We start from the raw sequence: 144179 nt of genomic DNA, 5'->3' as shown, positions 1-144179 counted from the left end.
GGTGATGTGGTGAGATGTGAATTCATTCCCGTCTGGTGCTTGCCACTCTTCTACATGCCTCTGTTCTCATCTGTTTTGCCTTGCCTTGCAGGCCCAGTGAGTACAGTACTTGGAGGGCAAAACACTAGACACCTGCAGGACAGATACTGATGTTTCCCCAGTGGACAGGCCTGGGCCAAACCCAGCACTCAGGAATCATCAGAGCACCTGCGTTTCAACCAGCAGAAAACAACTCAAACTGTTGCAGGTAGAAATGCTAAGGAGAATGCTGGAAGAATGCAGGGAGAAATGCTAAGAACATAGGGGTGGCTCTCAGGCGAAAGGCAGGAGTGTCAGCAGCTAGGCCTCAGAAGGGCTGGAGGTGGGACAGAAGCATTCCAGGGCTCTGTGGGAGAGCCCTGTCTGCTCCTTCACTTTCCTCACAGCCCCTGCCTGTTCAGTTGTTTGTGCCAGATGGCAAATGGCAGATGGCAGCCCCAGCTGTTGACTTCTGTTCCAGCTACATGCAAAGATTTACATTCCCTCTGCTCCCAGCCTCACCTCCACCTTTTCCTAGGAAGGAACTCTGCTCAGCTATAGTCAACAATCTTTCCCCTCAGGCTAGTCTCTAGGGCCAGAGAAGAAGGTTGCAGTTGGGGGAATGTGCCTGTGATTCTGCCAGCAGGTAAGGGAACTGGTGAAAGTGATTCATTGCCCAACGTGAGTTGGCCGGACAGTTTTTCTGGGAGGTCTGGGACCGATCCAGTGGTCCCTTCTTCCTCACTGTTGTTCAAGCAAGCACAAAATGTGCTGAGAATGCAATATCATTAGACCGAAGGTACTGCCTGAGACAACAAAGGCATAGGCCCTGTCCCGCCTGGGGCATATCACTACCTGAGTTAGGGGGACCTGCCCAAGACAGCCTTGGCTTTGGGTCTGTCTCCCCTGGAAGCACGTGATCCTTGTGAGGCTCACCCAGTGAGTCATGCTGCCCCCAAGGGACCAGGCCCAGGGTGGGCTGCCGTTCCATGGCTATACTGCTAGTGGATCTTATGGAAACAGCTGGCTAGGGACCTCAGACTTCTCTGGCCCCTTGCCATCCAGCTGGGAGCAATGAATCGATTTCCTATGACTAGTTGCATGTGAGTGGACTCTGTCTCACCAGACTTAGGCAGATGCTAAACTGAAGCCCAAGATGGAATGGCTGGAAGTGCTCCAATTCTTGGTGCAGGTGACTGGCACAGTGGTGATCTTTGAAGTAAGAGTCCTCCTTTTGGGGGGCCAGGGCTGTGGTATAGTGGGAAAAGCTGCTACCTGTAGCATCAGTATTCCATATGGGCATGGATTCGAATCCCAGATACTCCACTTTGTATCCAGATCCCTGCTAATGCACCTGGGAAAGCAGTGGAGAATGATCCAAGTGCTTGGACACCCGAATGCATATAGAAGACCTTTGGAGAAACTCCTATCTCCTGGCTTTGGACCAGTCCAACTCTGGCCATTGCAGCCATTTGGGGAATGAACCAGCAGATGGAAGAGTACCCTCCACGCTGCTCTGTAATTCTAACTTTCAAATAAAATAAATAGATATTTTTAAAAAGAGTCCTGCCTTGGGATTGGTTCTTGGTGACCCTGTATCACTATGTCTGAGACACAGAGCAGTGCTGTGGCCCTCTGGCTCCTGGCTAGATGGATCTTCCTTCGTTGAGGAAAGAAAGTTTTCTGCAGGGAGGGGAGGCAGGCAGAGACCTGATTCTTCTGCAGTTACACAGATGCACTTCCTTGATGGCTCTGTTGACCTTGAAGGTCAGCATAAAAGGTAATCAAGAGAAGTTGTCATATATCTTGTCTATGACAACATTCCCTAGAAAAACAAGCTTTCTCAGCAAGTGATAACAACCGACTTTATTCAAAATAATTCATTTCATTCCCTAAAAAGATTATTTCATTTATCTGACAGGCAGAGTGACACAAATAGAGAGAACTTCCATCCATTGGTTCACTCTCCAAATAGTTGAAGTGGTCATGTCTGAACCAGGCTCAAGCTAGTGGCCAGAAACATCATCCAGGTGGATGACAGGGGCCCGGCACATTAGCAGGAAGCTGGGTTGGAAGTAGAGCAGTCAGGAACAGAGGCAGTACAGGATGCTAGCATCAAGTAACAGCTTAACTAGCTATACTATAAGATTGGCCCCTTGTCTTTATTTGCAATCACCATTGACATTTTGCTGTGACTGCTTACCTAAGAGTAAGCTCTGCCAGGCCAGGGACTATTTCTGTATGGCTTAGACTGGCATCTCTAGGCTTTGGCATGGTGCTGCTGGTCAAATCACAGACACCTGATAAAGATGTGTGGGTCATAAAAGAAAAGTAAGCCATTAAGCATTATTGCAGATGAGTATAAGTCAACAAGTAAACTTCAGCTGAAACATTTTTAGATTGAAAATAGATAAAGGTACACAGAACAGAAAAGAATGTATTGTATTAGATTAAACGAGAAGCGATTCCCTCACCTTATCGGCTTCTCCATCAGAAGAATGTAGACCACTCCTCTCCATGGGTTGTTCACATATTCTGGAATCTTGGTGAAGTTGGCTAGTGATTTGTTCATCTCTCTCACTCTGAAGTGGACATTCTGCTGTTTTCAGCGATGTATAGTCAGTGTGGTTAGAAAGTTCCCCCCAGGTATCCTAGTAGGTAAACACAAGTTGCTGAATCAAACACATCTTAAATGACACCCGTGCTGAGGGCTGAGTGCTGAGTGCTGTGCCTGGGGTCAGAAGGCCGGGACAGGGGAGCAGCCCTGATCTGCGAGAGACCAGTGTGAGGCTGTTTCTCAGCTCTCTCTCTCTGGATAGAGGCTGAAGCCAAACGGATTGGTTCAGATTCCAAAGATATTGTTCTTTGACTGTACTTACACATCACTGATACAATTCAGACATTCAATGCTGTTTATGCTGTTTCCTAACAAAACTCCGTTTAGTTTCTGCTCTGTTTCTTGCCTGCCTGGGTGTCCTGCCTAAAGCAGTCAGGTTCACTGGATCCACTTGACACATCCCTCTGCGCTGTCGCTGCCCCATCATACTTCCTTAGTCTGTCCACTATGCCATGACTTTATGTGTTCTCTTTCCTCAAACTTTCAACACTTCCTCCCCATCCATATCTCAGGCAATGTCCTGCTTCCTGTTTTCCTGTGGAAGGAGAAGCCAGCAGAAGAAAATTAACACAAAAACGGAGAGCCCACAGTGACCTTTGGGACCCAATTCCTGAGCCTTCTTCATTTATTTCCCCTCTAATTTCGCTGTTACTGGGACTGCTGACCATTTTGGCTCTGATTTGTTAGGCCAAAGTTATTCTAATATGAGAATAGGAAAGAAAAATAATAGAAATGGGGGTCGGTGTGATGACTCAATTGTCAATCCTCTGTCTGCAAGCGCTGGCATGCCATATTGGCATTGGTTCTAATCCCAGCTGCTCCACTTCCCATCCAGTTCCCTGCTTGGTTTGGGAAAGCAGCAAAGGATGGCCCAAAGCCTTGGGACCATGTACCACGTGAGAGATCCGGAAGCTACTCCTGGCTCTGGATCATCAGCTCTGGCCGTTGTAGCCACTTGGGGAGTGAGCCAGTGGATGGAAATTCTTTCTCCATGTAAATCTGCCTTTCTGATAAAAAAAAATTTTTTTTAAATATAAAGAAAGAAGAAAAAAATAATAGAGAGCTAAGGATGAAAACCATAACGAAGTTTATTTCAAGTTTTTTCTGCAGTTCCCATACTTCTAAGAGATTTTTTCCTCTCAGAGTTTGTAGGCTAGAAGGTGGGAAGCAATTTCTTTCTGAAATTTAACAGAATTATCCCTCCCTCAATCCTGAACAGCCTTAGAGCCCTTGCCACAGCAGGTTCAGGAAATCAACCTCAATGCCATCCTCAGACTGCCAGCCAGCCTCTTTGCTGATAGAAGATACTGTGTGTCCATGTGGAAAGTGACTTCCAGAGGCCAGCGCTGTGGCTCAATAGGGTAATCCTTCCCCTACTAACACCAGCATCCCATATGGGTGCCTGTTCTAGTCTCGGCTGCTTCACATCTGATACAGCTCCCTGCTTGTGGTCTGGGGAAACAGCAGAGGATAGTCCAGGTCCTTGGGCCCCTGTGCCCATATGGGAGACATAAAGAGGCTCCTGGATCCTGGCTGTTTATGGTTCAGCTCTGACTGTTGCAGCCATTTGGTGAGTGAATCTGCAGATGAAAGATCTTTGTTTTTCTCTCTCTCCTTCTCTCCATAAATCTGTTTTTCCAATAAAAATAAGTCTATCTTGTTTAAAAAAGAAAGTGGTTTTTCAGTTTTTGTTGTTGGTGATAATTTCCTACAATAGGACATATATTTTACATTAAGACAGCTCTCACACATACAGTCATATGCATGACTAAAACAAAGGTTTCATCAGACCGTATTTGTCCTTACCATACAGAGTGAGTCAAAGCCCATGGTTTGGAAAATACCATATAAAGGGATAATTAGAGATGTTACTCGACAAAATTCTTAAGATCCCAGGAACATCTAGGTGAACATTAACCTGGAACCCACTCAGCTATAACCTCTCTTGCCCAAGGAGTGGCCACATGCACGACTGGCTGCTCGGCTAGCAATAAATGACTCACAGGACTATCAGCGTGGTAAAAAGCAGAGCTGATGTCAGAACAAGGAAGGTAAAAACATTCAAGGACAGGGAACTCTCCTTTCTACTGTTACTTTCTTGGCTTCAATGAGGATAAATGCCACTATCCAAAGCCTTGGCATGACATAGGACTGGAACTGAAGCCCTGAGGGAAGGAACAAGATAGGTTACAGATCTCTAAATGACTTCCTAATTCTGAGACTTAACTGCTTCCACAGATGTTTACCCAACACTGAACAAGACAAGCATGGTTCTGATGCCTTCAGGAAGCCAGCCTCCAAGCAGAGGGGACAGGCATCAAACTAATAAACAAATAAACAGAATGCAACTGCTGCTGTGAAAACAACTAAAGTCAATTATAGAGAATAATGGGGATGACCTACTATCCTTCTTCCCTATTGTTACTACTAATCACCGCTGCAGAAGCAGTGGGGACATACTTACTCTACAACTTGGAGACCACGACTTGGAGGCAGCATGGGCTGAGCTGGAACAGCCACCCTTCCAGGCTGTGGTACAGCAGGGACATGGATCCTAACTCAGGACAGAGCTTGTCAAGCCCTAGCACCTGCCAAGGGCCTGGTGCAGTTAGAGCTGAGTTAGCAGAGGGAGGGGAAGTACCTAAGGTTAAGGCAGGAAGGATAGGTGGATGAAGGACATGGAGACCAGAGTTTAGGCTTTTATTTCTTCTTCTTTGAAATTTATAGCCTAGGAGACTAAAATACTACTTAGAGTGTCCATTTGTCTTCATGTGCTTTTTTAAAGATTTTAATTTTATTTTTGATAATGTCTACATAGTTGATCAGCATGAGAAGGGTGCAGGATCAAGGGGAAGTGGGTGAGACCATTGGTTGCACATTCTCTTTTCCTTCTTCCTGTATCTGGGAGAGGGGGGAATACAAAAAGAAGCAACAACGCCCAGCCTCCCAACCGCCTCAGCACCCAGTTACGGTAACAGCTACCTGGTGTTATCCCAGGGTCCCTGTAGGAGAGCATTTTCTGAGGATTCTGCTCAAGAGGTTGCGATAGTTCTGAGATGCTATTGATATTGCCACTCCAAGGATGAGGAGACCTTCCAAGGTCCATTGGCTGATATAGTCCACTCCTAAGTCTCCATTTACCCGGAAATTTGCTGTCTAGCATCGCCGGGATAGTTGATCAATTTGTTCTGCCCTCCATCCTCTGCAAACCAATGGGTGCTGTGGCCCAGCCCTGCCCTGCCCACCACACATTCAGCCCTCACATGAACAAGGGTGAGCTGCAGCCCAGTTACAGCGACCCCCAATAACTCCCACTGAACTGGCCCCCAAAGAGCTTTGGGTTTTGTCAATGTGTAGCAATCAAAAATGATTTGGATAAGGAAGTGGCATGGTTTTAAAAGGACAATGGATGTTGTGTAGACAGTGTGGGGAAGGCAGGAAAGAAGAACCATAGGAAAATGGTTTAGGAATCCAGGCAAGAGGTAGGGGCTCAGAGTGTGGTGACAAACTCTGAAACTCCATTTTGCTTGCAATAAGTAGGCAATGAAGAAGTGGTTGTAAATATTAACTTATATAAAATTTACTAATTCTGCTTGTTAGACATGCGTTTTCCCCATGTTTGCTAAGTCACTGCAATCCGAGTGCTCCAGTTTCTTTATTATTATTATTTACAGTGCAGAGTGGTGGTGCTGACCGCCCTTCACGTCCCAGAGCTTTGCAACTGTGGGTATGTGGGAGTGGTTGGGGGCTGGAGGAACTGGAAAGAGGAGAACTAAGGCCAAGAAGCAGCCGGTGCTCAGTGCTGTGGAGACACATGCAGCTGTACACACTGTAACTCCGAGAATGTCCTCGGGCTGGGAATGTCTTAGACCTGCTGTGTGGCCACAGGCCCATCTTCTTCAGGGAGAAGACGGATGTATAATATCCAAGTTCACTTCTGAAAGCCTGAGCTAACAGCCTAAGAGATCATCAGTTACACGAAGGTCTCAGAACTTTTGGAGCCAGTGGTCAATTCTCAGGCATGGCATGACAACACATCCTACCCAGACAAGAAGAAAAGGATGTTTGGGGGACTTTAGAGAAAACTGAGTGAAGCCACTTGGGAAGGCAGGAATTTTGTCTTACAATAGCTGAAAACTAAGAGGCTTCTCTAGCCTCAAGACCCCGGGAATTGCTTATTGATGTCTCTGCCTGCTCTCAGAGAAAACCTTTTCTAAGTCCTTAGTAAAAGAACAGTGAAACTGAATGAAAATGATGCTTTGGGGAAGCTAAAGTTGAACTAGCCTAGCACCCGGGTAACAGCAAAGAGAGTTGTAATAGCATCACAAGGAAGGGCAGGAATCCCTTCCTTGCTTTCCTCTCTGCTGTGACTCCAAGGAGAGCCCCAGTAGGAAAAATGGGGCTCCAGGCTGGGCTGAGCTGTGGCTGGAGGCTAACCCTGGAGCCACAGGAATAAAATGCCCAGGACCTCTAGAGGCCATTTGCATGCTTTGGAAGGAAAATAGGGAATTGTAGAATCTCAAGTTAAGCCACTAGGTGCAATGCCAGTGTCCCATTTAGGAGCCCATTTGAATTGCAGCTCCTCTATTTCCAATCCAGTTCTGTGCTAATGTGTCGGGAAAACAGTAGAAGATGGCCCAAGTGCTTGGGCCCCTGTGCCCATATTGGAGACTCAGATGGAGTTGTAGGCTCCTGGCTTGAGCCTGGACAAGTTCCAACTGTCAAGGGATGTGAGGAATGAAACAATGAATGGAAGATCTCTCTCTGTCCCACTCTGCCTTTCCAATAAACACACAAATCTTTTTTTCTTTCTTTTTAAGATTTATTTGTTTTTCTTGGAAAGGCAGAGCGGGCCAGAAAGGAGAGACAGGGAGAAACATCTTCTATCTGCTGGTTCACTCCTCAAACGGCTGGAGCCCAGCTGATCCGAAGCTGGGAACCAGAAGCTTCCACTGGGTCTCCCACATGGGTGCAAGGTCCCAAGACTTTTGGTCACATTCCACTGCTTTCCCAAGCCACAAGAACTGGATGGGAAGTGGAGTAGCTGGGACATGAACCAGCACTCATAGAGGATTAGCCAGTCGAGCCACTATGTCAGCCTCTATGTTTCATTTTTTTTTTTGTTTAAAGATTTTTTTTTTTATTTTTATTGCAAAGTCAGACACATAGAGAGGAGAAGAGACAGAGAAGATGTTCCATTCGATGATTCACTCCCTAAGTGACCGCAACGACTAGTGCTGTGCCGATCTGAAGCCAGGGGCCAGGAGCTTCCTCCAAGTCTCCCACGTGGGTGCAGGGTCCCCAAGCTTTGGGCCATCGTCAACTGCCTTCCCAGGCCACAAGCAGGAAGCTGGATGGGAAATGGAGCTGCCGGGATTAGAACCGGCGCCCATATGGGATCCTGGCGCATTCAAGGTGAGGACTTTAGCCGCTAGCCACTGCACCGGGGGCCCTGTTTCATTTCTTAAAACTCTTGGTTGAGAAGCTGGTTTTCAAAAGCCTCCTTTTGGGCTCAGTGCAAGACCTCGCAGGTCAGTGATGGCTGACCAGCTACTGCTTCAGGTTCATGTCTGCTCCAGTTCTTCAGCCACCCTCGTAAACAGCACAGAGATTTTCACAAAGAGAAATGCCTTCATGACATTACTGACATGCTATATCATGTAGGCATCCGTTCAGTTCTCTGAAATATCCCAGGAATGAACGTACACATGTTGCCTTCCACTTCGGAAACAGGCTAAAACTGGTTCCGCATGTCCGGCAGGTTGGCCTGGCTTCGCAGAGCTGCTTTGTTATGTGTCTGCGTATCTGTTTGTACATTTCTCTATGAAAACAGCTCAGCCATGCTTCATTTGCCACGAGCAGCTCTGTGCCTGATGACCCTTTTCATCACCTTCCTCAATGCGTGGCTAGTTCACAGAGAAATTCTAGAGGAGGGATCCATGTGAGCCCACAAAAACCAACTAATTAAAATGGTCACAAAGTCCTCTAAGAAAAGCTCACTCAAAATCAAGAAAGAAAATGAATTTTGTACCAGATGCATCAGGTACTGAGTGAAAATTCTTGTAAAACATAGAAAATGGGGCCCATTACTGTAGCCTAGCAGCTAAAGTCTTTACCTTGCATGTGCTGGGATCCCACAGGGTGCCGATTTGTCCCCTGGCAATCCCGCTTCCCATCCAGCTCCCTGCTTGTGGCCTGGGAAAGCAGTCGAGGACGGCCCAAAGCCTTGGGACCCTGCACTCGTGTGGGAGACCTAGAGGAAGTTCCTGACTCCTGGGTTCGGATTGGCTCAGCTTCAGCCATTGCTTGATGAGCGAATCATCAGACGCAAGATCTTCCTCTCTGTCTCTCCTCCTCTGAATATATCTGATTTTCCAATAAAAATAGATACATCTTTTTTAAAAACATGTAAAATGACCAACACATGCATACACACATAGAAATAGTTAATTTAATTATTAAAAAAAACATAGATTTTGCCAAAGGGAGAGATACAAGTGCATGCATGATGGGACTCACTGAGGTTATAACGAAGGGTTGTGAGGAAAGAAAGCGTTGACATTCGTGCTTTCCTGGGTCTTGGTTCTGTTATTAAAGCCACGGAAGGCCCATCACGTAAGGAGAGGTAGTGCAGAAGGTAGGGCACTGCCCGAGATGCCCAGCTAGAGCCCCAGCTTCCTGTCAGGCCCATTCTGGGTGGCAGCAGATGCACTTCAATGACGTGGGTCTTTGCCACTTATGTAGCAGTCCCAGACAGAGTCCAGGCTGCCGATGGTGGTCTGGTCCAGCCCTGGGGGTTGTGGGCACTTGCAGAGTGAATCAGGACATAAAAGATTCTCTCTCTCTCTCTTTTTCAATTTTGTCTTTCAAATAAATGAAAATAGTATAAACATTTTAAAAATATTTATTTTAATTGGAAGGGCAGATATAGAGATGAAGAGAGACAGAGAGGAAGATCTTCTGTCCATTGATTTACTCCCCAAGCAGCCAACGGCCAGTGTTGAGCCAGTCCAAAGCCAGGAACCAGGAGCCTCTTCTGGGTTTCCCACATGGGTGCAGGGTCCCAAAGCTTTGGGCCGTCCTCGACTGCTTTCCCAGGCCACAGGCAGGGAGCTGGGTGGGAAGTGGGGCAGTCGAAATTAGAACCGGCACCCGAAAGAGATCCCTGCACATGCAAGGTAAGGACTTTAGCCACTAGGCTACAGCACCAGGCCTCAAACAAAATAAACATTAATAAAAGAATTACCACAATAGCCTTCACTCTCAGAAGGTTGAGAGAAACAAAAACAGTGAATTAAAAAGAGAATGGAAATGGTGATCTCACCCACCTTCCTGTAGTCCTTGACCCCTATCAACCTAATCAACTATGTAAGTCATCAAAAAATAAAAATAAAAAAAGAGAAATAAATTCCAGATCAGAGAATATCCCTATTCCCCTTAAAAAAAGTTTAATAGAGAGACCAGTGAGCAGTGACTACGTCATTGATTCCGACGAGCAGAGAAATGGTTGGGGCTGTGCTGTGTTTGGGAAGAGGAGTCAATGGGACCTCCTGATGAAGTGGAGGTAGATACGCACTGAAGAGCCGAGCGTGCTGTGGCGGGAAGAGAAGAGCTAGCTAGGGCTCCTAGGTGTGTGTCCTTTATTAGGATGGGGAAAGCCAAGACAGAGGCAGACTTGGGGTGAGATAGAAACGCATGTGTTTGTTTCCGGCTATGTTACATTTAAGATGCGTGTTTCATGGTGAATAGACAGATGGAGTAGGAAATTGGGTATATAAGTGTGGGACTCAGGCAAGTTGTGTCTAGAAATATCAACTTGAATGACATCAGTCTGTAAAGGTTTTTGCAACAATGGGACCAGATCACCCAAGAGATCGTGTAGAGAGAGCAGCTGGGAACTAGCTCCAGGTAGCCCGCCTTTCAAAAAGTTCAGGGGAAGTAGTCTTTTTTTTGTATCTGTAGCTGGTCTTTTTAAATGTTTATTTTTTATTCATTTCTACATACTTGAAAGGAAGAGTGAGTAAGCAAATCAGAGGGAGAGAGAGGCAAGGAATCTGGGAATCTGAAGCATCGTGGAAGACTACCTGTGGCCGCTGTAGTTGACATTCTCGCTCGGCCATGCCTTCCCTGCTGCCTGCCAAGGCATCCGACGTGGAATGACATCAGCAGTCTTGCACCTTCCAGATTACCACCTACCAGCAGACTTAGCAAATCACACAGGCTACCACGTGCAGCAGCAGAATTCTAGGCAGCTGAGCCCTGCCCAAGTCCTTGAGCTCCCAAATTAGGAGACGTGACAACAGGAAACTGACACATCTTTCCTCCTTCTCTGAGATCTTTGCAAACAGTTCTCTATTGCAGTTTGTCCTACCTTCTCAACACACACGATTATTCTGTTACTGACTTCCTTCCTGGGCCCTTCTCGGCCACTTGTAAGCATGCTCCCCCTTCGCCACCGTGATGAAAGCCTTTCACCTCCAGCTCCCAATCTTCAACCTAGTGTAGAATCTGGCTTTTCCATTTCCACAACCCTGAACTCGATCCCATTGAGTTCATCATGATCTCCTAAGTGACAAAGCCAGCAGATTGTGCTCTTTGTACATAAGTATATTAAATTTTTTAAGTTCTCATCGTGAGTTTTTTTTTTTTTAAGATTTATTTTTATTGCAAAGTCAGATATATACAGAGAGGAGGAGAGACAGAAAGGAGGATCTTCCATCCAATGATTCACTCCCCAAGTGAGTGCAACGGCTGGTGCTAAGCCAATCCAAAGCCAGGAGCCAGGAACTTCTTCTAGGTCTCCCATGTGGGTGCAGGGTCCCAAGGCTTTGGGCTGTCGTCGATTGCTTTCCCAGGTCACAAGCAGGAAGCAGGATGGGAAGTGGGGCTGCTGAGCTTAGAACCAACACCCATATGGGATCCCGGTGCATCCAAGGTGAAGACTTTAGCTGCTAGGCTACGGTGCCGGGCCCCATCTTGATTCTTTTTAAAAAGAATCAAGGAGGAGAGCGGATGGGGCTGCCCTGAGACAGAATGAGAGCATCTGAACCAGTTCACACAGCCGGAGAGTTCAGATCTTTAAAGCACAAGTTTCTTCTATTGGGATAGAAGAGGAGCCTCGGTAGAGATCCTGAACACTAGGAGGCTGCAGCGTTGGATGGGCCAGGTGGAACCAGGTCTGGAGTAGGCGAGAGGAAAAATGCCAACCGTGAAAAGTGGTTCAAGATGCAATTTTGATCCAGCGTTTGAGTGACAGCAGCATGATCCAACTCCTGAGATGAGAGCAGTACATTGTAAGAACAGATTTGGGGTCGGTAGGATGGCTCGACCGGCTAATCCTCTACCTGCAAGTGCTGGTAGACATACTGGTGCATATCCTTGAGCTGGCTTCTCCACTTTTCATCCAGTTCCTACTTATGGCCTGGGAAGGCAGGATGACCCAAAATCTTGGAACCCTGCACCTGCATGGAAGACTCAGAAGACGCCCCTGGCTCCTGGCTTCGGATCAGCTCAGCTCCAGCCAGTGTGGCCATTTGGGGAGTGAACTAGCAGGTGGAAGATCTTTCTATCTCTTCTCTCTGTAAATTTGACTTTCTAATAAAATAAATGAATCTATTTTTTTAAGAGGAAAAAAAAAGGAGGGCAGACTTCTAAGAGTCTGGAGGACAGTCTGGGGAAGCCTTGAAGCTGGTTCCTAAGCTTTCATTTAGCCTACAAATCAGTTGAGGAAGTATTATTGTGGGCTCTTCCTGTTAGGTTTGGTTCAGGTTCTTGTTTCAGCACGATGCTATGCAAGGACAATACATAAAGGTCAGAAGAAAAGGAAGGCTTATTTCAAGTGAAATGAACACTCAAGGAAAGATGAAGGCAAACTGAAGCTGGGGAGTGGCAATTAGCCGGGACTGGGTTGTTCTTTTACCTGATCTGGGGCAGATGGAGAGGGACTGGGGAGGGTAAGGCTTAAGAGAACATTCAGAGAGGGCAGAATGTGGGCCTGGGCTCCAGTACGACCCACGTCCTGGCTCTTACTTTGGAGCTCTCCAAAATGTCATGGCATCTGGTGCATGATGGGAGTGGGGAGTGTTGGCCATGGTGACTTTGTTACAATAACGTTACAACTAAGATCAAGGCTGCGGTTGGCAGCTGAATTGAACACTTCCCATTGTCGCCCTTTTTCAAGTTGTCCATCTGAACCGAAGTGGGTGGGGTTTCGGCGGTGCAGGGGGCGGGGCCGGGGCGGGGCCAGGGCAGCGCAGGTGCTGCGTCCTCTACTCTTCGCTAACCCCCAGCCCACAGCTGTCTAGTTCAATGACACTCACCCTTCTCCCTTTCCCAAAAGATCCTGGAGTTGACCGGCACCTTTTCCTTTCAAACACACGCCAGGGGTCGTTCCAGCACAAGTGGTCTTCAGCCTAGGTTTTGAGACGCTCCAGCCTAAATCAAACGGAGGGGTGGCTAGCATGTTCCACCCTACACATTACTTCCTCTTTACTTCGTTAGTTTGCTCACAGTTCCAGGGGCCAGGCCGGGCTCAGCTGGGACACAACAGGAGCAAGCCAGGCTTTCTCTCCCCGTGTGGTTTCAGGGCCCCTCCCTCTTTCTGTGGTTCTTTTCGCATCGTCACAGCAGTTTAGCCGGGGTTATTGCATGGGCTTCCCAAAGAGGAAGCTTCTAAATTCCTTCAAGTGGAAGCCTAAAATTAGCAGTGTCACTTTTGTTATAGGCTACTGGGTGAAGCAGGTCACAGACTGAGTTCAGGCACTATAAAGTGTATGAACACTGGCAGATGTGGCTAAGGGGTCGTCATGCAATAAATCAGCAAATAAAATAAGAGAAGAAAGAAAAAAAAGAAAGAAAAGAGGGGTATTGGGACATATAAGTTTGGTCTGTGTTATACATACCACATGGGATTCTGGCAGAAGCAAGGCGAGAATTTAGCCACTAGGTTATTGTGCTGGGCCCACCTTTAAAAACATTTTTTTTGTAAGATTTGTTTGGGGCCAGTGTTGTGGAATGGTGGGTTAAGTCTCCACCTTCTAGTTCTGGAATCCCATATGGGCACTGATTCATGCCTCAGATGCTCTATTTCGTAAGCTCTCTGCTTACGACTTGGAAAAGCAGTGGAGGATGGCTCAAGTCCTTCAGTTCCTGAAACCACATGGGAAATCCGGAAGAAACTCTTGATTCCTGATTTTGATTAGCCTACCTCCAACCATTGTAGCCATTTGGGGAGTGGACCAGTGGATGCAAGATCTCTCTCTGTGTCTCTCTATGTAACACCATCTTTCAAATAAATGTTAAAGATTTATTTATTTACTTGAAATGTGGAATTATAGAAAGAGTAACACACACACACACACACACATGAAGGTTGGGAAGGAGAGGGCTCTTCCATCAGCTGGTTCATTCTCTAAATGGCTGCAACGGCCAGACCAAAGCCAGGGGCTTCATCTGTGTCTCCCACAAGGTTGGAGGGACCCAAACACTTGGGCCATCCTTTACTATTTTTCCCAGGATGTTAGAAGAGAGCTGGATCAGAAGGGGAGCAGCTGGGACTCAGCTGGCATCCGTATGAAACGCCAGCATCAGAAGCAGAGGCTTAATGTGCTGTGCCACAGTGCCAGCCCTGAGGATTTACTTTACATACAACTATTGATTTCGAGGTTGTAGAATGTTTCACTTTAGGTGCAAAAGTGATTGTCCTGCCACTATCAGAGTCCCAAACATCACTTAATGATAGTATTTCACAGACCCAGATACTTCTAACCATTTGCCATTGTTCTGTTAGGAAAAGGAAGTGGGCAAAGAAATACAGACTTCCATTTGAAGAAGCACAGGGAGTCAGGAAGAGAAACTGGGTACAAAGCAAGATGTCCCACATGAAACGTTTTTAAAGGTCTTTTGCTGCTCAGGGCTGAATGGATCAAATCATAATAATCGCACCTGAGGTCAAATCGTTCAAAAAGTACCCAGCCAACTGGCAGCTGTGTCTCCTCAAGGATCGTTCTGTGCTGGTCCTGGTTCTCACTGCGCACCCACGGTACTGTATGCAGAGTCCTGGGTCTTTGCACCCATCCACCCCTCAGAGCTTTCCACTCACTCCATAATTATTTATAAGCACGTCTGTCTGCCAGATGAGGATTCCAGGAAAGAGCAGAATACACAGAAGCCCTGCCCTTGGCCTACAGTGAGAGAGGGAAGAGGCAAAGCAGGTGGATAAATACCGACTGCGACGGTGTCATGGAGAAGTCAGACACAGTGCAGACTATCCTGCGTGAGTGGGGATCTGAGCAGATAACTCAAGGAAGAGAAGGAGCAGGAGTGGAGCTGGTGCAGAAGCTGGAGCAGGCACAAGGACAATCAGGCTTACGGTCAGAGTGACAGCAAATGCGAAGCTCAAAGGCACTTGGCCTTCTCTGAGGGTGATGAGGCTGACCCGTGTGGTTGGAGGCTAGCAGCAGGGGCAGGCCTGGAAGCTGTTCAGGAAAAAGGCTTCAGAAAAAGCTTTTGGAGCTCTGGAAAAAGGCTTTGGTCTTGCTCCAGTGGTGATGGGAATTCACTACAGGATAGACTTGTGGCTTTCTGTTAAATGATCTTTCTCATTTCTCTAAGCCAGCAAGAGGATACTGTTGGAAAAGAATGAAATGGCCACCACATCCACTTGGCCAGGAGTTGGCTGTCACCTGGATCCATTGAAGAGCTTCGACTCAGATTTTGACTTTACTGAAGAGGCTGGTGAGAGGTCAGAGAAAGGAAGAGGTGACTCTAGCACAACAGGGGGAAACCCAGAGTGGGTGCTGGGGGGAGCCAGAATGGGAGGGAAAGAGGCAGAGCTGATCACTGCTGTAGGATTCCACAGAGAGCACACGGGAGCTCTCACACCGTTTCCAACACAAAGGTCTCACTAGTTACAGATCTGATCAAGATCATTCCAACAGTTGCCCTGGACAAGTGATTGGGATGAAGAGAACAGAGGAGGAAATGTGACAATGTCGATGGAGCAGGTACAGGCAGCTCCTGACAGGCTGCAAGATGAAGGAATGCTGGGTCGCCAGGCAGAGGGCTCTCAGGAAGGATTAGTTGAAAAGGACACCACTGGAGGTGGGCGTCAGGCAGAGTGGTTAATGACTATGCACCTGCCACCCCAGCGTCCTAGAAGGGAGGCCCAGCTGGAGCTCTGCGGATGAGCACAGCCGCAGTGACGCAGGTGCTTGGGTTCCTGCCCAGCAGAGAGACCCAGACTGAAGAATGGGCTCCTGGCTTCCATCTGGTCCAGCATCAGTTGTTGTAGACATTTGACAGAGGGGACAAGAGGATGGAAGATCTCTATATTTCTTCCGGTCTAATGCTGCCTTTGAAATAAAATGAAAATAAAGGAATTTTTAAAAATCACAGTACCAGGGCCCGGTGTGGTGGCCTAGCAGCTAAAATCCTTGCCTTGAACGTGCAGGGATCCCATATGGGTGCCAGTTCTAATCCTGGCAGCTTCACTTCCCATCCAGATCCCTGCTTGTGGCCTGGGAAAGCAGTCAAGGACGGCCCAAAGCCTTGGGACCCTGCACCCGTGTGGGAGACCCAAAAGAAGTTCCTGGATCTTGGCTTCAGATCAGCACAGTACCGGCTGTTGCGCTCACTTTGGGAATGAATCATTTGACGGAAGATCTTTTCTGTCTCTCCTCTTCTCTGTGTATCTGACTTTGCAATAAAAAATTTTAAAAAACTAAAAAAAAAAAATCACAATACTGGAAACTGGCATTATGTCAGAGCAAGTTAGCTGCTGCTTGTGACAGCAGGGAGAAACTGTCCAGATGCAGGAGGGGCGTGGGCTGGGCGGCAGGCTGGTGACTGCTGCTCTTCCAGCGCAGCTTGTTGGGAGAGAGACACTATTTAGAGGTCCAAGGAGAGAGGGAGGATAGAAAAGTAATGATATTTGTGTGTGTGTGGGGGGGGTGGGGTCCAGAGACAGTGTTACACTCCTGTGGTAGCCCAGGATCCTAGCACAGTGCCCAGCACCTAGGAGGCACCAGAAGAAAAAAACAAATCAACCAATTCATTTATTCAAGAAGCAGAAAGGCAGGGACAGAGAGAGGAGAGAGGGCTCCCAGCCGCTGGCTCACTCCTTACTTAAACACCTGCAAACACAGCTAGGGTTAGGTCTAGACTGGCTGAAGCCAGGAGCCAGAGATGCAATCCAGGTGTGCTTGGATTCATTGGGAGGCCCCTCCCCATGTGCTGGGGAGCCTGATCCCAGGGGAGGGTGTCCCTGCAGACACCGTGTCCTTACTGCTTTCCCATGTGTGGTTCACAGTGCTTTCAGGAGCAGGAGATTTTGAAATCAAGGATGAAAAGAAGGGGGGAAAGTACTTGAGACTATATGAAAAAAGGCAGACAGAGGCAGAGAAAAGAAGAGAAACCCAACCCAGGCAAAGCCAGGCAGCAGAAGCGTCTCCCTGTGGATCCTGTGTGCAGTGGGTTAAACTGCACCTGCCGCAGTGGAAACCTGTCTGAGCACAGGCTGGAGTCCACAAGCAGCTCCCCAGTAATGCACCTGGGAAAGTAACAGAGGATGGCTCAAGTCCTGGGGCCCCCGCACCCACGTGTGACACCTGGCTTCTGGCTTCAGATCGGCTCAGCTCTGGTCATTTAGGGAGTAAACCAGCAGCAACTCTCTCTGTGTAACTGTCAAATAAATCTTTCTCTCTTTTTTTCCCTTCACAGTCAGTATTGTTTTGACCACTCAATGCATAAGAGAATAATATGACAAACTGCCACCAAAAAGATGATGGTAATAATTAAAAATAATGATTACGGCAAAGGGACAGAGATGAAGAAAGGCTGAGAAAGAGGATTGGGATGAAGCCCACAGACACTACATTTACACTGGAGAGAGACCCATGTGCTCACAGCCAGCCCTGGTGCCATGTTCACACACCACTGCAAATTGCACCCGAGTGGAAACACACTATCACTGCGATCATGCTGCCTTTCCAATGCAGAGAAGAGGGGGAGCATGGGAGAGCTGCTCTCATTGTTTGTTGCTTGTCGCCCTCTTGTGGCTATTTATATTTCCTGCATGTGGATCCTAAAGTGTTGATGTTTTGACATTTCAGGTTAAAAAAAATATATTTTTTTTCTCAGCATACAGTGGCAGCATAGCTAAGGCTAGAAACTGGAGGAAATTGTCAGACCAGGAGAGTGAAACAGCAAACCCGCTAGCAGGTGGTTTGGGCTGTCCTGGTGAAACAGCACACAAACTGCACCGGGTGCAACAGCCGAGACAATGGAAAGACGGGCTGGACTGCAGGTGCTTCTAAGAGGGCATGTCCCAAGAATGACAGGAGTGAGAGCTGAAGGAATTGAGTCCAGAGATGTCCACTACGGCAGACAGAGCAAATGCAGCCAGTATTAACTGAGAACCAGAATATGAAAAGAGGACTGGGCATTGTGTGTGGCAAGATGACTCAATTGGCTAATCCACTGATTGCAAGCACCAGGATCCCATAGGAGTGCCAGCTGCTCTACTTCCCATCCAGCTCCTTGCTTGTAGCCTGGGAAAGCAGTAAAGGATGGCCTAAAACCTTGAGACCCTGCTTCCATGTGGGAGACCCAGAAAAAGTTCCTGGCTCCTGGCTTCAGATCTGCTCAGCTCCAGCCATTATGGCCATTTAGGAAGTGAACCAGCACACAGACTATCTTTTTCTCTGTCTCTCTTTCTCTCTGTAAATATGCTGTTCCAATAAAAACAAGTAAATCTTAAAAAAAAAAAAGGACTTGGTATTATGATTATTGTGATATGATTTGTATACCCAGGGAAATATTTTCAGAAAAGCATCACGAATATAGTTCTGGTATTCAAGGTTGAGGTTGGCATTTGAGAAAAAGACTTAGGAGCTCATGTCTGCAGATGAAGATGTAGTTTACCTGGTCATCATGTAAGCATGCTGGAGAAACAGAAAATGGTTTAAGGAACTAGTACAACATGTAACAGTGGACAGGGGTCAAAAGATAAGAAGAATGATGGATTAAGGGGGCGAGAGATGGCATTTGAGCACAGGAGGGAGATCAGCAAGGCCTGCTGGGCTACACCAGCAGATGTATTCCACAGTTTCTTTTTCCGCTCCTCTCAATGGACATGTGGGTTTTTTTCCATGTCTTCACCAATGTGGATTGTGCTGCTACAAGTACAGTGTTGCAGGTCACTTTTTCATATGCAGATTTCATGTTCTTTGGTTATATTCCCAGGAGTGCGATAACAGGGTCATAGGGTAGATCAATTTTCAGTTGTCTGAGCACTCTCCATACTGACTTTCACAGTGACTGCTTGAGTCCACATTCTACCGACAGTGAAGTAGGCTACCTTCCTCCCTGCCCCCATTCATGCCAGCAGTGCTGTTAATAGATTTTAGAAAGTAGGCCAACCTCACTGGAGTTAGGTGGAGCCTCAATGCGGTTTTCATTTATATCTCCCTGACGGCTAGGGAGCCTGAGCATTTTCCCATATGTCTATTAGTCATTTGAGTTTGTTCTTTTGAAAAATGTCTGCTCATTTCCTTCACACACTTCTTAACAAGGTTGTTTTTCTGTCACTGAGTTTCTGGAGCTCTTTGTACATCCTGGATTTTAGTCCCCTATCCTTTGTGTGGTGTGCAAAGATTTTCTCCCATTCTGTTGGTTGCTTCTTTGCTTTGTTGACCATTTCCTTTGCTGTACAGAAGCATCTTAGTTTGATGTACTCCATTTGTTTATTTTGGTTTTGACTATCTGTGCTTTTGGTGACTTTTCTAAGACGTCTCTCCCAATTCCTGTATCTTGGAGAGTGCTTCCTATGTTTCCCTCTAACACTTAGACGGTTTGTGGGTGCAGATTAGATCCTCGATCTATTTAGAGCTGATGTTGGTATAACGTGACTCGTGCGGATCTTGCTTCTTAATTCTGCAAGCTGCTATCCAGTTGCCCCAACAGCATTTGTTGAATAGACCAGGCTTTTCCCCTGGATTGTTTTCCGTTTTCTTGTCAAAGATTAGCTGTCTGTACAAGTGTGGGCTCCCTTCTGGGGTTTCTATTCTGTTCCACTGATCTTCTGTTTCTGTACCAGAACCAGGTTGCGTTGACCACTGCCCTGCAGCATGACTTGAGGTCTAGAATTGTGATTCCTCCAGTTTTGTTTTTATTTTTCAGGATAGCTTTGGCTATTCATGATCTCTTTTATTTCCTGAAGAATTTTTGTATCTATTCTATTTCTGAGAAGAATGCTGAAGGGATTTTTGGGATTGTATTAAATCTTTATTACTTTTGGTATGGACATTTTGATGACGCTTATTATACTGATCCAGCAACATGGCAATTTTCTCCACCTTTTAATATCTTCTATTTCTTTGTTTTCAAAAAATTTATTCTGGATATGAACTGTACTACTGCAACAATGTGGAGAAATTCAGCATGGGGGGAGGGCATGGGGAGGGGTTGGGGGAATCCCAGAGCCTATGAAATCGTGCCATAAAAAGAAATAATAAAAAATAATTTATTTCTAGTTGAAAGGCACATTTACAGAGAGAAGGAGAGACAAAGAGAAAGGCTTTCCATCTGCTGATGCACTCCTCCAATGTTCATAATGGCTGGACCTGAGCCGATCCAAAGCCAGGAGCCAGGAGCTTCTTCTGGGTCTCCCACATGGATCCAGGGTCTTAAGACTTTAGGCCATCCTCTACTGCTTTCCCAGGCCACAAGCAGGGAGCTGGATGGGAAGTGGAGCAGCTGGGACATGAACCAGTGCCCATATGGAATACCAGTGTTTGGAGGTAGAGGATTAGGCAGTTGAACCATTGTGCCAGCCCCTATTTCTTTTTTTAATGTTTTGACAAAGTGTAGAAGAAGGGGTTTGGATTTAGAGTAGGAGGGAATTGTGGGAAGGTGAGTAGGAGATGGCGGGGTTATTTCAGCAGGCTTGCAAGGTGGATTTGAGTCATCTCAGTTCTCCCAAGTGAGGACACCTTTGCAAACTCCTTGACAGAAGGAAAAGTTATCCTGTGGCTTTGGAACATTTTCTGTATCTGCTATTCCTCAAATGACTTCAGTTCAAAATAATCTTTAGAGCAAAGTGTTGTATTTGGGGGAGGCAAAGTCCATTTGAAAATAGGCAAACTTTCTGTCAATAAACAAATAAAACTTTGTCAGGGAAATATCATATAGGCCAAAATGAATCCAAACATTTGTCTTAATTCTTTCATTTCTTTAAAATTCAGAGGAATCAGACACTGTTTGCACAGCTCACTGTATAGACATTTTCCTACCTATAGAATTGTGTCTGTAGTCTCTTCAAACAGCCTTTATTTCAACATGGGGAAATGGTTTGTTGAGTTCCTCATTGAAGGGAAAGTGGCTTCTGTCTTCTTAACGTCCCAGACAGAGTGACTATTGTATCATGCTGAGGACATTAACTGCTCACATGCATCACAACATATGCAGCTATCCAAGCTTAATGAGGTGACTGGAATTATGGCCAGGCTAGGAAAATGTTACTGACAATACACTTAGCACTCAGCTGATTTTGTTATTATTAGGGTAAATTGCTTCTCACTATGGAAGCACATTTCTTTAACCCCTCTGAAGATTAGATAATTGGCATGTTGTGCCAATCTATGAAAATACCTACTTGGTAATGATACTATCGTCATCCAGAAATATTCAGTTCAGGCCTTCAAATGTTAGTTGGGTGAGTAATGTTGTATACATTTTCTCACACATTCTCTGTTTAAGGCATAATTAGAAAAGAGTTGTTTTACTTCTTGAAAAAGATATTTTTGAAAGATTAAGCTATGGTTTGAATATCAATTATATGGTTTTATTGTCAAGTAAAAAATTTCAGACAAGATGCTGAGTTTATTGGACCTGGCCCTATAGCCTTGTGGCTAAATCCTTGTCTTGCATTCACTGGGATCCCATATAGTTACCAGTTTGTGTCCCAGTTGCTCCATTTCCCATCAAACTTTCTGCTGATGGCCTGAGAAAGCAGAGCTTAAAGTCTTGGGACCCTGAATCCATGCGCAAGATCTAGAAGAAGCTCATGACTCCTGACTTCAAATCAGCTCACCTCTGGCTGTTGCGGCTACTTGGGGAGTGAACCGGCATTTGGAAAACCTTTTTGTCTCTCCTTCTCTCTGTAACTCTGCCTTTCCAATAAAAACAAATAAATATTTTTTTAAGATTTATTTATTTTTTTATTGCAAGAGAGGAGGAGAGACAGAGACGAAGATCTTCCGTCTGATGATTCACTCCCCAAGTGAGCGCAACGGCCGGTGCTATGCCGATCTGAAGCCAGGATCCAGGAACTTCTTCTGGGTATCCCACATGGGTACAGCATCCAGAGGCTTTGGGCTGTCCTTGACTGCTTTCCCAGGCCACAAGCAGGGAGCTGGATGGAAGTGGAGCTGCCGGGATTAGAACTGGCGCCCATATGGGATCCTGGCGCGTTCAAGGTGAGGACTTTAGCCGCTAGGCCACGTGGCAGGGCCCAAAATAAATCTTTTTTAAAAAGATGGTGAGTGGGCCCGGCGCGGTGGCGCAAGTGGTTAAGTCCTCGCCTTGCACGCCCGGGATCCCATATGGGCGCCGGTTCTAATCCCGGCAGCCCCGCTTCCCTTCCAGCTCCCTGCCTGTGGCCTGGGAAAGCAGTTGAGGACGGCCCAAAGCTTTGGGAACCTGCACCCGCGTGGGAGACCCAGAAGAGGCTCCTGGCTTCGGATCGGCATAGTATCGGTCTGTTGCGCTCACTTGGGGAGTGAATCATCGGATGGAAGATCTTCCTCTCTGTCTCTCCTCTCTGTATATCCGCCTTTCCAATAAAAAAATAATAAAAATAAATCTTTAAAAAAAAAAAAAAGATGGTGAGTTTATTTTTTTAAAAAGTGAAGTGAATAATTTTGAAGAACTGGCTAGATTCAGATTATGTAAAAATTATTATTGTTGTTATTATTAAAGATTTGTCTGTATTGGAAAGTCAGATTCACAGAGGAGAAGTGACTCACCAGTAGTCATGGACACTGGGGTTGGGAGCAGGCCAGGCTTGTCCACAAAGGCCAAGACAGAGAGGGCAGACTGTGCCAGGTAAGGAACAGCATCCACTGGTGTGTGTGAGATCTGGGTCTGAGAGTGGCCATGGTGGAGGAACTTGGGGAACTCCTCCGGTAGGCCATCACTCTTGCTGGTGAGCATGAGTCAGGGCCGTGTGCTGCTCATGTCAGGCAGGGCTGCTTCACTTGTCAGCAGGTGTGTGGGCTGGATCTAGGGGTAGACTGGGCCGGGCCAGGCCAAACCATAACACACTGGCATGCACTGGAGCCAGGATGTAGTGCGAGTCATGCCGAACTAAGCTAGGCTATCACAATTAACAGTTTGCATGAAAGCTTGGGATGGGGACAAGCTGCACAGGACTAGGCTTTAGCAGTTACCAGAAGGAGTTGGAACTGGGGGCAGCCCAGGCCAGGCCAGGCTGTAGCATGCAATGACAAAGGCCAAGACAGGTGATAGGTTATGTCAGGTTGGGTCAGAACAACCACTGGCACATGCAAGATCTGTGGCTGAGAGAAGGCCTGGTCGGGAAGCTAAGGGGACACTCCAGCTGGATTGTGGTTCCCTCTGGTGAATGCAAGAGAAAGAATGGGGGCAATGGGCTGGGCTACAGTATCCTTCGACATGGGTGTGGACTAGGTCTGGGGTGTGCTAGACTGGGCTAGGCTCCAGCACCTGCTGAACCATGCAAAGGATGAGTCTTGGGGTGGACCAGGCAGGGCTGGGCTCTAGCACCCAAAAGTAAAAGCCAGAATAGTGTGTGGGCTGGCTGGGCAAAGCTGCTGTACCTGCTAGGACAGGAGGTGGGCCAAGTCAGGCTGGGCCAGTATGTCCCACATCCCGTTTGGGACAATGAGTGTTGAGCCTTGCTCAGCCCAACTGATCCCACTGTCCAGTTCACACCCAGTGGGAACAGTGGCCCAATAGGGGGAACCCTCAACTCCCCTACTGGGCTTGCCTGCCATCCCAGGTCTTACATGTGCTGGTGGGAGCTGTGACCCATACTGGCATGGCCCACCTCACCTCAGCATACACCAGTGGGTGCTTCAGCCTGGCTTAGCCCAGCCTGCACCCAGATCCAGCTCATGCTGGTGGGTGCTGCAGCTTAGTCCAGCCCAGCCAGCCCCCAGTGCCAGCCCTAAGGAGAACTGGCTGGTGTTGCAGCCTAACCTGGCCTGTCCTGCACCCATCCTGGTTCTCAGATCTGCCGGTGGGACCTGACCCACACATATGCCGGTGGGTACTGTAACCTGACCTGGTCTGGGCAGCTCTCAGCCTTGGTTCTTGCACTCACCTACAGGAACCTAGCACGTACCCCTAGCTTCTCCCAGTGGCATATCTCATGCACACCCGTGGGTCCTTGGCCATGTGGGTGCAGGGGCCCAAAGCTTTGGGTCATCCTCCACTGCTTTTCCAGACCAAACAGGGAGCTAGATGGGAAGTGGATCAACCAAAACTTGAACTGGTGCGCTTATGGGGCGTCAGCACTTGGGTTTGAGGATTAGCCACTTGTGTTAATGTGCTGGCCTCGATATTTTGTTAAGTTTTAAGAGTTCATTAAATACTCATGACCTAAGTCCTTGTCAGACATGTAATTCATGAATATTTCTCCAGGGTGTCTTATTTTTTTTTCTCCTTGATAGTATCTTTTGACGATAATAAGTTCTCAACATTTTTTTCCTTTTAAAGATTTATTTATTTGAAAGACAGAAAGGCAGACAAGCAGTCAAAGCCAGGAGATGGAATTCCATCCGGTCTCCTACGTGGTGATAACAGCCACAGTTCTTGAGCCATCTCCTGCCTCCCCCATCTCCCTCCCTGCGCATCTGCAGGGAGCTGGATTAGAAGTGGAAAAGCTGAGGCTTGGACCTGAACTGGCACTCTGACACTGAATTGCCAGTGTGGAAAGTTGGCCTGCTGTACCACACAATATCAACCTCAGAATTTCTTTACTTTGATGAAGTATAAAATTATCAACTTATTTTTTTGCCTAATAATTTTGGTGTTATAGCAAAGAAACCTTTGCTTAACTCTAAGTCACAGAAACACTTTTGTATTCTTCTAGAAGCTTAGAGTTTTTCAGTTTTACATTTGGGTCTAAGAACTATATTTTTTTAGTTATACACATGCTTGCAATCTGAGGTTTGGATCAAGATTCCTTATATTTCAACATGAATATCAAATAGTATTAGTACTAGTACAATTATTAAAATGTCTTTTTTTCCTACTGAATGGTCTTTGCAACTTTGTGGAAGATAAGTTAACGATATATGAATGGATCTATTTTTGTACTCCAAAGTTTCATGATGTGGTTTCCCACCACTAACTGTCCGATTTTGCTTTTATTTTTAAGGTTGTTTGGACTGTTAAATCCTTGAAATGTCAACACAAATCTAAATTGCACTGGCTTGTGAACTTTGTGCTTTTTTTAAGATTTTAAAATTTTTATTTATTTGAAAAGCAGAGTTACAGAGAGAGACAGAGAGAACACAATTTTTCATCTGCTGGTTCATTCCCCAAATGGTCACAGTGGTTGGCACTGTGCTAGTCCAAATCCAGGAGCCTAGAGATTCTTCCAGAACTCCCATGTGGGTGCAGGGGTCCTAGCAGTTGGACCATTTTCTGCTGCTGCTTCAGGACCATTGGCAGGAAGCTCAACTGGAAGAGGAGCAGCCAGGACTCGAACCAGTGACCAAGTGGGATGCCAGCATCACAGATGGTGACTCACAATGCTGGCACCATGGCACATGTCTACAGAAAATCCCGCTATGGTCTTCAATGAATTCTGTCTACAAATAAAAAGTTTTTGATCCCTCCTCTTTTAAAAGATTTATTTATTTTTATCGAAAAGTCATATATACAGAGAGGAGGAGAGACAGAGAGGAAGATCTTCTGTCCGATGAGTCACTCCCCAAGTGGCCGCATGGGTGGAGCTGAGCCAATCCGAAGCCAGGAGCCCAGAGCCTCTGGGTGCAGGGTCCCAAGGCCTTAGGCCGTCCTCAACTGCTTTCCCAGGCCACAAGCAGTGAGCTGGATGGGAAGCAGGGCAGCCAGGATTAGAACTGGTGCCTATGTGGGATTCTGGCATGTTCAAGGTGAGGATTTTAACCACTAGGCCATCGCGCCAGGCCCCTATGATCCCTTTCAAATCTGGAGTCTTTCAATATTATTTATTCTTCTTTATAACCCTGGTTAAAACTTCCATTAAATGTTGAAAAGAAATGGTGAGGGGTTGACATTATGGTCTAGAGGATAAAGCCACCGCATGCGACACCAGCACACCAGGGTGCTGCTTCACATCCTGGCAGTTCTGCTTCTGATCTAGCTCTCTGTTGATGCATCTAGAAAGCAAAAGATGGCTTGAGATTGTGGGACCCTGCCTCCACCTGGGAGACCCAAACGAAGCTCTGGCTCCTGGTTTCGGCCCAATTTACTGGTAAGTGCCATCCTGTTTTCAAACCAATGAACCATTTTACATGCTCATCAAGAATGCACAAGAGTTTCTATTTTTCTATATCTTAGTCAATAGTTGTTATTTTTTCCCTTTGTTTTTAAATAACGGTTATCTTAGAAGATGTGAAGTAGGCTGTGGTTTTGATGTGCACTTTTCTATTATTGAGGCTGAACATCTTTTTATATCCTTATAACCACTTTTTGGGAAAAATACAAATTCATGCCCTTTGCCCAATTTTAAATTAGGCTGTTTATATTTTGGCTGTTAAATTTGAATTTTCTGTATTTTTCAGATATTAATCCCATGTAAAACACATGATTTGTATATATTTTATCCTAGCACTATTTTAAAGATTTATTTATATATTTGAGAGACAGCTACAGAGGGGTAGGGGAGAAGACAATGAGAGAAAGAGAGAGATCTTTCATCTCCTGGTTCACTCCCCTTATGGCTGCAACAGCCAGGGCAGAGCCAATCTGAAGCCAGGAGCCTGGAACTCCATCCAGGTCTCCCACATGGGAGGCAGTTGCACTGCTTTCTCAGTAGTATTAGCAGGGAGCTGCATCAGAAGTGGAGCAGCTGGGACTTGAACTGGCGCATGCATTACAGGCTGGCGTCCCAATTGGCAGTTTAATCCAATGCAAAATGCTATTACTGCTCCCACTACACCAGAGTATTTAAAATCAGGAATGCATGCTGAATTTTGTCTGATGATTTATATGCACTGAAAATTTTTTCCTAAAAATGGGTTAATATGAATTATTTTGATGGATTTTTAAAAGATTTATTTTTATTGGAAAGTCAGACATACAGAGAGGAGGAGAGACAGAGAGGAAGTTCTTTCATCCTTTGGTTCACTCCCCAAGTGGCCGCAATGGCCAGAGCTTGAGTTGAGTTGATCCAAAGCCAGGAGTTCGGAGCCTCTTGTAGATCTCTTGAGCGGGTGCAGGGTCCCAAGATATTGGGCTGTCCTTGACTCCTTTCCGAGGCCACAAGCAGGGAGCTGGAAGGGAAGCGGGACCACTGGGATTAGAACCAGTGCCCATATGGGATTCTGGTGTAGGCAAGGCGAGGACTTTTAGCTGCTAGGCTACCACACCGGGCCCTTGATTTATTTTTAAAAATAATTTTATGAGGGTTGACACAGTGGTGAAGCATACTAATCCTCTACTTACAGTGCAAGTGTCTCATGTGCACTCTGGTTTCTGCCTTGGTTGCTCCACTTCCAATACAGTTCTTTGCTGTGGCATGGGAAAGTGGTGAATAGCTTTAGTCCTTAGACACTTGAGTCCATGAGGGAGACCTGGGAGAAGCTCCTGGCTCCTGGCTTTGGATTGACTCAGCTCTGGCTGCTGCAGCTATTTAGGGAGCAAGCCAGAAGATGGAAGACATCCCTCTCTCCCTGTCTCCCCTCTTTCTATAAAACTTGCTTTTTAAGTAGAAGTTAGCAAATCTTAAAAAATAGTAATGTAATAGATATAATTCATACCATTTATGATTCACTCATTTAAAGCATAAGACTCATGGTTTACAGCATCCACTGAGTTGTGCAATCACCATCACAATTACTTTTAGGACATTTTGACTATAAAAGGAAGGTCCATGCTCATTCATTAGCAGTCACTTACCGGTTCTGTTTGTATGAGTAAGCTAAGATCACCACAACAAAACATCAGAGGTGGCAGGTTCAACATGCAGACTTAACCTCTCATAGTTCTAGATAGCTCCAGGATCAGATCAAAGTGTCAGCAGCAGAGCTAAGTTAAATCTATTTGCAATATCCAAATCCCTAATCAGAGTGCCGGTTCGAGACCTAGCTGCTCTCCTTTGCATCCACCTCCCTGCTAAAGTGCCTGGGAGGCAGCAGTAATGATGCAAGTACATGTCCCTGCCACCCACGGGGCAGAACAGGATGGGGTGCCAGGCTCCTGGCTTAGGCCTGACCCACCCCTGGCTGTCGTGGGTATTTGTGGTGTGCACCGTATGGATGGAAGATGTCTTTTATCCATTGTGCCACACTGCCGGCCCCTCAAACACACCCACTTCTCTCTCTGTATATACCCCTGGGGTCTCTGCATCTTTCAAAAATATTTTTAAAATACTTTAAAACTGATAGGTCATAGCTTATCTCAATATATCATTCCTTCTTATGGTGAAAAATAATATTTCATTGTGTGGAAACACTGTATTTTGTTTACCCATTCAAATGTTGGTGTTCGCTTAATTATTTATACATTTCAGCTACTGTGAATAAAACTATTATAAAAATCCGTGTACAAGATTTTCTAGGAATGGAATCCTGTATCATAACTAACTCATTATCTAATTGCCTGAGGAACTATCAGACTATTTTCCACAAGGTTATACTATTTTATATTCATAATAAGTGTATTCCAATTTCTCCACCGCCTATGTCCTATGACTGTAGTCATCCTAGCTGATGTGATGTTACCTCATTTTAGTCTGATTTGAATTTACATGGATTATGACATTGAACATCATTTCATATGCTCACTGGACATACATGTCTTCTTTTGAATAATGTGCTTAGATCCTTTGCCAACTTTGGGCTGTTTCTCTTTTAACCAGTGAGTTGTATTGACGCTGATTCAGTGTTAGTTTAACTTTATATTGTTGAACAGATTGCACTTAGTCATGGTATTTTCTATATACTAACATATCTAAGTTGACAAATTTTCACTCAGAATTTTTGCAACTATATTTGTTAGGGATGTTGATCCATAGTTTTCTATTCTTGTAAGGACCTTGTCTGGTTTTATTATCAAGGTGCTGGTTTTATAAGGAATTTGCAAACTATTTCTTCACTTTTCAATTCTGTGGAAAAGTTTATGTAGAAGAGTTTGTATAGATATTTCTTCCCCAAGAACTTCACAGATTTCATAACTTACAATATAGATATTCACATTATCTACTTCAGAAATATTTGGTTGTCTTGGGATAACACTAATTATAACAATTGCTTTAATTCCCTTTTAAAAACTCTGTTACGGGCCTGGCGCGGTGGCGCGGTGGTTAAGGTCCTCGCCTTGCACGCCCGGGATCCCATATGGGCGCCAGTTCTATCCCGGAAGCCCTGCTTCCCATCCAGCTTCCTGCCTGTGGCCTGGGAAAGCAGTCGAGGACGGCCCAAAAAGCTTTGGGACCCTGCACCTGCGTGGGAGACCTGGAAGAGTCTCCTGGCTTCGGACCGGCATGGCATTGGCCGTCGTTGCGCTCACTTGGGGAGTGAATCATCGGACAGAAGATGTTCCTCTCTGTCTCTCTTCTCTGTATATCCGCCTTTCCAATAAAAATAATAAAAATAAATCTTAAAAAAAAAAAAAACTCTGTTACGATGATGTCACTTTCCTTTTGCCTGACACTGGCAATCTATACCTTTATTTATCTGGATAAATATTTATGCATTTTATTGATAATGCCAAAGAGCCAGTTTCTGATTTAATTTTCTCTACTGTTTTTATTTTCCATTTCATTATGATGGGTAACATCTTCTTCCTTTGGGAAGCACTGCATTCTTCTATTTACTTTAAGATAAAAGCTGAGATCATTAAGACTTTTCTTCCTCTGAAAACATAGGCGTTCAGTGTTATTTATGCCTCCAATTAGTGAGTTGGCTCTGTTTAACTTACTATGGCTTGTGTTTTCATTCCAAATGCAGTTATTTTTTTTGATTTCTTTTTGATCCATGGTTCATTTAGACTGTATGATTTAGTTTCCCAAAACTTCCCCTAAGCTGTTCTGTTATGGATTTCTAACTTAATTTCGTTGTTTTCAGAGAATGAACTTGATAGTCTTGGATCCTTTTTTACATGTATAGAATTTTTCTGGTTAGTTTTGATTGATTGTTTTTCTTACTATTGAGTCATATTTTCCTCCTCCTTTGCATCCTTTGTGATTTTTGATTAAAGACATTCTGAGTTTTCATTCTGAATAGTTTACTTCCATAAATGAGACTCTGACCTCAGGAAAGAAAGCATTACTTTTCAACCATTGTTTAGTATGGACTTAGCTATGTCAGAAGTGGGCCAAGCTGGCCTCTGTAAGAAGGAAACAGAAACTATTGCAGGCTTTGTAATAATTGTACAGTCTGTTCTAAGTATGAGTATTCAACTATGCTGCCAAAGTGTGTATCAGCCAGACAATATATAAATAAACTTTATTTTCAAGTCAGGACAGGCCACATTTGGCCTGAGGATTTAATAAGCTAATCTCTGGCCCATGTTCACAAGGGCTAGCTCTTCTTTTCATATAATGTCCTTGTTAAGTTTTCGTATCATGGTATGTTGGTCCCATAAAATAAGTGAAATTTCACCTCCTTTATTTTCTGATATGGTTTCTGTAATATTGACATTATTTCTTCCACAAATGTTTGCTAGTTTCTTCCAGTAAAGCTACCCAAGCCTGAAGTATTCTTTATGAAAATGTTGTAAATTGCAAATACAATTTCCTTCACAAAAAAACCTATTCGATTTTAAAGTTCCATTTGGTACATATGGTAAGTTGTGTTGTTCAAAGAATTACTCCATTTTATCCACATTAAGTCAAATTTAATGGCATAGAGCTATTCTAAATATTTAATAATTATGTGCATAAATGTATAGAGGATATCATACTCCTTTTTCATTCTGAATAGCGATAATTTGTACTATTTTTTCTTCAATAGATTTGCTAGCTTTTTTCTTTTTTTTTTTTAAAGAATTATTTATTTTCACTACAAAGTCAGATATAAAGAGAGGAGGAGAGACAGAGAGAAAGATCCTCTGTCCAATGATTCACTCCCCAAGTGAGCACAACAGCCGATGCTATGCCGATCCGAAGCCAGGATCCAGGAACTTCTTCCAGATCTCCCACATGGGTGCAGGGTCCCAAGGCTTTGGGCCATCCTCGAATACTTTCCCAGGCCATAAGCAGGGAGCTGGAAGGGAAGTGGAGCTGCCAGGATTAGAACCGGGATCCATATGGGATCCCGGCACGTTCAAGGCGAGGACTTTAGCTGCTAGGCCACGCCGCAGGGCCCAGCTTTTTTTTTTTCTTAAGACTAATTTATTTGAAAGACAGAATGATTTGGAGAAAAGAGGAAATTTTTCATCTGATGGTTAACATTCCACATGGCTGCATTAGCTAGGTCTGGGTCAGACCAAATCCAGGAACCAGGAACTCCTAAGTACATGGGTTATCTTCTGTTGCTGGATTGAAACTGGAGCAGCCAGGACTTGAACCAGCACTTTGATAAGGATGTCAGTGTTGCCAGCAATGGCTTAGATCCCGATATTACAGTGCTAGATCCTGCAAGTATTTTTAAAGAACCAACTTTTAGGTATGTCAATCTGCTTTATTTTTTCTGCATCACTAACTTTGTTTTATCTTTGTTTTTCCCTTCTCTTTAAAATTTTTTAAATTCCCTCTATTTTTAAATTTGCCTTTTTTCTTTCAAAGAGTCATTTTTATTGAAAAGTCAAATTTACAGACAGAAGGAGTTTTACAGAGAGAAAGATCTTCCATCCTCTAAATCACTCCCCAATGGCCGGGGCTGATCTGAACCAAAGCCCCACGCAGGAAGCTGGCAGGGAAGTGGAGCAGCAGGACTAGAACCAGCACCCATATGAGATCCTGGCACATGTGAGGCAAGGATTTTAGTTACAAGGCTATAACACTGGGCCCTTAATCTGTTCTTTATTTATGGCTTCTTAGGGTAGAAACAGGTCATTGCCCTTTCTTTTTAAAGCAGTTTTTTGTTTTTAACAAAACTGAGTTTTTTTAATGTTGAAAAGTCGAGAGTTTCAGAGAAAGAGGGAGAGGCAGAGACAGAGATCTATCTTCCATTCCCAAATGGCTATAATGGGCAGAACTGGGCCAGGTGAGTCAGGAGCCAGAAGCTTCACCCAGTCTCCCATGGGGGCTGCAGGGGCCCAAACACTTGCATTATCTGTTACAGCTTTTCCCAGGGAGCTGGATCAGAAGTGGAACAGCAGAAACACAAACCAGTAAAGCTATATGGGATGCTGGCATCGCAGGTGGTAGCTTTACCTGCCATGCCTCAATGCTGGCCACAGCTCACAGTTTTTTTTTTTTTTTTAATAAGTTTTAAATTTAGAGGCAAAGAGACATGGAGAGGGAGGAAGGGAGAGAGTGAGGGATGGAAAGCTTCTATTTGTCAAAGACTGTAATGGCTGGGCCTGAAGCAGAAGCTGGGAAGTCATCTACTTATAGGGCAGAATAAGAGAGGTAGTGAAAGTAAGAAAGAAAGCAACTCCATGTTCTGGTTCTGTCCTCAAATGTAATTTAGGCTGGGCTGGAATGAAGCCAGGAATGATATTCAGTCTCCTGTATCAATGGCAGGAAATCGATTACTTGAGCAGTCACCACTGACTTCCAAAGTCTGCAAGAGCAGGAAGCAGGAGTCAGCAGTCAGAGCAGGAGATGAAACCCAGAAAGCCAGAGGGCAAGATGCAGGTGTGTCTTCATCACTAGGCCAGATGCTCACCCCCGAGTTTATAAACGTAAAGGCTTACACATGCCATATTAATTCTGTGGTGCTATTTTTCTTCCACTATAAAGCCAAACATGTATAAACGAAGTTACTAATTCAAAGTCCATTTCTTTATAACAACAAATCATAACTTGTTCGTTACATAAATAATACAACTAGTAAAACAAAAATAATGCAACTACTCCATAAGATTGTAATGAGGATTAACTGAGTAAATATAATATGCCTAGCATAGTTCTTGCTAAATAAAAATAGAAAAGCCAGCCAGTGTAGTGTAATTACCAGTCTATCACATGACTTTTAAATTCATATTCTAGATTCATAAAATTAAGTACTACTAGAAAACCAGCAAATAACATGGTAGTATTACTTAAAATTTGAGTTACACAATGTATTTACACATTTTTAACAATGACTTTTATATAAGCAAGCACAAGTAAGTTTAAACCAAAAATAATAAAACTTTCACTCAAAATATAACTAGTTTTTTAGAAGAAAGAACTCTTTAGAAATATTAAAATATAAAATTTATTCAAAAACAGTAATAGTTTTATGATGTATGAGCTACAAAAATAAAATGTAGCATATTACCAAAAATTCCATTTTCCATCACATCAACATCTTCTCTTTCATTATAAATTTTCTCCCTAGAATAACACAAAATAAAAGATTAACATCTGAAATATTTTTATATTGACTTAGCATTAAAAATCCACTTCAATATTCAGAAGCACAATTTAAAATCAGGCTTTTGTCTGCTGCTCTGCCAGGAGCATTGGCAGGGTGCTACACTGGAAAACAAGGAGTCAGGACTTGAACCGACACTGAGACTTGGCATGCTGATGCCATCATTTAACCTGTTGTATCACAACACTGGCTTTTAAATATCTTAATTTTATGTCTCCTGTTTTGAGTTTTAATTTTCTAGTTGAGGGTCCAGTGCTGTGGTGTGGCAAATTGTGTCTTAATTGACTAAAAATGTGATTCATAATAAGTTAATAATGGACAACACCGATATAAAAAGTAATCCTAGTTTTGTGGGGAAAATGGTAGAAGTGCAAGATTGAACTAGATATCTTATTATGTATGTATGTATGTAAAGATTTACTTTACTTGTAAGGCAGAAGAGGAGGCAGAGAGAGAGAATCTTCCATCTAGTTTCTCAATCCCCAAATGATCCCAACAACCTGGGCTAGGCCAGGATACAGCTAGGAACTAGGTATTCTTCTAGGTCTCTCACGGGGGTACAGGAGCCCAGGGACTTGAAACATCTTCCACTGCTTTCCCAGGAGCACTGCTAGGGAGCTGGATTCAAAGTGGAGCAGCATGCCAAGTCCTGACTCCTTGTCTTCCAATCCAACACCCTACCAATGCTCCTAAGAAGGCAGCAAACCATGGCCTAAATACTTGGGTTCCTGTCATTTACGTGGGAGACTGGGTAGAGCTGTTGGTTTCTGGGTTTCACCTACCCCAGAGCTGATCATTGCAGCCATCTCAATAGTGAACAAGCAGAAGGAAGATCTTTTTGTCATTACCTTTCCTTCTCTAATTCTGACTTAAAATATGAATTAATAAATCTTTAAAAGGTAATTACAAAAAACATAAAAAGTTTAAATCAAAAACAAAACCATTTCCTAGAGGTGGGTATTTGGCTGAGTAGTCAAGACACCCTCCCTGCTTGTGTCCCATATTGGAGTGCCTAGGTCCAATACCCTGCTCTGGTTCCTGACTCCACCTGCCTGCTAGGGCAGACCATGAGAGCAAGTGATGGCTCAAGTAGTTGGGTTCCTGCCACCGCTTTGTGAGATGTGGATCATGTTTCTAGTTCTAGCTTCAGCATTTTAGGCATTGTGGGAAATGAAAGAGCAGCTGGGAATTTGTTTTTTTCCTCCTAAAGAGAACAAACAAAATACTTCTAGTTGGTAATTCTACTAGATTTCCTTAATGTACTGATATTTTTCAACTAGGTAATAAAACAATTTCACATACTGTACTCCAATTATTTGAGAGCAGAGAGGACAGACAGAGTAGTCTCCCAAGCTCCCATCTACTGGTTCAGTCCCCAGCTGCCTGCGCCCTAGGGCCTGGGGCCTGGGGCCTGGGGCCGAAGGCAGGAATACAACCCACGTCTCCTGGGTGGGTAGTAGGAACCCAATTACTCCAGTCATCACCACTGTCTCCCAAGGTCTGCTGAAGTCAGGAGCTAGAACAGGGAATCAAATTCAGGTACTTTGATTACTGGACACTGGTGTTTTAACCACTAGGTTAAACGTCTGCTCACATCTTCTCTTCTGTATAAATCTTCAATACCTTATTCGTATGCAGCTAATATTCCTGATTCTTATTTCACTAAGAAAATAAAGGCAATCAATTAATAAATTATTTTCTCACATTTAACTTTTACTGTATGTTTTTATGCCCACATATTCTATTATCCTTCCCACTATAGGGGGTGAACTACTGTTTGTCATAATTTTATTTATTTTCATTTTATTTGAAAGGGAAAGGAGAGGGAGAGAGATCTTCCATCTACTCGCATCTCCTTCGTTGGGCCAAGACAAAGTCAGAAGCCTGAATCATCCTAGGTTTCCCACATGGGTCGCAGGGGCCTCAGAACTTCAGCCATCACTCGTGTCTCTCACAGTGCTCCAAACTGAAGGCTGAAATCTGAAGCAGAGCCAGAACTTGAACTCACTATTTAGGATGCAAGTGCCTCAAGTGGCATTATTAACCACTGTACCCAAAGCCTGCCCGTACCCTTTTATTGATCCAGCACCTCTTCTTCTCTTTGTCCTTAAGCCTACAGTTTCACTCTTCGTACACTTTCTGTCCTGAATGATTTTTTTTGTTTCCTTGACTACAGTGTCATTTCTATCAATAAAACAACCCTAAAAACAAAACAAAAAACTCTCCCTTGATAATGCCCTCAGTTCTCTGCTTTACTCATTATGTGGAGAGCTGTCTATTCTTGGTGCTTCTATTTTCTTACTTTTCATTCTCTACCAGATCCATCCTAATCAGGCTGTAGTCCCACAATTATTCTGAAGTTATTCTTACAAAGGTCATCCAGAGCTGCTTACTATTAAATACAAAGTTAATTATCATCTCTGATGTTAGTTAGCAACATCCAACACAGGTGACCTCACCATCCTTCTTGAAATACACTTTATTTTTCTTCTTTACTTGGCATGGGAGATACTACTACTTTCCCAACTGTCCTCCTTCCTCACTTTTCAGTTACTTTTATTGGATGATCAGCTTCTTGAATACTAAAACTCTGGGCTTACTACTTGGATTAATTTTTCTACTTCCATTTATTTCCTTGATTTAATGCAGCATCTTAAATATGATATTAAATATCATCTCCATATTGATAGCGTCTAAATTTAAAACTTTATCTCATATACTCAATCATTCATCTATCGCTTCCACCTGATATCTAGTGATTTAACTATCCAAAGCCAATCTCATGGTCCTCTGCAGGCCTCTGAATCTGCTTATCTCCTAGAATTTCCCATCTTAGTTAATGTGGTCAGTTCTTTCGCTCAGCTACTCTGGTTTTAGAATTCTCACAATTTTCTTTGACTTTTCACTTAAAATCAATGTCAAATCTACCTCCAAAATGTATTCAAAAGCTGATCTGTTTTAAACTTATCTATCACCTGCTTATCTGAGATTACCTTTTGACTAATTATTAAAATAGGTTACTAGATGGCTTGGATTTTTATTTCTTTATCATCTATTCCTCATAAAGTAGCCAGAGTGATCGTTTTAAAAGGGAACAGCACCTTACAATCACTTCCCACCATAGGTGAAATAAAATCTCCAGTTCTTCTAGGAGCTCCACGATCATTCTAGACCCTGCATCCTATTTCTATCACCCCTATCATTCTCTCATCTCATCTGCAATGAAGGAACTTCCAAAAGTGTATGGAAAATGGAATTAAAAGAGGTTTATTTTGGTAAAAAATTTTGATGGTCAGGAAAGACCTGGATGACACAGTATCCCTTGTCACAGTCTATCTTTTACTAGCTTTTATTCATAACACTTATTCCTGCCTGGCATTGCACCATGTTTGCCTCTTTATAGTTTCCCCCACAAAAATATAAGCTCTGTGCAGACAGGGCACTGGTCATTTTTATTCCTATACTTTAAAAAAAAAGATTTATTTATTTTTATTGGAAAGACAGATATACTGAGAGGAGGCGAGACAAAGAGAAAGATCTTTTGTTCATTGATTCACTTCCCAAGTGGCTGCAACGGCCAGAGTTGAGCTGAGCCGAAGCCAGGAGCCCGGAGCATCTTTGGGTCTCCTACGTGGGTACAGGGTCCCAAGTCTTTGAGCCATTCTCAGCTGATTTCCAAGCCATAAGCAGGGAGCTGGATGGGAAGCAGGCAGCCGGGATATGAACCGGCACCTGTATGGGATCCCAGCATGTGTAAGGTGAGGACTTTAGCTACTAGGCTACCATGCCAGGTCTGCCTACACTTCTAGTGTCTACTGCATTATAGATACTCAATATTTCTTGAGTGAAACAAGTGACTGAATAAGTGACATGGTTAGAAAGAGAAACACAAGGAGAGATGGAAGGAAGGAGGGATGGGAGGGTTCACTCCCCATACAGCTGCATTGGCTAGGGCGTGGCTAGGCTGAAGTCAGGTGTCTGAAGCACCATCTGGGCTTCTCATGTTCTGGCATGCATACTCGATGCTACTGTTGCAGGTGGTGGCTTTACCCACTGTGCACCACTCGAGTCCCATAAGCACTGGATTTTATCAGGCTTTCTCAGGCAAGATCTCACCAAGATAGAACTACATTTCTATAACAACTTCTCTGTAACTTCCCTCGGCCTCACTGACACCCTGAAAACAAGTTTAGTGGCCAACATCGCAGTGCAGTGGGTTAAATTGCTGCCTGCAAAGCCATCATCCATGCAGCAGCTTGAGTCCTGTCTTTACCCACCTCCAAGATAGCTCCCTGCTAATGTACCTGAGGAGGCAGTAGAAGATGAACTAAGTGCATGACTCCCATTACCTAGAGAAGAAAGTCAAATGGAGTTCCAGGCTCCTGGCTTTTGATTGGTCTAACCCCAGCCATTGCAGCCATTTAGACAGTGAAGCAGTAGACTGAAGATCTGTCTTGTTATAAATATATACATATTTATATATATTTAAATATATATATATATTTATTTATTTTCAATTACTTAAAAGGCAAGAGTGACTGAGAGAAACAATGAATTATCTTCCAGCTAGTAATTCGCTCCCAAATGCCTGCATTAGCCAAGTCTGTGCCAGGCTGAAACCAGGAGCCCAGAACTCTAGCCTGATGTCCGTCATAAGGTTGTGCAGTTGAGCCATCATTCATCACAACCCAGAAGGTATCATCAGAAAGCTGGATGCCAGGACTCAAGCACTTTGATATAGGATGCGAGTTTCAAGAGAAGCCTTAAACTGCTGAGAAATAGCGTCCACCCTAATTTTTAAAAAAAATCAATTAGCTAATTAATTAATTTGGAGGCAGAGAGCTTCTATTTGCTGGTTTATTTCCCAGATGCTTAGCAATGGTCAGCCCTGGGCTGGGGCCAAACAGGCTACTCAGTAAAAGTGTCCCAAGTGGGTGGGAGCGGGCCAACTACTTGCAACTTCATTGCTCCTTCCTAGGATCTGCTTTAGAAGGAAACTGGATATTGTATGAGTGTTAACTGCTAGGTATAATATCTGTCCCTATGCTTGCTCTTCAATAGGGATTAATTAGTTAAATCAACTTTCTAAAGGTCAGGGATATCCAATAATAGCATACTCTAACTCAGAGACCAAGTGAACAGTAACTTAAGACAAAACAGAAAAAGTTCACTTCAAAAGAATGTACTTCCTCTTGATTATCTCATCTTGCACTTACTGCTACCTACTTCTAAATCTCCAACCCAACTATCTCACATTATCACCTAGAGAAATAGGTTTCTACTAGTTATTTAATATATTTAATGTACAAAGTCTAAACTCTACTTTTTCAAACACTGATTTTTTTCTTGAAGATTTTTGAGTCAATTTTCTGTGAATTTTAGGTCTTTTCAAATTTTTTCTCCTGATTTTCCTATTTAACAACAAAAAAAGAGTGGGTATCACTAAAAACGAGTAGGTTTTCTATATTCCATTTCAACACTTATATTACATGCCCATGACTTTCTCAAGATAAACACACACACACAAGAGTTTCATGGAGTGTGCTGCGTTTACACACAGGTTGAGTATTCCTAAACTAAACATCTGAATGAATTATGAAATGCTCCAACATTGGAAATTTTTTTCAACACTAACATAAGGCAAGTAGAAAATGCTACACCTTTAAATTTCTTATTACATGCATAAAGGTACTAAAATATTGCATAAAATTGCTTTCAAGCAATTTCTATCAGGTATACATGAAATACAAATAGATTTCATGTTTAGACTTGGATCCCATCCCCAACATATTATAATATACATACATATAAACACATACTTATGCAAATATCCCAAAAAACCCCCTGAAATCTGAAACTACTTCTAGCCCTAAGCAATTCTGACAAGTGATGCTCAAACTGTCTATGAATTATTCTCCAAGTAAAAAGTGATATTTCCTGGAGACAAATTATTACAACTTATAATACATGAGCTACATACCTGAGTTAAACCAGCACCTGTTTGCATGGAAGACTTTTTCAATAGTCTCACTTCTTTGTTTATGTATCTTAGCATTCCACTAAGAGTATTAAAGTCATTATTCTCAGAACTATCATCTTCCAGGTTAAATGTGAGAGGTTTGAATGACTCTGTGGAGGCATATATCAGATCCTTCTGGCTTTCTTCTAACGCTGACGGCTGTGTTGACTGCATTTTCTTTAAGTCCTGCAGCAGTTCTTCAGAAAGGTCTTCGTTACCATGACTTCTGAGACTGAGGTCACTGGCACTGATAGAGCGACGGAGCTTTCTACACTTGAGAAAAGAGGCATGAGCAGATTTCGCAAAGTGTGGATCTTCATTACCAGATGCAACATCTGTTGTAGACGCAAATGGGACTGACAGAAATCTGATGTTTTCTGTTCTTCCATTTCCAGAAATTTTGGCTTGTAATCTGGTTAATTCTGATTCCTATATTTATATTAAAAAAAGCTACATTGTAAGTATTCAATACATTTTTGTTAAATTAGTGAATTAATTATTTAATGATGGCAATCTTTGTTCCAGTATAGAAATTCTTTTTATAGCTTTTGAATTTGTTTTAACCTTTTACTATTTATCAATCCAGATAAACTTCATGAATGACTAGATTAAATATCAATTTTCTATAGATATTACTTTCAAATTCTCACAAATAAAAACAAAATAGTAAGGGGCTGATATTGTGGCTTAACAGGTAAAGCTGCTGCCTTCAATGCCTGTATTCCACATGGGCACTGGTTTGTGTCCTGGTTGCTCTATTTCTGACCCAGACTATTATCAGGGATCTGGATCAGGTGCTGCAAATAGTAGTTTTACTCACTATGCCACAATGTCAGCTCCTCTACTTTTTAAGTTTTAAAGGAACTTTAGTGGGGGCCAAAGCATAGCTCAACTGACTAATCCTCCATCTGAAAGGTCGGCATCCCAAATGGGTGCCATTCATGACCCTGGTGTTCCACTTCCCATTCAGGTCTCTCTGCTTGTGGCCTGGGAAAGCAGTGGAGGATGGTTCAAAGCCTAGAGACCCTGTACCCATGCGGGATACCCAGAAGAAGCTCCTGACTCCTGGCTTCAGGTTGGTTCAGCTCCAGCTGTTATGGCTATTGGGGTGTGACCCAGTGGATGAAAGATGTTTCTCTCTGTCTCTCCGTTTCTCTGTAAATCAGCTTTTCCAATAAAAATAAATAAATCTTAAAAAAAAAACTTTAGTAACTTTGAAAACATTTTTGCCCTTTTGATACATACATTAGGAATAAAACTCCCTAAAATAAATGCACCTATCAGAAGAGTTTGTATTTAATCATTTATAAATTGTTCCTTCTGTGTTTATATACCATATACCACAATAATTTTCCAATTCAAAATCTTCTAAATCAAATGCTGTTTGTTCAAAAAGGTCAAGAGTTATAAAATCCTCCCAAAGTACAACAATAAGAAAAATAATTTATAAATTTACTTTTTCAATGTTAGATTTCTAAATATATTTGCTTACTTTAATAAGTAATGCTTCATTTGTAGCTTCAATTACTTCATTCCTGTCTTGAACTTGCTGATGCAAATTGGTTACAGTGTCCTGAGCTTCTTCTAATTCTAACTTTGCTTTCTCTAACTGTTCATTTAGTTGCTGAACAGAAGTCTTTTGGGAGTCAGCAGAAATCTTCCATTTTGCATGGTTCTCTTGATGTGATACCATCTACAGATTCAAAATTAGAAAAGGAGAAAAAGAAAACAGGCTGAAGCTGGCTTTAGCACATCCAGATACTTTTCTGATCTTAAAAGAAAGTAATTTCTATTTAAAGTTACAAACAGCTGTTTCTCAATAAAATACTGGGGGACAGAAAAGAAAGTAATATAATCTTAAATTTTCTTAAGAACAGTTTTTAAATGTGATGGGTTCTGCTGTTTTGTTTTGTTTTGAATGGGTAGAGGCCTTCTTTTTGAAGAAATTTGAAATTAAAAGTATTCAAGCAAGATAAAGTCACAGCAGAATCCACCAACCCCTCACATGCAGGCTACTGAACTCCCTTGAAAAGAGCTTAATAATAAATGTATTTGTAATCCTTTTCCTACAGAAACATGTGGCATTAGTACTAAAGTCAGTCATTTATTTAGGACAAAACAAAGATTACTTGTATTAAATACAATCATCTTTGGTAGTGTCTTTAATTTAGTTTTTAAAAAAAAAGATGAAAAATTCTACTCAAATTCGTAATATTGCCCCTTCTATAAAGGCTCAGGACACAGTGATAGATAAAAATGGTTCTAATTTTGCTTCTTCATTTGACTTATTACCAGGACAAACACTAGAAGTTATAAAGCTTTACAGAATCACATCACATAAAACTGTTTATGTTATCAATTATTACATATATGCAGTTAGTTTTTTGCAAGTGCCCCTTAACAAATGATGACAGTGGGGACCAGAAGTGGTATAAAACTGACATACACTAATTCATTTAAGCCACACCACAACTATGTAAGACACACTGCTAAAATATCCCAGTTAGATAATCAGATGAGGTAATTTTCCCAAGGGTCATACAAGTGCTCAGTTACCAGGAACCAGCCTCGTTCAGTAATACAAGCATAACATTACAGTATATTAATTCAATAAATGTGAAACATCCATTCTGATTGTGTATTTAGCTATCAAAAATGAAGACTACAATGTATTGTTCCATAACAAAGATTTACAAACGACACTCACTTTTGTCCACAAATGTCAACTTACTTTGGTGGGGTTTAATAGAACAGATTAAATTTTTCTTTACCTCCATATGATAAGCTTCTTTTAAAGATTCTACTTCTGCTGATAATTTCTTAATTTCTGCTTGCATTCTTGCTTCTAAATGAGCTTCACGTACTTGAGATGCACCCAGTTCTTCAGCTAAATGATTTCCATGCGCTTCCTTAAAAATTATTTTTATATTTGGTTACACAAGCTAAACCAATCTAGTCATGAAGTAGTTTAAAAAATTATGTAAACATGTAGAGATAACTTGTTAAATGTTGTACTTTAAAAATCTAGATATTTAACATACTATTTAGCATTTTGTTTGCTATGATAACATACACTAATTTGCTTTCTGAAAAAGTTCAGGATGCTGAATTTTGGCAGTAGTACTTTACTGATAAACTGTTTTTGCTCACCAGATGCATCCCTTGCTTATCAAGAGTTAGCTGAATCTCCAAAGCTACTTGTGGTAGTTGTATTTTAATCAGTGGTATTCTATACAGTGGTCTTCCATCACCTTACATGAAAACTTTCACTTTGTGCAATTTTGTTTTCTATTACCTCAGTTAGGTGTGGTCAATCATAGACCAAAGGTGTTAAATGGCAGATTCCAGAAATAATTCATACATTTTAAACTGTATCATTTTTCCCCCAAAATTATTTTGAACTCTTTGAACTTATCTTAAAAAATTATTATTTTTTTTAAATCTGAAAGAGTGACAGTGAGAAGAGAGACAAAGAGAGATCTTCTGTTGGTACACTTTCCAGCAGGCCACAACAGCAAGGACTGGGCCAGGCTGAAGTCGGGAGCCAAGGATTCCATCCAGATCTCTCATACAGGTGGTAAGGACCCACATATTTAAGCCATATTCTACTGCTTTCCCTGGCCCATTAGCAGGAAGCTATCAGAAGCAGTGCAACTGGCACTTGCGTTGACATTCTGACATGGGCTGCTTCTGCTGTGGGTAACTACTCTATTCTGACACCTCACTTCATCCTGCTCTGTCAAGCCTAGGATGTGAATTATCCCTCTGTTCAGCATACCCACACTGAACCTGTACACATGTTAATCACTTAGTAGCTATCTGGTTATCAAATCAAATATCTCAGTAATACAGTGCCTGTGTTCAAATAGCCTTTATCATTAATGTCCCCAAAGTATAACAGCAGTGAGGCTCATAACTGATATCTAAAAGAAACTGTGAAGTGCTATGTGTATAGGGTTTAGTACTACCTAATTTCAAGTATCTGCAAGGAATCTTGAGAGGTGTTCCCTGAGAATAAAAGGGAATCTGCTGTCTTATGAACACTAATGTAACGTAAGTATGTAAAAAGGAAAGCTTTATGCTCTTTTTTTAAAAGATTTGTTTATTAAATGTTGCTTCCTGAGGGCAAAGGAAAAAAGAAGCCTGATGATGACATGTTCCTGATCACAGTCATATTTGCAATCATCTTCTGAAAATAAAAAAATCATTATTGAATATTTATAAAATGTCAGAAAATAATTACGTGAACTTCTCAAATGTCATTAAATTTTAATTGCATTGAAAAAAAAAAAGATTTGTTTATTTATTTGAAAGGAAGAGTTAGACAAAGAGGGAGAGATAGAAAGAGATCTTCCATCACTGATTAACTCCCCAAATGGCTGCAACAGCCAATGCTAAGCCAGTCTGGAGAACTAATTAGTTGGTCAAACCAGTTCTGAAGAATTTCCTATTTACATTACAAAGTTATCTATGAAACAATTAACTTTTTCACTATAAAATTATAGTAAAATGTATTTAACACTTAATGTACAATTTAGTGGCATTAAGTATACTGACACTGTTGTACAGCATTGTAGAAACACAGACCAAAAATTGGATGTCAGAATTTTACAGTTTTTTCAGCAAAGCATTTATTTAGAATTAGAGTTTCACCTTTTCTTTAGAGAGTTGCTTTATATCTTCCAATTCACTGGACAACCTTTCTATTTCCCTCTGTGCTTGGACTTGCTGATGACGGGCCTCCACCAGTTCTGTATGGGAGTTCTGCATCTGTTCCCGGGTAAGCCTCAGTTCTTGCCCCATATCTATAGCCTCCTTGTACTGACTGGCAATGTACTGCTCTTGCTCTTTCATAACCTAAAAAGTACAAGGTTTCAGTAGCTTTGAAAATGAAATACATTATCTTATTCTCATTTTTAATAGGTGAATTTTCCTCTTCTAATTAAATTCCTATGAAATTTAATTTAACAATGAGTATCGCTCATGGTATTTAGAAAAAAAATTTTCAGTAAGAAAATGTCAAAGGTACTGTAATAAATCAGAGACTAACTGATATAGATGATTTGGCATAAATTCAAAGTACATGGCTGTATAATCCTTTACCATTATGAATGTAACATTAAAGGTAGAGAATAATATGAAGAGAATAAAGAAGTTAACATTTGATTGTCAAAGAGGAAAAATATGAATTACTATAGTCCTGATGTATGAAGTGTAGGCCCAGAATACAACTGCTGTAAATTAAAATAAACTGCATGTTAATATTCCTAGTCCTTGCTAGAAAATCTGAAATAATTGGGCCAGTACCCAGTTATTCCTTCATCGAGGCCCAAACTTACTCTTAGAAATTCCACTTTTTTATACAAATAATTCAAAACACTTATTTTTGCTTCCTATGTGATATAGATTATTCTAGGTGCTGAGGATACAGGGATGAAAAAAAGGAGACAAAGTGGCTATCCTTATGGAATTCATATTCCACAGGAACACATTAGTTAAGTCAAACACAATAAATAACTACATCCAAAGTTTTAGAGTTCAGTATTTAAAAATAGGAAAAGTTACATCCATAAGTGCCTGCAGAAGAAAATTCACTTTTTGGAAAAGGCATGTGGGTAGAATGTGTTCACTGGTTAACACACAAAAAGACAATGTGAAATCATCAAACTTCTGGCATAGAAATGCCCTTGGTATAATTATCATTTGTTTGTTTCTTCTCTGGATAGTTTCTCAAGGACAAAAGACTGTATTTTATCTATCTATCTATCTAGGATTTATTTTATTTTTATTGGAAAATCAGATATACAGAGAGAAAGGTCTTCTGTCCAATGATTCACTCCCCTACCAGCCGCAACAGCCGGAGCTGAGCCAATCTCAAGTCAAGAGCTTGGAGCTTCCTCGGGGTCTCCCGTGCACAGGTGTAGGGTCCCAAGGCTTTGGGTCGTCCCAACTGCTTTCCCAGGCCACAAGCAGGGAGCTGGATGAGAAGTGGAGCTGTCGGGATTAGAACCAGTGCCCATATGGGAAAGTCCTTGCAATGCGAGGACTTCAGCCAGCAGGCCCAAAAGACTGTATTTTATTAACACTGATTATCTTTAATTCTAACACATACGATTTTCAATTAATACTTATTCCACCAAATAAGCATGTAACTGTGGATTTATTATGTGAGTTATACTATGCCAATACCTGTAGTGAATAATAATATAAAAAGACACTGTCCTTGCTTATAACTAGTCTATCAGAACTGGAAATTTTAAAAAATTGAGGGAACTAATAGGTATCTAACACAAAGAACTAGCCTTTAAATACATAGAGCACAACTTTCTGCATATTAAATCTAAACAATTCCAGGAATAAAAATTCACTCTACTCTTATAAAAATACTAATTTTTACTAGATAGAAAATAATTTGCTTACACTTTCCATTTCTTTCAACCTTTGTTGCATTCTTTCAGTTTCTTTTTTCTGTTGACTTATCTCCTGCTCATTTTGTAGCATCATAAACTCTTTTTCTCGAAGTTGTTCTTTGGCATTTCGCAATTTTTCATTCAAATTTTCAATCTGAATTTTAAAAAGGTGAACATTAATACAATTAAAATAAAAATTAATTATGCCTGTGTTCCAAGTAATTTGGCTTGCAACACACATCTAAAATATCTAAAGCAAAATATAAAAATGCACTTTTCTTAAGACAATCATATTTTGGAAGTAAGAATAAAAATTCTTGTGCTTAACAAGCTGATTTTTTTTCACTTTAAATATATCAAACAAGATGGAAGTCTCAGACATACCTGTATAAGGAAGTCAGGGTATGTTAAAACAATAAATATTACATAGTCTTATGGATAAATGTGTAGGTAATACATGTATGAGAGAAACATTTAGAGGACACAAGGGTTTCTTTATTCTTCAAAGACAGAGAGACAGACACAGAGATTTGCTAACTCTGGTCCATTCCCCAAATGCCCACAACAGAGCTGTACAAAGTGACTTGATAACGCTTCTCAAGAGGTGTACTATCAAGAAGCCAGAGTGGAAGCTGAGGCAGGGCTTGAACTCAGGTACCTGAATGTAACTTGTGGGCATCCCAAACAGCAGCTTAACTGGTTAGCCATGACACCCAAACTGCGTTCCCTCTTGAGGGAGATTGGATTGGGGCCTGTGGTGTGCAGCTGTGGTAGGGCTCATCTTCCTGGCTGCTGACCACTGACTGGCACTGCAAGGGGAAAGGCGTTTTCTGCCCATATGTTCCAAGTTCACACTGTCTGGGGACTGAGACAGGAACTTGACTCTGTATGCTGTCTGTGGCTTGCCTCCAGATCCCAGACAGAGATGGGAACTTGCTGGCCTCCCCTATGAAAATGTTCCCTTTTTGGGGAGTGGTGACAGGGGAAACAGGTGAGGTAGGACTTAAGGTGCATTTGCCAGCAAGTTGCCTCAAGGCCCTCGAAGGCAAGGGTTCCATACTCTGCATTGTTGGTGCTGGTGCTCCTTTGCCCGTGCCATCTGGACTCACAGGTTCCCAGTTTTTCCAGACTGTGGTGCTGAGTTCCCACACCTGCTGCATTTTCTGCACTGCATGATGCTGTAGCACTTGAACTCCTGATGCCTTAGCTCTTATTCCAGCAAGGCCATCTAGTGACCCTACCATTCCTTGAGGCTGATGCCCATTGTTCTGCTTCTGCTCTGTTGCGGCCCCAGAGGGGTCAGCATTCTTTAGAGGACATTTAAGTCAGACTGTCAGCAGGGAGATGTGTTTTCATCCTAGCTCACAATGCCCACTGTCCCTTTCCAGTTCTAAATGCCCATAGTAAATCTGGAGGATGTGAGCTCCTTAAAGACCAATCAGCTTCGGCTGCAACATGTGCTGAGATATACCTCCCTAACTCAGACATCTTGTTTATTATCTGTGCAACAGCACATCCTCAGGTCCAGCCTGTTCCGGTGGCTGCTCTTACACAGCTCCACCTCCTCCTACTATTGCTCAGCCATTGGGTTGGCTTCCTGCAGACAACCTTATACAACTACCAATGGTCAGAGTATTCATGGCTGATGCAGTAACTTCCTGATACTCACAGACCGAGCGGGAGGGCAAAGCCCGCCTGGTGCCATGGTATGTTTGAAGTAGTTGGTCTGAGTACCACCGTCCTGTACGTCATGGTAAAATCTGTCCCCCTGGAGGCATGAGCTGAATTTCAGCACCTGGATTACCAAGGGCTCCCTGGAGAAGCATAGAGCTTTCAGGATTTAATCCTGATACCGCTTAGTGAGTTTCCTCCCATTCACTTTGCAATGCTGGGCCATGCACAACTACTTGTTTGCACTGCTATCTAGCAAGATAAGATGGAGAGTGGGAATGGAAGGACAAGTTTTGCTGGCCTACATGCAAAACCTTGGATATTTTATTTGTTTCCTGGGACACAGAGGAAGAAACAGCAAGATACCATGCTCTCACGTGACAGTTCACCTTGAAATAACCGCAACAGTTGGCTATGGGCTGAAGCTGCAATCTAGAAAAACAATACAATCACCTGGGCCATCACTATTGCTTGCCAGGGTCTGTATTGGCAGGTAGAGTCAGGAGCTAAAGCTGGAAATTAAAGATACTCTGATGTAGGAATGCTGGCATCCTATTAAGCTGAGTACCTACTCCCCAGACTTAATATTTTTAAGCAATTTAAAATATGTAACTTCAAAAAGTTACCTGTTTGTTGCGTTCTTGAAGTTCCAATTCTGATTTCTCCAGAGTACCCTCTAATTTAATTATTTTTTGTTCCATCTCTCCTCTGTGCTCTCGAATAGTCATATCCAAATGTGTAACCTAAATACAAATTATTAAACTGCTGTTCAATTTTTAAAAAAGATTTTATTTTCTTTGAAAGTCAGGGGTACAAACAGAGAGAGAGAGAGAGATCTTCCACCTGCAGGTTCACTTTGCACATAGTTGCTACAGCTGGGGCGAGTCAGGTCAAAATAAAAAACCTAGGACTCCATCCAAGCCTCCCACGAGGATGGCATGGGCCCAAGCACTTGGGTCATTTTCTACTGCTTTCCCAGGCACATCATCAGGGAGCTGGATCAGAAGTGAAGCAGCTGGAACTCCACATGCTCATGGGATGCAGGCTGCAGACGGAAGCTTAGCTCATTGTGCCACAACACAGGTTCCTGCTGTTCAATTTTTACTCTGATAAGAAAACTGTATGCTTTTTGAACTATTTATAGAAATATAATTTGAAAAATTCATCTCAAACATATTATTTATAAAATTGGAAAAATACTCATTCTTTGCTAGTACTGATTCAAGAGCTCCAGAATTATTATAGATACTGAACAACATATATTTATAAGTGACAAAATGATTCAGATATTATACTAAATAAAATCTGGATAAATTGGTTCCTCAAATAATTATCTGAGAAAGTAATTTCTTTAATAGAGTGATAAAAGAGATCAGTCTCAGGTATGCATAAAAATCTACACCTCTATGGCTCAGATACTGGGAAATGTGCTGTGGTGCTGCAGGTTAAGCTGCCCTTGGGATACCCACATACCGCATCAGAGTGCTTGCTTTGTGCCTTGGCTATTCTGCAGTTAATACAGCTTCCTGTTACTGCACCTATAAAACAGCTAAGTAGGTGAAGGCTCAAATACTTTAGGTTCCCACCACCCACCAGAAAACCCAGATGGAGTTCCTAGCTCCTGGCTTTGGTCTGGCCTACCTCTGGATGGTGTGGCTATCTGGAGAGTAAACCAGCAGATGGGTGGAAGGCCTCTCGTCTCTCCCTCTTTCTCTGTTACATACACACATATATTTATTTGAAAAGAAGAGTCACAGAGAAACAGAGAGGTCTTCCATCTGTTGTTTTCCTCTCTAAATGGCTGTAACATAGAAGGCTGTGACAGGTTGAAGTTAGGAGCCTGAAACTCTTTCCAGGTCTCCCACATGGGTGGCAGGAACCCAAGCACTTCAGCCACCTTGTGCTGCCTTCCCAGATGTATTAGCAGAAAACTGGATGGGAAGTGAAGCAACTGGGACTCCAACTAGAGCCATATGAGACACAACACTTAGGCAATAGCTTAACCCACAATTATGAACCAATCTTGAAAATAAAGCTCATAGGCTAAACTAATCCTCATTCTCAAAATTTACTTGTAATAATATCAAAATAAAGCAAAATTATATATTTATATTTTTAAGTATTTATGGCAGAGAAAAATTAATACATAAAAAAGTGCTGATATTACCAAAAATAAATGACCTCTGTGTCTTTGTGATATGTGCTAACAGAAAATTTCATTGAGAAGTAATTGATAGGCAGGCATTCAGCTGGCTTACTTGCCAGCTAAGATGCCTGTCTGTGTAACACAATACCTGGTTCTAGCTCCTGACTCCAGCTTCCTGGGAGGCAAAGGTGACTGCTCAAGCCAACAGGTTCTCGCCACCCATTCGGAGAAGACTGAGTTTACAGCCCCAACTATAGCACCCCAGTATTGATTGCATTTAGGTTGTGAACTAGCAAGGTAGAATTACTCCAATTAATTAATAAATTAGAAAAAAACAGACACACTGCTAAAAACAGTATTAGAAAATCAACCTGTGCTGCTCTTTGCTTTAACTCCCAATTTCTCTCCTTAAGAGCCTGATCCATTTCAAGAAGTTCTTGCTTTTTGTCTTCAATTTCCATCTTGCATTCTCTGCAATTTATCAAACGTAAAAGATCAAAGCATGTTGTAAGGAATATTAAATTTTTTTTCTAAAAGTTAGACTAAAAAGTTATTTTACCTTTTTGTAAATTAAAAGCAATAAGAATTGTAGCTATAATTCTAACTTTTGATGCTTTAAAAACACGATTTTAGGTTCGGCCGTGGGGTTGGGGCAAAAGAAGCTCCCTGCAGTGTGGCGGCTGTGGGGGTGCCCCAGCCAGGCCAGACCCAATGCTGGGGACTCAGGCCAGGGTCACTGCTGCCAGGTGGTGACCGAGTCCTAGGCTTTCTGCAGGCCTGAGATCTCTTCCCTCAGGGTAAGTACACCATGAGGGAAACTTGGGAACTGGACTAAGGACCTGGCTCCGCCCTGCCACTATCAACTTGTAGCAGGAAGAGTTTGGGCAGTGTTTGGTCATGGGGTTGGGACAAAAGCGGCTCCCTGCAGTGTGGCGGTTGTGGGGGTGCCCCGGCCAGGCCGGACCCAATGCTGGGGACTCAGGCCAGGGTCACTGCTGGCAGGAGGTGACCGAGTCCTAGGCATGTGGGTGGTCAGTACCCCTATTGGGTGTGAGGTTCTGCCTGCTGGCCGCCTGGTGGAGAGCTCTGGGGTTGTTAGGATATGTAATTGCTGCCTAGGGACATCCAGGGATAAAGCAAGAGAGTGTAGGTGAGGGATTGATTCTGTGTGATTTCCAGCAATGGGGCCACAGAACTTTCTGGCAAGCACAAGGACTGAGATCTGGTAGTTTGAAGGGGAGAGTCCATAAGATTTATTTGGGCCACATTAATTCACCAGCCCAAATGGGAATCCTGAGATGGGCTGTTAGCATAGAGCATCACTGACTGCCACACACCAGCTCACACGAAAGCTATGGATCAGGGCCTGTCTGGCAGGGCTAGGTACCAATACCGGGCTGAATGGTGGAATAGTGGATGGGTCAGACTTGGCAGGGTCAAGACACTAACCAGCACGCGAGAGAACAGGTTGGGGTACATTCTGTTGGGGAAGTGTGGGCCCAACCTGTGGAAATACAAGTCCTGCTGGTCGGTTGGGGTGGAATGGGGTGTGGGACAGACTGGACTAGTCTGCTACACATACTGGCAAACCAGGGTAGGGTGCGGGCCTGGTGGGGGTTATTGCGGGTCGCTCCAACTAGGCTGCAGCTCCCACTGGTTTATGCAAGGGCCGAGTATGTGCTGGGCAGAACCAGGCTGGACTGCAATACCCATTGGTTCCAGTGGAAGTCGGGAGTGAAAACAGAACCAACCCAGCAATTGCAACTACCCACTGATCAAGGCGATGGACTGTGCTGGGCCTTGTACTTGCTAGCACATACAAGAATCTGGTTTGAGAACACTTCAGACAAAGTTTTTTTGGGGATCTCCCCAATTGAAATGCTGGACTCAGAACCCTAACCAAGAAAAGACAGAAGTCAGAATAGGTCAACCATCTCAGCTATATGTTGGCAGCAAAATACTGGACAAATGGAGACTCTATGATGGACTATGTCAATCAGTGGATTCTTCAAAGACCTCATAGTGCTTGGAGTGGCAAGACTGGCAGTGATTCATAACTGTTGAAATATCAACACCACTTGAGCAAGAACCTCAGAGCATACCCTACATGTGGGACTTGGGGAGGGTGGGAAATTGGGTGGGCCTTCTCCCTTAATACCCCCCTTTAAACATGAAGAAAACAATATGGAAAATACTAGTCTTACCCACTTTCCTGTAGCCCTTGAACCTTTTTACCCTAATTAACTATGTACAGATTGTCAAAAATATAATTAAAAAAAGAAAAAAACAAGTCCCGCTGGTTAGGTCATGAGCTGGGGTGGTGATGGGCTGAGTTAGGTGTGACCATGGAACCTGCCATCACTTATGGGTAAAGGAACTGACAACATTCTGGGCAAGTCAAGGCAGCAGCACCCAAAGGTGCATCCTAAAATAGGATGTGGGATGGGCTGAGCTGCAACTGGAAGGAGGTGGACCAGGCAGGGCCGAGCAAACCTCAACTCACAAGAAAGAACAGAAATCAGGATGGAGCACAGGCCATGCACAGCTAGGCTCTTATACTGACTGATCTGCATGAACTATAGCAAACTACTAGGCTACAGCATCGAAGGCAAAGGCTGAGACAGGTGAGGGGCTAAGCTAACTGGGTCAGAGCAACCACTGGCACGTGTGTAATCTAGGGCTGGAAATAGGCTCGGCTGGGGAGATGTGAGAGTACACCCTTGCTGGGTTGGAGTTCCCACAGGAAAGTGCGGGGGCCGGAGTGGGGGCTGCGTTCTGGTCTGGATATGGCTTCAATCTCCCTTGGCACAAGTGTGAACTGGGGATGGGTACACCTAACTGGGCCAGACTCCAACACCATCTGGTGCTTTGGAGAACCTGCGTAGATGTAGGATGGACTAAGCTAGGTCTCTGCCCCTAGTGAGCCATGTGTGAACAGTGTCTGGGTATAGATGAGCCTTGGCTGGGCTGAAACTTCCAACAGTAAGAACTGGGATGGACTGAAGGCCATCAAGAAAGGCCACTGTTCCTAACATGACAGCAGGTGGACTAAGTAGGGCTGGCCCATGGACCCACCAGTATGCGCAAGATCTGGCATAGGGAGAGGTTCTCATGGAGGAGCTTGGGAAACTGTCGGGACACAGTCCCTGCAGGTGAGCACAAGAACCATGATAGGGAGCAACCCAGACAAGGCCAGAGAAAGATGCCCAACAGCATACATTTGGCATAGGTCAGGGGCAGACCATGTAAACCAGTTCACATCACCCGCTGGCGAATCCAAGTACCGGAATAGAGTGTAGGTCAGGCCAGGTTCGGTTGTGACACAAACCAGTGCACATTATGGAATGCCAAGGTGAGGTGAGCGATACCAGATGTGGCCACAGTGCCCAAACAGCACATGCAAGAACCAGGGAGAGAAGGGGCAAAGCTGGCAGGGAGAATGTGGGCTCCCCTGCTGGACAACCACTTCCACTGGAGAGAATCACTTGGGATAGAGGCAGACCAGACCAAGCAGGGCTACAACACCTGTGGGCCTCATGTGATCTAGATCAGGATGGGCTGACTGTTCTGACTGGTGCAAGCAAAAATTAGGGTGGGTGAGGGTTGGCTGGGCTTTGCCGCAGCATCAGCTGGCAGATGCTGGCACTGGGGGTTAAATCTGTTGAGTTAAACTCCAGAACCACCAGGAGAGTGCATAATCAGGGAGTGAGAGTGGCCCAGTAGAGAAATAGTGGGTATCTCCCTCTTGGGTTATCACTCCCACTGGAGAGCACGAAAACCAGGACAGGGACTGGGGTGGCTAGGCAGAAAGGCACCTGCCAGTATGTGTTTGGGCTAGATAGTGGAGCTGATTAGGTTGAACTAGGCTTCAATACCCACTGACAAGTACAAATGGGATGTGGGGCAGAATGAAAAAGTCTGCTGTACATACTGGCAAGCATGGGAACCAGGGCAGGGGACAGGCCTGGTGGAGGTTACTGTGGGTTGCTCGACTAAGCTGCAGCTCCCACTGGTGTACGTAAAGGTCGAGTGTGTGGTGGGCAGGATCAGGCTGGACTGCAACACCCATGGGTCCGCGTGGAAGAGAGGTCTGGAAACAGAACTGATCCAGCAATTACAACCACCAGCATGTGCACTGGCTGATTGGGGTGACGGACTCTGCCAGACCCTGTACTGACAAGTACATACAGGACTCAGGTCTGGGATCACCTCAGATGAAGTTTCTTTGGAGATCTCTCCAACTGAACTGCTGATCTCAGAACCCCAACCATGAAGAGACTATGTCAGCCAGTGGATTCTGAATAGATTTCATTGTGTTTGAAATGGTGAGATAGGCAGCAATTCAGAACTGCTGAACTATCAAAACTACTTGAGCAGGACCCTCAGAGCATGCCCCACATTGGGAACCTGGAATGGGTGGGAGGCTGCGTGGGGCTTTTCCTTTTGTTTCTCCTCTGACCCCAGATATAGGGAAAAAAAATGATGATACTAGTGTGGAAACAATGATCGTACCCATTTTCCTGTAGCCCATGACCCTATGTACCCTAATCAACTACATGAGATTATCAAAATTAATTAATTAAAAATATGATTTTATACTCCAAATAAAGATTTGAAAAAATATTTTAAAGCAAAAAGACACAGATGATTAATTCAACTTGAAAGAGGCCAAATTAAAGAAATAATTTATAAGGAAAATTAATGACAACACAGGTTTTAAATACAGTGTTCTAAAAAGGAAAATGTTAATTCAGATTACAGTACTATAAATAACTTAAGCTAATTGTTAAATTACTTCCAGGTCTCAAAGATTGATTAGGTATACATATTTCTTAATTTATAATTTTCAGACACACATCAGATTCACAAAGAGAAGGAAAGATCTATAGTAATAAGGTGAAATATGTATAACTGTGATATCATTTAGTTTTCAACTCACCTAATTTCAGATGTAAGATCCTTTATAGTACTGTATTTTTCCTCTAGTGATAATTGAGCCTTTTGTAGCACATCTCTCAATTCCTGCAGTTGTCTTAAAGTACTTTTCAATTCTCCATGAGCATTTTGTAGTTCAGCCTCAAGCACTTCCTGTTTCTGCAAGGCTTCTGTTAGTTCAGACTCAGTGTGGTGCTGTAATTTTTCCAGCTCCTTCACTATTCAGAGGAGAAAATAATTTTGAAAATAATGTTATTAAGAACTTATAACTAATTATAATTAATATGCAATTTTATTAATCATGAGAAGCAAAATACTGACCATTTTTATGCTTTCCAGTCTCACCATTTTAAATTCCCACTTAATTCCATTTCTTCAGTGCAGATATAGGAAGCTACGCTCAGCTAACCTGTTACTTACCAGTGTTTGCTTTCTTCTCCAGTTCTATCTTTGTCTGATCTAAGATCATATCTAATTGAGAAAGATGCATTGTTTTAGTTTCTCCATCTCGTTTTAAGTACATTATTTCTTTTTCCATTTTGGATAACTCTTCTTTGTACTGATCTGTCTCAAGTTTTACTTGCCTAATTTAAAACAAACAATAAAACAAGTCTTTAGAAACTAACCAATGGACATATTTTCTACTAAACAAAACCTGCAAGATACACAAACAGAAATATCAGTAAAATATCCAGTCTTTTCTTCTGGGTTGGATTGTCTTTTTCTTTCTTTTTTTAAGTCTTTTAAATAACCTTTTTCTTAAAAACAAACAAACAAAACTTACGTGAAAGGCAGAGTGACAAAAAGAGAGGAAGAGAGAAACAGAGGGACTGATTCTCTCTCCAAAGGTCTGCAACAGCTGGGGTGAGGCCGGCTGCCAGGAGCCAGGGACTCCATGTGCTGCCCAAGATGGGAAACAGCAAGCCTGCCCAAAACAGCAAGGCCCAAACTGTCATTACAGTAACACGCAGGGAGTCCCAAGCAGCAGTGTAACCAGCTGTGGCAGAACACCTCCCTTGGATTACCCTTTCTTTTTTTCAATCTACTAATTAAAAAAAATTTTTTTTGAAACATATATTTACAAGAAGAAGGAGAAACAGAGAAAAAGATCCTCTGTCCTCTGATTCACTTCCCAAGTAGCTGCAATGTCTGCAGCTGAGCTGATCAGAAGCCAGGAGCCAGGGGCTTCTTCTGGGTCTCCCACATTGGTCCAGAGTCCTAAGGCACTCAGTCATTCTCTACTGCTTTCCCAGACCACAAGCAGGGAGCTGGATGGGAAGTGGAGCAGCCAGGACATGAATCAACATTTATATAGTACCCTGGAGAGTGTAAGGCAAGGATTTAATCACTAGGCTACTGTGCCAGGACTGGATATCATTTTTTTTTAAGATTTATTTTTATTATTTTTATTGGAAAGGTGGATATACAGAGAGGAGAGACAGAGAGGAAGATCTTCCATCCGATGATTCACTCCCCAGGAGGCCGCAATGGCCAGAGCTGAGCCAATCCGAAGCCAGGAGCCTCTTCCGGGTCTCCCACACGGGTGCAGGGTCCCAAAACTTTGGGCTGTCCTCGACTGCTTTTCTGGGCCACAGGCAGGGAGCTGGAAGGGAAGTGGGGCTGCTGGGATAGAACCGGCACCCATATGGGATCCCGGGCGTGCAAGGAGAGGACCTTAACCACTTGCGCCACCGTGCCAGGCCCTGGATTTCATTTTTTTTAAACATTTATTTTATTTTATTTTATTTGAAAGACAGAGTTATGGAGGGAGACAAGGATACAGAGAGAGAAGTTTCCTATAGAGGGGTCACTCCCCAAATAGCTACAATGACTGAGGCTGGACCCAAGATCATGGAGTTTCTTCTGGGTCTTTCATGTAGGTACAAGGGTCCAAGCACTTCACCTTCTTCTGCTTTCCCAGGCACGTTAGCAGGGAGCTGGATCAAAAGTGGAGCAGCCAGAACTTCAATTGGAACGTATATAGGATGCTAGACCCGCCAGAGGCTACCCCTACCAGATTGTCAGTCCCATCATTTTTTTATTTTTCCTTTTGTAATAAAACAACACATGTTTTAATTCCATTTTCCACTAATTTTTAAAGTACCCGAGCACCATTATATACAACATTTTTTACCTGGTAATATCTCATTGTAACCACATTTAACTTTATGCAAACATTCGTATATACTGAGAACATCACTTGTAATCTCTGCTATTTATAATACAGAAAATAAAGATAAGCAATCAAATTATATATCATAAACTCCAAAATAGTCATAGGGTAGACAAGTTAGTTATTTTTTTTTAAGATTTATTTTTATTTTTTTTATCACAAAGTCAGATATACAGAGAAGAGGAGAGATAAACAGGAAGATCTTCTGTCTGATGATTCACTCCCCAAGTGACTGCAACGGCTACTGCTGAGCCAATCCAAAGCCAGGATGCAGGAACTTCTTTCAGGTTTCCTATACAGGTACAGGATCCCAAGGATTTGGGCTGTCCTTGAGTGCTTTCCCAGGCCACAAGCAGGGAGCTGGATGGGAAATGAGGCTGCCAGGATTAGAACCAGAGCCCATACGGGATTCTGGTGCATTCAAGGCAAGAACTTTAGCTGCTAGGACACCGCGCAGGGCTCAAGTTAGTTGTTTTAAACCTAGCAATTTATTAGTAGCAACAACATGTTTTCTAGCTTAAAGGGATAATGGACCCCTACACCAATAATCTTTCTTGCTTTATAGATATGGAAACTGTAGGGTCAGGTTTCCCAACTTTGTTTGTCCTAAGCAAATTACAATATGAAAGTTCTTCTACCAACAGAAAAATCAACACACTGAGAATGTTTTAAGCCCATCTGTAAAGTTATGCTTTCACTAACTAAAAAACTGTTAATGTTAACCTCAACAGCAGGCAGAGTTCATGGTTTCTTTCTGTTAACATTTTGTTAAAATTATACTACTATTGTTACTTTTCCGACCTTTAAAATTTAAGTTCTGTCTCTTCCTTTCTTTCTCTGTAATTCTGATTTCTAAGTAAAATAATCATTATAAAAAGAAAAATTTACAGTGTTATTCATATTCATAATTTAACAAAACAATTGCTGAATGCTATGAGGTACAAGGACCTAGTTGTTGCTAGCTGTTGTGGAAAATCCCACAATAAATCAGTTAGGATTCTTAAAGAATTTACAAAACAGAAGAAAAGTAAAGTATATTAAATTATAATTTTAAAATATATACATGAGGTGGGACTGGGGTGATAGCCTAGTTGCTAAAGTTCTTGTCTTGCATGTGCCATGATCCCATTTGGGCACCAGTTTCTGTCTGGCTGCTCTACTTCCTGTCTGGTTCCCTGCCTGTAGCTTGGTAAAGCAGTGGAGGATGGCCCAAAGCCTTGGAACCCTGTACTCCTATGGGAGGTCTGGCAGAGGTCCCTGGCTTCTGGCTTTGGATTGGCTCAGATTTAGCTTTTGTGGTAACTTGGGAAGTGAATCAGCATACAGAAAATCCTTCTCTTTGTATTTCCTTCTCTCTCTAAATCTGCAACTCTGATAATAAAGTGTGCGCACGCGCACGTGCGCACACACACACACACACACACACACACGAATGGCCGGTGGGTTGGTCCTACTGGCTAATCTTCCTCCTGTAAGCACCAGCATCCCATATGGGAACCAGTTCTTTCCTGGAAGCTCCACTTCTAATCCAGCTTCCTGCTCATGGCCGGAAAGCAGTGGAGGATGGCCCAAGCCTTCTGCCCACATGGGAGACATAGAAAACCTCCTAGCTCCTGGCTTGGATGATTTCAGCTCTGGCTGTTAACAGCTATTTGGCAGTGAACCAACAGCTAGATGATCATTCTCTCCATCTTTCCTTCTCTATGTAAATCTGCCTTTCCAATTAAAAAAAATATATATATCTCATATGTATATGAGATATAATACAGGAATAAATTAACTCACCAAGAAAGGCTTCACTGGCTGTTACCTGATTTTGAAATTCAGCTAATACTGATGCTGCAATGGGAAGATTAACAAAATGAACAATGACATTTTACCTGGCAGTACCAGTAAGCTCAATAACTTTTTGCCTGTTCAGATCTGCTTCATGTGTGGCTGCTTCACATTTTTCCTCCATTTTTCTCAATTTTTCAGCTGAACTTTCTCTTTGTTTCTGAAGCTCTTGTTCCAGTTTTGATACCTAGTAAAGCAGTTTTTAGAGTTTTTAAAATCTGGTCAACAGTATTCAGAGGAAAAGCACAAATAAGCAGCCCAGTCTTAAAATGATTTTCAAGGTGTATTACAAAATTCAAAGTACACAGTAGTAGGTAATGCTTTAAAATATTAAATTATTTATAAATAACAATTTCTATAATATTGAGAGACAGGGAGGGAGGGAAAGGTTGAGGGGGGAGAAATGGCTATACAATAACACTAAAATAGGATTTAGAAGAATTAACAGAGTAACAGTTAGTATCCCCTCTTTTACTGTTCAAGTGTGAAATGTTTTTTCTTTTCCTTTCTTTTCTTTGGACATATTATTTTTCTTTCCTTTCTCATAAACAGACTCATAAAAGGAAAGATTCCTGGGATCTCCTCCAACTTAAAACTTTAAAACTTGCACCTGCTCAATGCATTCTTCCTACTATCCTATCACAAGGAGTTAAACTGCTTCATTGGGCAGATTCGATTTCCTATCCACTTTCCCAGGAATCTCATATTACTGACTATCTCTATTCTCTTATGTAAGTTATCTTCCATCTCTCTAGATTTTTCCCCCTTATATTAGCATTTAAACATGTTCGAGACCCTCTCACTGTAACGAATTTTTTTACACCTCTACCTGTCTCCAGATAATACCATTTCATTCCTCCCTTTTAAAAAAGAAAAAAGATGCACTTATTTTTATTGGAAAGGCAGATATACAGAGAGGAAGATCTTCCATCTGCAGATTCACTCCCCAAGTGACCGCAGCAGCTGGAGCTGAGCTAACCCAAAGTCAGGAGCCAGGAGCTTTTTCCAGGTCTCCCAAGCAGGTGAGGGTCCCAAGGCTTTCGGACATACTCAGATGCCTTCCCAGGTCACAAGCAGGGAGGTGGACAGGAAAAGGGGCTGCTGGGATCAAAATTGGTACCCATACAGGGGATCTCTGTGTGTGAAAGGCAAGAACTTTAGTCACAAGGCTCCTGCACCAGGCCTCCCCATTCCTCCCCTTTTAACCCAACTTCTCACCAGTTTCTCTGCTTGCTGTATTACTGTCTCACTTTTTTTTTAAAGATTTATTTATTTTTTTTTTTAAAGATTTATTTTTATTATTTTTTCATTGGAAAGGCGGATATACAGAGAGGAGAGACAGAGAGGAAGATCTTCCATCCGATGATTCACTCCCCAAGTGAGCGCAACGGGCCGATACTATGCCGATCCGAAGCCAGGAGCCTCTTCCGGGTCTCCCACGCGGGTGCAGGGTCCCAAAGCTTTGGGCCGTCCTCGACTGCTTTCCCGGGCCACAGGCAGGGAGCTGGAAGGGAAGCGGGGCTGCCGGGATTAGAACCGGCGCCCATATGGGATCCCGGGCGTGTAAGGCGAGGACTTAACCACTTGCGCCACCGCGCCGGGCCCAAAGATTTATTTTTATTATTATTTTTATTGGAAAGGCAGATATACAGAGAGGAGAGACAGAGAGGAAAGACAGAGAGGAAGATCTTCCGTCCAATGATTCACTCCCCAAGTGAGCGCAACGGCCGATGCTATGCCGGTCCAAAGCCAGGAGACTCCTCCCAGTCTCCCACATGGGTGCAGGGTCCCAAAGCTTTGGGCCATCCTCGACTGCTTTGCCAGGCCACAGGCAGGGAGCTGGATGGGAAGCGGGGCTGCTGGGATAGAACCGGCGCCCACATGGGATCCCGGGCGTGCAAGGCGAGGACCTTAACCACTGCGCCACAGCGCCGGGCCCTTTTTTTTTTTTTTAATTCCTCTACTTTTAGCAAACTGGTCATTTCATACACATGAGTTATATCATCAATGGCTTTCAAGCTGCTAACACTGAGGAAGAACACATACTCCTCATTTAACGTGACACTGTTTATAGCAGGCCATGCACCAATTGTGCCCTTCCTTCCTGAAATATTTCCTTTGGCTTCCATGTGATCTAACCAAGTCAATCATTTGACTTTCCATTTGCGTTCTCTCCTTATGTAGTCTCTGGCATTTCATATTTCCAATGAACATTTATGACTATGATCTCAAAGTTAACCCCTTTTCTTTTGAATTCAATATTTAGCCTGCTCTTACAGATTTATCTATTATTGAAAAGCAGATTTACAGAGAGAAGGTAACACACAGAGAAAGATCTGCTACCCACTGATTAAATCCCCAAATGACCATAAAGGCCAGAACAAACCTGATTTAAGGTTAGGAACCAGGACTTTCTTCTGGGTCTCCAATGTGGTTGCAGGGTCCAAGTCTGCCTACTCTTCTCTAAAACCCCTCATTGAAGAACTTATTACAAATCATAAACCGATAAGATCTATCCTCGTATCTCAAATTTGAAGAATAAAATCGAAACAATATCCAGGTTAAAATGGAAAAAAAAAACAAGGAAAATGTACTCATTCTACTCTCTGATTAAACAGCACACACATAAGCAATAAGAATCTAGATTTAGTAAGCTAAAAGTACCTAACATCAAATCTATAAATTGGGGAAATGAGAGGCAAAAGAATATATACCAGAAAACTTACACTGGCATTCAAGAAAACAAAACATTTTTTTAAAGCAAGGCTCACAAAGATACAAAATTATCAAGTTAAAAACTCAAATGAACAACAGAGTTAATAGGGAAAAAAACATAAAACCAATACATAAATGAAAACTATCTTTTTTGATAATTATTTTTATTTTATGTTTACACAGTTGATAAGGCTAATAAGGGTCGAAGGCTACAGGAAGATAGATGAGATCACCATTTACACATTCTCCTTTTTTTCTTCCCCTTCCTGTAAGAGGGGAGACAAGGAGAGAAGCCACACCTGTTTCCCAAATGCATCTGTTCCCTGGGATGGAGAACAGCCACCTGACACCACCCCAGGACCCCCTATGAGGGGAATGCTCTGAGGGTCCTGCTCAAGAGGTCTTGATAGCTCAACAGTTCTGAATTACTGATCTCGCCATTCCAAACACAATGAAATCTCTCCAGAATCCACTGGTTGATATAGTTTAGCTTAGAGTCTCCATTTGCCCAGATATTCACTGCCAACATTTGGCTTGGGTAGTTAATTGACTTGTTCTGTTCTACTTCCTCTGTTGTGGTACCAGGTGTCTTCTGCAGACTCCAATGTACTGCCATACCCTCTGTGTGCATCTGGATATGCTGTTGACTGCTCCATCTAAGCTACTGAGGAGGCCCAGCTCTGACACATGCACTCGACAGTCAGACCACGGAAGCTGCAATTCTCTCCATGGTTGGGGTTCTGAGTCCAGCAATTCAGCTGGGGATCCCCATAGAAACTTCATCTGCTATGAGCTCTGACCTGAACTTTGTGTGTGCTTGCCAAAACAAAGTCCAGTACAGTCTGTTGCCCTAAATAGTTTGTGTACATGATGGTGGTTGCAATTGCTGGGTTAGTTCTGTCTCCAGACCTATCTTCTACACAAACCCATGGGTGTTGCAGCACAGCCCAATCCTACCTACCACACAGTCAGCCTTTGCGTACACCAGTGGGAGCTGCAGTTTAGTCAGAGCAACCCACAGTAACCTCCACCAGGCCTGTCCCCTGCCCTGGTTCCCATGCTTGCCAGTATGTACAGCAGACTAGTCCAGTCTGTCCCACATCCCATTTAGCTCTCATACATGTCAATGAGTACTGAAGCCTAGTTCAACCCAACCAGCCCTACTATCCAGTCCACACACATTCCAGCGGGTGCCACTCTCTGTCTAACCATGCCTGCCCCATCTTGATTCTCATGCTCACCAGGGGAGGTGTCAACTGTTTCCCTACTGGGCCCATTCCCACTCCTGTACCATGCACTCTCCAGGTGGTTCTGCAGTTTAACCTGACAATTTACACTGGCCAGCATCTGCCAGTTGAGGCTGCAGCAAAGCCCAACCAACCCAATCCCACTCTGACTTATGTATGCACCAGCAGGAACAGTCAACCCAGCCTGGCTTTCCCCTGATCCAGCTCACATGAGGCTAACAGGTGTTGTAGCCCTGCCTAGCCTGGTCTGCCCCCATCCCAAATCATACTCCTCAGTGGGAGTGGTGGTCCAGCAGGAGAGCCCCACACAAGCCCCCCTACTGGGTTTACCCTCTCTCTCCCCCCAGGTCTCATGTGTGCTGGTTGTGTGCTGTGGTCCAATCTGGCATGGCCCACCTCACCTTGGCATTTGACAGTGGGGGCTGTAGCCTGGCCGGGCCCAGCTCATCCCCAACTCCAGTTCTCTCTGGTGGGGGCTACGGCCTAACCCAGCTCAGCCAAGACCAGCCCCTGGTCCTGGGCCTCCTGTGAACTGGCTCGTGCTGTGACCAAATCTGGCCTGAGCCACACTCTATTCTGGTGCTTGGGGTGATCTGAACTGGCCCAGCCTGGTATTCCCCCAACCTGCACCAAATAAATGCTGGTACATACCATTCCCTGGACTGGTCCAGGCTGCTCCTTATTGTGGTTTTTGTACTCACTTGCCGGGACTGTGTCCCAACAGAGGAGTTCCCCAAGCTCCTTATCAGAACCTCACCCAGTGCTTGATCTCACACTCATCGGTGAGTCCTTTGGCCAGACCTATTGACTTCACCTCCTGTCCTAGCAAGAACCGTGGCTTTTTCCTGACTGGCCTTCACCCATTTTGGCTTTTACTTTTGGGTGTTACAGCCCAGTCTATCCTGGTCCACATGCAGATACAGCTCACACATGGCTCAGAAGGGGCAGAGACCTAGCTTAGCCTATCCTACATCCACCTTGGTTCTCACAAGCACCAGTGAGGTGCTGGAGGCTAGCCCAGTCTGGCGCACCCCAGACTGAGTCCACATTTGTGCCAAGGGATACTGCAGCCATGTCTAGACCAGACAGCAGCTCCCACTCTGGCCTTTGCACTCATCAGTGGTAACCACAATCTAGCCATGGCATCCCCTTTATTCCCAGCCATAGATCTTTTGCATGCCAGTGGTTGCTCTGACCCACCTTGGCATAGTCCCTCTACATGCCTTTGGATACTGTAGCCTGACCTGACCTGTCCTGCCCCCAGCCCAAACTCTCAGTGGCAGGTGCTTGAACTTGTCCATGGTCAGTCTGCTCTCATCCCTGGCTCACGCAAACAGGTAGGTATGACAGCATGACAGCCTAGCTCAGCATGACCCATGTTGCATCCTAGTTTCTGCTCTTGCCAGTGAGCTAAGGTTTGCTCAGTCTGCCCGTCCTGCTCCCTTCCAAAACCAACGCACACATTTTCCAACAGCTTGCTCAGCCTGCCCGACTCCCACGCCTGGAGCATATGCTCACCAGTGGAGATATGACCCATTAGAGGAGTTTCTCAAGTTCCCCAACTCGGCCTACTCCCAGACCCAGATCTCATGCATGCCAGTTGATGCTAGGCCCTTGCCCTGTATAGGCTGCCCCTCCATCTTGACCTTGTATGAGTTGGTGAATGTGTGACCCAGTCCACTCCACACCCTATGCCACAGCCTGGACCTGCTCAGACTGTTCTCGGTCCCTGTACCCATGAGTGTGGCAGGATCCATGGTCACATCTAGCTTACCCCTTCGCCACCCCAACTCTTGAGCTGAATAGAATACCACACAATGAAAATTAAATTCCACATGAGTTTTGGTGGGAATATTCAAACCACAGATAAGGTTGAGGACGAATCAGTCAACACAGGTATGGGATGAAGTACTGGCATCCCATATGGGTGCTGGTTCGAGCTCCAGATACTCCATTTCTAATCCAACTCCTTTCTTATGGCGGGGGAAAGCAGTGAAGGATGGTTCTAAGACTTGGCCCCAACACTCACATGAGGGACTTAGAAGAAGTTCCTATCTCCCAGTTAATGGCAAGCCCATATCTGACTGTTGTGTCCATTCAGGAAATGAACTAGCAGATGAAAGATTTCTGTTTCTCTGTCCCTTCCTCCCTCCCACTCTGTGGTTCTTACTTTCAAGAAATAATCTTAGGAAAAAAAAAAAAAGGAACCAAGTTAAAGTTAAAAAAAAACATAGTAAGATTACAGGGCTAAGATTATAGGGAAAAATTAAAAATCTGCACACTTCTGAAATTTGATTTTCTTAAAAAGGAAAAATATAAAATATTTACATAACTCAGATAAATTTTGTAGTGAAAGAAAGAGATATGATTAGACTCTCATATAAAACTACACCTTCTCACTGGAGTAGCAACTTATTTTTAAAAGTAGCAGGGTTATTTTTCTTTGATATTTTCTATTAGTGCACTGTTTTGTCATTTTTGTTAGAGAATATCACAGCATGTCTTTATCTAACATTACAAATTAAAAGGAATAATGACAGATATCATATTTGGATTGAAAAAAGAGACTGAACAAAGACTCCCTAAATTTTAACTAAATTGAGTGGTTTGACAATCTGCCCCAACAAAAAAGTGCAGGTCAGACTACGTGGGAATACAATTTTGATATACAATATTTCTTATTATGTAAACCCTGATATTATCAAACAACAATTTCTACAACCAAAAATCCAATAACGGTTTAAATTATTTCTACTTCATACTAATAAAACCATTCTTGAACAATAACAACTGAAGAAGAAACATACCTGTTTCTCAAGTTTAGTCTGAATATCTTCCAGCTCTCCATTTCTAATCGTCTCTTGTTGCAACATTTGCTGCTGCTGCTGAAGTGTATGTTGCAGAATAACATTTTGCTCCAAGGTTTCTTGAAGACTATGATTTTTTATCTTTAGCTCTTTTTGCAAACAATATACCTAACAAACATACACACATATATATTTTTCATTGCAATTAAATGCTTTGACAGAAAGCAATAAAATGCCAAAGGAGCCTTACAATTATTCCTAGTTGTAATGCTGGGCTATTTGCACCCACGCTTGTCTTGAGGGAAGAGTAGCGGTTCATTTTCTCAATGAAGGATGCATTATAATGCCTGGTTACCAGGCTGCTTTAGGTGCCTGGGCATGTAGTTTTTGAAATGTTCTTAACTGATGAAGTTGTTTTGGTTTGGCTGGGCACTGAAATATGCTATTTTGATATTTCTAAACTGGTCATGTTCCTCTTCAACTTGCCCAAATAGTTGCAGTGGCTATGGCTGGAGCTCCAGGCCAAAGCCAGGAGCCCAAAACTCCATCTGGTTCTCCCATCTGAGCAGCAGGGGTCCAGGCACTTGGAACACCCTCTGTTTCTCCCTACCTGGGTTAAAAGGGAGGTGAATTAGATGCTGAGCAGCTGAGATTTGAAGTAGCACTGATATGGGTTGCTGGTGTTACAAGTGAATGCTGAACTAGTTGTACTACATCAGTTCTAGCAAGCTGAATTAATAAACCTAATTTACAATCATTCAGACAAAAAGAAACAAAATGGATAAATTTTGAAAAGTTTTACACCTTCAAATCTAAAATATTCTAAGTATTACTAATTTTATATCATAATTAGTGACATAAGTAATTATAACTGATTCCCTAAACTTAAAAAAGAATTTTAAGATCATATTTTATGACATACTGAAATGTTTATTCCTCAAATAATATAAAATTTCAATCAGCATTTTTGCTAGATTTTTTAAAATTCCAGATACCAAAAGACATACTTTTGAAGTATCCTAAAAATAGTATCTGAAAAAGAAATTAGTTGATGAAATGGGTATTCAGGTTAGCAGTTAAGATGCCAGTTAAGACCCTGCATCCCACATCAGCGTACCTGTGCTTCCTTCCCAGTTCTGCTTCCCGCTTCTAGTTTCATATTAATGCAGATCCCTGAGAGACAGCAGTGACGGATCACACGACTGGTTCCTGCCACCCACATGGGAGACCTAAGTTCCCAGCTCCGAGGTTCAGCTTGGCCAGGACTCAGCCATTGTATGCCAAATTGGGGAAGTGAACAAGAGGAAAGAAGCTCGCTCTCAAATAAATAACTAACTAGTTAAACATTTTTAAAAAGGGATAACTTAAAGAATATGCTGTAAAGAAAGGTTCATTTACCTCTTCAGATTTCTTCTTTAGCTGTTTTTCAAATTTTTCTTTATTTCCTTCCAACTGATTCAAATGCAAGGCAAGTTCTTCCTTACAAATTTCTAATGCTGAATCTAGCTGTCTGACCTAAGTAGAAAAATTAGAAAAAGGAAAATGAATATGAACGAAAGCTTACTACATGCTGAGCATATTACAGATTTATCACCCAACATTAACTCATGTTCCAAAAGATAAAGATTTACGTAGTTGTACTGATACAAAAAGCTATTTAAAAAGATTTATTGAGAAATATTTTCATTGCAAACTAGGAAACCAAAAAATATAATACTGAAGAATGAACAGGGGGGCTACTAGTGGTGCAGCACATTCAGCCACTGTCTGCAACAGTGGCATCCCATGTGGGTTTGAGACCTTGCTGCTCCACTTCCAATATCCAGCTTTCTCCTAATTTGCCTAGAAAAGCAGTAGAAAATGGCATGAATGTTTGGGTCACTGCCACCCATGTGGAAAACTCAGATAGAGTTCTAAACTTTTGGTTTTGGACTGGCCTGCCCTTCTGGTTGCAACCATTTAAGGTGTGAACTAGGAAATAGAAGATCTCTTTCTCTCTTGCTCACTCTGTATGCTGTGCATGTCACTCTATTTTTCACACAAATAAAAAATAATTTTTTCATTATATTCTTGACAATCTTTACATAGTTAATTAGAGTAAAAAGGTTCAAGGGCTACAGGAAAGTGGGTAAGACTATTATTTCCGTATCGTTTACTTCATGTTTAAAGGGGGATATTAAGGGAGAAGGCCCACCCAGTCTCCCACCCACCCCAGGTCCCGGATGTGGGGCATGCTCCGAGGTTCTTGCTCAAGTGGTGTTGATAGTTCACCAGTTATGAATTGCTACCAATCTTGTCACTCCAAGCACTATGAGGTCTTTGAAGAATCCACTAGCTGACATAATCCATCATAGAGTCTCCGTTTGTCCTGTATTTTGCTGCCAACATATAGCTGAGATGGGTGATTGACTTGTTCTGTCTTCTCTCTTTTCTTGATTAGGATTCTGAGTCCAGCATTTCGATTGGAGAGATCCCCAAAGAAACTTTGAGGTGTTCTCAGACCACATTCTTGTACATACTAGCAAGTACAAGGCCCAGTACAGTCCATCGCCTTGATCAGTGGGTGGTTGCAATTGCTGGCTTGGTTCTGTTTTCACTCCCGACTTCCACTGGAACCAATGGGTGTTGCAGTCCAGCCTGGATCAGCTCCCACTGGTTTATGTGGCCCTCACATAAACCAGTGGGAGCTGCAGCCTAGTTGGAGCGACCCGCAATAACCCCCACCAGGCCGCCCTCTACCTTGGTTTGCCAGTATGTGTAGCAGACTAGTCCAGTCTGTCCCACATCCCCTTCTGCTCTCATACATGTCAGTGGTATTAAAGCTTAGTTCCTTCTAACCAGCTCCACTATGCAGTCCACACACAAGCTGTTGGGTGTCTGTCTAGCCACCCCAGCCCCTGTCCTAGTTTTTGTGCGCTCCTGTGGAAGTGGTAACCCAAGAGGGAGGAGCCTACTGTTTCCCTCCCAGGCTTCTCCCACTCCTGATTATGCACTCTCCAGGTGGTTCTGTGGTTTGACTTGGCACAATTAGACCCCAGTGCCAGTTTCTGCCAGCTGATGCTGTGGCTAAGCCCAAACAACCCTCACCTACTCTAATTTTGTTTGCACCAGTAGGAACAATCAGCCCAGCCTGGCTTTTTCCTGATCTGGTCCACATGAGACGCACAGGTGTTGTAGCCCTGCTTAGTCTGGTCTGCCCCCATCCCAGCTCATGCTCTCCAGTGGGAGCAGCTGTCCACCAAGGGAACTCCCCCTTAGTCCCCTTGCCGGCTCCACCCCCTCCCTTCCTGGTTTTCACATGTGCTGGTTGGGCACTGTGGTCACATCTGGTACAAGCAATCTCACCTAGGCATTCCGTATTGTACACTGGTTTTTGCTGCAACCAAACCTGGCTCGACCCACACTGTTATGGTACTTGGATTTGCCAGTAGATGACGTGAACTGATTCAGCCTGGTCTCCCCCAATTCATGCCTAATGTATGCCAGTGGGTACCTTTCCATGGCCTGTTCTGGGCTGTTTCCTATCATGTTTTTTTTTTAAAGATTTATTTTATTTTTATTGGAAAGGCAGATTTACAGAGAGGAGAGACAGAGAGGAAGATCTTCCGTCCAATGATTCACTCCCCAAGTGAGCGCAATGGCTGATGCTATGCTGATCCAAAGCCAGGATCCAGGAACTTCTTCCAGGTATCCCACACAGGTGCAGGGTCCCAAAGCTTTGGACTGTCCTCGACTGCTTTCCCAGGCCACAAGCAGGGAGCTGGATGGGAAGTGGAGCTGCCGGAATTAGAACTGGCACCCATATGGGATCCCGGCGCGTTCAAGGTGAGGACTTTAGCCGCTAGGCCATGCCGCTGGGCCCATACCACCCCAACTCTTGAGCTACCCAGTGGGGCTAGAATTTCCACAGGTTTTGGCCCATAGTTCCCTCACAGAATCTACTCCTGGTTATGGTTCTCGAGTACTAGTTAATGTAATGGCCCTGTATAATGGCTTCTCTGCCAATGTATTTGAGACATAGTGGCTGAAAGGACAAGTGTTTGGGCTCCTGTCACCCAGACAGGATAATCAGACAGAGTTCCTGGCGCCTGGCAATTTCAGGTACTTAAGGCATGAGCCAGAGGACAGAAGGATTTTGTCTCCTCTCTCTGCTACTATGCCATTCAAGTAAATTAAAAAAAAAAAAACTTGCGGTCCATCATGTACACACACATGCTCCATATCCTACTATTACTAAGATTCTTGTCTTATTTCTTCATTTTTTTTTACTGTACTTTGCAGCTTCTCAGAGTATATTTTTATGCTTGATGATAATATTCCAGGAGGTGAGAAAGAAGGATCAATAGTGTGTTGTGTGGTGAATTAAGTCACTGCTGGTGATACTGGCATTCTGGTTAGAGCTTCAGCTACTTCACATCTGTTCCAATTCCCTGATGGTTTACCCAGGAAAGCAATCCATGTGGGAGATCCGGATGGAATTCCGAGCTCCTGGCTTCAGCCTTGCTCAGACCTGGCTATAGTGGCTGTTTGAGAAATGAACCAACATATGGTATTTCTCTCAAGAGAAAAAGGGAAAATTGTTCTCTCTTACAGATACTATAAAATGTTATCAAAGTGATCATTTTAAATATTATTTATTTTTATTAGAAAGGCAGATGAGATTTAGAGAAGAGACAATTTTTCCACCCACTGGTTCATTTTCCAAATGGCTGAAAACCTGGGACTGAGCTGATCCAAAGCCAGTAGCCTCTTCTAGATCTCTCACATGAGTCCAGGGTTCCAAGAACTTGGGCCATTCTCTACTGCTTTCCCAGGTCACTAGAAGAGACCTGATGGAAGTGAAAAAGCTGGGACATGAACTGGCATCCAGTGCTTCCAGTGTAAGGATTTAGCCATTGAGCCATCACACCAGGCTCTGAAGTAATCAATGTTTTTTTTTTTTTTAAGATTTTTATTTTATTTTTATTGGAAAGGCGGATAAACAGAGAGGAGGAGAGACAGAGAGGAAGATCTTCCATCCAATGATTCACTCCCCAAGTGAGCGCAACGGCCGGTGCTATGCCGATCCGAAGCCAGGATCCAGGAGCCTCTTCCGGGTCTCCCACGAGGGTGCAGGGTCCCAAAGCTTCGGGCTGTCCTCGACTGCTTTCCCAGGCCACAAGCAGGGAGCTGGATGGGAAGTGGAGCTGCCGGGATTAGAATTGGCGCCCATATGGGATCCCAGGCGTGCAAGGCGAGGACCTTAACCACTGCGCCATTGCACTGGGCCCAACCAATGTTTTTTTTAAAGATTTATTTATTTAATTGGAAAGGTGGACATACAGAAAGGAGGAGAGACAGAGAGGAAGATCTTCCGTCCCATGGTTCACTCCCCAAGCAGCCGCAATGGCTGGAGCTGAGCCAGGAGCCAGGAGCTCTTCCAGGTCTCCCAGATGGGTACAGGGTCCCAAGGCTTTGGACCATCCTCGACTGCTTTCCCAGGCCACAAGCAGAGAGCTAGATGGGAAGTGGGCCTCCAGGATTAGAAACAGTGCCTATATGGGATCCCGGCACATCCAAGGCAAGGACTTTAACCACTACGCTATTGCACCATGCCCCAAAGTAATCATTTTTAAATCAACATTTGGTTTCTGAAGGGTATCACTACTGGTTAACAGTCTTTCTTAAGGAAGAGACTTGGAAATTGGTATGCAGAGAAAAATAAATGACTGTCACAGTATCACTAACTCACAATCAATGTTGCAGCAATTCATTCTGTCAAGGCTCATCCCAAATGTGACAACCACTGACTGTAAGGTTAATGAAGAACACAACATTCATAAGGCCTCAAAGGTTAACTAAAGCTTGTATGCCAACCACCTTTCCTTGCAAGTGCTTGGATCCCATACGGACTCCAGTTCATGTTCCAACTGTTCTACTTTCCATCCAGCTCTCTGCTTGTGGCCTGGAAAAGCAGTGAAGGACAAGCCAAAGCCTTGGGATCCTGCACATGGGAGACCCAGAAGAGGTACCTGGCCACTGGGTTCAGATTGGCTCATCTCTGGTTATTCAGGTCATTTGGGGAGTAAGACAGCCAATGGAAGGTCTCTTTGTCTCCCTTTTCTCTGTAAATCTGGTCTGACTTTTCAATAAAAATAAATAAATCTTAACAACATTTTTTTCATGGAAAATTGAATTGTAATAGTTCATCTGGTACATAGATTTAAAAATTCATGTACCTGAGGAATCTTTAAAAAGTTCATTCAAAAACCATGTAAGGCTTTGAATCTGTTCACTCTCCAAATGCCCACAATAGTCAGAGCTAAAACAAGTTGATGTTAGGAGACTAGAACTTAATTAAGGACGCTCACGTGGGCAGTTTTGAGCCAAGTACTTGGACTGTAATCTGCTGCGTCGCAGGGTGCACATTAGCAGGAAGCTGGATCAAAAGCAGAGGAGCCAGAACATAAACTCTACAGGAGGGATATACTGCACAAAAGGGATGATTCATATTCTGAGGCAGGGAGCAGAACAAAACTACCACTCTACTCAACTGATCACAACAACCAGTTAGGTCAGGTAGAAGATACGAGACAGAAGCTTCTTCCAGTCTCCCAAGTGTTTGGGTTATCCTCTACAGCTTCCCCAGGCACATGAGCAGGAAGGTGGATTGGAAGTGGAACAGTCAGGTCTCAAACCTGACGGGATACCAACACTGCAGGTGACAGCTTAACCTGAATGCCAAAATGCTGACCCCACAGTCACTTTTATCAGAACAGAAACCCAAGGCAATGTAGCAACAAATCCTGTTTTGAACCATGAAGACATTCTACCGAAAAAATCATAGTTTGGCTGTATATTCTGGACCTTCTAATTTATCTTACTGCAGAATTGGCCAAAACAAAACAAAACAAAACAAAATTGGGTTGTCTTTAGTTCCGGCTCATTTCACTTAATCCATTAATTCTTTATTGGTAATAATACTGAGCGAAAAGTATAGCTGAAGTTAAAAAACATTTTTTAAGGTTAAAGAATCATCTTTAAGCCAAAAAACAGCTAAATAACCCAGAAGCTAGATTATCAACTATCAAGAAATTAACATAATAATAACTCACTTTGAATAACATATATTTACAGAAACTAAGTTGAGTTCTCCTCTTAGTTGTCTTCTATGGATATAATTTTCACAACTTTCAGGAAAAAGTAAAAATGTTTAAAGACACCTCCAACAAGAAAAAAAAAATCTAAATATAGCACACTCACCTTGATTGTTTCTTCAGATACTTGGTTCTGTAATGCTTTCAAAGCTTCATCTTTCTTCACATTTTCCTTTTCCATTTCCTGAGAATATATGGAAAGTGAAACATAAGGTATTACATAATTAATTTGATTAGAATTAAAGTATATTAGACTCCTAAACTGTTAGTTATGAAATAGCATTCTTATACAGATGAACTCACCCCTTTGCTTTCTGTCAAGAGTCTATCTAGAGACTCAAGGTGATGCTGTTTGCATATTATATCTTGCTGCAACATGGACATAGTCTTTTCCTGTTCTTTAAATTGCTGGTCTTTTTTCACTAGTTGAGCTTCAAGCTAAACATAAAAACAGAATTTTCCTATTAGACTTTTTAAAATTCAGGAAACATGAAACATATTCTAGATCCTTACTGATACTTGCCTTCTTAATATGTCAATTACAGGAAACAAATAGTGTTGATGACACCAACTATAACCTTGGCTAATTTCTTTCGCCTTCCAGAACTATTAATTTTTTCATTTATTTGAACAATCTATTGCTAATCCTGTATTTAAGCTTACCACTTCATTACTTACTTTCTCTGTCTCCTAATTTTCATTCTTGTTTGCTTTTTCAAGCCTTGCTTTAAATTATTTGAACATTTTCAGAATTCTACTTTCATTCATTTTTTAACCACATCTAGAGTTTTTGTAGTTATTCCAGAGATTATAATGTACACATTTACATTTATACAATATATTTTTTAAAAGTTATGCAGTTAATTGAAAGAGACAAACAAAGAGAGAAGCAGGAAGGAAGGAAAAGAGGGGGAGAATAAGAGCAAGAAATGGAGACAGAGAGAGACTATCTTCCATCTATTGGTTCACTCCTCTTAGAGCTGCAAGGCCCAAGGCCGACCAGGCGGAAGTCACGCGGCAGGAGTTCCATCTGTCTCCCTCTTGTGGCTGGTAGAGTGCAGACACTTGAGTCATCTGCTACGTTTCCCAGGACACGAGCAGGGAGCTGGATCAGAAACGGAGCAGTTGGGACAAGAACCAGCATCCATATAGAATGGTGGCAACCCAGGCAGCAGCCTTAACTACACTGCCACAGAAAGCAAGCTCCAAGAGCCTGGGTTGAAATGGCAAGGAGAATAATTAGACCCCTGTGGGCCACAGACCCCTCTGGGCCCTCCAGCACGATCAGGAAGGCAGGGGCAGGTGCTGAGGTCTCCTTCAGACACCCCTTCACAACATACTTAGAATTAATATTTTGCTACTTAGAAATGTAAAATTTTGTAGGAATATAAGTCCTGGGGGAGGTGTTGTGGTATAGTGTGTTAGGAAGTTACTTGGGATGCTATATCCCATATTACAGCATCCTGGATCAAATGACATCTCTGCTTTGTGTCCAACCTCCTTAATGGAACAGGGAAGCAGCAGATAATGATCCAAATACTTGAATCTGTTATCCACACCAGTTTGAGATGGAATACCTGGCAGTCCATTAAGGGAAAAATCTGCAAATAGGAGATCTCTCTCTATTATGTGTCTTCCAAATAAATAAATAAAAATATAAAACTCTTTGCCTCCTCTTTCCTGCTATATATTATAGTTGTCAAATACATTACACTAACATGTTTTATCAGAAATCTTATTTTTCTTTCAACTATCATCAATAATATAAGAAGAGAAAAAGTCTATTACATTTATGAAAATATAAACTATTTTCTTGCTCTTTCTTCATTCCTAGGGTTTCAAGCTTCCCTTAAGTATTATTTAAAAACAAAATTTCTGGTGAAAAATTTTTTTGTTGGATACACATTCCAGTTTGCAGGTTCTCTTTCAGCACTAGATCAAAATATTGTTCTTCCTTTTTTACCTCCATGAGACTTGTAATGATAAACCTGCAAAAATGTATATCTTTTTCTCCCATAGGCAGTACTGTTCATGTGTTCATCTCTACGTACTCACTTTTCCCCAAGACTCATTTATTTGAAAAGCAGAGTTATAGAAAGAGGTATGCTCATGGGTTGATCACAATGGAAGCCAGCAATCATAACATTCTTATTTGTCTCCCTGGTGGGTGGCAGGGACCTAAGCTCTTGGGCCATTATCCAATGCTTTCCCAGGCACAATAGCAAGGACCTGGATTGGAAGTAGAGCAGCGTCCACATGGGATGGTAGACTCACAAGCAGCAACTTAATCTGCCATGTGCTGTCTATGTACTTTCAAGATGAAAATTTTGTTTATGTTTTTATTAAGGATTTTGATGTATTTGAACATCTTCTTATTTGATCTTACCAAATTTGTACATAGATTTTTTTCATCAAGTTTGCAAAAATTAAAAAAAAAGTTTGCAAAAATTTTCAATCATTATCACTGAATATGTTTCTGCAACAATCTCATCCTTCTCAGCTTATGAAACTCGTATGGCATAAATATTAGATCACATTATGATGTCCACACATCCTTAAGACTATTCAGGAGTCAATACCATGGCTTAGTAGGCTAAGCCTCTGCCTACAGTGCTGGCATCCCAGATGGCTGCCATTTCATGTCTCCATTCTAATCCAGCTCCCTGAGCATGCCTAGGAAGGCTGTGGAGGACTCAGGTAGGAGACCGAGAAGCTCCTGCCTTCAGATCAGCTCACTTCCAGCCAGTGCAGCCATGTGGGCGGGCAGTGGGTCATCGAGTAAAAAATCTCTTTCCGTGTCTCCTTTCTCTGTAACTCTGTCTGCCTTTTAAATAAAAATAAAATCTTAAATTAAAAAAAAGACTGTGCTCTATTATTTTCCAAACCTTTTTCCTCTACTTTCAGATCAAATAGTATCTAAAGTTCAACTGATTCCTTTTTACTGAATGATTAAGCCCACTTAAATTACCTTTTTAATTTAGTCTTATGACTTAGTTCAGTTTTACTTTAAACTTTTTTCTTCCCCCGAGCACTCCTTAATTAGCTGATACTTCTAAGAAAACGTGCCTGTGGAACCACTTTTACTTTGATAAGGTAAAGCATATGATTAAAACCAAAATGGAAGCCATACTGTATTATTAAAAAAAAACCTGAAAAAATAATTCAGAGGGAACAGGATTCAAATTGCAACTCTTGCCACTAGTTTTTCCGTGTCTCTGTCTTCTTAAATACAAAACAACATGGGGCTAGAAAGGCTTAAGGTTCTTTTTAAAACTAAGTGTGCATCACTTACTCTCTCAATTTGCTTTTCCATTTCTTTATGTTGTTCAAGATGAATTTTCTTCGCTTTTTCAAAAGCTAAACAAATTTTCTCATGCTCTGTATTGATATTGGTTTCTAGACTTCTTATTTTTTCATTCTTTTCCTAGAAATAGAAGATACTTCAGAAAAACAACTGAAATCAGTTTTTTTTAAAGAGTTTACGTATTTTTATTAGAAAGGCAGAGTTCAGTGACAACGAGGTCTACAGAGAAAAATCTGACATCTGCTGGTTCTTTCCCTAAATGGCACAAAGGCCAGAGCTAAACTGCTCTGAAGCCATGAGTCAGGAGGCTCCTCTGGGTCTCCCTTGTGGGTACAGGGTCCCAAGGCTTTAGACCATCCTCTACTACTGTCCCAGGCCTTAAGCAAGGAGCTGGACAGCAAGTAGATCAGCCAGGACATGAACCTGTCCCAATATGGGATACTAGCAGTTGCAGGTTGAGGATTAGCTAGTTGAGCAATCATGTCAGCTCCAAAAACAGTTTTTTAAAAAGTACATTAGTCAAGGTGGGCACGATAGCATAATGGGTTAAAATGCTGCCTGGGACACTGATGTTACTGAACACTGGGTTTGAGTCCTGGCTGTTTCACTTCTGATTAACTCTCTGCAGGGTGTTCACATGTGGGCTGTATTCCTTTTATCTCTTGGCTTTGGGGAGTGAACCAGCAGATGAAATCTCTGTCTCTCCATCTCTCTCTGTAACTCTTTCAGATACATACATCTTTAACACAAAAAAGGAAGGGGATTCAGCATTGTGGCTTATCAAGGAAAGCGGCTGCCTGTAACACTGGCATATACTGTGGAAGCCTCAAACAACCTGCTAATGGCCTGTGAAAAGCGTGGTTCAGCCTTGGCTGTTGTGGCCATCTGTGGAGTGAATCAGCAGATGCAAGCTCTCGCTCTTCTTAAGTACACATTAAAAAAAAAGTATAAGTGTCAAGCATTAAATTTGTCATATTCTATTGTTTAAAGAATTGTAGGTAACACTTCAAACTAACAAAATCACTATTTGAAAATATTTTCACAAAATGATATGATATTTAAATTGTTTTAAAATATCAAAACATATATCAAAGACATATCTTTTTTTTTTTTTTTTAAGATTTATTGGGAAGGCGGATATACAGAGATGAGAGACAGAGAGGAAGATCTTCCGTCCGATGATTCACTCCCCAAGTGAGCACAACGGCCGATACTATGCCGATCCGAAGCCAGGAGCCTCTTCTGGGTCTCCTGAGGGGTGCAGGGTTCCAAAGCTTTGAGGCCACAAGCAGGGAGCTGGATGGGAAGAGGGGCCGCCGGGATTAGAACCGGCGCCCACATGGGATCCCGGGCGTGCAAGGCGAGGACCTTAACCACTTGCGCCACAGCGCCGGGTCCCAAAGACATATCATTCTTTCAAGTCTATTAGGACAAAAATGGCAAACCTTAGAAAATAACTTGTCAAATTAGCCTGTTACTTTAAAAATACCAAAATAAAAACTGAACGATTGGAAGACTTTAAGTAGAATTTAAATTTTCCAATTTGATGCATTTTATAATAATGAAACATGATGTCACCAATTACGTGCTTAAGTGTCAAAATAAATATATAAAAAAGGCTTTTACCATAAGTTCCTGTTCTAGTTCTGCATTTTTTGCAGCAATAGAGGAATAAGCAACTATTTTTTCTTCCAGTTGCTTCTCCAGTGTTATTAGTTGAGAGCACTTCTTTGTCATCTGAAAACAAATTGAAATAAATTCAAAATCATTTTTTAAGGGCAAAGACTTTGTACTTTAAAATCACTTTGCATTCAAAAACACTGTCTAGAAAACAAACGTTTAGTTTGTAAAGTAAGTAATCTTTTATCCACATAATTGGATGTACTTTAAAAATTAATGGGAAATTCGGAGAATCAAGATGGTGGAATAGGGTAAGGACACGTTTAAACGGACAGAGAAGTATTTAACCAGAATGAAGCAGAGAGGACATATTTCAGGAAATACGAAAGGACAGAACAGCAGAGGGGCACCTGGAGACTGACAGACACAGAAAAGCAGCGGGCACAGCAGTGTGGTGTTGCAGTGACTGATATTCCAGCACGGCAATCTAAACTCCACCAGCAGCCGGAACTCCACCAGCAACCAGGTGGGAAGGGACTTTCACTGGGAGCTTGGGAGGTGCACCCAGACGGAGAACTGTCTGTCCTACTGGTCCGTTTGATTTGACCAGGAGCAGAGACAGAGCAGCAGGTCCCAGGCGGGCAGTGCGAGAACAGCGAGGATTTCATAGCCCAGTCAGCCCCCTAGAGCTGAATTGGGCGCCATTTTGCCTAAGGAGGAAAGGGCAAGGGAAAGGATTGAGCATACTCTGAGCGGGGAGTGAGCTCATTTCTGACTCGGTGAACTGCAACGACGTGGCATTCTACGGGTTCCATCTGGGGCAGGTCTGGGTAGCCCTTGGATCTGACAGCCAGCAGATCAAGAACTGTGGTGGTAGCACATCGGGCGCCATTTTGCGCACTGTGGCAATAGCTTTGGAAGTGCAGGGGACAACAGTGAACTGTGCATGTGCTGAGCTCGCAAGAACTCGTTGAGGTCCTGCAGGAAAATAACACCGACTGTGGCATCGTACTGGTCAAAACAGGTCCGTGTGGCACCCAGACCTAACATCCAACAAGTTCCGACAAGATCAGCACCACCAACAACCTAACTAGATAGTACACCTGGTGTCACTTTATTCCTGGAACCCACTCCAACCAGAAGAGGGAGAAATGTTGCACAGACAACAGTGCAGCCTCAGCACGGTATACAGGAGGTGGGGAGTGGTGAGCCAAGAGCTGGGGCTGTGGAGACCACGGTGGAAATCTGACATAAGAAGCCAGACCTAGAACTCGCTGGAGGTTGTGGCACAAGTGGCTGCAAGCAAAAAGTTGTGAACCAACTGCAATAAGTAAAATCAAACTATAGACCTGTGGGTGACACAGATTAGAAAACTGCCCCAAGAAGAAGACTCTGCTAACCAGAAGTACAATGATCAAGAGCAAAAGAAGAGACAAAGGCACAATGAATATTACTGAAAACTCCCCTGCAAAAGAGCAAAACCCTATGCCTACCTCAGAGTTAACTGAGAAAGACATTGACAAAATGGGGGACACAGAATCCATAAGACTCATTTTAAAGATTCTAGTCAAAAATGAGAAGTTAATGCAAGAGTTCAAAGAATTTAAGGAAGCAGTAAAGCAAATCAAGACCGGAATATCAGAAATTAAGAACACAGTAGAGCAAATTACAAGTACAGTGGAGAGTCTCCAAAATAGAATGAAGGAAGCAGAAGAAAGAATCTCAGAATTGGAAGATAACTCCTATCATCAGGGGAGAAGCAAACAAAAAGCTGGAAGCAGAGCTGTATCAGGCCAAAAAAAGTATTCAAGAATTGAAAGACACTATTAAGAGGCCAAATGTAAGAGTTATGGGAGTCCCGGAAGGTGCAGAAAGAGAAGCTGAGTTTGCAAATGTATTTAATGAAATAGTCAAGGAAAATTTCCCTAATCTGGAGAAAGAATTGGGAAACAAAGTCCAGGAGGGACACAGAATTTCCAACAGGCTTGATCAAAAGCGATCTTCACCAAGACATATGATTATCAAGCTCTCTTCAGTTAAACATAAGGAAAAGATTCTTAAATGTGCACATGAAAAACATCAACTGACATATAAAGGAATGCCAATTAAATTCACAGGAGATCTCTCACAGGAAACTCTACAGGGAGAATGGAGTGACATATTCCAGATTTTAAAAGAAAAAAATTATCGGCCTAGGATAACATACCCTGCAAAGCTTTCTTTTGTCTTCAAAAATGAAATAAAATTCTTCCACAGGAAAAAAAAGTTAAAAGAATTTGCCTCTTCCAAACCTGCTCTACAAATGATACTTCAAGATGTTCTTTTGACAGAGAAGAGGAATAGCACCTACCAAAACCAAAGGCAAACGGGAAGAACATCCCAGTAAAATGACAACAGAAGACTAAATCAATGAATAACCCATTCCTAAAATTACAGGACCAAAGTACCACCTATGTATATTTAACTCTAAATGTAAATGGTTTAAGTTCAATCAAACATCATAGATTAGTAGACTGGATTAAAAAACAAAACCCATCTGTTTATTGTCGGGAGGAGACACACTCCAACAAAGATCAGCGGAAACTATATCACATGGGTTTTGTTGCTTTCTGTTGGTTTCATCTCTTCAAAACACTTTTTTCTGATTAAATCATTCAATGACTCGTAGATCATACAGTGGCATCATTTTCTTCAAGAAGGTTCTTGATTTTCACTTCTTCAGCTACACGTTGGACATTTAATAGCATGTTGTTTAACTTCTTGGTGTTGTTAATTTCTTTTTTCTCCCGGAAGTTGATTTTGTTTTGTGGCTCTTCATTTAAGGGAAGGTATAGTAGTTGTGTAATGGAGACCTCATATATAGTAACATGTCATTTAACTTCATGGCATTGTCAATTTCTATTTTTCTTTCTATTGTTGATTTTGTATCATGACTTTTCCTTTAAGGGAATGTACAGTAGTTATGTAATGGAGACTAACATCCAGATGTGAGGATGCAGTGTGGTATGCATCTCTGTTTCCAGACAAAGATGGACTTACAGTGAAACTGTTTATATTATATTTTAACAATAGGATTCTGGACTCTCTGCCATTGTCCATGCCCACAATGATGAACATATGACTGAGTATGAAGAACTATATGTTAGTAATGATATAAAGGAACTGGGGGGGGGGAGGGAATTGGGGAAGGGATAAGGGAATATGGAACTGTATTGTAAAATGATAGCAATAATAATAAAATGTGAATAAATAAATAAAAAATTCCAAAAAAACAATTAATGGGAAATTCATATGAAAACAAATAGTGCAAAGAAAATCAGAGACATGTACTTGCTCTACCTACATATCACACTGGTAATCTAATTCAGAAACTTACATCCAATATAGGATATACGACTATACCCTATGACATTTTTAAGAAATAACTTAAAAACATACTATAAAAAGGTATTTTATTTTATTGCTGTAATTTGAATTCAACAATTATTTCTAGTGGCAGAATTAGTAATGATTTATTTTCCACCTTTTCCTGTGTCTAAAATCAACATTTTCACCAAAACTGTGCTATATTTAGAATATTTTTCTTTTGAAAGCTACTCATCTTTGAGGCATGGTTTCCTAAGTGAGCTTTTTCATTATGAATATGAGTTCACAGCCCAGAGCTTTCCCTAAGCTGGAGCTGTGGACTTTCAGACAGGAAATCAGACATCGAAGATGAACCCCAGAAGACTGCAACAGCTCACTTGAAGTTTGACTGTAACATACACATGTGGTCCTGGGCCACAACAATTTAATGAGGAATTGTTATCTTGTTCCCACCAGATAATCTCAAAACACATGATACTCCCTTTTCAGAATGTTATTAACAACACATTTGTATCAGATTCACATGTAGTTGTTAAAAAATGCAGATTCCCAAGTCATACTCCCTGTCTCCGGAATAAGAATTATTAGAACAAGATCCAGAAATCTGCATGCTTGACAGGTTTCCTAGGGGGTTCCAATGTCTGCAAAAATCTGGAATCTTCTATTATCACTCTTTTTCTTTCAACTACATAATCTAAATTCTTATGTGTTAGCCATATAAATACACACTGTGAAAGAAATAATAGACTGCAAAGCAATATTTACTCCATCAAATTTGAGCCCTTTTAATTACACTTTCCTCCCACTTTTAACATAGATTAAAACGCAAAGATATCCAAAAAGTACAAGAATTTATAACTTATACAGTAACATTTTTTCATAAAATTGAAATGTATGGGCTTAGCCTATATGCTTTCTTACAGTTTTCGCACTCCCCTGCAGTGACAGCCCTTCCCCATTTGATTTGGGACAGCTGCTAACTTCAGGCTTACCTCACTTTCTAGCTTGCTGGAGTTTGAAGCTTTCTCGAGCAGCTCCTCTTGAATTAACTGGAACTGACTAGTTCTGTGAGCCATGTTAACCTTCAAATCAGAATTCTCAGCTTCAATTAGCATCAGCTTAGCACGCAGCTCTTCTATTCCAGAAGCCAGTCTTTGCTTTTCTCTTTCATATTGTTTGCTTGCTGTATGTTGACTTCTATTTCTTATACTTTCTGCTAACAAACATAAAAAGGAAAGTCGTTCTGAATAAAACTTTAGGAATAAAAATCTATTTAAATAACTGAAAATAAACAAAATTTACTTTCTGATTTAAAGAATAATAATAAAAAAGAGAATGAGCCATAAACGTTAAAAAACATAATTAAGAAGTATAATAATAAGACATTTCCAAAATTAACTATACAGCAAAAGACAGAAGTTCTTCTGAATTTTTTTTCTAGATATGTAAAGCCCCCTCCTCTGTATCATAAATTTAAGTGTCCTCATCTTTCAAAATTTCATTTTTTGATAAAAATAATTGTTTGGAAAAAAACTTTTTAAAAACTTGAGCTATTTTCTTAAACTAAAGTTAAACATATTTGTACAATTTGAGATCATTAAGAAAATTTTTTACTCTTTGTAGTTGCAGGTTCAAAAATGTAAAAACAATGAATCCTGCGCAATGCCATTTTCCTCATCTCTAGACTGGAAGATGAGAAATATATACATATATATATATTTTTTCTACATATTTATTTATGTTCATTGCAAAAGCAGATATATAGAGAAGGAGATACAGAGAGGAAGATCTGTCCACTGGTTCACTTTCCAAGGAGCAGCATGGCCAGAGCCGAGCCAATCCGAAGCCAGGAGCCAGGAGTTTCTTCCAGGTCTACCACATGGGCGCAGGGTCCCAAGGCTTTGGGTCACTCTCGACTGCTTTCCCAGGTCACAAGCAGGGAGCTGGATGGGATTAGAACCAGCGCCAATACGGGATCTTGGTGTGTGCAAGGCAAGGACTTTAGCCACTAAGCTAATGTGCCCAGGGCCCATTAGTATGTTTTTAAAAACCACTCTATTATGACACAGTTGGTTTGACAACATCCTTTCTTAACAAATATGTCTACTCCTATTTTAAGATAACTCAACTTTCAGGAACACTTTCTAAAATTTTTATTTATTTATTTCAAAGCAAAAAAAAGCAAAAATTGGGAACAAAACAAAAAACAAAACAAAGAGCTTCCATCTGTTGGTTTGCTCCCCAAATTCCTGCAGTGGCCCTGAGCTGTAGCCCAAATCCAACCCAGATGTCCCAGATGGGTGGCAGGAAACCCAGTCACCGCTCATTACCACTGCTTCTCAGTTCTGAATCAGCAGAAGTGCACACAAGAGCTAGAAGTGGGTATCAGCAGTCCAACCTGCTAATCCTCTGCCTGCAAAGGTCAGCAACCTGCTTAGGCACTGGTTCCCATCCCGCTCCCTGCCCAGGTGCTGGTCCGTGTCCGAGCTATTTCAATTCCCATCCTGCTCCCTGCTTATGGCCTGAGAGGGCAGCAGAGGATGGCCTTACAACCACATGGGAGATCCAGAAGAAGCTCCTGCCTCCTGGTTTCAGCGTAGCTCTGGCCATTATAGCCATTTGGGAGGTAAACTAATGAATGAAAAATCTTTCTGTCTCTCCTCTCTGTAAACCTGTTTTTCCAATAAAAATAAGTAATCTTAACATGAGTGACTACGTCAGCACACACACAGAAGCAAAAATAGGTAGAGATTCACTTTGCCTTCATGGTTTCACAGACAGCCATTTTCCACTGCTTTTCCACATTCACAACCCTTCACTTTTTAAGCTGCTATTGACTCTACTCTCCTGTGACATCAGAGTTAATGATATATTTATTACCATGTGTAATAACGAGCACTGCTTTGGTAATAATATTATTTGGTAGGGTCCAGCACAATAGCCTAGTGACTAAAGTCTTCACCTTGCATGCGTCAGAATACCATATGAGTGCCAGAATCCCATTCTGGCGCCGGTTCTAATCCTGGCAGCCCCGCTTCCCTTCCAGCTCCCTGCCTGTGGCCTGGGAAAGCAGTCAAGGACGGCCCAAAGCTTTGGGACCCTGCACCCGCGTGGGAGACCCGGAAGAGGCTCCTGGATCCTGGCTTCGGATCGGCATAGCATCGGCCGTTGTGCTCACTTAGGGAGTGAATCATCGGACGGAAGATCTTCCTCTCTGTCTCTCCTCTCTGTATATCCGCCTTTCCAATAAAAATAATAATAATAATAAAAATAAATCTTTAAAAAAGAAAAGAAAAGCAAACACCTGAGAAAAATGATCAAACTGCACACTTGAAATGGATACATCTTATCTCTGAAAAACAGGAGGTTTTGACACAAATATCTAGGTCTCTCAAACCCATCTGGGAATCCTGGATTGAGTTTTGGGCTCCGGGCTCTGGCTTGGTTCAAAACTGGCTGCTGTAGGCATTTGGAGAGTGAGCCAGTGCATAGAAGATCTCTATTATTTGAGAAAATTAAACAAAAGGCTTACAAAAATTCTTAAAAGGCTGCATATTTCTGGATACGATTTAATACATATTCTTACAAAAAACAAAAAATTAAGAAATTGTGAAATAACTTTTGGTTTATCAGACCATAACTATTAGAAAATTTATATTTACTAAGAGGGCCTGGCGGCATGGCCTAGCAGCTAAAGTCCTCGCCTTGTATGCACCAGGATCCCATATGGGCGCCAGTTCTAATTCCGGCGGCTCCACTTCCCATCCAGCTCCCTGCTTGTGGCCTGGGAAAGCAGTCGAGGATGACCCAAAGCCTTGGGACCCTGCACCCATATGGGAGACCTAGAAGAAGTTCCTGGATCCTGGCTTCGGATCGGCATAGCATCAGTCGTTGCGCTCACTTGGGGAGTGAATCATCGGACGGAAGATCTTCCTTTCTGTCTCTCCTCCTCCTCCTCTCTGTATATCTGACTTTCCAATAAATAAATAAATCTTAAAAATGAATATTTAGTAAGATAAAGCAGCTGATAATCTCTTTCCTTAAAAAAAAACAGCAAGAACTTTTGATTACACTATATTAAAATAATTCAATATAACATACTTACCTATTTTATTAACCCCTAACTTTACAGGTTCTGCTTCTAAATTATTTAATTTACCAGTTTCTTGACTGTCACTAGCAGTGAGATTCAGAGATAACTGATTTGCACTCAGGTTTGCATGAAGTTTTTGAATTTCTGCCTCTTTTATTGCAAGCTTAATCCTAGTACAAAATAAGTAAAAAAATTATTAAAAAGATTCTCTAAAACTATATCCAAATTTTTTTTAACATTTCAAGTTGGTAGAGATTTTAAAATTTGAATATTAGCAGGATTTATAAACCCTTAAATGCCATTGCAGGACTCTAAATTTCTTATATGCCATTGGAAGGATAATAAACTTGCTTAGCCATTGCACAAACTTGAAAGATTCTAGTAACATTGAAAAACATATATACAGGTCCCAGCGTGGTAGCCCAGCAGCTAAAGCCCTCCTCCTGCACGCACTGAGATCTCACATGGGCACCGGTTGTAATCCCAGCGGCCCCACTTCCCATCCAGCTCCCTGCTTGTGGCCTGGGAAAGCAGTGGAGGACGGCCCAAAGAATTGGGAGCCTGTACCCAAGTGGGAGACCTGGAGGAGGCTCAAGGTCCTGGCTTTGGATCACAGCTCCAACCATTGTGTCCACCTGGGGAATAAATCAACAGAACACCTTCCTCTCTGTCTCTCCTCCTCTCTGTATATCTGATTTTCCAATAAAAATAAATATTTTTTAAAAGAAAAACATATACATAAAATATACATATGCATTCTACAAGTTAGAAGTGTCACCTTTTATACTAGATAAATTTACCCATGTATATGTAAAAAAAAATGTATGAGGTTATTTTTTATAATACCATTTACAATAGAAAAATGAGTAATTTTCCATAAGGAATAAATTATGACACAGAAAAGAATCCCAGACAGCTATTAAAATGAATGAACAGGGCTGGCACCTGGCTTAACAGTGAAGATACTACTTTAAGAAACTCATGCCCCATCCTGGAATACCTGGCTCTGGTTCCTGACTCTAGCTTCTTGCCCATGTGGACCCTGAGAGTCAGGGGTAAATAAGTGCCTGCTATCCACATGGAAGAACTGGACTGAATTCCAGGAAGTTCTGAGCTTGCAGCCCAGCCCAGCCCAGCCCAGCCCAGCCCAGCCCAGCCCAGCCCAGCCCAGCCCAGCTCTGGCCTTTGCAGGAATCTGAGGAATGAACCAGCAGCTGATACATACATGCTCTGCCTGTATAATGAAAATGAGACTAACTAGATACTGCTATCCATCCACAACCTATCTCAACATGAATGAATTTTTACAAGTGATGCTACATGAGAGAAATAGAATTGCGATACGTACAATGCTTATGCTTGTATGTATGTATGTGAGTGTAAATACACACATAACGGCAAAATACATATCTAACTCATGACAGTGAATACTCAGGGGAAAAATGGAACTAGCCAAAAAGAGCAAAGGGTGCTACACATCCTGCAGTGTTTACTTTCTACGTAGAGACAGATTTGAAACAAATATCACAAAATGTAAAGAGGAACCAATTCTTTGTTGTAGAATCACCAATATTTATTTCAATACTATCTAAACTTTCTTGATCATTTTAAAAAACCTCTCACCTAAAGATGTTAGTTTAATTATCACTTTAACTAAAGATGTTAGTATAACTTTGCTATACACATAATTTAAACATAATACCTTAACTCCGAAATCACCAACTTATTTGCTTCACAGCAGCCAACACAACTGTCTTCCTTGCTTGATAAACTACTTGTCTGGTGTTTTGGAAGAGATGATTTAAAACTAAATATTTCTCTTTTCAACTGCAAGTTTAAAAACAAACACAAGTAAACTTAGAAATGTAGGACACAATTTTTTACACAGAAATTCAAGTCTGGAAAACTATAAGCTATTAATGAAAGCAATCATGTCCTGGGATAGGAGAAATACGTCATGAAGTATTAAAATAGAAAAACTACAATGGCTTAAATAAACATAAGTTTATATAAATACATCAACATGAATACATCTCATATTGAGTGAAAAATCATGGTGACACACTATTTTCAAAAATATGCTCAGCAACATATATGTATTTATAGATGCCTGTATGTGGCAATATTTACTGTCCAAATGAATTCTACAATAGTTACTATTTATGAAGTGGGAGGGAGAGAATTGGGTCTGACAAGACACAGAAAGGTTTTAACTGTAAAATTTTATTCTAAAATACCCTGAGGTTAATATGGCAAAGTATGTGCCAGATTTTGTGAATGCTATGCTCAGTGGCCTCTGTACTTACTGTATGATTAAATAATACAGAAACTTTTAAAGTTGTGAAAAGGAGCAAGGTAAACAGCCTGTCTTTAAGCTATAATTCATTATCACATTATTCATTGTACTGTATTTAGCATGTTAACAAATATATATTACCATCCAACATACAGAATCATACATCAAAAAATTCTTGACACTGAGTTTAGATAGAATGTCAATTAAAATGAATACCATTTAAAAATTAAGTGAATACCATTTGCTTACTTTCCAATTTCAAACACATACTATATTTAAAAAGTCTATTTCTTTTATATTTTTTAGTATGTATTTAATTTTTATTGGAAAGATATACAGAGATGAGAGACAGGAAGATCTTCCATCCAATGATTCACTCCCTAAGTGAGCGCGATGGCCAGAGCTGAGCCAATCTGAAGCCAGGAGCCAGGAGCCTCTTCTGGGTCTCCCACACAGGTACAGGAACCCAAGGCTTTGGGCCGTCCTTGACTGCTTTCCCAGGCCACAAACAGGGAGATGGATGGGAAGCGAGGCCACTGGGATTAGAACCGGTGCCCATATGGTATCCTGGCAATGTGTGAGGCAAGGACTTTAGCCGCTATGCTACTGTACTCGGCCCTTACATTTTTTTATTTTGAATGTTATAGTACAATTCCATAGGGTCTCAGATTCCCATTCCCCGACTGATTTTCCCCATATTATAATAATAGTATAGTCCTTCATAAGTGGTATATTTAAATGATCAGCATCCTAGGATACAGATATGGCAGAGGGCTGAGAGGCAAGAATCATGTTCTAATATAAGTTCTGCCACTTAGTAGATGAGCAAGTTATTTATTTTCTTAAGTATATTTTCCTTTACTTCTAAAATGACGTGATACTGTGTTTAAATAAAATGATGATATGGAAATAGATGGCTTATAAGATCTTATCAATTGCATAATTATTGGGTATATAAAAGTTTAAAATTAATAAGAATCTAACATCTATACTGCTACACATTCACACAGGAAGCAAATCATGACATATTTAGTTATAATTTCTTCCCGATTTAACTTTGTTTTATATATATTATTAACAAATTCTTGACATCTTCTTCCCAATTTTTATGTTTATGTAACAAAGATGAAATATGGAAGACTATAGTAACAATACTTTAAACGTATATGGCATTCTAACCCGTAAAACAAAGTGTCTTAATATAAACCAGTAGGAAAATATAAATTAAAATTCATGACCTGAGTCTACTTTAAGGCTATAGTTAAAAAAATAAGTGAAACAGGTAAGAACTTGCAAAAATATGGAAAAATAAGAATCCTAATACATTGCTAGTGAGATTGCAAAAGTGTTGTACTCATTTGGAAAACAATGTGGCATAAATTTACCATTGGACCTAGCAATTCTTTTTCAGACATGAGAAAGAGATGAAAACATGTGTCCACAAAGAACACCATATACATCTGCATAAAAGCATTTCTTACAATATCCTAAAGCACAATATCCTGTTCACCAACTTAAAAACAGATAAACCAATGCGGTATGTCATACTGTTCAGCAATTAGAAGAAATGATATATAGGTATACATCACAACATGAATGATTCTATTTAAATGAAATGCCCAGAAAATCAAAAGCATGACAGAAACTGTTAGTGGTTTCCTAAAATTGTGTTTGTTAGAGGGAGGGGGTGTTAAAGGACCAAATCATAAATGGGTCCTGAATCTTTTGGTAATGATAGAAATCTTTGAAAACTAGATCATGGTAATTATTGCAAAACTCATGAACTTACTAAAAAGTGCTGAATAATAGACTTAAAATGGGTAATTTTTTTCAATATACTACAGATACTTCAATAAAGATATTTAAGTTCTGTACTATCCTCAATAGACAGTATCTGAAAGGCTAGGAAAGGATAATAGTAGAAAAGTATGGGAAAAAATAGGGATTAGATAGAAAAGAAACTGATAACTCAAAGTACAGACAGGTAAGGAAAAACTGAAACTAATAAGAGCACTGAGAGGGGCTGGCACAATAAGAGCACTGAGAGCGGCCGGCACTGTGGCACAGGAGCTAAGCCAGTGTCTGAGACATGAGCATCCCACATGGCTGCTGTTTGGGTCTTGACTGTTATACTTCTGCTGCAGCTCCCTAGTGATGGGAAGCCTGGGAAGATGGCCTACGTGTTTCCGTCTTACCCACATGAGAGATCCTAACGAAGGTCAAAGCTCCTGGCTTCAGCCTGGCCCAGCTCCGGCTGTTGAGACCATCTGAGGTGTAAAGCAACATATGGAAAACCTCTCTCACTGTGAAACTCTGACTTTCAAATAAATAAATGAGTAAAAATAAATAAATAAATATATATATATTTAAAAATTATGGCCTTTTATACTTTAGAAAAAAATTATTTCCAATACATAATCAAAGATGGCACATTTCCTTTCACAAATACTTACTGGCAACTGGGATATCAGCTTTTCTAAACTACTCAGCTCTATCCTTGAACTTTCAATTTCCTGCTGACACAAATCCAATCGCTCATTCTGTGTTGCAATGCGGACCTTTAATTCTCGGTTTTCATTCGCTAGAGAAAATTTTTCTCTAAGTATTTCATCTTTGTTCTCTAATTCACTCTCTAACTTTAAAACACTTTGTCTTGATTCAGTTAATTGTGCCATGACTTCTGAATTCTTCACTGCCATAAGTCTTAATTTTTCTTTCCCACTGTTATTATCTTCTTTTAGCTGCCTATAAAGAAAAAGCATTGAAATGAAAACAAAATACACATTCAGATTCATTATTCACAGTTAATTTCACCTTACACATTTTCAAGCCTAACTCTGAAAGCGTCCTTGCTCGCAGGCATCACCCTCTGCTTGAAACGCCTTGCAACTTCAGTTGGTTGGGGTTATTATTATTATTATTGTTCCTTGTTTACAGATAAGCAAAAAAAACTGAATTTCTCAGTGTCTCACAGTACATGGCAAGGAAGGAAAGTTCTTTTTAAATGTGTCAGGCCAACATTTAATTCCAAAAATTTTCAACACAATATTTTGCAGGTATCAAAACTTTTAAGTAGTGTAAGGAAAAGTATGAACTCCTCCTATCAAAGTTAACCTGTAATCTACTGTTAACAAATTAATAGTAATATTTTTAGTGTAAACATATAAACATACCAAATGTTAAAATAATCTTAAGTTTATTATATTCACATATTTGATTTTTTTCACATCTCTGAAATTATGATATTCACTAGTTACTAAAGAGTAGTTGTAGCTTCATTATCCATGTATACATAAACATGAATATGTTTCTGTCAGAAGGAAAAGGAAGGCAGGAGGTAACGATGGAGAACTTTAAGTCTACAGAAAACAAAGGCTGTGAGGAGTAGAAATGGTGGTAAGTCAGACATCTATGGAAGGAATTCTGAAGTAAGTGTTAAATAAACCGGCTCTACATAATTGCCAAGTTAGTTTAAGGATCTAACATTAAGGAATTTTTGCTTATTAAAGAATCATTTTCAAAAAAAAAAATCCTGCAAAAGATATTTTTGTTTATTTAGAAGGCAGAATTGCAGAGAAACAGAGACAATTATCTTTCCATCTGCTGGTTCACTCCCCAACTGGTCACTCAGCTGGGGCTGAGGAGCCTGGAACTCAATCCAGGTTTCCCACATGGATGGTAGGAGCCCAGGCATTGGGCCATCCTCCAATGCCTTCCCAGGCAAACCAACAGGAATATGGATTGGAAGTGGAGCAGTTGGGACTAGAACCCACACTGATGTAAGATGGTAATACTGCAGGCAGTGGCTTTATCTGCCATGCTGCAATGCTAACCCCGCAGGAATTCTACTAAACATTCCATCAGCACTCATTTCTTTTAAAATTTTATAGATCAAGTATCTCTTTTCTTTTAAAAGATACGGACCGGCATGTCAGCACAGCAGAGGACATCAAGAGTCTGTAGTACAGGATGGAAAGCAAAACAGGTTGGACAACTTGCCTGACCAAGCTTTGCAATAAGGGTCTGCAAAGCTGTGGATGAACTAAAGTGGAAGATTCAACACTGGTGCAACGAAGCCAACAATGCCTCAGAATTATCAAAACCACTTAAACAACTGTGGAACATTATTTCCCCCACGGGGTCTCCAATGTGTCATCAAATGACTGTCCCCCATTAGCAGGGGCTGACATAGTCTCACCGTTTCCCCACCTCTGCAGATGCAGGAGAAAAAAAATAGAAAGAACCAAAACATTTGTTCCACTCATCTTCCTCCACATCTCAACCTTAACCAACCTATCAGGAGGCCCATAGAGACATGCATCCCTCTCAACCATGTAATATTAAAAAAATAATAATTTAAAGAGATACTACATCTGTGTTATCTTTAAGCATATGTAAACACACTAATATACTCAACATTAGTACTAATACATTTCACTGCACTTTAACTTCAGAAATAAACTCATTAAAATGTATTTTTAAAAACCTGTAACTTATAAAAACAAAAAACAAATTCCTTGCATGCACCAGCATTACATATGGACACAGGTTCATGTCTTGGCTGCTCCACTTCCCATCCAACTCCTTGCCTGCAACCTGGGGAGGTAGTGCAGGATGACCCAAAGCCTTGGGACCCAAACTCTAGTCTAGTGGGAGAACCAAAAAAAGCTCTTGGCTCCTGGCTTCAGATTAGCTCAACATCAGCTATTAGGGCCATTTGGGGAATGGAGCAGCAGGTGGAAGATCTTTCTGTCTCTCCTTCTCTCAGAAATCTGCCATTAGAGGGCTCAGTGCAGTAGTCTAGTGGAAGTGCCCAAGTCCTTGCCTTGCATGCACCAGGGTGCCATAAGACTGCCAGTTCATGTCCTAGCTACTCCACTTTCCACAGAGCTTCCTGCTGTGGCCTGGAAAAGCAGTCAAGGACGGTCCAAAGCCATGGGATCCTGCAATCACATAGAAGACCCAAAAGAAGCTCCTGGCTTCAGATCCACTCAGTGCTGGCTGTTATAGTCACTTTGGGCATGAACCAGCAGTGGAAGATCTTTCTCTCCTTCTCTGTAAATCTGCATTTCCAATAAAAACAAAAAACGTTAAAGAGAAGATTTATTTATTTTTATTGGAAAGTTAGATATACAGAGAGGAGGAGAGACAGAGAGGAAGATCTTGCGTCTGATGATTCACTCCCCAAGTGATCACAGCAACTGGAGCTGCACCAATCTGAAGCCAGGAGCCAGGAGCCTCCTCCCAGTCTCCCATGCAGGTGCAGGGTCCCAAGGCTTTGGGCCGTCCTCGACTGCTTTCCCGGGCCACAAGCAGGGAGCTGGGTGGGAAGTGGGGCCGCTAGGTTTAGAACCGGTGCCCATATGAGATTCCAGTGACATGCATGGCGAGGACTTTAGCCACTAGGCTACCGTATTGGGCCCCAAAATAAATATTTTTTTTTAAAAAAAGCAAATAAATAAAGAAAAAGCAAAAATAACTTATATTATGGAAGCTATTTTAGTCATGAAGCCCATACTTCTACATAATGTATACCCATGATTACTACAATTTATAAAATATTATGGCTTAAAATTCTTTTTTCAAATTTCTATACAAAAACCCTTTTCCACAAGAGTATACTGTACCTTAATTTCTCTTTCATAATTTCAAGTTCACTTTTATATAAACCACATTTTTCTTGCAGCCTTTTATTTTCTTTTTCACAGTTAATCAGGTTTTTCTCTAATACTTCTTCCTCAGCTTGAACCTGAAACAGTAAGTTATTTTTAAGTGTATATACTAGTAAAAATTGTCAAAAAAAAAAGTGTACATACTAGTAAGGTCTTAAGTTTTAGTATTTCCAAGCCGAAAATGTAAGTTTTGATTTCAGAACTGAGCAGAATATGTATCTAAATATTTCACAGGTTTAAGTCTTCAGTCATACAGTGAAAAGCAGCATTCATAAGAAAGGGAGGAGGATGATATTACCAGTTAAGAAATCCTTAACAAGGTTTTAATGCCCATTGACACATATGAGAGCAGAAGGGGACATGGGACAGACTGGACTACTGTGCTGCACAAACTGGCCAACCAGGGCAGGGGGCGGGCCTGGTGGGGGTTATTATGGGTCGCTCCAACTAGGCTGCAGCTCCCACTGGTTTATGTGAGGGCCAAGTGTGTGCTGGGCAGAGCCAGCCTGGACTGCAACACCCATTGGTTCCAGTGGAAGACAGGGATGGAAACAGAACCAACCCAGCAATTGCAACCACCCACTGATCGGGGTGATGGACTGTACTGGGCCCTGTGCTGGCTAGTACATACAAGAATCTGGTCTGGGAACACCTCAGACAAAGTTTCTTTGGAGATCCCCCCCAATCGAGCTTCTGGACTCAGAGCCCTAACCATCAAAAGACAGAGGACAGAACAAGTCAATCAATCACCTCAGCCATATGTTGGCAATGAAAAACAGGGCAAATGGTGACTCTAAGATGGACTATGTCAATGAGTGGATTCTTCAATGATCTCATCATGCTTGGAGTGGTGAGAGTGGCAGCAATTCAGAACTGTTGAACTATCAACACCACTTGAACAAGACCCTCAAAGCATGCCCCACATTTGGGACCTTGGGTGGGTGGGAGACTGGGTGGGGCTTTTCCCTTAAAATCCCCTTTTGCATCAGATATATTAAGGAAACAAAATTTTAAAAACTCCTTAACAACATCTAAAATAAGCAAAAAAGTACTGCCACTTGAAAAAAAAAAAAAAAAAGGAAAAAAGGACTATTGACCTAAGTGGACAAAGCAAGCAAGTAACACAGAAATGGTTGCATCTAAGTCACTAAAGCCTAATTAGAGTACTAAAGTTCTAGATGGGTGCTGATTTGTGTCCTGGCTGCTCCACTTCTGATTCAGCTCCCTGCTAACATACCTGGGTAAGGAACAAAAGATGGGAAGCTATGCGCAAGACCTGCCAGGACCTGCCAGGTACTCTATTCCTCCTACAGATGGCCTTTCCAAAAATTTTTTTCTAATATATTCCATTCCAACATAAACCTTCAAAAACAGTGAACCGATTAATTTGCACCTAAGGTTTTGTTATCTGGGACCAGGGCTATGGAACAGCAGGTAGACACTGACTAGAATGTTGGCACCCCACATGGACACCAGTTCTAGTCACAGCTCTTTCACTTTTAGTCCAGCCCCCTGCTAACGAGCCTAGGAAAGCAGCAGCAGATGATGTAAGCACTGGGGTGCCGGCCACACAGGAGAGCTAAACTGAGTTCCAAGCTCACGGCTTCAAGCAGGCCTTTCCCTGATCACTGCAGCCATTTGGGAAATGAACGAGAAGACAGAAAATCTCTGTCTCTCCCTCTACAATCCTGATTTTCAAATACTAATATTCACACTGGTTAGTAGTATTTAACAGTTTTACTGAACAGAAATGCCAAACTCAGTCCGTTCCCTTAATTTTAGCATATAATATGGTTGATGAGTCTACATGTTGTTACTTTAGCAATCTTAATGCTTCACAGTAACACATCACTTAACATCAATATATCCTGAATAATATGGCACTAGGTGATTTTTATTATTGTGGAAACATGGAGAAGATTTAGAAAAAGATGCCTATGAAGCCACTAGGCAAGATGCAAGTGTTCTGTCATTAACTTAAACATCAGTGTGCACAGCATCACTGTACCTGGCTGCAGCTTATTTTCTTTGCTTTCTTTCATTAATTGGTCTTTTCTTTAATTCTCTCCTCCCTTTGTATACTTTTACTTTGAAATTTTTTTTTCTCATTTCAATTATGTTAACAGAAGCACTACACCATGTCTTCTAAATTCCTCCCATAGAAATCATCTTAGTAACATCTAAGTTTCTAAGACCAAAGATATTTCATCAAAAAACTTCATTTTTCGATCAACCTCCCACCTAAACTCTTCTGTATTTTTATTTACTTTCTCCCCTTAGGTGAAAATCATATTTTCTTTTTATCTTTATTATTATTTTATGATACAGTTAAAGAAGCTTCTGGGATCTCCCTTATTCCCTTCTCAATTCCCCCCGCCCCATGGAGTTCCTCTGTATTATTACTAAAGTACAGTTCTTCACACACAGTAATATGTCCATCCTTGCGGACATGGAAAATGGCAGAGAGTCCAGCATCCTATTGTCAAGATATAATAAACAGTTTCATTATCAGTCCATCTTTGAAAGTAGAGATGCATACTACATTCTATCCTCACATCTGGATATATTAGTCTCCATTTCACACTTATTGTACATCTCTTTAAATGAAGTCACAATACAAAATCAACAATAGAAAAAAAATTGGAAATTCACAATGCCATGAAGTTAAATAACATGTTACTAGATATGGCAGTCTCCATTTCACAGCTACTATATATCCCGTAAGTGAAAACGCACAAAACAAAATCAACAACAGGAAGAAAAAAGAAATTAACAACACCATGAAGTTAAATAATATGCAACTGAACGACGAATGTGTCACTGAAGAAATGAAAAAGAAAAGCAAGAACCTTCTTGAAGAAAATGATACTTCTGTATGATCTTTGAGTCATTGAAGAATTTAATCAGAAGAAACTGCTGAGGAGAATCAAGATGGCAGAATAGAGTAAGGACACATTTAAACGGACGGAAAAACATTTAATCAGGATGAAGCAGAGAGGACACATTCCAGGAAATAGGAGAGGACAGAACAACAGCAGAGGAGTACCTGGAGACTGACAGACACAGGAAAGCAGTGAAAATAATGGTGTGATGTTGCAGTGACTGATACTCCAATGGCATTCAGCTACTGGCGATCTGAACTCCACCAGCAGCCGGAACTCCACCAGCAACAAGGTGGGAAGGGACTTTCACTGGGAGCTTAGGAGGTGAACCCAGACAAAGAACTATCCATACTGCTGGTCAGTTTGATTTGACCAGGAGCAGAGACAGAGCAGCAGATCCCAGAAAGGCAGTGCGAGAACAGAGTGGATTTCACAGCCCAGTCAGCTAGAGCTGAATTGGGCGCCATTTTCATTAGGGAGGCAAAGGCAAGTGAAAGGATACACTGAGCTGGGAGTGAACTCATTTCTGACTCAGTGAATTGCATCAATGTGGCATTCCAGAGGTTCCACTCAAGACAGGTCTGGGTAGCCCTCAGATCTGATGGCTAGCAGATCATGAACTCTACTAGTGACATGTCAGGCGCCATTTTGTACACTGCGGCAAAAGTTTTAGGACTGCAGGGGACAACAGTGAACTACACATGTGCTGAGCTCTCAAGAACTTACTGAGTTTCGTGGACTGCACTGGCCTGCAGGAAAATAATACTGACTATGGCATCGTATGAGTTAAAATAGGTTCTTGCAGCACCAGACCTAATGGCCAACAGGTTCCGGCAAGATCAGCACCACCAACAACCTAAATATATAGGACACCTGGTGTCTCTCTAATCCCAGGACCTGCTCCAACTGGAAGAGGGAGAATGGTTGCAGAGACAAAAGTGAAACCTCAGCAAGGTATCACAGGAGGTGGAGAGTGGTGAGCCAGGAGCTGGTGCTACACAGACCATGGTGGAAATCTAACATAAGAACCCAGAACAGAGAGTTGCTGCAGGGAGTGGCACAAGTGGCTGCAAACAAAGAGCTGGGTACCAACTGCAATAAGTAAAATCAAACTATAGACCTGTGGGTGACACAGATTAGAAACCTGCCCCAAGAAGAAGACTCTGCTAACCAGAAGTACAATGATCAAGAGCAAAAGAAGAGACAAAGGCACAATGAATATTACTGAAAACTCCCCTGCAAAGGAGCAAAACCCTATGCCTACCTCAGGGTTAACTGAGGAAGACATTGAGAAAATGGGGGACACAGAATCCATAAGACTCATTTTAAAGATTCTGGTCAAAAATGAGAAGCTCATGCAAGAGTTCAAAGAATTTAAGGAAGCAGTAAAGCAAATCAAGACTGGAATATCAGAAATTAAGAACACAGTAGAGCAAATTACAAGTACAGTGGAGAATCTCCAAAATAGAATGAAGGAAGCAGAAGAAAGAATCTCAGAATTGGAAGATAACTCCTATCATCAGGGGAGAAGCAAACAAAAAGCTGGAAGCAGAGCTGTATCAGGCCAAAAAAAGTATTCAAGAATTGAAAGACACTATTAAGAGGCCAAATGTAAGAGTTATGGGAGTCCCGGAAGGTACAGAAAGAGCAACTGGAAGGGAAATTTTCCCTAATCTAGAGAAAGAATTGGGAAACAAGATCCAGAAGGGCCACAGAACTTCCAACAGGCCTGATCAAAAGCGATCTTCACCAAGACACGTTACCATGAAGCTCTCTTCAGTCAAACATAAGGAAAAGATTCTTAAATGTGCACGTGAAAAAAAATCAACTGACATGTAAAAGAATGCCAATTGAATTCACAGGAGATCTCTCACAGGAAACTCTACAGGCCAGAAGAGAATGGAGTGACATATTCCAGATTCTAAAACCAAAAAACTGTCAGCCTAGGATAACATATCCAGCAAAGCTTTCTTTTGTCTTCAAAAATGAAATAAAATTCTTCCACAGGAAAAAAAAGTTAAAAGAATTTGCCTCTTCCAAACCTGCTCTACAAATGATACTTAAAGATGTTCTCTTGACAGAGAAGAGGAATAGCACCAAACAAAACCAAAGACAAATGTGAAGAACATCCCAGTAAAATGACAACAGAAGACTAAACCAATGAACAACCCATTCCTAAAATGACAGGACCAAAGTACCACCTATGTATATTTAACTCTAAATGTAAATGGTTTAAGCTCAGTCAAACATCATAGATGAGTAGACTGGATTAAAAAACAAAATCCATCTACTTATGGTCTAGAAGAGACATATTCCACCAACAAAAATCAGCAGAAACTATATTGCATCGGTTTTGATGTTTTCTGTTAGTTTCATCTCTTCAAAACACTTACTTCTGATTAAATCTTTCAATGACTCATAGATCATACAGTAAATTCATTTTCTTCAAGAAGGTTCCTGATTTTCATTGCTTCAGCTATACATGCTAGTTGTGTCTCAGGTGCTTTACTTCCCATCCAGCTACCAGTTGATGTGCCTGGCAAAGCAGTGGAAGATGGCCGAGATCTATGGGCCTGTGCACTGACATAACCAACTGGGAGTAAATTCCTGGCTACCTGCTTTGGCCCAGCCTAGCCTTTGCCACTGCAGCCATTTGGGGGAGTGAATCAGCTCTGTTTCTCCATCTCTCTCTCTCTGTAACTCTGCTTTTATACAAAATTTTAAGGAGCTGCAGGTATGGTAGCAGCATCCCATATGGGAACCAGGTCAAGTCCCCTCAAGACGAAGTCTCTGGTATCAGTACCTCTTTATCAGCCCTCTCTTTCAAGATCAGTATCTGAATATTCAACTTTTGTCCTTCATTCATACAGGTGTTATTACCACATGGTATTACCTAAAGATATTAAATAAATATATAAAACTCACCATATTCCTACAAAGAATCAGTTCAAAAATGTTTGCTCTGAGAAGCAGTTCTAAGTGGCATTCTGAGTGGTAGGCTGAGGGAGACCAGGTGATACTTCTATAATCTAACTCGGCCATCATTTTCAAAGGTGATGAAAATGAATTTCCTAATCTAATTTCTCTAGGTCTATTCTCGACTTACTGCCCCATCTCTCTATATATTTTATTCCTTATCCTCTCTACTTCTTTCCCTCCTTGGATAAGAGAGTTTCTGCTAACAGAAAGACTGATAAGGGGTTCAGAACGATGGCTTAATGGCTAAACCCAACCCTTGTGAACTGGGATCCAATATGGGTATTGGTTTCTGTCCCGGCTGCTCCACTTTCCATCCAGGTCCCTGCATGAGGCTTGGGAAAGCAGTGGAGGATAGCGAAAGTCTTCGGACTCTGCACCCATGTGTGACACTTGGCTTCCAAATGGCTCAGCTTCAACTGTTGTGACCAATTGGGGAGTAGACCAGCAGATGGAAAACCTTTCTGTCTCTCCTCTTCTCTATAAATCTTATCTGCCTTTCCAAAAATAAAAACAAAAAATTTTTAGAAAAAAAGACTGATGAATGTTATCTTTCACTAATATTTATAAATTCTTTAAGAACTGAATCATGATGAAATTGTGTTTTTCTCTTCTATGATTCTAAACACTTTATCTTTAGAATACGTACAAGAAAACAAGACACTGAAGTTATGAAACTATTACCTTTTCCAGTTTTTCAGCTACTTTTTCTTTATATTGTTGGAAAGCTTTACTCAGCTCTTCAGCATTATTTAGTGCTTCATTTCTCTGTCGTTCAGCTCTGAAGATTAATATGCAGCAGTTGAACAATTAAGAATAATTAGAAAGAAGCAAATTTTTGTATGAAAAAGAGTATTAGGCTTAAACTGTAAAATAAAGACGATCATTTTTGCTATCAATATGAAAATCACAAAACACCTCTAAACCATGCAACATACATAAACTCTTGGATGTTGTCATGTTTTATTTTTCCATCTTACCTAGAAAAGATATATTAGTGAAGGAGCCTAAAATTGGATGATAAACTTTTAAACATTCTGTACAAGATGAAAATACTAAAGATACTCATCAAATTTTGTGACCCAAATGATGGTAAATTGTCAAAAAGATATTTCAAACAATAGCTTCTATTTATACTAGATATAAAATATGAACAAATAAATAGAAAAATATTCAACTATCACCAAGCAATGCTTAAGCCCGACCTTGCTGCCTCACCTCTTAGCTGACCCTGACCATGACTCATTTTTTTTTAAAAGATTTATTTTTATTATTTTTTTATTGGAAAGGCGGATATACAGAGAGGAGAGACAGAGAGGAAGATCTTCCATCTGATTCACTCCCCATGTGAGCGCAACGGCCGATGCTATGCCGATCCAAAGCCAGGAGACTCCTCCCAGTCTCCCACGCAGGTGCAGGGTCCCAAAGCTTTGGGCCGTCCTTGACTGCTTTTCCGGGCCACAGGCAGGGAGCTGGAAGGGAAGCGGGGCTGCTGGGATAGAACCGGCGCCTATATTGGATCCCGGGCGTGCAAGGTGAGGACCTTAACCACTTGCGCCACCACACCGGGCCTGACCACGACTCATTTTTACACTGATTAAGAATATTGTGTTACTGGTTTACATTCAGAACTCAACGAACAACACCTGCTGGCGTGGATGTGGAGAGAAAGGCACCCTCCTTCACTGCTGGTGGGAGGGTAGGTTAGTATAACCATTGTGGAAATCATTATGGAGAGTGCTTGAGGAATTGCAAATAAACTTGCCATATGACCCAGCTATCCCGTTCCTAGGAATATACCCAATAGAAGTGAATCCTGCATGTGAGAAGGGGATCTGTAATCCTCTATTTGCAGCAGCACAATCTACAATAGCAAAGACATGGAAACAATCCAGATGTGTGTCCAACAAAGAGTGGTTAAAGAAACTGTGGTACCTCTACTCCATGGAATATTATTCAGCTATTAAGAATGAAATTATACTATTTACAAGTAGAAGGTTCCAACTAAAGACCATTATGCTCAGTGACTTGAGTTCTGTTCTACTCAATCTCAAAAGAACAAATACCATATATCCTTTCTTACATAAGAAAACCAGCATGGAAAGTGTAACTTCAATATTCCGATCCACTGTTTTTTGTATGTTTGTTTTTTTGACTGTATCCCATGTATTCTGATGTTTTTTATTTTAGTTTTCTTTATTCCAAATAATTTATTTTCTCTTGTCGAATTCATCAATGGCTCATATATTACATGGTGGCATCATTTTTCTCAAGAGATTTTTGTGTTTCCTTTTCGTCACCCATATGTTGGTTACTCAGTGTCACGTTTTCTCATGATGCTATAATTTGTTGTTATTGTTGAGGCTGTTGCTCTAACTCATAGCAGTTGTTGATCTTGTTTCATGGCTTCTCAATTATGGAACTGGATAGTGATGGAGTACTGCGGTCTATTATATCCATATGTGGGGGTATAATGGGACATGCATCCCTGCTTCCAGGGATACTGACTGAATATACAAATTATTTTGAGAAAATATTACTCTTTCTAAAAGATTTACTCATTCAGACATTCAGAGCTACATATGTGGACAATTCTGGGGTATCTATTCTATTTCTTCATCCTTCGATTCATTGATTTTATACATTGTTGTTTTGGTCAGTATTTGGTTTATTTCCTTCCTTATTTTGATTATTTCTTTTTTCCTGCTCATCTTGGGATGATTCTGCTGATTTTTCATTAGCTCCTTCAAACATATGGTTAGCCCATTTACTTGGTGCTTTTGTAATTTCTGACAAACACTGAAATAAACTTTCGTCTTAACACCTCCTTCTTTGTATCTAATAAGTTTTGATATGTTGTGTTGATGTTTTAAGCATTTTTTAAAATTTCACCTTTGACTTTTTCTATAACCCACTGTTCATTTAGCAGCATATTATTCAGTCTTCAAGTATTTGCATATCTTTTGGGGTATTCTGATTTGTTGCCAGTTTCACTCCATGATGGTCAAGAAGATCCATGCGGCCCAGCATGGTGGTCTAGTGGCTAACGTCCTTGCCTTGAATGTGCCAAAATCCCTAATGGGTGCCAATTATAATCCCAGCAGCTCCACCTCCCATCCAGCTCCCTGTTTGTGGCCTGAGAAAACAATTGAGGATGGCCAAAGCCTTGGGACCCGGCACCCAGCACCCACATGGGAGACCCGGAAGAGCTCCAGGCTCCCAGCTTCGAATTGGCTCAGCTGTGGCCACTGTGGTCACTTGAAGAGTCAATCATCAGACAGAAGATCTTTCCCTCTGTCTCTCCTCCTCTCTATATATACCTGACTTTGCAATAAAAGTAAATAAATCTTAACAAAAAAAAGAAAAGGAAAGAAAAGAGAAGAAAAGAAAAACCCAGTTAATGCTGGAGACGGTGTCTTAAAAAAAAAAGAGGATGCGTGGTATAATTTTGATTTTTTTTTTTATTTGTGGAGGCTTGTTTTGTGCCTATACTATGATCAATCCTGAAGAAGGTTCCATGTATTGATGAAAAAAGGTATTCTGTATCTTTAGAATGGAACATTGTATAGATACCAATTAATTCCATTTCTTGTATTGTTTGGGTGAACTGTTCTTGACTTTGAGTTTCTATCTCATCAATCTGTCCACTGAGGTTAGTGGGTTCTCAACTATTATTGCATCGGAGTTTATTTTTCCCTTTAAATCTGTATTTTTTTCACATAGATAGGTACCCTGGCATTTGGTGCACATACATTAATATGATTTCTTCTTGCTGAATAGATCCCTTGAGAATTATGTGGTATCCTTCATCTATTTTTAACACTTATCACATTCATGTGTATATTATCTGATATAACAATGGCTACATCAAGCCCAGTGGGATAGCTCAGTGGCTAAAGTCCTTACCTTGCACGTGCCAGAATTCCATATGGGCACTAGTTGCGTCCCAGTGGCCCTACTTCCTATCCAGCTCCCTGCTTGTGGCATGGGTAAGCAGTTGAGGACAGCCCAATGCCCTGGGACCCTGCACCCATGTGGGAGACCCTAAAGAGGCTCCAGGCTCCTGGCTTCAAGACAGGTGTAGCTCTGGCAGTTGCAGCCGCTTGCGGCATGAATCAGTGATGGAAGATCTTCCTCTCTATCTGACTTTGCATTAAAAATAAATGTCACTTAAAAAAAAAAAGGAATGGTACATCAGCTCATTTTTCCTTTAAATTACCTGGAATATACTTTTTTATTCTTTCACTTTTATTTTCCGCAAACCTTTGCTGGTGAGTTATATTTCCTGTAAGCAATAGATATGAGATTTGTCTTTCGATTTGTCTACTAAGCCATGACATTTGATTGATGACTTTAACTCTTTTACATTCAGGATTAACATCAATAGGTAGTGATTTGGTACTCTTATTTTAGGATTGTTCATTGTTTATTTCATCTTCTTTTGTGGTTTTATAGGGACGCTCACCACATGTGCCTTTGGATTTGGTAGTCGTTATTTCTTTTCTGTCAGTAGGACATCTTTAAGTAACATTCGTAGAACAGGTCTGGCAGAGGCGAAGTCTTTCAGCTTTTGCTTGCTGTGAAAGTATTTTCTTTCATTTTCAAAGATACAGGAACTGTTTGCTGGGTATGTTATTCTGGACTGACAATTTTTTCCACTTTAGGATCTGCAATATGTCACTGCATTCTGCTCTGGTCTACAGAAATTCCTCTGAGAGCTCAGCTGTGAGTTTGATTGGGGTTCCTCTATAAGTCATAACTGACTTTTTCATGTGAATACTGAATGATATTTTCTTTAAGTTCAAAACGAAGAGAGCTTGAATACAATGTGTTGGGGCAAGGATTGTTTTTGGCAACTCTATTGGAAGTTTTGTACCCCTTTTGCATTCTGTTTCCCAATTCTTTTCTCCATGTTTGGAAAGTTCTCAATTATTATTTCATTGAATACATCTTTTAACTTAGCTTCTCTTTCTGTGTCTTGTGGAACTCCCATTACTCTTATGTGTGGGATTTTTTGTTTGTTTGTTTTAAAGACTTATTTATTTTTATTAAAAAGGCACATACACAGAGAGAAGGAGCTACAAAGAGAAAGATATTTCAAGTGCTGGTTCTTCCCCCAAGTGACTACATGGCCAGAGCTGAGCCAATCCGAAGCCAGGAGCCAGGAGCTTCTTTTGGGTCTCCATCATGGTGCAGGGTCCCAAGTTTTGGGCCATCCTCTACTGCTTTCCCAGCCAACAAGCAGAGAGTATGAGGGGAAGTGGAGTAGCCAAGCACCCATATAAGATTCTAACGGATGCAAGGCAAGGATTTAGCCACGAGGCTATCACAGTAGGCCCTTCTGTATTGCTTTTAAGCAGGTCATGCAATTTAATTTCAGAAGTAAATAAATGTCATTGCAATGCTAATAATTATCAGTATCCTCAAGAGTTAAGCCCAATTTAGAAGGCCAATCATAATAAATGAACATACAAATTCTAATGGAAAATAAGAAATAATGGATAAAAATCCTTAGGTATTTCACTGTCAAATGTCTAACATTATTTCAATCCAAAAATTAAATAAATATTTTATTTAAGATTTATCTACTCGAAAGTCACAATTACAGAAGCAGAAGAAAGGATAGAGTGATCATCCATCTACCGGTTTACTACCCAGATGGTAGCCATGGCCTTGGCTGGGTCAGGATGAACCAGGAACCAGGAGCTTCTTCCAGGTTTCTCAAACAGGTAGTAGAGGCCCAAACACTGGGCCTCCCTGACTATTAGCAGGGAGCTGGATCAGAGTACAGCAGCAGTGATTAGAACTAGCACTCATACGGGATTCGGTGTTGCAGGTGGCAGCTTATCTGCTATGCCATACAACAGGCCCTGTCTAGAATTTTAGATAACATATACTTTTAGTCTCTTTTACAAAAATTATTTGTATTAAAAACACACATACCTTTTTCCTTGTTTAGTTTGTTCAAGTAAGTCCACCTTCAACTTTATACATTCCTCTTTGCACTGTTGTAAACTCTGTTCCTTTTCAGTCACCATTTTTTGACTCTGTTCTAATTTATTCTCTGCCTCTCTGTAAAATAAATGGCATTTTAAAAAGACTATTAATGTGATTACTCCAGGTGTACAAAATGAATTAAACATTAGTAATCCTATTACCAATCTGTTAGTTAAAAGACAGAATATGAGATAAACAGTATGTTCAATGCCTTGAACTGAAAGGTTTTTTTTTGATGTTTGCTTATTTTTTAAAGATTTGCTTATTTATGCTTTTAAAAGTAGAATTAAAGAGAGGCAGCTCATCAGCAGGAAGCTGGGTCAGAAGCACACCAGGGATGTGAACTAGTACTGCTGTGTGGGATACATGTGATTTAAGCAACAGCTTAACCCAATATATGACACGCACCCCTAACTCTTATATACATATAAGGATTTATTTATTTGAAAAGCAAAGTGCCATATAAGAGAAAGGGAAAGACAAAGATCATCAATTTACTGGTTCACTCCCCAAGATTTGGTCAGGCTGAAACCAACAGTCAGGAGAGTCTTCCAAATGGGTGACAGGGGCCCCAGCACTTCAGTCATTATCTGTTGCTTTTCCAGGCACATTAGCAAGAAGCTGGATCAGACGCAGAGCTTAATCTATTGTATCATACTAGCCCTCCTAATTCATATTTAACAAAAGCACATAAAGAAGCCGGCAGCCTTTATCACTGAAAAACATAATCAACAGCCCTGGTGGTGGGCTCCCAGCTGGCAGGGCTTGGGTTGGGTGGCCCGAGGGCTTTGCTGTTGACAACTGGGCCGGCCAGGGGTGTTCTTTGGGGGAACACAAGGACCTTTAAAGTTCAGACTGAAACACCAGCCCTAGAGGAATAGCATAGCTGGGGTAGTTAGTATCGAGCAATGCCTAATACCAATCATTGGTGCACACTAAAGCTAGGGACGGAGACCTACTTGGTAGGGCCAGATCACAGCACTTATCAATGAGTAGAAAAACGGAACGGATAATGTTAGGCTGGGCCGTGGCACCAGCCAGCATGCAAGAGAACTAGGTCTGGGGACAGATTTTGTGAGGGATGTGTGGGTCCATCCCTGTGATCTGCAATTTCAGCTGGTTTGCTTGGAGCTGGTGGTGGTGAAAGGCTGAGCTAGGTATGACCATGGAACCCCTCCAACACTCATAGGTACTGGGGCTGTGAACAGGTTGGGTTGTTCCAGGCTGCAGCACCTGTAGACACATCTAAGAATATGGTGTAGGACAGGATGGGTCACAACATCCATAACTCACACATATACAACACGGAGGGAGCAGCCAATGACCGGTAAGGGCCTAGCACCCATTCACATGGGTGAGCTATGGATATGGTGGGGGAACTAGGGAAACTCCCCTGAGGGGCTGTTGCTCCTGCTCATGAGCATGTAATTCAGGCCTGGGTATTGGTCAGACTGGTCAGACTGGCAGGGTAGCTCCATCTGTCCACATGCGAGTGAGGCAGTTTTGGGAGAGGGTGGACTGGGCAGGTCCAGGCCAACCTTAGCTTAATGGCAAGTGCAGGAGTCAGGCTGGATTGCAGGACATGCTGGGCTAGACTATCACACCTGCTGGTCTGCATGAGTCAGAGATGGGAGTTGGGCAGGAATAGGTCATAGCACTTGCCAGCTAGAGTTGGAAATGGGGGCAGGATGGGCAGGCGAGGCTGCAGCATCCAATGACAAAAGTCAAGACAAAAGTATGGGTTATGCAGAGCTGGGTAAGAGCAACCACCAGCATGTATAAGATCTGGGGCTGGCAACAGGCCTGGCTGGGGAACTTAAGGAATGCCCTGGCTAGAGTGTGGTCCCACTGATGAGTGTGAGTACCAGAATGGGGGTAATGGTCTGGGCTGGACATGGATGCAATGTCCCTTGGCTTGGGCATGGACAGGCTTTGGGGAGTGCCAAACTGAGCTAGAGTCCAGCATTCCCTGGTGCTTGTGAGAGCCAGAGTGGGTGTAGGACAGGTTGTGCTATGTTTCTGCTCCCACTAGGTCACATGAAAGCTGTGTCAAGGCATGGAATAGGTGTGGCTGGACTGTTAATACCCAATGGTAAGAACCAGGTTGGATACGGGCTAGTTGGGCAAGGCTACGGTTCCTGGGACAGGAGGTGGACTAAGTCAGTCTAGACCAAGGACCCATTGGTGTGCCAAGATCTGCCACTGAAAGGCGACCGAATTGAGGAGCTTAGGGAACTCCCTTATCAGGGCACAGTCCCTGCAGGTGAGCAAGGAGCAGCCCAGAGCAAACCAGGTTACAGTACCTGCAGGCATACATGTTGCTTGGGTATGGGGACAGGCCAGACTGGACCAGTTTGTAACAACCACTGGAAGATAAGAGAACCAAGCTAGGGTACAGGGCAGGCTGAGTCTGGCTGCATCACTAGCCAGTTCACATTAAAGCTGGGACTGGGGGCTGATGATGCAGGTTTGGGTGGCAGCTCCAACCAGCACAAGCTGGAACGGGGGGAAGACTAGGCCAGGACAGGCCAAGCCAGCAAATGCTGAGGCGAGACAGGCCATGCCAGACTGGGCTGCAGCACCCACCAGCACAGGCAAGACCAGGACAGGGAGTAAGCCTGGTAAAGAAGTAGTAGGGACTCCACTGCTATGCCACTGCTCATGCTGGTGAGCATGAAAGCTAGAACTGAGGGCAGACAAGGCTGGACAAGGCTACAACACCTATTGGTCTGCATGTGAACTGGGTTAGGGGGAGAGCCAGGCTGGGCTAGTCAAATGTATACATTAGTACAGGCATGAGCCAGAATAAGGACAGGTGACTGGGCTTTGCCACAGTATCAGCTGGCAAGTACTGGGACTGGGGGCATGTCCTGCTGAGGTAGATAGCAGAACCATTTGGAGAGTGAGATACAGGACAGGAAGTGGGCCCAGTGGGAAGTGTGGGCTCCTCTATGATGTACTGCAATTCCCACTGGTGAGCAAGAGAACAAGGTCTGGGTCAGGCCTGGCTGGACAGGTGGTGGCACACTGGCATGAGTTTGTGTTGGAAGGTAGAGTCAGTTGGGCCGAGTTAGGTTTCACTGCCCAATGATGTATATGAGATCTCAACGGGATGTGGGGCAAACTGGACCAGTCCACTGAACATGTTGGCAGGCACATGAACCAGAGCTAGGGGAACAGTCCTGTGGGTGTTACTGGGGGTTGCTCTGACTGGGCTGCAGCTCCCCCTTGTGGCACATAAGGGCCAAGTGTGTGGTGGGCAGGGATGGGCCGGGCCTTAGCATCCATTGGCTTGCTTAAGACAGAGGGCAGAACAAATTTATCAACTATCCCAGGGAAGCGTAACAGAAAATTTCTGGGCCAATGGAGATTCAGAGGTGGACTATGACAACCAATCGACCTCGGAACGATTTCCTCATCTTTGGGGCGGCAATACCAGCAGCATCTCAGAACTATCGAAAACAAATGAACAGAATCCTGAGAAAATGCTCCATAATGGGAAACCTGGGATGACATCGGGTGGCAGTTCCCTATCCCCCGGGGAATGCAGCGGTTGGGAGGCTGGGCATGGTTTCTGCTCTTGTATCTGCCTCTTCCCCATATATGGGAAGAAGAAAAAGAAAATATATAAACAACGATCTCACCCACTATCCCTTGACCCTCGACCTTCCCACCCTGATTAACAATGTAAACTTCATAGATAATAAAAGTTTTAAAAATAAATTAAATCATAAAAAAAGATTAAAAAAAAAAGGGCAGCATTGTGACACAGTGGCTAAGCTGCAACTTGCAACACTCCGGCATCCCATATCAGAGGCATTCCACGTCAGATTGCCAGTTGAAGCATCAGTTGCCGTACTTCCCATTCAGCGTCCTGCTAATGCCTCTGGGAAAGCAAAGGATAGCTCAAGGACTGTAATGCATATAGGAGAGTAGGGTGGAGTCCCTGGCTCCTACTTCAGGCTCAGCCAAAATCTAGCTGTTGAGGCCATTTGGGGAATGAATTAGTAGGCAGAGGATCTCTGTCTTGTTTTTTTTTTCATTTCTTTCTGTTGTCTTACCTCTTGAATAAAAGTAAAATAAATCTTCTCCTTATAGATTCCATATATATAAATAAAAAATACACATATACACACATAAAGATATGACAAGATATGGGGCCAGAACTGTAATGAAGTCAATTCATTGCCTGCAGCATTAGCATCCCACTTGTGTGATAATTCGAGTCTTAGCTGCTTTATTTCTGCGTTAGCTCTGTTAATGTGTCTGAGAAAGAAGCAGGAGATGGTCCAAGCTCTTGTTCCCTGCAACCACATGGAATACCTAGAAGTCCCTGGTTTAATCTGGTCCAGCCCTGGCCATTGTGGCCATTTGGGGAGTGAAGCAGCAAATGGAAGCTTGGTCTTTCTGATAACTCTTTAAAACAAATAAAAGAATATTTTAAAAAGAACAAACAGGCAATACAATTTTAAATTTATTTACCTTAAAACTTTATCTTGGGCTGAAACTTCTGCTTCCAAATTTATAATTTGTTCTTCTAAGATTGGAACATTGGCTGCCTGTTGTTCAACAGACTCAAGCCTGGAAACCTAAAGTATAAAAACAATTTTTAGAGTATCATGTTTCAGATAACAAGTTAACTTAATATGGCTGCTAGCTTTCTTCCTGTAAGATGAGGAGTTCAATAGGATTTCATAATCACTGGTCAAAAGTAAAGCTCATCCTTCAACTAGCACTCTCAGAAAGCAAACTACTGCCATCACTGAATTTGCCAATACCATTTAAGAAAATTCATTTCACATAAATAAGAAAATTTAATATTAAACTATAAAAAACATAAGAAAATATTTATTTGAATTGCTATGATTCAAAGACCTAATTTTCAAATACTTGGCTAAACAGCTAAAATCTAGGTAATACTGAAAAGTGTAGCACTCCTTCCTCCGGGAAGACAAAGAAAGGGCAGCTCATGCAGCAGGACAGAAACCTACAACAGTGTGGAGGACTAATGAGTGGATGGATGGAAGATCCAGCTCTGTCTCTCCCTCTCTGTAACTCTGCCTTCCAGGTAAATAATTGAATCTTAAAAAAAAATAGAGAGAGAGAGAAATTTTCAGACAAAGGAGAAACTGGAATATATGCCCCAACTACAGGAAGAATAAATCAAGAAAAAAATACACACAGGATTCAGTAAATAGTACCTCGCACCCACAAAAGCATTAAAGGAATCCCAGGAGGACAATTGGACTGTGGGTCTACAGAACAAAGCTCTTAAACAGATCAGGAAACTAGGTTCCATACTGCAAGTATAAACATTGCCAAAAGGTATCATTAATACTGATTCAAAACGGAATTTCCACAAAAACTTCCTCTCAGTAGCATACAAGCAATATCAAATGTTCACTCCTGCCTGTGAAAAAGCAGCTTCCTAAAAGGATCATATTTGATCAATTTAGAAAATGTTGAGATGGGAAAACCAAACATCTGTACCTGTCACACTACCTGAAATAGTCACTGGAACATTAATATGCCAAGAAGGATCCAAATGTTACTAGTTTAGTAGTTGCTAAACTCTTCTTGTATCTATTTTATGACTTGAAAGAATGAAGTATAAAGAAACTGCCCACAGTTGAAGAAAGACTAAAAACATAATAAACATTACAGAAAACAGATATATCACAAAGAAATCTAAATGGTAAACTCATTTCTGAAAAGGTAGGGGACAGGCATTAGGCCTCATGATAAAGACATTGCACAGGATGTTTATGTCTTCTCCACGTCCTTACAGTTGTTCCTGGGTCTGACTCTAGGATCCAGCTCTGCATTCCAGCTTCCCACCAGAGCAGAGGCTGAGAGACAGCAGTGAGTCCAAGCCGTTGGTCCCTCACCATCACCCATGTGAAAAACCTGAACTGAGCCCCTGGCTCTCAGCTTCAGTTTCTATCACAAAAGCTGCCTGTGAGCTTTTGAGAGTAAACCCGTAGATTTAGGAGACCTATCTATCTCTTCAAACTAATTAATTCTGGGGGAAAGATTTTTTTTACTGGAAAGTCAGATATACAGAGAAGAGGAGATGAAGATTGTTCTTTCACTGGTTCATTGACCAAATGGCAGCAACGGCCAGAGCTGAGCTGACCCGAAGCCAGGAGACAGGACATCTTGGTGGTTTCCCATGCAGGTACAGAGTTCCAAGGCTTTGGACCGTCCTTGACTGCTTTCCCAGGCCACAAGCAGAGAGCTAGAAGGCAAGCGAAGCAGTGGGGACATGAACTGATGCCCATATGGGATCCTGGTGCATGCAAGGTAAGGACGTTAGCCACTAGGCTACCATGCTAGGCCCAAATAATTAAATTTAGCTCAGTAGCTAAATCCTCGACTTACAATGCCAGGGCCCCATCCTGGCTGCTCCACTTCCCATTCAGCTCCATGTTTATGGCCTGAGAAAGCAGTGGAGGATGGCCCAAAGTCCTGGGACCCTGCACCCACATAGGAGATCTGGAAGAAACTTGTTGCTCCTGGCTTTGATCGGTTCCACTCTGGCCATTGTGACCACTTGGAAAGCAAACCAACAGATGGAAGATCTTTTCCGTCTTTTCTTCTCCTATAGATCTGCCTTTCCAATAAAAATTAAAACAAATAAAAGACCTCTCTATGCCTCCCCTTTATCTGTAACTCTAGCTTTAGAAAAAAAAAATTTAAAGGCAGACCTCTTAAAAAATCAAGAAAACCAGTACGCAGCAGTTCGTTTAGCCTTACACATTCTGCGACTTCAAGCTATTGCCAAAACGAATCAAGGTAAGTTATACTTGGTGCAAAAAAATTTGAATTCCATACAGTTTTCTTCATAAGGCATGTTTTCTACAAACTTTCTGATGACCCGTCAGGAGCTATATGTATATTTACATCAGCACAAATACAGACATGTAATCTTTATAAAAAGCAAAACAGCATTATTGCACATTATTGCACTGCTCTGCAGCTATCAGCACAGTACTGTGTGTGCATTTACATATATAGATTCTTTGAACCTCTGACATGGGTAATACGTCATACGTAATATGTAATCTGCCCTTTACTATTTATGAAAGTAATACCTTAGTACAACTTGTAAAACAGTGGGGGCCAGCATTGTGATTTGCTACTTGTTCAAGCACCAGCTTCTCCACTTCTGATCCAGCTATAGGCATTGTGCCTGACAACACAGAAAAACGTAATGTGGGTCCAGCCACTCATGTAGGCATGCTGGATTGATTTCTGGGATCCTTACTTAAGCTGAACAAGTCAAGACTGCTGTAGACACCTGCAGAGTGAATCAGCAGATGGAAAACTCCATCTTATCTCTCTGTCACTCTGCCTTTCAGATAAATAAATGAAACATGTCTTTTAAATGGGGGGATTATTAAGTTACAGTATAATCACATCAATGATACAAAATGCTAAACATAAAAGAAAAGGATCAATGGGAAAGCTATGCAAACCCAACAGAAAACAAAGCAAAAAACAGGAAAAAATAAAAAGTATTCAAAACACGGGCCGGCGCAGTGGCGCAAGTGGTTAAAGGTCCTCGCCTTGCACGCCCGGGATCCCATATGGGCGCCGGTTCTAATCCCGGCAGCCCCGCTTCCCTTCCAGCTCCCGAGGACGGCCCAAAGCTTTGGGAACCTGCACACGCGTGGGAGACCCGGAAGAGGCTCCTGGCTTCAGATCGGCATAGTATAGGCCCATTGCGCTCACTTGGGAAGTGAATCATCAGACGGAAGATCTTCCTCTCTGTCTCTCCTCTCTGTATATCTGCCTTTCCAATGAAAAAATAATAAAAATAAATCTTTAAAAAAAAAAAGAAACAAAAAATAAAAAAGTATTCAAAACAGTCTGAATGCAAATACATAATAAAGTATAACAATGGTTTCATTCTAAAATTTTTAAAAATGAGAAAGTTTTATGTAAAAATTTTTGAGCCATCATATAATTTAGTAACCTTAAAGGCTTTAAGCTAACTTAAATAAAAATGCAAAAACCATAAATTTCCCTTAAGTCATTTTGATACGAAATTTAAAATTTGATTCTATAACATTATCCCCAAAATTATAAACAACACATTAAGTCAGTAAAAAAAAATTGGATATTTTTCCAATTATAACTCATGAAATGATTAAAATTATTTTGTTAGTCTACTCATGACCCCAAGATACATACTTTTGCTTTGGACTGTGTTAATTCAAAGTGAACAGATTCTATTTTAGTCATTAAAGAATGATTCTGTGTGACCAAACAAGCATTTTGTTGCCTGAGTTTATTAAGTTTCTCTCGAAGGCTTTTAATCTCCTGATCCACAGAACTAGAAGATGAAAAAGGAGTCTGAAAAACGAAAAACTATTTTGAGTTATTTCATAAAAGCAGTACATACAATTAATTCTAGATTATATTTAACTATCAACAAAATAAGTAGCTCAGAAAATGAGTTAGGATATTTAATGAAATTGACAAAAATCATTCTCTTTTTCCACTGCTAGTGGAAATATGAACTACTAAGTACAACCTGGAAGACATCAGTACACTCTAGAAAACTACTTGATATTATTACACAAAGCTAAAGATGCTAAGAGTCAACAATACCACTTTTAGGTGTCTACCTGAAAAAAAATTTTAGACTTTTGCATCTAAAGATAAAAAATTATTCAGAACTACACTGTCCATTACACAACAAATAGAATGAACCTAATATCCAGCAACAATAAAATGGATTACATATATATATATATATACACTCTTCAATCTGTATATACTTTTATCATACATTTTAATATCATAAGTTGCTTTAATTTGCATCACAGCTGTGATGTCAAAAACAATTCTTTAATTTTATTTTGCAATATATGTATATAACTTAAAAGTCAAGATTATATAAAAGTTATACATTGAAATTTCCTAATTCTTTCACAAACAGGTAACCAGTTTTTAAAAATGTGTTTTGTATTCCAGTAATCCCACTTGCAATATAAATTACTCACTTCCCTATACTGTGTATTACATGCACTGTTCTGCATCTTATATTTTTAACTGGAACAGCACATATGGGCAATCTCTCCATAATCAAGACACTGAGAAATTCTTACTCTTTTTTCCCTCTCAACTACACAGATTACACTGCATGAACGGACTACTGTCTATTCAATCAATCCACTATTACTAAACACTTAAGCACTCCCAGCATTGTTTCGACACACAATGCTTCATCTTGTACTTATTAGTAACTAACTATAGCTTCATTTTGAATTGCTCTTATAGACAAGTTTGAACATTTCTCTCATTTGCCTGCTGAACATTTTGTATTTTCATTTGCATCTTTTGCCCCTTGTGTCATAAATTTTCTTTCCCCAACTTTCTGGGAGCTCTTTTCACCCTGGAGAAATCAGCACTTTGCCTTTGATGGGCATCACCAATAATTTTTCTTTTGTAACTGGTGACTTGGCTTTTTATTTATGCTTACTGCAAAGCACCACGTCAACTAAGGTCTATACAATACACAATATGAAGGATCAGTAATTTGAATTATGACAGAATTGCCCAAAATTACATACTCTTTATAGATAACTTAAATTTATTTTCTAAAACACAGTCTAGGCTTTTTTATATTTCTTCCTAAGAAAAGAAAAATCTCTCAATCACTTCTGAAGTAGAAAGAGCACATTTTTATCAATAAAAATTATGATGTACAAATATGAATTAGAGAGAATAAAAAAATAACAACAACAAAAAAAACAAAGCAGAAAGGGAAATTATAAGGAGGATGGGATCAACACAGGAAGGTGGAAAATACCTTATTGAAAATGAAAGATACCTTATTTTTAGACTAAGAAAAAATATCCAATATCAAAGAAACTTATGCACAATGAAGAGAGAATATTCCCATGCTATTAAACAACACTTGATCTAAGCTAAAAAGAAGGCATATTTTGCTTAAATAATTGACCACCTACCATATACAGTGTACAGCGCTAAAATAAAGGGGATTATAATTTGTTTGTGACAAGACATTCTATTGAAAAAAGCTAAAAATACTGAAGCACCTCAAGATTACTCTTTTCTTTATTAGGATATAAAAAAACAACTTAAACTTTTGAGCACCACATAGAACACAAATAAGACATTAAAAGAAAAAAAGGTCAAGAAAAAAACATTTTAAACATGTCAAAAAGAAAAGTTACTGTTAAGCAGATAGATTTAACAACAATAACCTTATCTCTTGGCTTCTTTTGAAAATCAGTATTGCTACTAGCCATTTTACAAACTTTTTTGAAAGGCGAATATTTTGCAAGTTCAGAGTGGCCAGGTTGAGCAAGATCTTCCAAAATGAACCTTTCACATCTTGAGGGATCAGAAATATTGTCAGAAATTTCACTTGGACTAACACTGGGGGAAAAAAAGAAAAAAATGCATTTATTTCTTAGTTGAAGTATTTACGGTATGCTTCTAAACATTAACTAAGAAAATAAAAATAATCTAGAATGCTGCTGACAGTTAAGTCACAGTTATGAACATAAGGAAGTATTTCCACTAAATTTTAAATCAGCTATAACCTGGTTGAAACAAGCAATCTACACATTTCCAGGGCCTGTAAAAGGATTAAGACTCAAAAACAGTCATACATATCAATAAGATCAGTACAGCCCCCAAACATGTACTCTGTAGTATGAGGCATTACACATTAAAGATGTAACAATTTGTAATTACCCTAAAATTTAGATATTTTTCCTAACTCGATTCTATTAACAAGTATAGAAAATGATTCCTTATTCCAGAGACATACTAGAAATACAACAGACATAGAATAATGAAAGTCCTATAAATGCATCAGTAAGTTAAACACATACTATAGACATTATTTGATTTTAATTACTTGCCTGGATAACTCCTCCCCTAAACTCTGCAAATTCCATTCTGTTATTTTGAGCTCATGCCTTAAGCAAGCAACATTTGCAAGGAGGCTTTCCTCTTCATTGTCTTTATTATAGTAGTCTGATGAACTAGATTCCATTTCCTAAAGAAAACAAAGACTCCTTGACTGAAATACTCTGTGATGTCAAAGTACCCTTAACAAATTCATTTCTAATTTTGTTTCTGTTTCAAAGGTAAAATGTTTCATGGTAAAACAAAATAGAAATAGAGTAACAATGACTCTACAGTGTAACTTAAGGACAATCATTTTATTTTGTTTTTTTTGTTAATTTATTTTAATAATCTTAGTTGATTAGGGTACAAAGGGTCAGGAGCTACAGGGTGAAAGTGGGTAATATCATTGTTATCACACTAATACAATCATTTTTCCCTATATCTGGGGTTAGGGGAGTAGCAAAGGGAAAAGGGAAAAGCCCCACTCAACTTCCCACCCATCCCCCATCCCCAACATGAGGCGCGCTCCAAGGGTCCTGCTCATACAGTTTTGATAGTCCATCAGTTCTGGATTGCTGCCAATCTCACCATCCCAACCGCAATGAAACCTATTCAGAGTCCACTGGCTGACAGTCTCTTGATGGTTGGGGTTCCAAGATCAGCAGTTCAGTTGGAGAGATATCCACAGAAACTTCATCTGAGTTGATCCCAGATCTGATTCTTGTGTGAGTTTGCTAGTACAGACTCCAACACTGTCCGTCACACCAATCAGCTTATGCACATGCTGCTCATTGCAATTGCTGGGTCTGTTCGGTTTCCAGCCCTGTCTTCCTCGTGAACCAATGGGTGTTGTAGTCCAGCTCGATCCTACCCACTTCATACTCGGTCTTCATGCAAACCAGTTGGAGCTGCAGCCTAGTTGGGGCGACTCCCCAAAACCCCTACCAGATCTGCCCCCTACCCTGGTTTCCATGCTTGCCAGTATGTACTGCAGGCTTGTCCAGTCTGTCCCACATCCCATTTAGCTCTCGCACACGTCAATGGACATTGAAGCCTAGTTCAACCCAACCAACCTATTATCCAGCCCATACACCTACTGGCAGGTGCCTTTCTGTCTAGCCACCACTGCCCCTATCCTGGTTTTCGTGCTAAGGACAATCATTTTAAATTTATTACTATTTCAACAGATAACTGTTCACTTTAGCCAGCATTAAGTGATTTGAGACACTCCTTTTCTAAGTATTTATAATTTTCCCCTAAATTGAGGTAAGCTATTTTAATTCCGTGTTAAAGACCATGAAACAAAGATTAAATTCCTCAAGGTCAAAGTATAAATAGTAAAACCACATATTGAATCTAGGTCTTCAGGATTCAAAGACCTTTCAATTATGTTAAACTGTACTCTCTTATTTACTACACATCAATTTCAGTATGTGTATTAACTTTTATAATCACATTACAAGCTCTCAACATTTAATAATTATGTTAGACATTCATATTTTCTTAAAAAGCAACTATCAAATTAAAATTACCTCCTCCCATCAATAATTACAAAACTGAAAAAAATTCCAAAGTCAGTAACAGGGACAAAAATGACATTTGACTTATTCAACTCACAGAAACAGAAAAGAAAGGCTTATGTTTCTTAAACTAATGAATATCTCAGGACTGTGAAACACAAAATCTCACCATTGTAAATGAATAACAGAAAGCTAAGGCATTTGAATTTTAATAATGAAGGTCTTTCCACATAATCTCAAAAATTACTCTTCTTCCAGAATTATGTTTTTAGTTGCATCTCTCCCATTGCTTTTGAAAATTTTATTTACAGGACAGGCATGATCTTCTGTCCCCTGGCTCACCTCCCAAGTGCCCGCCCCACCCAGGGCTGGACCAATCCGGGACTCCTTTGGGACAGCCCACGGGAATGCAGGGATCTTAGTAGTTGGACTACCACCACTTCTGCTGTTAGAAATGCTGGCTAGGAAGCTGCAGGCGGGAAGATGGGTTACAGGGTCCGAAGGGGCGCTGCAGGGCACTGCACCAAAGCGCCTGCCATCTTCAGCCTTAAAACTCGTGCCACCTCCCACATTTCAAAATGTTAGGAGTCCCGTGTATTATAATCTTTGTAAGAAGCTCCATGCAACCAATGAACAAGTGGTATATACCAAACTGCCCTTCCTTTCCCGCACCCAGCCAACACCGCTTACTACATGAATCCAAAAGCAGTCCTAATTTCTCAGGCACAGGAAGATTAAAAAGAAAGATTTTACCTACCAGAAGAAAACTGTCAGGAAATTCAAGGAGATGCTATGTAATCTTAGCCAACTTTCCCCTTACGTGCCCACAAACTTGCTCTTGATTACATAACGGGGCTCTCTCAGACAAAAGTCAATGAATCAGGTCCCCATTCTGTTTTATTTAACATTTCTAACTCCTGTGGGATGGGGGGTGGGGGGGGAGGAAGCATTGGGTAAATTCTAAAATGCTGTTCAGTATTAAATGCCTTATATCAGGTTTTAGATTCAGCATCTTCTAGAGTGTGTTCACATTAGGTTCCGCTCAGGTTTTCTATCGCACCAATGAAAAGACATCAAAATTGGCACTCAGCTGTTGCCATTTTCATAGCAGAGCATTTCCCGTCAGAAAGACTGCTCCTTATTTCAACCGACAAAACCTGGATCCGTGGTCTGGACCTCACCGCACCTACAGGTGCTGATGTCACGGGCATACATGCATACCCATCACACGAAGGGCAAGTCTGCCCCTCTGACAGGATGGCCTGCAGACAACATTACGCATTTTGAAAAGCATACACACACACACACATACATACATACACATACTCCTCTATCTCAATAAAGTTCAAATTTCACTCAAACGGACACCCCCATCTATATGAGAAGCGGAGAAATACTTGACATTCGCCTGAGTTTTCCTCTAGTCAAACAGAACCCTACCGGGGCAACAGGCTCAGCAACGCAGCCTGACGCGAAGCGGGTGTCCTGGTTACGGAAAGCAACCAAGGCACCCCCCCCAAGGCACCCCCAAAGCAGCCCCAAGGCACCCCAAAAGCAGCCCCAAGGCACCCCCAAGGTACCCCCAAAGCAGCCCCAAGGCACCCCCAAAGCAGCCCCAAGGCACCCCCAAGGTAACCCCAAAGCACCCCCAAAGCAGCCCCAAGGCAGGCCGCTTCCCCCACCAGCACGAAGCCGCTCACCACCCGAGACGCAGCCGGGGAAAGACCCACGAAACGACGGCGCACGCCGCGTCCCGGGCCGAGCTCGGACGTCTCGGACCCTCGGCCGGGCCCCAGCCTGGAAGCCTCAGACACAGGACGCGGAGTCGGCGCCAGCCACTCGCTACGAGTTCGAACCGCCGCGGGAACCGTTGAGGCCGCACCTCCTCAGACGCAACCCCGTCCGCCGCGCAGGCTTGGCGTGCAGGGACGCCCCGACGCAGTGCCTGCTGGGGATTGTGGTCGGCGAGCGTTTTCCAGCATGTTCGCCAAGCTCACAAGGGACTACGTTTCCCACCATGACGGCCGCGAAGCCCCCATTGGTGTAAAGATAGCATGGGAACCTGGGGTGTGAGGCGGCCGGAGTCCGTGCCTGGCTTGAGGAGGGAATCGGGACTCGCGACGGGCTGCCGTCCCCGCCCTCAGTCCTCCCCTTTTGAGGACCGGACTTCCCTTCTCGGAAGGAGCGTCTGCCGCCCACAGGGCCGCCACCGGGTTCTTAAGGGACTCCAGGTTTCTCTGCTAACCAAGAAGATCCCCCGCCCCCGGGGCAGGCAAAGCTGAGGCGCAGGGCCGGTATCCTACTCGTCCAGCCCAGAAATCGCCCGGGAGGCATGGGCGACAAGACTTGGCTGCCCTTCCCCGTGTTCCTTCTGGCCGCTCTGCCGCCCGTGCTGCTGCCGGGGGCGGCCGGCTTCACTCCCTCCTTAGACAGCGACTTCACCTTCACCCTTCCTGCCGGCCGGAAGGAGTGTTTCTACCAGCCCATGCCCCTGAAGGCCTCGCTGGAGATCGAGTACCAAGTAAGTGCTCAGGGTGGACCTGCTTTCTTCTTGGAGTTCACCCGGCTTTTAGAAACTTCTGCGGACAGCCCGGGTGTTGAAGAGGCGGGCGAGGGGCCGCCCGGGAAGCGGCCAGCCAGCTCTGCGCAGGCGCGCGAGGCGAGCCAGGCTCCCGCCCTGGGGGACCCCCAAGACCCCACAAGTTGAGCGGGTCTTGGAATTGACGACTCCCGCTTTCTCCCCTTTCCTCCGGTGGGAGAGAGGCCAGAACTGATGATGTCGGTAGCGTTTGTCTCGGTTTCGCAACCGTCCCTGGCTTGCCAACCAGCACGCGCTCCAAGCCTGAGAATTGCCCAAGGCGGCAGGGGCACTCGCCCTCCTTGTTGGGCAAGGCGGTGACACTTGTTCGAGTCACCCCTACCACATGCACTCCGTTGCCTTATTAGATGTCTCCACTTCTTGCACTTCTATTCTCTGATAGTTAGATAGGATCAGATTGTATATTAAAACTTAGTAACCTTTTTTGTGTGGTGTGTGGTAGCGCCTTCACGGTCTCATTGTTTGCTTTTCAGCATGCTCAGCACTCTTTGAGTGGGGAATTGCCTTAATTTCTGTAGTCATCCTGATATGGGATAATTCTTAGAAGGCAACAGTTCCAGATAGCACTGAGGAGAAAATTGTGTTAGTGTGTTTAAGTTTTCAGATTTCTTTTACTTGTTAGTTAGTTTATAATCTAATAATTTTTTCAGGTTCATGTAGATGGATTTTTCCCCCAATTCCAGATTCTCTCACAAAACAAAATAAAAGGCTGTACAGCTTTCTATCCAAAAGAACTTTGATATTAGATTCTATATGAATGAATAAGGCATACAGTAGATTATCATAAGTCACACATTTAGTGAAATAATCTAGAATTCTGCATTTTTTAAAGACTTTTGTTTTTAAAGATTTACATAGTTTTATTGGAAACGCAGATCAAATTTACAGAGAGAGAGGGAAAAATCTTTCATCCACTCGTTCACTCCCCCAGTGTTTGCAACAGCCAGAGCTGAACTAATCCAAAACTAGGACCCAGGAGCTTCTTCCAGGTCTCCCACATGAGTGCAGGGTCCTAAGTCTTTGGGAGATCTGCTGCTGCTTTCCCAGGCCATAAGCAGGGAGCAGGCAGGACGCTAACCTGCACCCATATGGGATGCTGGTGCTTGCAAGGTGAGGATTTAGCCATTGAACCATTGCACTGGGCCCAGGATTAATTTATGTTTAACTGGCAGATTTTCAAAGAGAAGAGATAGAAAGGTCTGCCATCTGTTGATTCACTCTCCAAATGGCCACAATGGCCAAAGCTGAACTGATCCTAAGCCAGCAGTCAGGAGCTTCTCCCATGTGGGTGTGTGGCCCAAAGACTTGTGCCCTGTTCCACTCTCCTCCCAGGCCATCAGCAGGGAGCTGGATCAGAAGTGGAGCAGCTGGGACTCAGACTGGTGCCCATGTTTGATACTGGCATTGCAGGAGGACAGTTAGTTTGCTACACCACTGCAGCAGCCTCACAGGATTTCTTGATTTCCAGTAGAGTATGAAAATTGAATGCTCATTGGACAAATACTATGTGGATACTTCAAAAACCCATGGAAAGAAAAGATTTAGTTTGATACAAGAAAGGTTTTTTTTCCATAATGCACATTTTCATAAATGGGAACAGTAAGTTGACACAGTTCTAAAAATGCATAGTATTATAGGTGAACATGGTGTATAGCCAGTACAAGTACTAAGTTCATTGATTTTACAAAGAGACATTGTAGATGTAGCACCATTGACTTATATAGATTTATTTACTTGAAAGGCAGAGTTACAGAGGGTTCATTCCCCAACAGTCATGTCTGGGCCAGGTTGTTCCCAGGAATCAGGAGCCTCCATCCTGGTGTCTTTCTTGGGTGACAGGGACCCAAACCCTTGCGGTGTCTTCCAGTGCTTTCACAGCTCACTATTGGAACTGGATGAGAAGAGAGAAGTGTGGCTTATCCTGAGGCTTGGTCCTCCACTGGGCAGTCTCCTGAGGTTATTGTGTAATCAGTCCTCAAGCCTGTGAAGTTCATGATGGGAATTGGAGGGATGTTAAAGAGGGCAGGAGGCTGGAACGTGGATCATGAGTCAGAACCTTGTACTCCATGCTAAGTGGCTCACTCTGTATTTTGTCCCAGGCCATTTACTACTTTAGCATGTTTTTGTTTGCTTGTTGGAAAGCCAGATATACAGAGAGGAGAGACAGAGAGAAAGGTCTTCTACCCGATGCGGCTGGTGCTATGCTGTTCCGAAGCCAGGATCCAGGAGCTTCTTCCGGGTCTCCCTCGTGGATGGCAGGGTCCCAAAGCTTTGGCCTGTTCTTGACTGCTTTCCCAGGCCACAGGCAGGGAGCTGGATGGGAAGTGGAGCTGCTGGGATTAGAACAGCACCCATATGGGATCCCGGGCGTTCAAGCCGAGGACTTTAGCTGCTAGGCCACGCCGCCGGGCCCTACTTTAGCATGTTGCTGGGTGTAATATGGAAGCTGGAATTAAGGGGAACTCACCTGGAGGTAAGGAAAATAAGGTGGGAGTTAGTACAATAGTCTGGATAAGAAAAGAGTTTGTATTAACTTAAAATAGTTCAATATTGACCCAGATATTTGAAAGGAAACCTACTATAATTACTGACTTCTTTTGGCTAAGAGCTCTTAACTTTGACCTGGGATCAAATCCGGCTATACTATTTACAATTGTGTGACCTTGAACAAGTTACTTCTCACTTGTGAAACAGATAATAGCAAATGCCTCATAGAATTTGTTTTTTTTAAAAATGAGTTAATAGGGGTAAGTGCTGTTGGACTATGGTTGACATATTGTAAATATTCAATTAATACTAATTTTACATATATACCTAAAGTTAAGTAATTTACTTTTTTTTTAAGATTTATTAATTTTAATTGAAAAGATTTACAGAGAAAAAGAGAGACAAAAAGAATGATCTTCCACATGCTGGCTTACTCCCCAAGTTGGTCACAATGGCCAGAGAGAGCTGATCTAAAGCCAGGAGCAAGGAGATTCTGTGTCTGCCACATGAGTCACAGGATCCCAAGGCTTTCTGCCGTCCTCCACTACTTTTCCAGGCCTGAAGCAGAGAACTGGAAGGGACACGAAGCAGCAGCCATGTGGGATTAGTCAATTGAGCTATTTTGCTAGGCCCAGCTTAGTTTCTCTTGATGCTTTGTATTTTGGTCACCCTTAAAAGGATTGTTTCTTCAAAGCTAAGCGGTTGTTCTGATTAAGAAATAATTGCTGGGGCCTGGCGCAGTGGCACAGTGGTTGAGGTCCTTGCCTTGCACGCCCGGGATCCCATATGGGCGCCAGTTCTATCCCGGCAGCCCCGCTTCCCATCCAGCTCCCTGCTTGTGGCCTGGGAAAGCAGTCGAGGACGGCCCAAAGCTTTGGGACCCTGCACCCGCATGGGAGACCCGGAAGAGGCTTCTGGCTTAGGATCGGCATAACATCAGCTGTTGCACTCACTTGGGGAGTGAATCATCGGACGGAAGATCTTCCTCTCTGTCTCTCCTCTCTGTATATCCGCCTTTCCAATAAAAATAAATCTTTAAAAAAAATTGATTTATTTTAAAGTCAGAGATTGAGATTTCTCCATTGCTGGTTCAGGCTCCTTATGGCCCCAGCATCCAGGTCTAGGCCTGGCTGCAGCCAGGAGCCAGATTGTCTTGTCTCTCAATGGAGTGCAGGAATCCAAATAATGGACCCCATTCTAATGCATTAGCAATGAGAGGGACCAAAAGCAGCAGAGCCAGGACTCAAAGCTGCATGCTGATGAGGGATGCTATTTTCACAGTGGTGGCTTACCTCGCTGATAATTCACTCTGCTGCGCTCTGGCACCTAGGTTCATAAGGCCTTGAATCTTTTAGAGATTACGGTATCTTAGCTTAGTCAGATTTATGGCCAAAAAAATTTACCAGCAAGATAATTGTGCTTGTTTGGTACACTTTGTGTATAGGTATAGCATGATGACAGTCTTAAAGCTGCTTGAAGAATTCTTGAAATTGTTCTCCTCAATGCATTAAAACTAGAATTTAAAATCTTCTCTTGTTGTAACTGTTAAAGCATCTTCTCAGTTTGTTGTGTATTGGGGTTTATCTCTTTTTTTTCTCCTGCTACTTCTGCAGTTTCCAGTTTGTCTTGGAATTTTAAAGTTTGTTCTTCCTGAATCTTGTAAGGCTTCTTTAAATATTTTAGTCAAATATTTTCAACAAGTCAGGAGAATTCTCAGCTATTTTTTTTAAAGATTTTTTTTATTTCATTGGAAAAACAGATCTACAGAGAATCTTCCATCCACTGGTTCACTCTCCAACGTCTGCACAGCCAGAGTGGAGCCTATCCAAAGCCAGGAGCCAGGAACTTCTGGGTTTCCCGCGTGTGCAGGCTTCCAAGACATTGGGTCATCCCCTAATACTTTCCCAGGCCATAAGCAGGAAGCTGGATGGGATGTAATGCAGCTGCCCAAATGGGATGCTGAGCTTAGAGGTAGAATTTCGGCCAGTTGAGCCATTGCGCCAGCCCCTGTTATGTTTTTGATTATTACCTTTTCCCATCTGATGAATACTTCTCTTCTACGATATTTATTAGCTGTGTTTTCATTCTAAATCTGTCATCCTTAATCTTTCAGGATGTCTGCCTTTGTCCAGCTATTCCGCATTATGTATAGTTTCTTCAGTTCTGTTTTCTTGGTTGATTTTCTTTTCAGAAAAGATTTATTGTTTTTGATGGACAAATAGTAATTATATGCATTCATGGGGTACAATGTGATTTTAAAAGATTTAATTTTATTGGAATGTCAGAGTTATAAAAAGAGAGGGGCAGAGACATGAGACCATCCAGGCCTGCTGATGTCTTCAGGTGGGCAGCACCAGCATTGCCCACCCATTTCCTAACTGGTTAAGAGACCACCAATGGGGAACAACTTACCTGTAGGAAAGAGACATCTTTGGTGTCTCCCTTGCCTTTCGAGAGGCACCTCACCTCCCGGCTTTCTCTCTGAAGGTGCTTCCCCTTCCCTCTTCCTTCCCTGCTCACCTGGTCCCTTCAGAAATAAACTTTTCTGTCTGCAACAGATTTCCAGCTTTTATATTAAGCTGAGGAAAGAACCCATCGGGCATTTCTGGTAACAAGACAGAGATAAATGATGATCTCCTCAAATAGCCGCAATGAGCAGAACTGGGCTGATGCAAAGCCAGGGGCCCAAATTTCAGAGCCTCTTCCAAGTCTCCCATGTGAGTGCAGGTCCCTAGGACTTGGACCATCCTCTGCTGCTTTCCCAGGCCACACAGGGAGCTTGAAGGGAAATGGAACAGCCAGGACTTGACCCGACATTCATATGGGATGCCAGCGCTGTGGGTGGAAACAGGCTGCTGTGATGCCACACTCGCCCCCACTGTGATGTTTTGATATAGCACATACAATGTGGTATGATTAAATTGACCTTGATCTTAACAACTTTTAGTGGTGGGACATTTGAAATTTATTTACATTTTTAAATCTATAATATATTATTAATTGACTATAGTCATCCTAGTAAAACCAGTTCTTACCCTTTGAAACTTTGTGTCCTTTGATCAATAACTTCCCATCTTCTTTCCTGCTGCCACCCCCTGATAACTTATTCTAGTCTCTGCTTCTAAGAGTCAACTTCATCAGATTCCACAAAGTGAGATCATGAGGTGTTAGTCTCTGTGCTTGGCCTGCTTCACTTAATAATGCCCTCTATATTTCTTGCTTGCATGAGGCTGGTAGTATTCCATTTTGTATCATAGTTACATTTTCTTTATATATTATCTTGACCATTGTGCAGATATCCCTTCCACATACTGATTTCAGCTCCTATTTTTACTTTCCTTTTAAGTTATTCTCCAAGGAGCAGAGAATTTCATAAACTGGGCATTCCTCGTGTGTCTGCAGTGCCTAGGACTGAGCAAGGCCAAAGACAGGAGCTGAGAACTCAATCGTGCATCCCGCCCGAGTGTCAGGAATGTAGTGACTTGAGCCATCGCCTGCTGCTTCCCAGGTTCTGCATTGGAGAAAGTGAAAATTGAGTGAGAACCAGTTACCAAACCAGTGTTCTCTAATATGGTACATGGGGTCTCGTAAAATACACTCCTGAAAGGCTTGGCTTTTTACGATAGTTTTACAGAATACTTGCACACAGAAACCTTCACAGTCCCATATAGTTTCTTTTCTTATTTAAATCTTACATTTTGTGGTGCCTTTGTTCCAACTGCAGTAATTTTGTTAGATCATAGTTACATTAAGGTTCACCCTGTCTTCAGTTGTATGTGTTTTGGCACATGTATCAACTTACGCTTGCATTGTTAAAAATCACACATATTGAAAGTTATCTTGGTTGCTTCCAGTTTTTCCTGAATATGAACAAAGACATAAATATCAATGGCCACTTTTGTTGTGAATGTCAATTTTTAGTGCAATTGAGTAAATTCCTGTGGTTACTGGATTGCATGATGAGACTGTCACTTTTGTAGAAAACTTTATCACCTATTTTAGGTGTGAGCCCTTCAGAAGGTGATTGACAGATATCCTTTCCTCGTTCTCTGATTCATCCTTTCGTTCTCTTTACAGCATCTTTTGTAGAGGACAAGCTTTTATTTCAATGAAACCCATCTTGCCATTTTTTTCTACAGATGATGCTTTTGCAAAATTCATTATCAAACTCAGCGTACCTAGCTTTTCTCTGGTGTGAGCTTCTAGAGGAATTATAGTTTTGCATTTTACATTTGTATTAGTCTTTGTGAAAAGTGTAAGATCTGTGTTTAGGTCGTCTCTGTGTATGTGTGTCTAATAAGCCCAGTACCATTTGTTGAAAATATCTTCATTCTGTTACCTTTGCTGTTTTGTCAAAAAGCGGTTGACAATGGTTTTATGGCCTACTTCTAGGCTCTATATTCTGCTCTGATTTGGAATTTATTTATTATTATTTTTTCCTTTTTTTGCAGTTTTTGGTTTCGTCTATTTTTTCCCCCATTTTGACTATTATAACTTTAGGCAGTGTTAGTCTTCCCACTATTGTTTTCAGATATTAACTGTGCGACTTCCTTGCTCTGTCAGCTTGGAAAAATGACTCCTCTGTGCTTAAGTTTTGGGATTTTGTTGTCTTTTTTTTTTTTTCTCTCTCTCTTTTTCTTTTTTGCTTGTGTGTTTTTTGTTTTTGTTTTTACTAAAATAAGACCTTGTGCAGTTGTCATAAGGAATTAATCCTTTTTTTTTTGAAAGATTTATTTTTTGTGAAACAGTGGATGACAACACAAGCTATAATAGTTAGTTGCTATCCTCATCATAGCTGTCATCTTGTGAGGCTCTTTTGGCATTATAAAGAAATAGATTATGTTGCGCAGTAAATGAACCCACCTGAATGGAAAACACAGTTCATACTGGGGAGAAATAGAAGAATGTGTTGTAGTCAGAATCAGATCATGGAAGCCTTAAATTACAGACTAAGAAGTAGGTAATTTTATTTTTACAGAAGTAGAAATAAACTCAGAAAAGTTATATAAGATGTCCTAAATCACCTGCATTTTAAATAAAAGACACAGCACTTGAACTTTTTCTTAAGATTTATTTTTTGAAAGGCAGATTTTACAAAGATGGAAGGAAAGACAGAGAGAGATGTTCATCTTCCATACACTTATTTAATCCTCAGAGGCTGCAAACGGCCAGAGCTGAGCTGATCCCAAGCTACAAGCCTGGAGCTTCTTTCTAGTCCTGTGGGTACAAGGTCCTAAGGACCTGGGCCATCCTTTGCCACTTTTCCAGACCTCCAGACCAGAGCTGGATCAGAAGTGCAGAAGCCAGAACGTGAACAGGTACCCATGTGAAATGGGAAGCTTAGCCTGCTCTGCCACTGTGTTGGTCTTGCGTTTGAACTTCTGTGTTTCTGTCTACTCTGTAGGACTTCCTAATAAAGGCACTGTTTTTGGAAGTTTTTAGTAATATCCATAAGGTGGCACTTGTCACTGCTCTGGCTAAGATGAGATGTAATCTCCTAAATTTAGGTGGTTGTGAAAAGAATGGATAGGGAAGGGATGGGTTACAAAAGTGAATGGAATTGAACAGAACGGTCTTTCAACTCCTTTCTAGCCTAACATGCTTGAATGTATTGGCTTTCTTACCTACTCTAGATTTAAAGGAAAATATTCTGTCATATTGCCTACTTTATATATATATGTATTTTATTTTTCCAAATTTACAATATGGTTTCCTCTTGTGTGCCCTTCTACAGGTTTTAGATGGAGCAGGATTAGATATTGATTTTCATCTTGCCTCTCCAGAAGGCAAAACCTTAGTTTTTGAACAACGAAAATCAGATGGAGTTCACACGTAAGTAATCTCTTAGTTGACTTTATTGACTAAATTATAGCAATAACCTGTTTGCAGGGTAGGAAAATTTAGCACTTCTAGAGTAAGTATCAGTATTGATGATGCCATATAAGCAGTTCTTGATAACAAGCCTTCTTATATGTTTAAATACCTTCAATTGACCATTTTCTTCTGCTTTTTTTTTTTTACCGCTTTGGTTAAGTATGTATAGATAATTATTCCCCAGGTATTTCATTCTATTAATTTAAGCTTCCCTTTCTGACTAACTCAGGCTTTCCATTTTAAATAAAAGTATGTGTCTTAAATTCTCTTGAACTATATTTTGTATCATTTTTTTCTGGTTTTCTTTCTTTTTAATTTTTTTAAAAAGGCAGAGAGGGGACAAAAAACAGTCTGTCTATCCTCTGGCCTGCTTCCCAAACGCTGGCAATGACCAGGATGGTGCCAGGGCTAGAATCAGGAACTTAATCTAGATATCACATACCTATGGTAGGGACCCCACTACTTGAGCCATTACCTGCTGCCTCATTAAATCTTTGGGAGACAAAAAAAAAATGTTTGTAATAGTTCTGTTGAAATGCCATGCTGGGAATCAAAGCACTTTTTATTTATTACTATTTTTTCTTTTCTTTTTTTTTAAAGATTTATTTATTTATTGGAAAGTCAGATATACAGAGAGGAGGAGAGACAAAGAGGAAGATCTTCTGTCCGATGATTCACTCCCCAAGTGAGCGCCACGGCCAATGCTATGCTGATCCGGAGCCAGGATCCAGGAACTTCTTCTGGGTCTCCCACGCGGGTGCAGGGTCCCAAAGCTTTGGGTCATCCTTGACTGCTTTCCCAGGCCACAAGCAGGGAGCTGGATGGGAAGTGGGGCTGCCGGGATTAGAACTGGTGCCCATATGGGATCCTGGTGCATTCAAGGTGAGGACTTGAGTGGCTAAGCCATGCCACTGGGCCCTATTACTATTTTTTTCATGACCAAGTCCTATAAAGTACATTAAGATCTATTTATTTTTTATTGGAAAAACAGATATACAGAGAGGAAAGACAGAAGAAGATCTTCTGTCTACTGGTTCACTCCTCAAGTGACCGCAATGGCCAGAGCTGAACCAATCCAAAGCTAGGAGCCAGAAGCCTCTTCTGGGTCTTCAACACAGATTCAGGGTCCCAACACTTTGGGCCGTCCTCGACTGCTTTCCCAGGCTACAAGCAGGGAGCTGGATGGGAAGTGGGGCTGCCGGGATTAGAACCATATGGGATCCTGGCGCGTGCAAGGCAAGGACCTTAGCCACTAGGCTACTGTGCCAGGCCCCCATAGTACTGTTTTATGAATGCAGAAACAGAGGCACAGAACAATTAAGCAAGTTACTAAAATTTATGTAGCTACTGCACAGCAGAGCCAGTAATAGTACTTGGCAATTCAACTCCTTTATCTGCTACTTCACTCACCAAATTCCTGCAGTGCCAGGACTAGAGTGAGGTCAGAGCTGGCAGCCAGGAGTGGAGCCAGGAATCAGTTCAAACAGCCCCGTATTCCTGAGTGCTACACAGGTGTCTGAACTGCCGGGCGGAATGCTCAGTCCCACAGCTTACACTTAAACACCAGGCAGCATCTACACATCCACTGCCTCAAAGTTAAGCAAAATGCCTAGCATTAGCGGAGTTTTTTAAAGGTATCTAAAATCTCAGTTGTGATTATTTTTTTCTTTTCTAAAAAAGTTGATGTATTGATGTAAATGGCAGAGTTAGAGGGAGCTTCCTTCTGTGATTCCCTCCAAATGGCTGTAACAGACACGACTTGCCCAGGCCAAAAGTATAAACCTCAAACTCCATTCTGGTCTCCCACTGTACAGGGACCCAAGCACTGGGGCCATCTTCTGCTTTCCCAGGCACATTAACAGGAAGCTGAGTTGGAAGCAAAATATCCAAAATGCAAACCAGTACCTGTAGGGATGCTGATGTTGCCAGCAGTAGGCTTAACCTAATGTAACAAATGCTGGCCTTTCATTCTTTCTTAAATGCATCTTTGGGGCCTGGTGTGGTAACCTACTGGCTAAAGTCCTCACTTTGCACATACCAGGATCCCATCTGGGTGCCAGTTCTAATCCTTGCTATCCCATTTCCCTTCGAGCTCCCTGTTTGTAGCCTGGGGAAGCAATTGAAGACGGCCAAAGCCTTGGGACCCTGCACTCATGTGGGAGACCCAGAAGAGGGTCCTGGCTCCTGGCTTCGGATCAGCTCAGCTCTGGCTGTTATGGCCAGTTGGGAAGTGAATCAGTGGATGAAAGATATATTCCTGTCTCTCCTCCTCTTATATATTTGACTTTCCGGTAAAAATAAATAAATCTTAAAAAAAAAAAAAGTATCTGAGCCTAGCAAGGTGGCCTAGCAGCTAAGGTCCTCACCTTGAATGTGCCGGGATCCCATATGGGCGCCGGTTCTAATCCCAGCAGCCCCACTTCCCGTCCAGCTCCCTGCTTGTGGCCTGGGAAAGCAGTTGAGGACGGCCCAATGCTTTGGGATCCTGTAACCATGTGGGAGGCCTGGAGGAAGTTCCTGGCTCCTGGCTCTGGATCAGCACAGCACCGGCTGTTGCGCTCACTTGGGGAGTGAATCATTGGACGGAAGATCTTCCCCTTTGTCTCTCCTCCTCTCTGTATATCTGTCTTTGTAATAAAAATAAAATAAATCTTTAAAAAAAAATTAGGTGGTAATCAGATTAAAATGCAGTTAGAGAGTTTTAGAAGTCAGTTCATCTAGGTAAATAGGAAACTTTGTTAGACATATGTAAACATTAATTGGAAATATCATTATGGAAAACTCACTGTGTAACAAGATTGAGTTAATATATAACTAGGGTATACTGAATTTTTACAAAAGGCCCTTTGTCATTGACAATTGCTGTGACTAACTGGAAGACCGCATAAGCATCTGAGTAAGGAGTTCTCCAGGATATTTTTACAAACTCAGTGCCCTTATCAGCATTTGAATTGGTTTTTGACTAGTTTTTTGTTTTCAAGATTTCCTTATTTTGAGTTAGAGGGTGAGAGACACAGATCTTTCATCCATTGGTTTACTGCCCGGATGGCCAGAATAGCCAGTACTGGGCCTACCTGCAAGTAGCAGCTCCATCCAAATTTGTCACGTGGGGGACAGGAGCCCACATACTCGGGCCATCTGCTTTCCCAAGCCAGGGAGCTGGATCAGAAATGAACAGTTAAGACACCAAATAGTGACACTATGAGATGCTGGCATCACAGGTGGCAGCTTTTCCCTACTATGCCACAATGCCAGCCCCAACTATTTTCTTAGTTACTGATAGTGTTTTGTAAATAACTAAATAATAACAATTTTGCCACTCACACACAAAAGGTGTTTGTTTCCCTGTTTGGGACCAATTCTAGTAAATGCCCATCAACATATGAAATGTTTTATTTAATGAAGTTTCTCATTAAAGAATTATTAGGAAAGCATTTTTTTATATTCTACCTAATCTAGTTGTCTTGAAATGTGAAGGTGATGAAGCCAAGAGTCAGTGTGTATGCGAGTGGCATTTATGAGCAAAGATAATGCCCCAGGAGTAAGGCTGTGACCGTGGGCTACAGACCACACCTCTGGCTTTGCTAAACTGACAAGGGTGCACTCACATCACTGGGCTGTCTGCACTTAGGACAGTCCATCACTATTTTTGAAACGAAAAACAAAGAAAAAATTAATCCTAATTACAGGATTAGCTGTTCATATTTGCAAATAAGTAGAACTCACAATAAAATTACATATATAAATACATATTTATAAATACCTCTGCATCATAAATATGATGCATCTATGTAAATTCTGTTTTTCCAAAAATTAGTTTACCCAGCACATGTCAAGCACATGAACATCACAAATACTTTAGTGTATTAATTGTAGGTTGCTTTTTTTCTAAGACATTATAGACTTTCAATTCTAAGACATTATAGTCTTTCAATACTAACAAATCTATTGGTCCGTTTTCCAATTACTATAAACCGGGTTGTTTCTTTTTTATCTTTAGTTATTTTTTATTTGATCTAAAATAGAAGTTGAGAAAACCAAATAAATTTTTTTTAATGCAGTGTGGAGACGGAAGATGGTGACTACATGTTCTGCTTTGACAATACATTTAGCACTATTTCTGAGAAGGTGATTTTCTTTGAATTAATCCTTGATAACATGGGAGAACAGGCACAAGAACAAGAAGACTGGAAGAAATACATTACAGGCACAGACATGCTAGATATGAAACTGGAAGATATTCTGGTCAGTATATTTTTTAATACAAAAGTTACAATTAGCATCCAGTAATCTTACTATGTGATAAATAATTTATCTGCATTATGCAGGAAAATCTGTTACTTCTTATTCTGTCATATATTCTGTGACATTATTTCAGATCTCATTTTAATCTCATGTTACTATATGGTCAAATCACCTCACCAGGATCCTGTTATAAAAAGCTGTGAAATTAGAATGCATTTTGGTAAGCTGATCAGTGTAATACTTATACACACATCTAATGAGACAGAAATACTGTATGTTTTGCTAAATCCTAAATTGATCAGACATACAAAGCCAAAATGTAATAAAGCACACTGCAGATGACATAGTCTACAGCTTGAGGTTATCATCAGTTTGGCTTTTTAAAACCTGTTCATTTTCTTTTGGATGTGAAGGCCATGAAAGTACATTATGTAGACAATATGTCATTCAAATGATTTTAGTTTCTAGTTTCAAGTGATATTGTTATCTATACCTTAACTGAATTTTACACCCCCTCTATCTTTAAACTGTGTTTGAATTAAAAAACAAAACAAAACAAAATCAACAAAAAAACTACCATAAAGAACTTTTTCAAAATCCTAAAATTTTGAACTATCTTTTTACAGTAAAATATTTTATTTCCAGGAATCCATTAACAACATCAAGTCCAGACTAAGCAAAAGTGGCCATATCCAGACACTGCTCAGAGCATTTGAAGCTCGCGATCGAAACATACAGGAAAGCAACTTTGATCGAGTCAATTTCTGGTCTGTTGTTAATTTAGTGGTGATGGTGGTTGTGTCAGCCATTCAAGTTTATATGCTGAAGAGTCTGTTTGATGATAAGAGGAAAAGTAGAACTTAAAACTGCAAGCAAGAGTACAGAGCATTGGAAAAAAGAATGGTAAAATACAATAAACTGTTACAGTCAAAAGACCCATTATCGTGCAGAATGCTTTCAAGCATTATCATTCAGTGTGAAACAAGTATTCTTTTAATGTGAAAGGGAAATCTACTTTCTGCGTGAGTAATCATACCCGTCTAGTTGTACTTAAGTATACAAGGGGAATCTTGAGTCAAACATAACTAAATGAAGCCATAGGAATAACTGAAGATTTCTAATACTATGTGTGTCTTAAGTAACTGGACACCAGGCTTATACGCAATCCCAAACAATCTGCTTTTCAGAAGTTCTCTTGGGGCAGGCATTAGTGTGGCAGTGAATAGATACCTCCTTGGACGCCTTCCTCCCATTAGGCTGTCCTTGCATTCTAGTCCCAGCTCTGCTCCCTGCTGATAGTCTGATAGCTTGGAATGGTTCTGGTTGTTGGGTCGTTGCCACTTAAGTGGAGACCCAGATTGAGTACCTGACCCTTGGCCGTAGCCTGGGCTGTTGTAAGTGAACCAGCAGGTGGGCAGTAGGCCTCTGTCACTCTGTCTTCCAAATTAGTTATATATCTTTGCAATATATAAAATCTCAGCCAACTGAGAATTACCTAATTATGGATTAAATATATCAGTTTTCCTGTTTACATCTTTTCTATAGCTAAAAATATTTTGAGATTTTTTTCTAACCAAATGCTCATATATTTCAACGTAACATGTTATAGAAAATATATTTAGCCCACATTTCCTGAAATTAACATCTTGGTATTTCTTTTTTACAAATGTAGTCAGACTTCAATAAAGCCAAGACACATCTTTGCTTTGAAGTAAATAAATGATCAGGCTCGAAAATAAAATGAAATAAAACTATTTAACAACATCTAGAATCTGATAGAGATCACAGGCGGCTAATTTCTTATATCAACTGGAAGAAGCCATCTGGCTGTGGGTTTAGCTTTCTATAGTTACTGTTTTGAATGTTTTCCAAGTATTGTGGTATTTTTTATAAATGTAAGACCTACTGACAGGTTTAGCACTGGGTGTACATATGTATTACAATTTTTATTATAAATGTCAAAGTGGCCTTTATAATCATTTTACATAATAGTCCCAAGTTACAAGCACCCAATACATGAGTAGTAACCTATATATACTAGTCTGCCATGTAAGTTTTTTGCAGTCTATAGAGCCTTACTCATTTTTCATTGTGAATGAAATAATTTTCAATATATAACATTTCTCATGTTGTTTGTAACAAATGTACTGGCAGAAACAATCCATGTACACTTTATATGTAGAGCCCATCTGTACTGTGAGAGAGAAACTGCCATATCATTTACAGTCTACACTCAGAGTGGTACAGTAAGCAATGTTTCCCTCTGGCCCTAGGCAAAAGAGCTTAGATTTGGATACTCAGAGACCTTTTTTAGAAGGATGTAAACGCCATAATCAATTCCTTAAATAAGAAAGTTTCAAGTGTCTAATGGTGAAAACCCAGTAACATATCCAGAACAAGGGCCAGTAAAAACCCTGTCCATAAAGAGCCCTCCCCTTTCCCTGTCAGTTCAGTTCATAATAAGCATACTTATAGTACCCTAATAAAGTGGTTATAAACTGAGATTTCCTATAAAACTGTGATTAAGGATTCTACCTCTTATGTATGGCTGTTTACTACTCTGATTTCTTTCCTAATACTGAATTTGCTACCTAATCACTCACATGAGTCTGTGCCACTGATTAGAAGCAAGCCTCTGGTTCAATAACTTATTACTCTATTTAAAAAAAAATGACTATTTGGAAAACAAATTTCAAAATATTGCCAATTTTATTTTTATAGCTAGAAAGTAGGATACTTAAGCATGTTACTTTTTAAGAAAAATAAATTTGTAAACAGAACAAGTCTTTTTCTGCTTTATGTGGTTTTTTAATATGCCATATCAAGATTAAATTTTTACTAAGTGAAAGATCTCTGACACTTACATTTAGTTTTGTCTTTGGTTTTCTATCATATTAAGTTTAAAAAGACTGAAAATAATTTAAAGCCTAGACTTAGCTTTGGCTTGCAGCTTTGCCATTAATTATATACCATTTTGTCACGTGAATATTAAGACACAGAAGGTAAATGAGTATTTGGAAACACTTTAGTCTACAGCCATACCACCCTGAATGTGCCCTATGTGGTCTGATCTCAGAATCACTGAAATAAATTGCAAATTGAGGCATTTTAATTATATCCTTACACCCATTTTATATCTAAAATATTAAGGGAAATGAATTTCACATGTAAAATTTTCATTGTAATGTTTTTCACTTTAAGTGTAATCAGTATTGCTCAAATTGCTTTATATTTGTGAACAGGGCATTTTTAATGAGCAAAGGACTGCATACTAAGTATATGTAATAAAATTACTATCAAAGAAAACTTTATCAATCTTTATAAATACTATCTACTCCTCAAAACCTGCGGCCTCTAGCTCTCACTTTGCTTTCCTCTTCCACTTTGAAACCCTTGGTTCCCTGCACAGTCATTCTATTCTGCACTGTTGTTCTGTTTGCAGATGTGTATAAGTGGCCTCAAGAACGCATTGTCATCTAAAAGGTCTTCATGCAGTAAGATCATTATTTCTAGATATGGAACTGTAAGTTCCATAGTGAGTTTGTTCCCTACACTACTTCTACACTGAGAAACCTTGTATTAAAAGGCATTTCCACGGTGGAGCTCCTGAAACTGACTCCTGTGCTTTCCGTTCCTGACACAGTGGTCCTCAGGAGACAGCAGTCATGGCTCACGTAGCTGGCCCCTGCTACTCATGTTGGAGATCTGACCTCATTCCTGATTGCTAGCTCATCTCAGACCATACTTGGCTGTTGGTTATTTGGAGAGTGAGCCAGCTTATAGGAATTCATTTTTTTTTTTAAGATTTATTATTATTATTGCAAAATCAGATATACAGAAAGGAAGATCTTCTGTCCGATGATTCACTCCCCAAGTGGGCTCAATGGCCAGAGCTGAACCAATCCAAAGCCAGGAACCCAGAGCCTCTTCCAGGTCTCTCACACGGGTGCAGGATCCCCAGGTTTTGCGCCATCCTTGACTGTTTTCCCAGGCCACAAGCAGGGAGCTGGATGGGAAGTGGAGGTGTCGGGATTAGAACCGGTGCTCATATGGGATGCTGGTGCAAGGCAAGGCAAGGACTTTAGCCACTAGGTTATCACACTGGGCCCAAGAACTTGTATTTTTAATTACAGTTTTTAATCATTTTTGTCAGGTTGCTAGAAAAATGGGGCTACTCACATTTTTGGTAGGATGCAAGATTGTTGAGCCCCCTGGATAGCACTCTCAGCAGCATTTCCTGAAATTTATTTTTTTTAAAAAAGATTTATTCATTTTTATTACAAAGTCAGATATACAGAGAGGAGGAGAGACAAAGAGGAAGATCTTCCGTCCAATGATTCACTCCCCAAGTGAGTGCAATGGCCAGTGCTGCGCCAATCCAAAGCCAGGAACCAGGAACTTCTTCCTGGTATCCCACACAGGTGCAGGGTCCCAAGGCCTTGGGCCGTCCTCGACTGCTTTCCCAGGGCCACAAGCAGGGAGCTGGATGGGAAGTGGGGCTGCCGGGATTAGAACCGGCGCCCATATGGGATCCTGTTGCGTCTAAGGCGAGGACTTTTAGCCGCTAGGCCACGGTGCTGGGCCCCCTAAAAATTTCTTTTTTAAAGATTTATTTATTTTTATTGGAAAAGCAGATATACAGAGAGGAGGAGAGACAGAGAGGAAGACCTTCCTTCTGATGGTTCCTCCCCAAGCGGCCGCAACGGCTGGACCTGAGCCATTCTGGAGCCAGGAGCCGAGCCTTTTCCAGGTCTCCCACGTGGGTACATGGTCCCAAGGCTTTCAACTGCTTTTCCAAGCCACAAGCAGGGAGCTGGATGGGAAGCAGGGCTGCTGGGGTTAGAACCAGCGCCCATATGGGATCCCGGGCGTGCAAAGCAAAGACTTTAACCACTAAGTTATCATGCCGGGCCTGCATCTCCTGTAATTTAACAAGCATTTAACATATAACTCAAAATACACTCTTAAAATTTAGACATTCTATAGATCCATATGGTTGGTAGGCATTAGGGATGGAGAAAAGGAAAATTTGGCATTAAAGGTTACCTAGGAGCAAAATAGTCCTACATCTTGAGGATACAAATATATATGTGACAAACTGTATAAACTATGTAAATATACATCATAAAGGTGAGTACATGTGAAATCAGTCAAATCTAAGCTCTGAATTATGCTGATAGTTTTCTACATTTGATATCCCATTGAAAGTATTGGTGAATCTATTTCAAAATAAAAATCTGAAACAAAAATGTTGAAGCAGAAGTATCATAGTTGAACCTGACTTGATATATTGAAGCAAACCTACTTAAGTAAAATAATTTTACTCCAGAAAAAAACAATATTAGTAAAACAGGACCTGGCGGAATAGCCTAGCAACAAAAAGTCCTCACCTTGCATGCACTAGCATCCCTTATGCATACTGGTTCTAATCCTATTGGCCCCACTTGCCATCCAGCTGCACCCTGCTTGTGGACTGGGAAAGCAATCGAGGATGGCCCAAAGCCTTGGGACACTGTACCCGCGTGGCAGGCCTGGAGGAAGCTCCAGGCTTCTGGCTTTGGATTGCCTCAGCTCTAGCCATTGTAGCCACTTGGGGAGTGAATCAGCGGGCACAAGATATTCCTCTCTGTATATCTGACTTTGCAATAAAAATAAGTCTTTTAAAAATATGAAGCAGTGAAGTAGTTCTACTTTAGGCACTGATTGAGTTCTTATAATTTTAAGAGGTGGGATACTTTCTTCTTCAGGAATCTTATGACAAACATGAGAGAGAATTCAGATTCATCTCTTTGTTTATTGAAGCCATTCTATATTCCAGAATACTGCAACGGCTTTCTGGAGCTGAGGTAAGCTATCATGTTTCATGTCAGCATCTCAGGAGAGCTAGTAAGAGTTCTGGCTGTTCCACTTCCCATTCCAACTGCCTAGGAAATGTCCTGGGAAACAACAGAAGGACCTGGACGCCTGGGCCCTGCCACCCATGCTCATGCTCGTGGCCTCAGCATGGCCCAACTTGGGTAAACTGTCTCAAATACTGGCCAAAGGTTATGGTAAGATGAACGATATCATGATGTATAGAATTAGAATGATGCCAGGAAAGACTGTGTATGTTTCCCAGGTGTCACACTGTTCTGTAAGTTTCAACAGAGAAGCTATCCTTGATATTTCCTGGAAATTCTTAAATGGCAAAGGGACACACATTGAAACACGTCAACAGTTATTTTTGACCAAACTGCAGAGAAGCATCAACAGAGACCTATTTATTTGGACAGGGAAACAGGAAAAAATACTACCAAATGTTACATCCTAGGCCACCCATACTCACACTCCTGTGGTGTCCAATAAATGTTACATTCATCACAATATAGCAAAACCAAGGCTTAAACCGTGCAGCAAGAAAATTCTGAGCGTTACTCCATCCTAGTGTTCAGGAAAATACAAATGTCTACCCTAAATTTTGCTGATAAACCCGTCTCCGTTCTTTTCATTCCTCATTCTACGAAGTACTGCTAGTTCTTTAAATTCAGATACAGCAAAAGATGTGTTACCTCTACACTGTCCTCAGATGGGAATATCACACTGTGTAGAAACCACGTATTAGATTCTAGAGGCAGAAAACCATATTTTAACCTTACATACCATTCAGCGCGCAAACAGTATTTCCTGATATAAAGATCAGACACACTTTTTATTAAAAGTGAACTTCCACAAACACTTGAGTGATAAATTCTAACACCACAAGTAATGGCAAGTGCAGAAAATTACAACTACACACTATCTTCAGATTATACAGCGGGAACACATTCAGAATCTTCTGAGATGCCTCGTTTTTTTCCACAGGGCAGTATTTTTTACATTATAGTTAAAACACCTTAAGCTCCATTTGGGGGGAAAGAGGAAACAGCAGTATAGATAAAAGATCGCATCCCCTAAATTTCCTTTTTCTTCCCATTCCCTATTACTGCCCCTTCTAGTAGATCACATTTTCATTCCCCTGTGAACTGCTCTTTCTCCTTTTTGCTGCCAGCCAAGACAAGTGAGAAGCAGAAATAAGACAATTTAAAGTCTCTATCTTCTCAGTATCATGGTGCTGCAGAAGCTACTATCACTAACTACCTTCCAAGCAATTCAAACTTTGATGCCACTTTCAGTGTCAGCAAGAAATGCCATCTAGAGTGCCACGTTATCTGAAGTAATTTTCTTCCCAGGACAGTATACTCTTCACAATACCAAACAAATGCAAACCATTTGCACAATGTAGTTTCAATTATTCCAGGTTGGTGTGTTGCATGGACTTCCAAATAGGGTACCAATCGAAAAAGCACCAGAAGATACTTTCTGGAAACACTTCCAACAGCATTGACTTGTATTGCTAAGGAATACAATAGTCTTTCACTCCAAGGAGAGGCATTAATAAAATACTTGATCATCTAGTACCTAAATCATACATAGGGAGGTCCTTCAGAATCTGGACTACTCCCAGCCTCGGCCATGCCAACAGTACGTCCTTCCTGTGTGTCACATTCGTTTGCTCTTCCTAGAAGCTAGAGAACTCTCATGTGTTGCCTTTTCTGCAGCTCCCTATCTTCAGTGTTAAATTCCACTTTCTGGGGCTGGTGCAGTGGCCTAGCAGCTCTTAAAGTCCCCTCCTTGGATGCACCAGGATCCCATATGGGCGCCGGTTCTAACCCCAGCAGCCCCACTTCCCATCCAGCTCCCTGCTTGTGGCCTGGGAAAGCAGTGAAGGACGGCCCAAAGCCTTGGGACCCTGCACCTACGTGGGAGACCTGGAAGAGGATCTGGGCTCCTGGCTTGAGATTGGCACAGCACCGGCCATTGCGCTCACGTAGGGAGTGAGTCATTGGATGCAAGATATTTCTCCCTGACTCTCCTCATCTCTGTATATCTGACTTTGTAATAAAATCTTCAAAAAAAAATTCCACTTTCCCAAAGCTTTTTCTATTAACTTGTTTTCAAAGTGTGCCACAGACAGTTAAAAGTAGTCTATCCCTTAAATATATAAGGAGTCTGGCTCCTTTTAATAAGTAATCAGGAACCAGTGTAGTGTAAAAGAGGCTAAGAAACCATCTGCAATACATCCTGTTTAGATGCCAGTTGGTGTCAAGGGTGTTCTACTCATTGAGAATGGCGTGGGAGGCAGCAGATGACTAGTCACGTAATTGATTGTCTGCCACCCAGGTGGGAAACCCAGATGGAGTTGCAGGTTCCGGTCTTTTGCTTTTTGCTTTCGCCTGGGCAGCCACAGCTGTTGAGGGCATGTGGAGAGCAAATCAGTGGGTAGCATCCTTCCTTTCAAATAAAATACATTTAAATAAATTTCAAAAAATTCATTTTTATTGGAAATGCTGATCTACAGAAAGGAGAGACAAACGGAAAGATCCGCTGGTTCACTCCCCAAATGGCCACAATGGCTGGAGCTAAGCCAATCCAGAGCCAGAAGCCTCTTCCCGATTACCCATGCATGTACAAAATCGCAAGACTTTGGGCCATCATCTGCTGTCTTCCCAGGCCACAAAGCAGGGAGCTGGATGGAAAGTGGAGCATCAAGGACACAAAGTGGCATCCGCATGGGAAGCTGGTGTTCACAGGTAGAGGATTAGCCAACCCAACCTTCACATCAGACCCAAGCAGCACTATATTATCTAAAGGAAGTATTGATTGGAGACAATACTATCTAAAGGAAGAAAGGAGAATAGAAAAAACAATCTACTTTAACATATACCACACTCATCTTAACCACCAGCCTGTCAGATTGCCAAACACCTTAGCTACTTGTTAGAAAACAGATGCGCTGGCATTCTGGTTCAGTGGGCAAAGCAGCTGCCAGGGACACACTATGGGAAAGAAGCAGGTCAAGCCCCAGCTGCTCCAATTCTGACCCAGCTCCCTGCTAATGCGCTTGGACCCCTGCTGCCTCATGGTAGACCTTGAACAAGCTCTGGCTCCTTTTTTTGGCTTGGTATAGCCTGTGCGAATGCAGCCATTTGGAGAGTAAACCAGCAGATGGAATCTCTCACTCACCCTTCTCCTTGTCTCCCTCTAATTCTGCCTTTCAAACATCATTGGCAATAAAGTATGAAAAAAATTAAAAATTTAAGAAGTCTTCTGAGTACAAAACACATTTCCCTCTAATTCTGCCTTTCAGTCATCTTTAAAAATACAGGGCGTGGTGCCGTGGCCTAGCAGCTGAAGTCCTTGCCTTGAATGCCTCAGGATCCCATATGGGCACCGGTTCTAATCCCAGCAGGTCCACTTCCCATCGAGCTCCCTGCTGGTGGTCTGGGAAAGCAGTCAAGGACGGCCCCAAGCCTTGGGACCCTGCACCCATGTGGGAGACCTGGAAGAGGCTCCAGGCTCGATGCCTCAGCTCCAGCCTTTGTGGTCACTTGGGGAGTGAATCACTGGACGGAGGATCCCCCTCTCTGCCTCTCCTCTCTGTATATCTGACTTTGCAATAAAAATAAATAAATCTTTAAAAAAAAAACAGTAGAATGTATGAAAAAACAAAAATTTAAGTCTTCTGAGTACTACATACATTTCAAAAACCATTTACTTTTTCAGAAGTAAATCATCTCAAATTTTTACTTTCATTCACATTATTTCACCAAGAAACCCTGCTTAAATTCCTTCACCTGCCCTATGCCCTGTGAATAAACAAGGACTATTAATGCAAGAAAATACATGTCAGCAGACATTAAAGAACCACTAATAAGCACAAGATTTTCTTACCCTTCTGCAGACCGCTGGAAGCACTCCCACATCACACAATGCTCACATTACTCAACAGGTAGGAAAAAGAAACTGGTGCTTTTTGAAAACATGAGTTTACTTCATTTATCCTAGAAAATCCTCCAATAAAAAGATTTTTCTGGTCTTTAGATCATTTAAAAGTTGCTTAAAGAGTATAATTTATAAATAATAAAATACTAGTCACAAATTACAGAATTCTTCACTGGAAAATCCATAACAGATAAAATAACAAATATTAAAGAAATTACAGTTTAGATGGTTTTTTAAGCCATTGAACCTGATAGAACATATGCTCTTGAGTCTAGAAGTGAGAAAGTGACAGACAAGTGCTCCCTAGCCTTTTCGCTAAGGTAAGTGTGATGCACAAACCACAACTCCTTAGGTCTTGGCTGAGCTTCCAAGTTGCCCCTCTGGAAATCCTCTAGTACCAGCTTTACTTCCTTCAAATGCCATGTCTCCTCAAAAAAAAAAAAAAAAGTTTATTTTCTAAGGTATCTTAAGGCCTAACACACTGCCAAGGAGGATTAAAATTTCTGACAAGATCTGTTTAATGTTGTCAACTCCCACATAGGAAAAATTATTCATTTGTCCCTGTAAGTTATTATAGACATATGACTGAAATAACAACTGTTAAAACAACACTGAGAACACATTAACTATTTCTGAAAGGTTCAGATAACTCACATTTAACTTAAGTCTTAACTTATGTCTCTAACTACATGTTCAATCTTTAATGTAATCTCGTTACTTTAATGTTTTAATTTATGGGAAACAATGGATTCATATACACATGATTCAAACAAAATATTTAAAAATCAGTGAAAACACTTCAAAATCAGTTTAAAAACTATTTTTGGTGAACTAGCTTAACTTCTGCAGCTGGGTATTCATTTGATACTGTCAACATACTAAAGATCTCTGATAGGTAGGTTTGAACAGTGGAGGTCTACCTAAGCTACTTCCGCCATTTGTCACAATCAATTTGGCCCATTTAGACATTATCACGCCCCCTGGGAAAAGACACAGGGTAGGGAAAAGAGATTTCTAATAGAAGGGGGAAATTTTAGTCTAATAACTTTAAACAGGATATATCTGTTTCACCCAAAAGTAATTTTTATCATGTGTGAAGGACTTGGTCCATTGGTTGGTTGCTTAAGTGCAGTGGGAATGTCTCTTCAGGGACATATTAAACTCATTAAGAACAGCACAACACTTCACCAGGTTGTGCTTGCTGCTGGCAGGTTCGAGCCTTCAGGTAGCAGCATCTGATGGATGGCCACCTCTTCTGGACCAGGATGTGCCACGCACCAGGTGAAGGCAAGGGAACAGAGCCCAAGCCACGGCCATTATATGTTGCAAGTTTGCAAGCAAATGGAGCCTCAAGTAAAACAAGTTTTCCAAAGCCTATCAAAATCTGCCTTCAGTGGTGGCTATTACAGAGGCAGATTTCAACCCAAAATGACAAAACAAGAAGCATCATTAATATTAAGTGTAAGCCCGACTGCCAATAAAGGAAAAACAAGATAGGCACATCAACAAATTATGCTCTGAGCTCAAAGGAGGGTCTTCTTAGATCACAGCCAAAAATCAATGAAGCTAAAGATTTACTAAAAGGTTACATTAAAAAATTAATATGAATTCCCAGTTCAAATTAGTGTCTGTGGGAGCAACAACTTTTCATAATAACTCAGAGCTACATTTTTTTAAAATGATGTAGAAAAACAGCCCAAATAATAAGTACCCACTTTTTTTCTTTTTCAAGATTTACCTATCTACAAAGCAGATGGAGGAAAGAAAGAGAAGGATTATCTTTCATCTGCTGATTCCAAATGTCTGCCAAGCTAAGCTGAAGTCAGGAGTCTGGAACCCCATCAGAGGCCCCCAATGGAGTAGGGCAGTGGGAGTGGTGTAGGAAGGGGTGCAACTACTTAAGCCACCTGGTGTTTTCCCAGGTGCACTAGTAGGGAACTGCATGGGAAGCAGCTGCTTGGAAAGCAGCACTTAACACACTGAGCCAAAATGGTGGTCCCAGTATCCAGTTTCTATATTCATCAATTCCAGAGAGATTTTGAGGAAACTGAAATGAGGGGAAAGGAAGAAAAAAGTTAGACAGTTCGTCTGAAATTGTACTCACA

The 144179-nt window shown here is 41.7% G+C and overlaps 2 protein-coding genes across 5 annotated transcripts; one reads left to right on the top strand and one right to left on the bottom strand.

Annotated features, from left to right (window-relative positions):
* Positions 1–33177: 33177 nt before the first annotated feature.
* Positions 33178–118904, bottom strand: CCDC18 (coiled-coil domain containing 18). Its single transcript, XM_040998284.1, has 29 exons — positions 118769–118904; positions 115560–115696; positions 114894–115068; positions 112852–113013; positions 109138–109244; positions 104602–104730; positions 99343–99439; positions 92756–92877; positions 89582–89873; positions 86535–86659; positions 84845–85002; positions 81732–81952; positions 77380–77490; positions 75742–75873; positions 72753–72887; positions 72556–72633; positions 66712–66828; positions 65314–65481; positions 58589–58731; positions 54956–55119; positions 54540–54753; positions 49972–50071; positions 48081–48197; positions 45794–45937; positions 44027–44230; positions 42145–42282; positions 40866–41066; positions 39335–39802; positions 33178–33314 (listed from the first exon to the last, which is right to left on the bottom strand). The coding sequence occupies exons 2-29, from the start codon at positions 115691–115693 to the stop codon at positions 33300–33302; spliced, it is 4371 nt and encodes a 1456-aa protein (XP_040854218.1). The 5' UTR covers positions 115694–115696; positions 118769–118904; the 3' UTR covers positions 33178–33299.
* A 250-nt stretch (positions 118905–119154) lies between these two features.
* TMED5 (transmembrane p24 trafficking protein 5) lies at positions 119155–135053 on the top strand. 4 transcript variants are annotated; one of them, XM_040998288.1, is made up of 5 exons: positions 119170–119589; positions 127889–127986; positions 132090–132273; positions 132454–132493; positions 132919–133077. In XM_040998288.1, the coding sequence occupies exons 1-5, from the start codon at positions 119401–119403 to the stop codon at positions 132927–132929; spliced, it is 522 nt and encodes a 173-aa protein (XP_040854222.1). In that variant the 5' UTR covers positions 119170–119400; the 3' UTR covers positions 132930–133077. The 4 variants fall into 4 exon arrangements, with proteins under 4 accessions (XP_040854223.1, XP_040854222.1, XP_040854221.1 ...); XM_040998287.1 differs by lacking the exon at positions 132454–132493 and having other exon boundaries at positions 119174–119589; positions 132090–132156; positions 132919–135053; XM_040998286.1 differs by lacking the exon at positions 132454–132493 and having other exon boundaries at positions 119202–119589; positions 132919–133154.
* Positions 135054–144179: the final 9126 nt, after the last annotated feature.

This window comes from Ochotona curzoniae, unplaced genomic scaffold (genome assembly GCF_017591425.1).
Source record: "Ochotona curzoniae isolate NIBS_2020 unplaced genomic scaffold, NIBS_Ocur_1.0 scaffold_1037, whole genome shotgun sequence".
NCBI classification, from domain to species: domain Eukaryota; kingdom Metazoa; phylum Chordata; class Mammalia; order Lagomorpha; family Ochotonidae; genus Ochotona; species Ochotona curzoniae.
The sequence above is the reverse complement of the archived record's forward strand: the minus strand, read 5'-3'. Positions and strand labels throughout refer to the sequence as shown.

Excerpts from the sequence above, each read along its gene's own strand:
- TMED5 (XM_040998286.1), top strand. The coding sequence starts at position 119,401 with ATGGGCGACAAGACTTGGCTGCCCTTCCCCGTGTTCCTTCTGGCCGCT. Across the intron at positions 119,590-127,888 it reads CGCTGGAGATCGAGTACCAA|GTTTTAGATGGAGCAGGATT; the intron begins GTAAGTGCTCAG and ends GCCCTTCTACAG. Across the intron at positions 132,274-132,918 it reads TGAAACTGGAAGATATTCTG|GAATCCATTAACAACATCAA; the intron begins GTCAGTATATTT and ends TTTTATTTCCAG.
- CCDC18 (XM_040998284.1), bottom strand. The coding sequence starts at position 115,693 with ATGGAATCTAGTTCATCAGACTACTATAATAAAGACAATGAAGAGGAA. Across the intron at positions 99,440-104,601 it reads CAAACTAAACAAGGAAAAAG|AGCTGAACGACAGAGAAATG; the intron begins GTATGTGTGTTT and ends ATTAATCTTCAG. Across the intron at positions 66,829-72,555 it reads TATCTGAAGAAACAATCAAG|GTCAGACAGCTAGATTCAGC; the intron begins GTGAGTGTGCTA and ends TTTTCTACTTAG.